Source organism: Pelmatolapia mariae, linkage group LG5 (genome assembly GCF_036321145.2).
Source record: "Pelmatolapia mariae isolate MD_Pm_ZW linkage group LG5, Pm_UMD_F_2, whole genome shotgun sequence".
Taxonomy (NCBI): Eukaryota; Metazoa; Chordata; class Actinopteri; order Cichliformes; family Cichlidae; genus Pelmatolapia; species Pelmatolapia mariae.
The window spans coordinates 28,136,380-28,280,558 of NC_086231.1; the positions used below are offsets into that span (position 1 = coordinate 28,136,380).

Below are 144,179 nucleotides of genomic sequence, written 5' to 3' on the forward strand. Positions count from 1 at the left end.
TGATATTTCTCCTCATCTCTGTGCTTTTCTTTTATGCTGAGGCACCAAGTGCTAGCCGGTTCGAGCCAAAGCCACATCCATCTGCTGCAGTTTAGCAGGGAAATTAGGCACTCAATGTAGCATATTTGTTTAAGTAATTGGAAAGTAATTAATAACCTGAAAATATAATAATGTGCTCAGCGGCAGCTCTTCTCCTGCAAGCCATTCCGGGGGATTGTAGCATTTGAAGCCAAGTATGTGCGTGCGTGCATCTTGTCAGCATATTACACTGCAGCTGCTTTGTGAGCTTCTAGTGAGGTAAACAGGAATGACAGTAGAAAAAGGGGAGAGGGGGAGAAATTAAACGTTGATTCATAGGTGAGGAACTGACGAGGTGCTCCACAAGACATCACGCTGCAGGGTGCTCACTGGGAGCCCATTTGGCTGTAGACACTGCGGCACTGGCTTCCATAACTGCAAAGCGAGCAGGGGAAATCGGAGCCCAAGGATTAGGCCGACATTAAACCCAGTCTCTAATTATGCTGTTCAGAGATTGTTTTTAATAAATATTTGATGAAATGTCATCTGCTGCTCTGAGGTGGTGGGAGGTGGTGGTGGGTTTGCGGAGGTGAGAATAGGGCTCAGCTTTCACATTTGCACACATACAGCGTGCGTATGTGTGTGTGTCTGTGTGCACTTGTTTTCTCAAAGACATTTACCTTTGCTTAACCAGCTGAATAAATGGAACTAATGATTTTAACCTCACCTTGTTAAGAAGCAGCATTATTTAAAGGCACAGCCATTTTTAAGGTTATTTAATAGAAAGAAAAATGTTGTGCTCATAAATATACTTTGATCAATGTGTAATTACATCATCCAACAAACTGGTGCGTTATCCCAAATTTAGAATTAATCTATTAAGAATCTATTAAAACGACATAGGAGCAGGTGCTGGTTTATGGAAGCTGCCATGTTGTCCCACCAGCTTGAGAAGAAGAAGAGAATATGTAGTCATTTGTGTATTGTGGAGAGACATTTTAATTCGTGTCTGCACCTGATGATGAAGCATCACACCTATGTGTTATTATCAGAGAAGGGCAGAGATGAAGGAAAGTGACAACACAACCCGCGTCTGGATAAAATATTACCCTCTTCCTACAAGCCTCATCTCCTAAACTGAAGTCAGGGCTCTAACACATAAAACCATGGATAAAAGCGCGTAATTATGCTGATATTGTAACAATTACTTACTATTAGCACTTAAGACATGTGACCTTCCCATCTCTGGACAGCTGACAACAAGCAAGCTAAATAACAACAACAGCTGGATAAAAGCTAACATGTATGCCAGCTAACGTCAGGCTCGAGTGTCCTAAAATCATACTTTCCAACAAACAATTTGATTACCCTCTCACATTATATGAGAGTTTATTTGTCCAAGTCCAGCAATGTTAGACCTCCTTCAAAGATGATTTTACTAACATTAGCTAACACCAGCTAACATAGGCTAACAGCAGCTACCATCACCAAAAACAGCAGCAGTTACTAACAACAAACACTTATGTCATTGGAACGTCACAAAGTAGCACAAAAGTGGATATGTTATTTAGTAAATCTATAGTTATGGCTAAAAATGTATATTGCTGTAACCACAGATTTCTATTTTATGTTAAACAGTGTAACTCAAAGAGAGTTGTTTTAGGCTAGCTTGACAATGACTGCAGTGACCTGAGTGACGTGCAGCTGCAGAGAACTTACAGAAATAATGTGATAAAAACATGTAAACACTGAGCAGAACACAAAAGAAATGTTTCCAACATCCATGAACTGAAAAGCTAATGCTCTTTTGAGAGCAAATAGCCTAGCCAGTATTACCATGGTATTATTGGACGGACTATATAAACACTTTTTCACTCGATTAGATGCTTCTGTTACTTTTTCCACACATACTCACACACGCCTCTCCCTGAGTGGCGGCCGAGCAGCTGCTGCGTTGGGCTTTTTGGGGTCGTTGCCTACATTATTGAGCTCCTCCATGGAGTTTGCCAGGTGTCCTTGAAAGTGTGCATCAAGGGCGATGGATCCAGGTGGAGAAAGACAGGAGGGATCTCCCAGCTCACAGCCACTGCTTTGTAGCTCCACCAAGACGGTAAATTGACAGCTGTTTCACTGCTTGAAAGGGCTGTTTTGAAATTCCCATTTTCCATCTCTGTTGAGCCACAGTGAAATGACTCATGAAGAACAGTGGGTGATGCAGAAACATTGAGCCATTGCTGTGTGGTCTTGTTGTTTATTGTATCAACCTAATGTTATTATATTAGAATATTTTGATTTTCTATCAGATAATAAAGTTGTGAAATTGACAATCAACTGTTCTGGGTGTTTTATGACACTCACAATAAAACGACACCAACAAAACTAGACTACATAATAATATTTCTCCCTCTCTTCTGTCTCCTCCTTTCCCATCCCTTCATTTACTCACCGTCAGTATAAAAAGGTTTGTTTTAAAAGTGTGTGCTGAGCTGCACTCTTTCATTTGTCACACTTAGCACATGAATTGTACTTAAACATCGTATGTGAAAATAACCTTAGACCCTTCCTTAACTACAGGCCGATCTCAAACCTCCCATTTTTAAGTAAGATCATTGAAAAAGCAGTTTCTCAACAGCGCAATTACTTCTTAACACAGAATAACTGCTATGATGCCTTCCAGTCAGGTTTTAGACAGAACCACAGCACTGAAACCGCTCTGACCAAAGTGTTTAATGACATATGTCTGAATACAGACAGTGGAAAAATGTCAGTCTTAGTTTTACTGGATCTCAGTGCAGCATTTGATACAGTTGACCACAACATATTACTCAAACGACTGGAGAACTGGGCAGGTCTTTCAGGAACTGTACTAAACTGGTTCAAAACATACTTAGAAAACAGGAAATACTTTGTATCAATAGGTAACTTCACATCTGAGCAGACAAGTATCACATGTGGAGTTCCCCAAGGTTCCATCTTGGGACCCCTTCTGTTTAACATCTACATGCTCCCACTGGCACAGATTATAAAGAACAACAAAATAAACTATCATAGCTACGCAGATGACACACAAATATATATCACAATGTCACCAGGAGACCGAGGCCCTGTACAGGCTCTTGGTAAATGCATTGAGGAAATTAATGACTGGTTGTGCCACAATTTTCTGCAGCTAAACAAAAACAAAACTGAAATAATAGTCTTTGGTGCCAAAGAAAAACGATTACAGGTCACCAGAGAACTTCAATCTATACACCTAAAAACCACCAACCAGGCGAGAAATTTGGGTGTAGTGATGGATGCAGACCTAAACTTAGAAAAACACATTAAGACAATAACAAAATCGGCTTACTATCACCTCAAGAATATTTCAAGGATAAAAGATCTGATGTCTCAACAGGACCTGGAAAAACTAGTCCATGCATTCATCTTTAGCAGGCTTGATTACTGTAACAGCATCTTTACAGGTCTACCTAAAAAATCAGTCAGACAACTACAGCTCATTCAGAACTCTGCTGCTAGAGTCCTCACTAAGACCAAAAAAGTGGACCACATCAGTCCAGCTCTGAGGTCTTTACACTGGCTGCCTGTCCGTCAGAGGATAGACTTTAAAGTTCTGATGCTGGTTTATAAAGCTCTGAATGGTTTAGGACCAAAATACATCAGTGACCTCCTGACCCAGTATGAACCTTCCAGATCCCTCAGGTCATCTGGATCCGGTTTTTTATCAGTTCCCAGAGTCAGAACCAAACACGGAGAAGCTGCATTCAGCTTTTATGCTCCATATATCTGGAACAAACTCCCAGAAAGCCTCAGATCAGCTGAAACACTCAGTTTATTTAAATCCAGGTTGAAGACTCACCTGTTCTCAGCTGCTTTTGAATAAAGCACCAAATCCACACTTTTAAGCTTAAATTTCAAAACTTACATTTTAACTACTGACTTTATCTACTGTTCTGATTTTATCTACTGTTCTGATTTTATCTACTGTTTTGATGTTTGATTTTAAATACTGTTTTGTTTGTTTGTTTGTTTGTTTGTTTGTTTGTCTTAATCAATTTTAAATCGTGCTTTTTATTTGTTTTTGTTTTTAATGTCTCTGTAAAGCACTTTGAATCACCTTGTTGTTGAATTGTGCTATATAAATAAACTTGCCTTGCCTTGCCTTACTGTCTCATAAGTCTTTCCAGTGAATCCCTATGCATGAATCATGAAACAATGAATTAAAGAAATAAAATGAATTGATTTTTTAATGAATGATACATTCAATTATTATATATTTAAAAAAATATTCCACATATTTCCAATTTTGATTAATACATGACACATTTAATGCATCATTTTATAGTGTATTTATTTGGCACCCTTGGTACTCCATAAAAGGCAGGCAATGTTTTTACAGTACAGTGGTGTTCAAATCCCGTACACAATGAGTAGTTGGTTGGTTGACAGTCTCTCTGGCTGAGTTTCCCTGACATGAATTTAGTGTAGTCCTCAACTAATTTAATTTTTCAGTTCTTCCTGAGTATACGGAGTATAAAATATGGAACAGTGGCAAACCTTCCCACAAGTGGCCGGTCAACCAAAATTACCCCAAGAGTGCAGTGACAACTAACCCAACAAATCACAAAAGAACGAAAAACGCCAGAACAACATCCCAAGAACTGCAAGCCTCACTGTGGCAGGTGCATCCGCCTCCTCTGCACGGCACCGCAGGCCACGCCCCGCCACACTCACTTGCCTCAGTTAAGGTTCATGACTCCACCATAAGAATGAGACTGGGCAAAAATGGCCAGAGGTCCAGGACGAAAACCACTCCTGAGCAAAAGGAACATAAAGACTCATCTCAGTTTTGCCAGAAAACTTGATGATCCCCAAGACTTTTGGGTTGCTGTGATAAATGGAACCATAAATTCTGCTGTCTACCAAACATCATGAAGGTGAAAGTCCAGCCATCTGTTCGTGACCTCAAGCTGACTGACCTCACTTGGGTTCTGCAGCAGGACAATGATCCAAAACACACCAGCAGGTTCACATCTTTTTCATACAGGGCCATGTAGGCTTGAATTTTCTTTTCTCCTTAATAATAAACACTTTCAATTAGAAACAGCATTTTGTGTTTACTTGTGTTACCTTTGTCTAATATTCATGTTTAACGATCTGAAACATTTAAGTTGACAAATATGCAAAAAATAGGAAATCAGGAAGGGGGCAACCACTTTTTCACAGCACTATGTGATGGGATTCATGTGACAGACTTGTGACCTGTCCAGGATGCTTTTCACCCTCTGACAGCTGGGATAGACTGCAGCCCCCTCTGTGACCCTGAATTGGAAAAGGATAACAAAATAGATGAAATAATTATTAGTAAAATGATTATCCACCACAGTTTACACAAGTACAGCCATAATATATTATTGTAATGTTGCCATGTTCTTAAATTTGAATGAATTGAATTTTTCAGTATAACCTACTTGCCACCACACTAGTTGATGCTGTTCACCGGAGCACCGCATCAATGGCACTGGAGAGAGTCACCCCTCATAGTGCACTAAATTCTATTGAGACATTTTTTCATCCCAATGATCATCATCATACCTCAGTGAATTTACAAATGACTTGTTTAAATTTTTAAATTATACTTATGAATTGTACCAGTATGTTTCATCTCATGTTGAAACTGACCATAATAGTCCTATGATATAACGTTTGAACTGAATGCTAATAATCTGCAGCTGCTCCAGTGATATCCTGTTGTAAGAACTGACTGTATGATATATAAAAACTGACAGAATCACTTTATCATTTAAACAAGTTTTCCTGTCAAAGTTTGACTTGAAATCAGAACTGCAGACAACTGAATGCAATTTGCCTCAAAGTCTCTTCTCCTTAGTGCTGCGGTCCATCAATATCTTCTAACTTTATCTTCTGGGATAACCCGAAAAACACTTCTCAGCGCTATTGTAGCGGTGCACCGGCATATAGGCACGCAAGTGAATCTGATAGATTTAGGACTACTTCAGACAATAACACAAACAACATCTCCAATTCACAAATGGGCTTCAAATTTCAATATCTTTCTGATTCAGTAATAAAGCTAAATGACTTTTTTTGATGGACCAGACCTGTCTCTCACCCTATGAGGCTAGAATAGGCTTCAGCCACCATGTAACCCTGAACCATAGACAGTAAAAAACATAGATGTGTCTTCCAGGTCAGAACAATTAAGCCACTATTAGTGCCTTAAACCTGCAGTCTATCTGAAGGGCACCAGATAGCGATAGCTGTGGCCACAAAAAGTTTTCTGGTCCTATAGAAGTTTATGGCAAAGTGGCTTTCTGTCTTGACCTGTGTAAACACTTGCATGCTGAGCTTATCAGCTCAGTCAATCATTTGGGGTAATATTGAATAAAAAATAAACCACACAAAGTCTTCAGCCAAAGAGTGGGTGGCTTCAAAAACACATTGCTTTTCTTTTTTACAACCATGATGGCGACAGTAGAAACCTTCTGGAGGCTTCAAAACCAGTGTGTGATGTCACAGCTACATCCATCTTTTAATGCTGTTTATGCCCTGAACTAGATAAGAGGTTAAAAACAATGATAAATGAATGGCTGGATGCCTGTTATTTTTGTTAATCACTTTTGTTAACAGTTAAACACTTTCATAACAGTAACATTTTTACAGAAACTTTTTAAACTTGTGACTTGCTTTTTTAAAATTTTTATTATTTAATTTTACAGGAACATCAAAAGCATGACAGAAATTTGAGATAGAAACAGGTCAGAGTCCTGGTGACGTCTAGTAAGCAACATGGTAGTGGTAGAAGTTTTTCACAGTGAAAAGCAGCTCATAAAGAAGCATCTGTCTACCCTATATTGCCAAAAGTATTCACTAACCCATCCAAATCATTGATCACTGATCAGGTTTTCCAATCACTTCCGTGTCCACAGGTGTATAATATCAAGCAGCTAGGCATGCAGACTGCTTCTACTATCATTTGTGAAAGAATGGATCGCTCTCAGGAGCTCAGTGGATTCTAGTTTGGTATCATGATAGCATGCCACCTGTGCAATAAGTCCAGTCATGAAATGTGCTAAATATTCCACAGTCAACTGTTAGTGGCATTATAACAAACTGGAATGACAGCAACTTAGCCACAAACTGGGTGGCTATGTAAAATCACAGAGCAAGGTCGGGGAATGCTGAGGCACACAGTGCACAGAGTGCGGCAACTTTCTGCAGAGCAAATCACTACAGATCTCCAGACTTCATTTGGCCTTCAGATTAGCTCAAGAACACAGTGTGGAATGCTTCATGGATTTGTTTTCAATGACCAAGCAGCTGCATCCAAGCCTTACATCACTAAGCGCGATGCAGTACGATGAGTCTGAGTTTGGTGGTTACCAAGAGAACGGTACTTGCCTGACTGCACTGTGCCAAGTGTATAGTTTGGTGGAGGGGGGATTATTTGGTCAATGGTCAATGGTCAATGGTAACTTTATTGTCCCTAACAGGGAAATTGATTTGCAGTATGTCCGTACAAACAAACAAACAGACAACCAACACATCACATACACACACCAAAATAATACAATATAAGCCTGATAAAACAACCTAGATTTTTCATCAAAAAAGTGCAATGTGCAATGGCAACAACACTCATGGTTTAGTGTTATTAACTGTGATAATAGCACTAGGTACAAAAGACAGTCTATGTCTCTTTGTCTTCACTGCAGGCACTTTATAACGACGACCTGATGGAAGCAGTTGAAAATCATTAAAGAGAGGATGATCTGAACACAACAGGACAGAGTTTGCCTTCCTCAGCACCTGCCTGTTATAACAGGTGGTGGGGTTATTTTTCAGGAGTTGGGCTCGGCCTCTTAGTTTCAGTGAAAGGAACTCTTAATACCCAATAGAACATCTTTGGGATGAATTAGAGGAGAGACCGTGAGCCAGGCCTTCTCATGTAACATCAGTGTGTGACCTCACAAATGTGCTTCTGGAAGAATGGTCAGAAATTCCCAAATTCCCACACTCCTAAACTTTGTGAAAAGCCTTTCCAGAAGAGATGAAGCTGTTATAGCTGCAAAGGGGTGGGTGGACATCATATTAAACCCTATGGATTAAGAATGGGATGCCACTCAAGTTCATATTCTTATGAAGGCAGACAAGTGAATACTTTTGGCAACATAGTGTAGTTATACATGGAACTACCTAACTTGAGTGTTAGGCAAACTTTGTGCTAAACCTCTATTTAGCTTTTTCCCCCCTATTTTAAAAAAAGTACAAACACATAGATTGTAATAAGTGAACATAATGTCGCACTAATTAGCTTTGCTGCTTATGCTAATTAGTCATGAGAAGCTGTTGTGCTGAAGGATGCTGCAGTGAAAGATGGAATGTTTTAAGAGGCTTTGACTTAAGGACCCAGAAAACATTTGATTTGTAGAACCACTACAACCCTAGGTCTTACTGAAACAAATCTTATTTACAAAAAATATATATTCCATGACTCCTAACTGTTCATGCATTCTAGCATTAGCCTCCTCGGGACACGTACCTGTACAATGACACTCATATCTATAATTCTCTCTAATATTATTTTCCTTGAAAAACAAAAAGTCCACAAGCTAAAGGGCAGGTTCCGAGGAGCCATCTGATTTGGTGTGAAATACTAATCCTCCACATCAATCCAAACAAGTTCATCCATGACAGCAGAGCAGATAAATATGCAGACTTTACTATGAAGCCGTACCCTGAGGCTGAAGTGGAGGCAGCACAGGTAACTGCAGTCTCAGCAAGAGGGAGTTATACCAGCGAAATACAATGTGTGTGTGAGGATGGATGAGTTTCTGTTTATACCGACCTTGGTGGCTTTGTAGCTTGATGTGCGTCCCTACGTACACACACACACAAACACACAGAGATGGTGAAATGATCCAGTGCAAACACACAGAGCTAGCACATGAAAAAGAAACGATATTTCCATGTGTCTGTGCCACCTGACCTTGTCGGCTCACCAGGACTCATTACAGAGGAAAGCAGCAGTGGAATGGGTGGCAATGAAAAGCAGACATGACCCTCAGATTGTTGGAGCCAACATGAAAGCACTCCACTCGTAGGAAGAGGGAGGGGGAGGAGAGGAAGGGGTTGGTACTGCAAGAGTGAGCAAAGGGAGCTGTCCACAAACTGGAATGGGAACTGTTCTAGTTTGCATAATTTAAGGTTAATGAGGAAACAACAGCAGATGAAATCACCCTCATTTTCCCCCCCGTTTAGCTTTGCTGGACCCGGGTGATTTTCATTAAAAAGGCATTTGAAGCAGTGCTTTAATCTTCTTCCTCTTTGGGTCGTTCCCTTTAGGAGTCGCTACAGCGGATCACTTGCCTCCATTTCACACAATCACTAACATCCTCCATCACACCAACCCTCTGCATGTCCTCCTTCACTTCCATGAATTTTCTCTGTGGTCTTCTGTTTTCCTCCTGCCTGGCAGCTCCATATTCAACATCCTTTTCATAAAATATCTGCCTTCGCTCCTGTGCACATGCCCAAACTGTCTCAACCTGCACTATCTCTCTGATGTATTCATTTCTAATCTTGTCCAATGAAAATCTAAGCATCTTCAGCTCTGCCACCTACAGCTAAACCTCCTGTCTTTTTGTCAGTGTCAAGATCTCCAAACATATATCTTAGCATGTCTCACCATCTCGTAAACCTTCCCGTTCACTCTTGTTGCTATCCTGTCAAAAATCACAAGACTAATCTCCACCCACTCCACCCTGCCTGCACTTTGCCTTGGATGGTTAAACCTTGATATTTAATCGTATCCACCTTCTATCCACCATCCACACATATATTCAGTCTTGCTTCTACTGACTTTCCCTCCTCTTGTCTCCAGTGCATACCTTTACCTGTCCAGGCTCTGTTCCACCTACTTCACATACTCTTTCTTGAAGGTTACCCCTACTCTATTTCTCTTCCTATCTACACCCTGGTAGAACAGGTTGAATCCACCTCTGATGCTGCTGGCTTTGCTTCCCTTCCTCCTGGTCTCCTGCACACAAAATATATTTACCTTATTTTTTCTCCATCACATCAGCCAACTCTCCACCTTTACCAGTCAGTCAATTTTATATTTAATCCCAACAATTTAGTCCCAACTCTCAGTTTCAGATTTTTGCCTTTTCTTCTCTCTCGATACCTGCTAACACACCATCCCCTTTTTCTCTTCCTTTGTCTTCAGCCAACAGGAAGAGAAGCATAGTTTCCACCTGCACCCTGTTGGCCAACATTACAGGAAGTGGTTGTCAACCCGGGTCCTGACCAATCTGGTATGGAAAACTACATGTTTGTGTTTTTTTTGCTGGTTGCCCTTTGCGATGCCACCCTCTCCATTTATCTGCGATTGGGACTGGCACAAGGAAAATACTGGCTTGTGGCATCTCATGGCTGGGTTGAAGCAGTGCTTTAATAATCTGCATCGTCATCATATTTTTATTTTATTTAATATTTGATCACATACACAAATAAATATGGAAAACATGAATAAAGACAATACGTTTTTGCTTGAAGACATTTCACCTCTCATCTGAGAAACTTTGGATGAGAGGTGAAACGTCTTCAAGCAACTTAAAGAAGTCCAGACACTTTTCTTTCCAAGCTCCTTAGACTATGATGACCTGGATGACTGAGAACCTTCACAGACACAATAAGTTTTTATCTAACAGAAATGATTCAGTGATAACAGATAAATTAAAAAAAAGTGCCCTCTTAATTTAAAAAAAGGCACAAATGTAACACAAGTAGCCCTTAATATAGCTTAAATACAAAATTAATAAATAGACTAATGATGAAATTATTATGTGCATTACTGGTAATTTACCAAATAGCAAGAATAGTGTGAAGCTGTGTGTTTCTTTGAATCCTGTGCTAAATACACAACCTTGACTCCTAATGAGTGTTTTGAGGCAGAGGCAGCCTTTGGCCCTCTATCTCTCAGTTATCCTTACAGGGGTAATTGAACAGAGGGACACATTGTTCTCCTCATCCCCAGCCACGTCCTCCCTACCCCTCCCATGTGTCTAATCACACCTCCATTTGCATGGAGAGCACTGAGAATCAGCCTCAATAACGGCGCACTGCCTTGAAAGATGAGTTTTTAATCTGGGAGAGGAGATGAGTTTTTGACCCGCACCTGTTTGTTTCCGTAGTTTCTTTTTCCCGTCGAACAAAAGTGACCCGCAGGTAAATTTGCAGAGGCAGGATAGCTGCTCGCCTCCCTAAGTACTGTCACTGTGCATTTATTAATATCTCCATATCTGACATGGCGGAGAAAATGGTTCTTGGCGATAAAGGGCACTTGTCGTGGTGGGTGAGACTGCTTAACAGGCAATCAGATGGGCTGACAGGGAGTGTCAGCCGGCGCGTGTGTGCATGTTTGTGTGCAGGCAATGAAGAGGGCTGCAGTCTATGGGAGAGGGGTGGGTATTTTTTCTTCTCCCATTGCCCTCTATTGACCCATGTAATAGAGAATTTTACAAGGGGAAGTGTTTGAAATATTCTTTGGATGTAGGTAATGTGTTCATCTAGGGAAAGTAGGCTCCGCTTTCTTTCCTAAACTACGTCTTTTTCTCACACACATTGTTGCACAGGAGGAAATATCCTGACCTTTTTTCAAAGGTTTTGATTGATTGACAGATGACTAATATACTGAGTAGTATATTGATGTCTTGGCGTTTTAATTTTTGTGGCACAGATGCCAGGTGCTACAAATATCCCTTGGAGATTTCGGTCTGCACTGATGTGATAGCATCGCACAGTTGCTGCAGATTTGTTGGCTGCACATCCATGATGAGAATCTTTCATTCCACCAAAGGTTAAAGCACCTTTACACAAGGATCTGGTGATTGTAGAGGCAGTTAAAATACAGGGAAATTATTAAGTTAATTAATTATTAAGAGAATTATCAAGTTCAAGAAACCAGTTTGTGATGTGGTGCATTATCCTGCTGGAGGCAGCCTTCTGAAGAGAGGTACACTGTGGTCATAAAGGATGAACATGGTCAGTAACAATACTCAGGGGAGGGAGGGAGGGAGGGATGTCTGAAATGAAAACTGATTAGATCCAGTAACGTTTTTCCAATCTTCTGTGGTCCAAATTTAGTGACCCCATGTAAAAACTGTAGCCTCGGTTTCTTCTTCTCAGCTGGCAGGAGTGATACCCAGAGTGGTCTTCTGCTGCTGCAGCCAGTCCACTTCAAGGTTCAACGTGTTGCATGTTCAGAGATGCTCTTCTGCATACCTTGCTTGTAAAGTGGTTGTTCGAGTTAATCTTGCCTTCCTATCAGCTCGGCCATTCTCCTCTGGACACTGACAACAAGAAATAATTTTTACCCAGAGAACTGCTGTTCAATTGATATTTTCTCTCTAGAGATAGTTGTGCAGGAAAATCTCAGTAGATCAGCATTTTCAGAAACATTCAAAGTCCCTTAAATCACCCTTGTCCCCCATTCTGATGGGGTCGTCTTGATCATGTCCTTGTGCCTAAATGCACTTAATTGCTGCCATGTGATTGACTGATTAGGTACTTGTGTTAAAGCGCAATTGAACAGGTGCACATTACAAAGTGAGTGTATGATTTTCCAGCACAAATACACTTGGGCAGATAAAATGAAGATTAGTTCTTTCCTTTATTACTCTGTGTGTAACTACCATACTTTTAGAACTGCACGTCTTAGTGGAGAGATTGCTTTTGTGCCTTCAGGGCTATTTATATATATAAGTTGATACTCCCTGGTGGGTTTAATGGGCGTTTTTGTTTACTGGTTACCCTGGTGAAAAAAAAAAAATCACAAAAATCTAGTTTCTGAAATATATCAACACATTTCGAATCCTTACTTAATACTTGTCTTGCCCCATATTATTATCTGTTAAAGTTTGCTTTGTAATAAACAAATAATGCCCTCCTACATAATAAACTTCTGTGTAAAGACAGAACCAAGAGTGTGTACCTCCTGCACAGCTCTAGTAAGCACCATCTTGACCAAATGCCATTAATATGTTTACGATCAAGGCTTTTAATCCCAAACTGCTCCACGGAGGCTGGTAAGCAGTCAAGAAAAGAAGAAGATGGCTGTGCTCTACAGTTTGAGCTCCCACTAATGAATGCGCAGTCCAGCGTGAATGCAGCGAGCCTGTGTACTCAGCAAAACTGCAGCAGGTAAACAAAGATGAGGCAAAGTTTACAATTAGTCAGCGGATTCATATCATGCTAATCGCTACCATATGATTTAAACACTCCAGGCTGACGTGCACTAAACCGTTACGAGTTTACCTTTTTACAGAAAGCAATTCACTCACAACCCTGAACACAAACAAACCTTCAAGCACATTTCCCTACACAAATGCCTCATCAAATCTTCCCACAGTGAATAAACACACACACATACAAACACAGGTGCAAATATGCACCAATTTGATGTTCCTGTGGATTCTGACACACATCCACAGAGCAAACATAAGAATAAACACAATCAGACCTATTCAGGCTTCCGCTGCATCCTCCACAAGGCACATCTAGCACACTTACTAAACCTCATCACCTTATTTACCGTTTCTCTTCATAGCTGGATTTGTGAGAGCGGCCTTCATTTTGCTGGTACTGCTCTGCTTTATATCGTTGCCAAAATCACAGGTGACGGGCCACTTTTCTTTGGTGCCCTCCCTTCAGCGCGCGTTGTGGGCAGAATCATTTGATGGTGATAACGCTCGACACACACACACGAACACACACATTTCATATACTCAGCCTGAGCATGAGACGGCAAAGCTAACGTTACACCTATTAACCGCCAAAGTCACCTTCGCCCTGAGGGGTGTGTGCAAACACACTGCAACCAGTACGATGAACGGAGACAGATCACGTCACTGGGTGTGTACTTAATGTTCATCAGCATACACACCTTCAGCCATCTGAAGAAAAATAAGGAAAAATGCAAGGAATGCAGTAAAGAATGGCCTCAAAGCATGGCATTGTGGGAAAACTGAGCGCCTGACAGTGTCAGGTGAGCACCTGCTGAGCGCTCCACCAGGGTAACTTGGGAGCAATCTGAAACTGTTGCCTCTGTTTTAATTAAGCGGTGGAAGCTTTTTCAGAGGTCAACCAAATGAGCTTTTAACTACACTCACTGCAGGAGTAGATTTCTTTTCCACACTGACACACACTTTTCTGATGCTGGCTTGTTGATGACAGCATCGTAGGACGCTTACCAAAAAATGAGGATGCGTTGAGGGGAAGGTTTATAAGGCAGAATAGAGATAAGAAAAAGAAAGCAAATTTATGTAGCAACGATCCCCTGCCCCCCTTTGTCTGTTCCTCCTGTTTGGATTGCACTCTGTAATTACAGAAGCTTTGAGGATAATAGAAAGTTAGTAATGACACAGTTTTCCCTTTAAACTACCTTGTTAAGCCATCAGTCAGCACGTAGGTATGATGGTGATGTGGCTTTCCTTCTAGGTTTGCCTGTGTTGACATCTCACCTCAAAGTGCTACAAAATAATGTATTTGGACATCTGTTAACCCACCGTTGTTCTCCATGCTGTCCTTCATGGCACTTCATGTGCGTAGCAGCATGGATTCTGCTCAGCACTATTGATTTGATCTGATCACTGTATGCTGCATTGTGAGCGACGCAGAAAACACTTTGAAGTCTAATTTGAGATGCCAGAGTTTCCAGACTGAGTGCATCTTTGCAACTCTGATCAGAACTGCAGTTTAAAGCATGTGCAAAAATGGTTTGGAAGGGATTTCATATGTTTTTGAAACAGTGAGATTAACAAATGTAGAGGGAAGGATGAAAGAATGAAAGTGCTGAGGTAGAACTACCTGGAACTGTTTTTTGCACCAACTTCAGTTAATGACTAATTCAATTTTGCAGGCAGTAAAATACAAAATACTGTCAAGCGAGTTCAGTTTTCATGTGCAGCAGCCTGACTGTGCTTGCAGCTGATGCCTTGGACACAGTTAATTCACCACACGGTCCCGCCTGCACACATGCTTCTTTTAATATTCTCATCTTTCAGGCCATTGGTGGTGGTGTAATTGTGTGTGGGTTATTTTCTTGAATCATTTTGGGCCTTTTAGTAGCAACTGAACATTGCTTAAATGCCACAGCCTACCTGAGTATTATTACTGACCATGTCAATCTTTCTAGCAGGATAACACATTGAGTCACAAAGCTCAAATCATTTCAAACTGATGTCTTGAACAGTGCAATGACTTCACTGATCTCAAATGGCCTCCACAGTTACCAGAGCTCAGTCTATCAGAGCACCTTTGGGATCTGGAGGACCCGTGTGATTCCAGGGAGTGTATTTCTAATTAAGTTATTTCCCCCCACTGCTCCCCTACATCAGAACTTAGGGTTCAACCACAAGCAGAATTTCATGTCATATGCCCATCCTGACCTGACGTAAAGAGGATGACATAACTCTGGATGGAGAACAAAGCAAAACAAAAAACGATAGATGAAGATGGGAGTAAGAATAAAGGAAAAATTAGGGAGGACAAAGACTGAATAGATAAACAAAGAAGAAGGGAGAGAAGTAATGTTCACCTACAGACAATTTAAAATCTCCTATTAACCTAACCTCAAGTACGTCTTTGGACTGGAGGGAAGCTGGAGCACCCAGAGAGAACCCACACAGAAAGGCCCCAGCCTGGACTTTGAACCCAGGACTTTCTTGCTGTGTGGGAACAGTGCTAACCACGGCCCCACTGTACTACCTGGAAGTAATAAGGTTGATTAGAAATGTAAAAAAAGAAAAAGAAAAGGGAACCAAAGGAGAAAGTTAACAAAGACAGAGGGCAGTAGGTTTTAAGCAAAACTATTATAAATCAGGTTAGAGGGTCAGATGACAAAAAACTGAGGGAGCAAATTGGTGTTTGATGGATGGAAAGGAAGTTTAAAATGCTTTGGTCCAAATCAACAGGAAACATCCCCCCAAAAATTCTCTCGTGTGTTCAAACTTTGGAAACTGAAAGAGATGCAGAAATTGTATTGATTGTGGAAGCAGCTGGGAGACGGGCTGAAAACAAGAGATTGTCATGGAAAGAGGAGTGTTGCTTATTGCAACTTTTTAAATCTGCCTCCTCTTCGCTCAATTTCTCGAGACAGCCAAGGTAATTTAAATCGATTCTAAGTCCTTCCATTACAGACACACTGACAACAGTTTGGAGAGAGGGGAAATGGATTTTTCTGCTCATCTGTGAGCCAAGGCCAAATCTGAGGACTTCTACAGCGGCGCTGTAACAAAGCACGCTGCTGCCAGCCAAGGCTCCTCCTTCACTTGACGTTTTTACCTCACTGTATTGCTTTTGCTCCATAAAATCTGTCGACAGCTATTTTGTTTTTATGATTTCAGGGTTTTGGTAAGACAATAATGGCCGTGGAGAGGGCGAGGCCCGACCTTCCATCTCACTTGGCATTTCCATGACCGAGAAAAGGAAAACAATGTTTGTGTGTTTGTATGATCCCACAGAGCAGAGCTACCTTGGCGGTTTTTAGAGCTTATGCATAAACATGTGTTCACAGCGCTTACAGGAACTGATATAACAATCAATTGACACACACACACAGGCTCATAGTTCTCATCTATCCACCGCTTGGTCGACAGATTCACAGGCAGAAAATTGTAAATATTGAGCAACCCCTTGTCCCTGAAAAATGAAGTACAATAGCCGGAGGCAATTCATCCCACTATTGCTTTTTTATGAACTAATATGTTCATAGTTGCCGCTTCCAAATTACTCAATAAATATCCAATACTTCCTCAGAGACGGCCTTGACCCTGTTGTCTGAAAGAACGCTTTTCACGAGTGGACGCTTTTTCCCCAACACGCTTAAACACTGAAAGCAGCTTCGGTAAAGTGGCAATTACCATCCTGACATCAATTCAGAAAGCACATAACAAACCTGCCCTGTTTCGAGAAAGCAAACTGGACAATTACAGAGGCAAATAAAGCCAGCCACCGAGAGCGGGAAAATAAAACTCCCGCGGCATAATAATTCAGCTTAATTAAAGGAGCAGCCCATCCAAAGGGTCATTTACAACAACACCCCCGTGTCTCCCACCTCCGGAGGTATTAGCAGAGTTAAAAGCAGCGGGCTACACGATAGAAGTCGTCAGACTGACCTCCAAAGCTTCTTTCCCCCCTCATCTATATTTATATGAAGGAGCGGCACTAATTTTGCCCAGTAAATCAGTGTGCACATTCCGTTGTGACCTCCAGCTTGACACTGAATTAAACAATATCAGGGCTCAAGAAGCCCGCTTTAACAAGCCTTAAATTCCTCCGTCCAATCCATCAGCGGGGATATTTCTGACACACGGAGGGAAGAGCATGAAATAAGGCAATTATTGAACCCTTCAGCCCATTTTTACGGCTTGGCTGGCTGGCACGATGCAGCACAGAGCCTCAGAGCTCTGAGTTTGTGCTGTGAGATGACTCTCAGCGATAGGGATGCTAAAAATTAATACAGTGGAAAGAAATTTCAGTAGTTAGGCAACATCTTTTTTGTTTCTAAATATAGCCTGTCAATAAACAGCATGTCACAAAGACGTGTAGCTATGGCGGCAGTTTCCGAGAGGCCCTTCTGGAGTCCTCCTGACTTTGCCCAAGAAAAAAAAAAAGCGCTGAAGAGAAAAGCTTCAGTTTGAGTCACACTTGGTGTTCTTCTCCGGTGCAGGCAGGACGAGAAAAGTGCTCTCTGCGTGCGTCTTTCGTGGAGGTGGCAGTCGATCCTGTGAGCCCTCTCAGATTGCCTGACAGATAATCCATCACACAGTCAGTGTGTCTGACAGGAAGAGGTCTCAGTCAACTTTCTGTAGCGCTCACACGGGCCCTATGAAGGACAATCACTCTTTTCAAGTCTCTCCTGGGACGACGTACACTTGAGTTTCATTAGAAGACTGCAGGTGGATGATTTGAGGAGTTTAAGCGTACGCGTACACTGATGTGCAGACGAAAAGCAAGAAAGAAGGCAGGGTTGTTCAAAAAGAAAATGGCAAAGAAACAAAAAAAGATTTAAATGATATCATGTAGACTATATTTTTGGATACACATGAGGGCGTTTCTAGTGACTTTTTAGTTTTACAGTTACCATGGAATCAACATCGTTTCTGAGCTCTGACAAAATCCTGATTTATTGAACAACTGAAGAATGGAAAAATAATAAACGTAACATTTATACAGTCTAAACATTTAAGAAAGAAGACCTGAAAATATATGGCAGAAATCTTAAGAAACGAAATATCTTTAGACAACTGACACTTCAACAGAAAAATGAGCTTTGGCCTCTGGATAGCTTAACCCCTTAATCCCTACTGTGTCATATTTGATACATGAGTTTTTGAGAGGTCTACATCTGTGTCATCCTCCTGAAAAGAAAAAGGGAGATTTATTACAAGAATGAAAAAACACCTGCTTATATTAAAACTTTTCACTATAAATTACATCTAATTCTCTTTTTTCCCCTGTTGGAAAAAAAAAAAAAGACTTGCCCATTGAAGAAGCAGCTTGATTTACTTGGAAAAACATTTGCACATGTACTTGCAAAATATGTGCTCATGCAGTTAATAGTGTTAAGAAAACTGTGCAAACTGCTGAGGATCTGCTCTCCCCACTGACATCACATTTATTCTGGGAGTGTGCTTCCTTCAGAAATGCCCGGGAAATTCAGCAGAATTTCTTTTTCCACCTTACTTTCCATCTTCTGCCAGTTTTTCCTCCATCAGGATACTCCGATATGGGCCGGACAAATTCAACACACTAAAGTGTAGTTTTTAAAACATTTTTTGTTTAATGTCACAAATTGCATACACAGTTTTCTCATTGTATTTCAGACATCCTGTCAACATCCATTCATGATTATAAAAAAAGTACAATTCTTTGTTTTTAATTATTCATTTTCTCGACACCTGTGTAAGAGATTCCTCATTAGCTTTCATTGGACAGGCACAGATTAGAGCAGATAATGGACGTCTCATAGTAGCACTTTATAAATAAGACATGATGCACAAATTCAGAGTGAGTACACCATCTACTTCATTTGAAACACAGACGAGGCTTGGTAACCAACGTGGACGAAGTAAGAAAGTGTTTACTGCTTCCATTCATCTCCGTTTCAGCAAGTACCACTGAATGATATTACAGCTTAAGAATGGTGTGCAATAACATGGCAACAACTCAGTGGATGCCAAAGCTGGATGTGAAGATGGAAAATGTCTTTCCCACTTCATATTTTGCTGAAAAATAAAGACAAGAAAGCTACTGGAATGGACAAAGTGTTGGGTGTCCTTTCAATATGTTAGCCTGAATGTGTCAGTGGTTCTTCCTAACTAATGCACATTTTAATGATTAAAGAAACTGCAGCTGATCTGATCTGCAGAGAAGAAACCAGTGTAATGGCAGAATCCTGTAAGTGCTTGTGATATGGATCTCAGTTGGCAATCAAAGTGAGAAATGCACGCCAGTGTTAAATAAAAACAGAAAGACCGACATTATGAAAGCAAAGGCTCGAGGTTTTGGAGGTCTGCATGTGGAAGAAAAGGCTGATGGTGCTGCGCTGAGGCTGGAATGAGACGTCCTGCAGGATTCTCTATTTCTTGATGGCTGCCACCGCTTTCTTGGCGGCATCATCCAGGTCATCTGCTGCCAAGATGGGCAGGCCGCTCTCAGTCAGAATCCTTTTAGCCTCGTGGACGTTGGTCCCTGAAAAAGGGAAAAAAAAGGGAAGAAATCCCCCCCCCCAAAAAAAACCAGTGTTACAACAGGCGACAACCAACATTACAAAAATGGCTAAACAAGGGTGAACCTGATCTGCCATCTGCACGGATGTTAAAAACCAAACTGTGTGAAAGACGAAGAGTTCCTCTGGAGGAATCAATCCACACAGACAGATGGAGTCATGGGTCAATGGTGGCACGTGCAACTGCTGATCCGAACGCCGCAGAGTGTGAACAACGGGCAAAAGGGCAATTTGTGTGAGTGTGTGTGTGTGCACGTGTGTGTGTGTGTCAGCTCCCCTGGCTGCAGCGAGGTCAGGGGTAGCAGGTGCTGGGTGATACGGTGGTGCCCGTGCCCCCAGTAGGCCCGCAACCAACCAGAGAGAGAGGAAGAGGAAGACAACCGAAGATACTCTGTGCAACCCCGAGGCTCTACGCACTGAGCTGGCTGCCTCCCAGCACTGCACACCGCACGGCCAAATGCAATCCTGACAAGCCTGTCACAACACAGGGCAGGGGGCGCCTCAGCGGACGGAGGGACGCAGGAAGGGGGAGTGGATGAGAGCAAGAGAGAGGGAGTGAATGAGGTGGTGGTGCTGGTGGGGCAGCAGAGCAAAAGGTCAAATGAAGCAAAATTGGCCCCTCGCAGCTAAAAACAACAAAAGCCAGCTGTTTATGTGGCATTTACTGATTCGACACATGAAGAACAAAACTGAATCTGTCTGATGTGCCATCAAAGACTCAGCACACTGGTGGAACATTTAATTATCTTTTTTTCCCCAAACTACTTACATTTGTTTGTTTTTCTTAATCAGATTTCAGATCTCATTTATTACATTTTGAGTGGACGCACCTCTCTGTGTCTGTGCTGAACACTTCAACTGACGATCACTCCCGTCTGATCTTTTCTTACTTCAAATTCAAACCAATGAAAAACTCAAGTTATGCTGTGTTATTCAGACAAACAACACATTTGAAAAAGTTTCTAAAAAAGGTTCTGGAAAAACACTTTATAGTGACTTTACACGTTATGCTCTGATTTACTGTATATGGACAAAGGGTGTGTTGAGATTCTCTGTATATTAGTGTCTCCCTGTATTCGCTCGGGTGTTAAACGAGTCGATGTGCGAGTGTTTGTGCATGCTCAGACGCTTACAGGTTGACCTTCGCTCTCATGGCTGCCGTGTAATTAAGACTGCATGATATGTGAATTCTCCGGAGGCCTGGCCACCCTGATCAATAGACCTTTCATGAGGAATTCTATTACCAGTGCCACTTAACGCCTAATATTTCATCTCTTTTGTCCAGCCGTATAATAAGTCATTCCAAACACATTTCTGCAGGCTCGCACTCCAAACAATCAATTCGGCAATGCAATTAATTAGAATAAGAGCAGGAAGAGCCCTTGCTCTGCTGCATAAACAGGGGATCGGATGTCTCAAGTCGTTTTCACATCAAACAGCGGATATTCTCCGTGCGACTGTGTGCGTCTCTATTCGGACACGCAGCGAGAAGAGTGGTGCAGTACTGTATGCTTTACATTCAACAGGCTAATCCGCAAACTTCACTGAGATTGATGGATCTATGCTTCTGTACTGACAGGTTTATCTGTCACAAGATTAAAACAAAGCTGCAGCACAACAAAGTTCAAACGACACAAGATAAAACTGACAAAAGTGGAAGCAGCCATATGGGCCCACAACAAATACATAATGCAGCAGGTATTCTAAAAGACAAATATGCCTATGGAAAGTGTATACAGGAACAAAAAGTAAACATGCATTTTTTTTCCCCCCAGTTCATTCATATTCATGACCAGCAGGAGTATTCAGTGTATTATTTAGACTGTGCAGCATCTGTGTGTTACTCAGGTCATGTGTGGTGGAAGAATCACACGTCGTGTTGGAGTCGTGCATTTGTGGGAGTCTTTTTCTGCACAGATATGGGTGAGAGCTGACTGCAGTTCCACTGTGAGCAGTAGGGAGCACTGATAGCTCACACCAGCAGCATCAGCAAGGGCTGAGCTCAGCTGGATACAGAATTACTAAGGCATGTGTGGAGTATATGTGTGAGAGTGTAGGGTATAACTGGAGAATGGGGATATGTGTGTGTTCACCTGCAGCCACTAGGTGCTGCCAGAGACCTACTCACAGTCTGGAGAGGGCATCAACGCACACAGTCAGCATGCACAAATAACCAAAGCAAGACGATTGTTTTAAATGAATTTCTATATGATTAAATATAAGAAATGAACATTAGAGAAGGCAAAAATATAGATTTCTGCAGAAATTCATCACAACATACAGTATTCTCCAGACCTAGATCATCAGTCCAACTGACCTGTTAATTACTGAGAAATGTCACAGAACACTAACTTGCTAGTCTGAACTTTTTTCTTTATTAACAATCAACTCCTGAAAATTCAATCAAACTTTAATTCACTTTTCAAAAGTGCTCAATCCAATCAAAAACCGACAAACCCCCCAAATTTAATTAGGTTCAATTCAACTTTATTTATATAGCACCAAATCATAACCACAGTGGCCTCCAGGCGCTTTATAATGTAATTTAAAGACCCTAGAGTAATACAGAGAAAACCCCAACAACCAGACAACTCCTTAGAGCAAGAATTTTGTGACAGTGGGAAGGAAAAACTCCCTTTTAACAGGAAGAAACCTGGTAGAACCAGGCTCAGGAAGGGGCAGCCATCTGCCGTGACCAGGTGGGGGTAAGGGGAGAAAAACCACACCAATGACACAGTGTGGAGGACAGCCTGAGGTTAATAATAACTAACGACTAAATACGGAGTAGCTTATGAACACATGCAGTGAAAGGAGGCGAGTGAAGAAAACAAACCCATGCTCATAATGGGAATCCCCCAGCAGGATAGGCCTATTGCAGAGTAACTTAAGGAGGATTCAGGGTCACCTGATCCAGCCCTCCCTATATGTTTGATCAAAAGGGAAAGTTTTAAGCCTAATCTTAACACTAGAGAGGCTGTCTGCCTCCAGAATCCAAAGTGGGAGCTGATTCCACAGAAGAGAGGCCTGAAAACTGAAGACTGCCTCCAATTCTGCTTGGAGATATCCTAGAAACTGCAAATAAACCCGCAGTCTGAGAGCAAAGTGCTCTAATGGTACTATGAGGTCTTTAATATAAGATGGGACCTGATTATTCAAGACCTTGTACGTGAAGAGAAGGATTTTAAATTAGATTCAGCATTTAACAAAGAAAACAACATCAGAGTATTCAGCAGGTGGCAAGCATCACAACACAATTTCTTTCACATCTATGTGGCAATTAACTAGCGTACCTGTGACTACTGTGAAAAATGTCACTTTAACGTGTGACTTACAGGCCACTAGGCTTCAGCGGGATAATAAGAGTTGGGGCTGTGCCAAAGATTTGTGCTGGAGGAACTTTCTTGATGCTGCAAATCCTACATTTGTGAGCAGCTTTGTCCTAACAAGCTGTGCTTAGCGTTGCTGTCATCTGAGAGAAGGACACGTTGCTGTAGAGTCACACATACAAAGAAAGTCTGAAGCTGTAAAGGTTCCTTATATGTCAAGGACACGAAAAAGACTGTTTCCTTAGCAGGAGAAGATAAGGGAAACAAAAAGATGTAGAGCTTGATAAATGAACTCTTTCGCCTGCTGTTAGTAAAATCTTTGCCACAACAAAAACCAGAAACCCCTTCACCTTCTCTCACAGTCAAGCCAACCGGTTAATTAATCATAGGGTGACTGAGTGATTGTCAGTGTAAGGCTGTGTGTGTGTCTGGATATTTCTTTTCCCCTTTTAAACATCACAATTGTCATTAATACATGGCAATTAGACGGGCAGCTTCTGCAAGACTGTCCACTGACAGTTTTTCTTCACGTTTCCTGAGTTGGTGGCTTGTCTGCACTGCTGGTGAGTTATGGTTTGCTTCACACTAGAAAGTGATTAGTTCCCCACGTAATAATCTCCTGGCTGTCAATGAGGGCTTTTGATGTGTCACACTAACGTAATTCCCACCATCTGTCAGCTGTCTGAAGGTACTGGCTTACACTGTGAAAGAAGTTCTTAGAGGACTTATTTATTTATTTAAATTAGACAGAAGCTCAGTACTAATAAGGCAAATAATTATGTATGTAAACTGTATGTATGTAATTGCAGTTGTCAAGAAATCTCATGGCAAACCAAAAGTTAACATTTTAGTCTGTTTTTGTTTCGTGCCAGTGTCCTAATGTACATTATAATCTGTATCATTAACTTTTTGTGTTGGGAATCTGCATAAATGTCACAATGCTACATTCCAGTAGCTCAGTTAGTAAAAGCAGTTTAAAACAAAGAAGGGCGCTCTGCCTCAGCTGGATGAACCACAGGCAGCTGATATACCCCCCCCCCTCCCCCCCACCAAAGAAACCTATTTAACTGATGTCTTGATGCATTCTCAATCATCCAGGAAAGTAAATCTCCAAAAGTTGAATCTGTTCATCTGGACGTAGCGTTTTTGTGGGAGAAACGTTTCGTCACTCATCCAAGTGACTTCTGAAGAAAGAAGACTTCTGAAGAAGTCACTTGGATGAGTGACAAAAACGCTACGTCCAGATGAACAGCTAACTGCAGTATCAGATTTCAAGTTTTCATCAGTGCTAACTCTAACAGAGAGCCTTACGGTATTAGTATCTTAACACTGTGTTCCCTATTTGCATACTTGTATAACGTGCATGACATTCATTCTCAGGATTTAATCAATTCTTGTCAGATTCTTTGTGAGAGGCAAACACTATGTGAGGGTAAGTTAATAGCTATTTTTAAAAAGCACTACAAGAATGAAAAAATGTGTAATATATGTGAAATCAAAGACAGAAAACCCCCCAAATCAACCAGTGTGTGAATTTATATATCTATATTTATGTATGTGGATATGCATATAGCTGCAGCAGCTATTTAAGCTATAATGATGCTGTCAGGACTGATGTTGAAATCTCATCCATTGACACAGGGCCTCAAATCTTGTTGCAATTAGATATGAGGAAAAGCTCAAGCAGAACATGCTCCACTCTTTGATAGAGAGTTGGGGGACACCTCAGAACAGAGAGTCACCTTTTTCCTGGATGCCAAAGGTTTTTTAAGAGGCAGACGACACTGCAGAGAAACACAGGATGACCATGTGCACACTGTAGCCAAAGAGGGCAGTACAGCACCTCCTTAGGTATCGCTTCCTTTCTATACCTTCGATAACGACAGTGTGTCTGCGTGTTCTCTGCTCAATTTTCACCAGATGAGTCTAAGTGCTAGCGATGATAATTACAGACTGTTTTAGATCAACTCAATCAGCCCACATCAAACACTTCATGCATACTCTATCAACTAACACAACTCTATCAGGAACTAGACCACATGGCCTCTCTTCCCCACATATGGGAGCACATAATTCTCCGCCAATGCAATCAACCCAGGCTCTTTAGGGCCTTTCCAATTAAAAGTGTGCCTGTTAATCCATTCTGATCCTGTTGAAGAACGCTGGGCCGTTTTCACTGCCCGGCAGTCAGCCTAGCAAGCTGAGCTGATTGATTCAGAGCCAATCCTCTCCACAAGACTGCAGCCCAGGATGTAATGACCCACAACTAAGGCTTGGATTAGGCCTCGGTCAGGGTGACGTGTTTGGACCATCCGGCATCCACCAGAAGTGACTTTCTGGACTGTCTGAGAGTCATGTTGAATTATGGCTACTATCAGAAATGTGTGGTGGATAATTAAGGATCCGTGCAGATTGCCAGTCTAGTTCGTTCTGTAGTTGTGTACTCTAAAGAGACAAATGTGCATCTTGAACTTGGGGTGTTTGAACTCCAGTCAACAATATTATTTTTGGTTCAGACCCAAAGTTTTTTCAGCCATGGGGTAGATTTACATACCTGCATGACATTTTTATTCGACTTTAGGGGAAAGTAGGGGAAATGACAGTTAAGAGTAAAATTCTCACACTACATCGTGCTCTGAACAACCATGCCCTCACTACTGCACAGCACCTCGACACACAGTTGGCTTCTAGAAACAGCTTACACGCCCTGACCTACAAATAGCAGATTGTGTGCAGACATACAGCATGAAATGCTAAGCGCTAACACACACACACACTCTCCCCTGCTCTGTGCTCTGGACACACCACTCAGCAGGATCTTGACAATTAAGCTAACCACCAACTGGCCCTATGCCTCTGTGAGTCACCACTGCCACCCCCCCCCCCCACACACACCCCCCACCCCCCCACCCCCACACACACACACACTCGGGCAAACACACACAGCTGAGCAGGTTTTATTAGCATATATAGGTGAAAGGTGAGCCAATCAGTGCCGTCTCTACAGTTATTCTGGCTGCTGCTAATGACAGGTGCAGCAGAATGTGACATCTATGAGAAATGCACTGCTGTTCTTTCTGGGACACTGGGCCACAATGAAGATGGATATGCTCCTGAGAGTACAGCAGCAATAATACAATGGCTCCAAAGTTTAAAACTAGGTGGGGAATGAGTTTCTTTGTACCTTTGAAATTGAAAATATTCATAAAATGATACTGCAAGCTACATTCTCAGTCCATATAAACTCGAACCAGCTGTACCCTGAGCAAAGGAGACTTTAGGTACAGTTCAAGAAAAATAAAACTTACTGACACATATATTTAAAAGCAAGACAAAAAGAACTTGTGTTTACATGATGATGATGTTACTCATGCGCCAGGTCAAGGTGAACAACTGTGACGAAGGACACAGCTGTGAACCTAGTTGCATGTTATAGCGTATTAACCCCCAATCATTAAATGCTCATTAATGTGAAATTCTTTCGCTGGAGGCTAGATGTGCCTAAGAAAAATGATGCAGTCTGTTTGGTTTAACTGGAAGTGCCAACTGCCGATGACTTACTAACAGTGTCAGAGAGGCAAAACAAAAACTTTTGTGCATGTGTTCCAGTGTGGGTGAGTGTGAAGTGCTGTTTTACCTTCCAGCCTGACCACCAGTGGCACTTTGAGCTCCAGCTCTCGGCAAGCTTTGGTGATGCCATTGGCAATGATGGCACAATTAACAATGCCCCCAAAGATGTTGACCAGGATGGCTTCAACCTGTGAAAGAAGACAATAGAAAAAGAAAAAAAGAATTAACCCAACAATAAACAGCAAGTGAAATGAAATGATAAGATAAAGACAAGTTTCAGCTGTACCATCTTTGTGCAATAGCAAGCAACAACATTTAAACAAACAGCAGAGCATGTCTTGTTGGGAATCCTAGCAGCTTCATTCAGACATGTACTAAAAAAGACATTCAATTATATCATTAAATTATAACGTCTTACTTATAAAGACAAAATAGAAATAATCTGGTCCTTAGCTGGTCTTAAAGTGAGGTAACTCCAACCTCAGATAACAAAACATGACAAATTACTGCATGTCAGTATTTCTTTATCAAAAACTGAGCTAAAATGCAAAAGCAGTACATGAAAAACCAAGAATTCCCTTATTGCTTCTATAGGAATAAAGAGAGTAAGTAGCTGCCAGGTCCTGCTAATTACATGCACTTGATTAACTGATAATTAGTGAGTGTGAGCGCCTCTGAACAAGCAGAAGCTTTGGCAGTTTGCTGGTCCAGAGCAGCAAAGGTGTGTACAATGCTGAGGACAAAGAGATGTCAGCTGTGATCTTACAGACCACTGTTGCTGTCCATCAATGGGTTATAAAGGGTTATACAGCCATTTGCAAACAATTTTTAGTCCATCATTCCACACTGAGAAAGATTATTCACAAGTGGAAAACGATCAAGACAGCAGCCAATCTTTCCAGGAGTGGATGTCCCAGCAAATTCACTGCAAGGTCAGGCTGTGCAGCGATCAGAGAAAGTGCAACAAAACCCAAGAGCGACATCTCAGATTCTACAAGCTGTTAAATGTTAAAGTTCACGACAGTACAATTAGAAAAAGCCTCTTCTCACAAACCACAAATTTTGGAACAATGAACCTCATTGAAACAATGTGTATGCACAAGTTTATGTACGAACTGTGCATACACACATTTCAATGATGAAGGTCTGGCTGTCTTTGAAACTCTAAACAAGTTGGTTTTTTTTTAAAAAGCTAAATACTAATACTGCTAGTGCTGCGATTACTACTTTTACTACTACTAATTTTTATAATTTCCTTTTCTTTTTTTTTTTTTAAAAACCACAGTAGAAACACTTTGGAAAGCTGAACCTTTGCTGACGTGTTTCAGCTTCTTTAGTGTGACTTTCTCCAGTGTCCTAGGGTTAGTGTTGCAGAACTCTCTCTTACATTGTTGTCGCAGCTTTTTCCACTTCACCTGGAGGTTAACATGTTTCCTTATATAGAGAAACGGCACGTGACAGTATGTTGTTTAGAAAGACTGTGATTCACTAACAGATGCACGGTGTAAAGAACACATAAGCTGGTGTGCACAATCTGAGAATAATTTTGCATATGGACTTTTTTGTGCAGGGTAAGAATGTCATGCAAACACTATTGAAAGAGACTCTAATGTCCTTTGGATAGATTGTTTGGTGAAACCCAAACATAGCGTATAAGCACAAACACCTCATACCAACTGTCATAACAACGGTGATGGTTTGGGTTTGTTTCACAGCCACAGGGCCTGGGAACCTAGCAGCCTTTGAGTCGACCATGAACTCCTCTGTATACCAAAGTACTCGAGAGTCAAACATGAGACAGTCTGTCTGACAACCACCATTGATCCCAACCACAGCAACAAATCTACAACAGAATAACTAAAACAGGAACGAATTAAGGAGGTGCACTGACTCAAAGTTCAGACCTCAACCTGACTGAAAAGCTGCAGTGGGACCTTAAGAGAGCTGTGAATAAACAAACACCCTGAACTGAAGTAATGTTGTAAAGAAGAGGGGATGAAATCCCTTAACAATGATGTGACAAACTGGTAAAGTCTTGCTTTTTAAATAATAAAAATGTCCTACGTGGAGTTCACAGTATTGTACGCAACATGGCCAATCCTCTCAGTGTCTCAGGGGTAATTTATCATGATTATTTTTCTTGCTGGTAAGTTTTCATTGGGGTGAAGACTTTACTGTAAAGTTGTAGGGCAAAGTGAAAAAGGCAAACTCACACAGAGACATACAAAGTGCATCTTTGCACTCTGCTGGCAGTGAAAGGTGGAAGAAGTGTGAAGTTCACACTTTGCCAGGTGTGCATAAAAACACATTTTGTTCCACAAAGGAGCAGCTTTGAGTCGCCTGTTCTGTTAGCACGGGCAGACTAAGACTGCGAGACAGTGTCAAAAGTGTGTCTCATGACAAAAGGCTGCTATGTTTGGCTGTTTAGGGCACGATACAGCAGTGTGTGTTACTGAACTAGGATAATCTTGCTTGAGCCTCTGTGGAAAGTGTTATGTAAATGATATATGGATATATATGTTGCACCTTTATGGAAAAGTGTCCAGTTTGTGCATTACAACACATCAGTGACCTGTTCAGATGCTGTCAGGTTATTGGAAAGTGACTTAACATCCCATCATCTTTACCAGAGCACAGCTGCCCTAAAATATCGATGAAGACACGCTCAACTTTCTTATAAAACAAGCACAAAAGTGATATCACCAAACAGAGAAGCATTGCAGCTTGTATGTGTGTGTGTTTGCGTGTGTGTGATTACACACTGACAATCTAGGACTTGGTAATTACCCTAGCTAGCTCAGTGGAAAAGTAGACTGAGAGCACACAGGATTAATCCTCCATGTTTGTTTATAATCACTGCTAATCTGTTAGCAGCGATTTGGATGAGCAGCTTGTGGGTCTGTGTTTGTGTGCTTGTGTGTGCGTGCCTGTTGTGCATGTGTATGTTGTCAGTGTGTGGTAATGATGTTTACAGGGAGAGAAGATCAAGGACTTGGATAGCTATCAGAGTGTCGCCATGGCATTGTCCTCTATATGCTATCCAAATGAGCATCTCCGTACGAACAGCGGAGAATGACACAAGACCAGGAGAGCGCTCCCGAACAAACACAAACATAGGCAGGACTAAAAAAACTCATTTACCACGCAAAGACACCGAGAAAGAGGCTCGATTTACACCGAGAGCCATTTTGTGCTGATTAAGTGCATCACACAGAAATGCAAAAACAAACAAACAAGAGGAAGAGGCAGGGAATCGATAGTCTCAAACTTGAAAATAACAGTTTGATGTTTCAATAAAACGCAAAGGTGATCAAATGAAACACGGCCTGCTGATTAGAGAGTAATGCTGTATGATGAGGAGCTGTATTTATGGAAAATTATAGACGGGGTAGAGGCATGGTAAATGCTAGTGTCTTTATGCTATAGTCTGAATTATGTGTGCTGTAGTTTTAGACTCCAATGAAGTCACAATCCCAGTCTATGGGAAAGCTGACGATACACTCAAAACAATGATAATTGTGCCACTCAGCAGCTTTAGGTACTTCTAGTACTTCATTTCTCCCTGTTATAATATTCCCATCATTTAAACAGTAACAAACTATATGTGTTTTGTTAAGATAATATTTACAAGCACACTTGCTCATGCTTTCCCAGAATTACAAACTGCTCAAAAATGGAAAGCACATTTTCACTTTTATAATCATTTTGTTTTCTCTTTTACTTCTATGAGTCTAATTTCATTATTGTAAATTAATCATACAATTCTTTTATGTTACCCATATCTGAAAAAAAGGGAAAAAACTCCATTTGCAACTACCACTAACCTCTAAATGCTAAAAAAGAAAAGACTGCTGCAACAAAGGCTGCGCTTTCTGCTTTAAGGCACGGCTTTGAAAGGAAAAAAAATCTGTAAAAAGGAAAGCTATTATATATCATTACATATCCATATTTCCTCATGTGAAGTTGAAAAGGAAAAGGAAAAGGAAGGAGAGGAGGGCGTTTTATTTCCGCTTTTTTCTGTCTTTTTATTTATTTTATGATCACTTTGTATTTTGCACCATGAATAGTTTGAAAAGTCAATATAATGTTGAAAAATGTTCTACCTATTGTAAAGCATCTAAAGGACAAGCTTTGAATTATCCCTGCTGTTCATTACTGTCTATGTTTACGACTGACATCACTGCTCAAGCATGGATCTGCTCTACCACACATTGTATGACCTGTGTGTTTGCAGTAATGGGTCTACAGGGGAAGGACCACATACAGGTGAATGCGGAGGTGAAATACGGGTAAATTTACATACATTTTAAAGGAAACATATGCAATATATTAGCAATAACATTTACTCACTCGTTACCATCAAAGGCAAAGACTCACTGGCAGCTGATGTGATGCAGAGTTCACCAAGTCCATGCTTGTCTATATTTTTTCCTCTTTTTGCCATATACACTACATCCTGCCTTAGGGCACAAGTATGAAAGTGTGTATTTCTACATTACCCCGTGCAGGTGCGGCACACAACAGGCAACACAACAACAACTGGATATTATCCACAGATAAAACATAATCAACCAAATTATAATACTCGAGTCGATGCACGCACCCAATTTTTATCCTGACCGCCAGCAACTTACAATAGATGAAAAATAAATAAATAAAATGCAGAGCATAAACAGAGCTTTAAAGAAAGATCAAATGTGGAGAAAAAAAAATTACCCGCTGAGGAAAGATAATCATTGGAGTTATTTGTATTACCAGTGAACAAACAATGCTCGTATCATCGGCCATGACTTCGCATGCACAGTGCAGTGCGTTAACAATGTATCGTATTTAATGTGACAGTTTTGTTGGAGTGCTCCTCGCGTTACACAGCTGACACTGAGCAACAGCAAAATGGGGCACCGATTTACGATAACCGTGTGTTTCTTTATTTCTGGTGGCTCAAGCTGCACATATTGTATCACAGTTGTTTAGTGTCGCAAACACACACACACACACACACACACACACACACACCCTCCATTATATGGAGTCCCACTTGGGGGCAGCAGAGATTTAGACGCCTTTTGCAGCTTCACTAGAGAAGCCTCTATTCTCACCCCATCCACAGCCCATTTTTCAACTCTGTCTCTGTGGGGATGAACCATATTTCTTCCATTCATGCATCTCCTATTGACACCCATGTATATTAATGATATATAAGGCATGATTTATGTTGCTGGCCACAAAAGTAAATGCAGTTTATAGAAATATGGATGTGGCGAGGAATAAGTTGCACTTTGCTGAAAGTTTGTTTTATTTTTTCCCCTTCTTCTCCTGTTTCGTTTTATGACAATGTGTACATCCTAAAGGAGCACCTCGTACAAAGAGACAAATAAGCAGACATTTGATATAAATGTTCTTCAGCTGCTATATGTTCCAAGCAGAGATCGCAGATATACGTTAAATACAGAACCGTGTGGCAGGAGGGAACAAGGCAGCGACGGCAGTTCTAACTATTCATTTTTCTAAAGATATTCTGCCCTGGAATGAGTCACTCGGTTCCAAAATGTATAATATGGTGAGGTCAAGCGTACTGTTCCTTTGTGTTGGAATGAAAACGGCACATTAGGTCTGAACTACTTTGCTTCTCCGCAGGTTAGTGAGCTGTGGGGTTAAAATGCAACAACAGGGGGAAACAAAAAAAAAAGAAGAATGGGAGCCAAATTTAGTACCAAGCCCATTTGTTTGATGTCCTGTGCAATCAAACGACTAACTCCCCTGCACCACGTATCCTTTCAGCATCTCAGAAATCCAGATTTCAAGGTGTGAAATAGCACTGCGCCCCTCAATCTGCCTCAAACCTTCAACATCACATTTCTGTACTTCTGCAACAGACGGTAAAACGCTACAGTCTCTTTCCTTAAAGGCATTCATTTCAGGTGAGCAAAGTTGGCAGCGGGGTGGATTTCTTTCATCAGAGCTCAGCATAAAGGCATCAGGTATAATGTGCCAGCTCACTCTTTTAGAGGATCTTTGTGTGTTCTTTCAGGCAGAGTTGCAGCATGAGCTGTTGCCTTCTACCTGGGTGCGGCTGAAATGATTCAAATTTTAGAAAATAGGATCATTGCTGCCGGCATTCAGATACTCTGCCAAGGTTTTTTTGCGTCAAAGTCAAAAAAAGGGGGCCTTCACAGGAGAAACAGGCTTTTCTGCCTGCTATTATACACCCCACTAACTGCATTTAGGACAAGAAAGCTATAACTCAGACAATTCACCATGCTCATGTGGACCTTCATTGTAGTCTTGCTGTCTGAGTTTTTTATGAAACATATGTTGAATACATATCTGGGAAAAAACCCCACTGTGTGTAATTATTAAGGGCACAGATCTCGATCAGTATATACTGAAACAGTCATCTGTACTGACTGAAAAATGAGGACAACTTTAGAAAGCACCATTCCATGTTGGGGATGTCTTGGTGCTCATTTCCATAGACTGTTAAGTAGCAAACAAACATGATGTACTTTTCTCCTCCAAATTTTAGCCCAGAAGGGAATAAAGGCATTGTATTCCTTCTCATTCTGCGAGGCTCCTTGTCATGAGTTGTGCGTGCGTTGCTGAATTATCACTCAAATACACATTTTTATGCCCATACCGCTGTTAAGCACCGCTAATCTCTCAGCAGGATAGAAGAGGGAAAGAATCTTGTTCCCTTTGTTACCAGCAAGCAAGATAGGAGTATAAAAAAAAAGGCAGGGATGGAGATGGGTGTGTGTCTCTCTGTGGCCTATTAAGGGCTATTGTTCTGTCTTATCTACTCAAGACAGCCTGTACTGTCACCGCCTGCTCTGGCAGGTCTTGTTTATTTGTTTTCGATCCACTGGGGGCCCAGTTTTTGGTCCTGGGGCCACAGGTTAACATGTACGGCTTCCAAATCAAAGCAGGCCTGCTGGCTCTAGTAAAACATCTTGGACTGAAAGGAGGAGCAGTTGGCGAGAAACGATTATTCTGTTTCTGCCCGTGTTTGAAGTGGAAAGCATTAAATTGTCTTAGATGGGCACTGAGTTGTTTTGGATTTCTTGGTATATCTTTAGTTTCTATACTCAAATATCTTAAACTTTGTAAAATAACAACTTAAAGGGAGCTGAAAACTAGATCCATGACAAATTTGATAGAATTATTGAATTAAAAAATAATAATAATAAAAAAAAATCTTACGCCGTGACGCCGAGTTAAAAAATACCAAATAAAATATTCAACTCTAATTTTGTCACAAAATGTGAATAAATTTTTACCCATATGGTCCATTTGTGCTCACTAGATTTCAGCTTCTCCAACATGGTCTGCAAAATTTCTTTTGCTTGTTTTTTCCATTTTAACAGTATTTGCCATTATGCAGTAAGACACATTGACATTTGAGACGTTAATGAACAGTCTTCACTTGTCTGCACTGTACTCACAACCATTGCACCCAAAAGACCTTCACCATCAGCACAATCAACAAAGTCATCATCAATGAATGGTCAAATGAATGGAATAAGATGCTTTTCACCATGCCTATAAAAAAGAAAACTTGGTTCCTGGAGCCTGGAGGTTTTCCTCATTGACCGTAAACTTCTTTGTAAAAAATTTGGATCTGCCGAGGGGGTGGGGTGGTGGGGGGGCAGATGAGCAGAACTCCACATCATCAAAACATCATCAGACTCTGCTGAATGGGGGGTTTATGTCATCTGAATATGATACAAGTCTCATCACTGATGGCAGGGTGTTGTAGTTTTCACACCTGCAGTGAGATTTTATGTCTGACTAATGCCAAGGTCTTCATTTCAACCATAATCTCTTTATGCATCTGGATTACTTTGCTCTCCCCCAAATATGCTTGCAATTGGCATTGATTGAGCCATACTGTATCAGCAAGTTGAGTTGGGAAAAACTTTAAAAGCCTGGAAAAGTACTGCAGAAGAGCACTTTAAAAATGGAAAGAAAGACCGGCTACTTGGATGCAAAATATAAAGAAATGAGGAGTGACTTGAGCCTGTTCACAGTATTCTAGCATGCTTTCTTTTCCTTCTTTTTAGCCTTGTTTGAGATACTGAGATGGGTAAATTGCTTATAAATTCCATATTACAGCCTAATCTCACGAATGGCAGCAGGGTCATTTACTTTATTTTGATGTTTAAAGAAAAACATCTGAAAGGTCCAGGTTCGGCAGCTGGGTTCCAAAATGCTGATAAAAAGGTCCAAAAACTAGGAATTAATTCATTCAATACATCCAAATACTGCTATGTATTTCCCTCTTCATGATATCAGACTGTTTCATTCATTCAGTGAGTGGTTCAGTGAACAACGCCAAGAGGAGTAATGAGCATCCAAACTCCTGACAGCACCTACTGAATTAAATTCAGCATTTTTAAAAATCAAGGAGTTCCATCATGTAATACTGTCATCTCTGGGAAACCCAACTCTTCTACAAGCTTTGCATTAAATGACCACTTCACAGAATCAAACACCCCACACGGCAATTTTATGGAACATTTGCTACTATGACCACTGATTCTGTCAAACTGAGTATCTATTTTGCCATGCAAATCTATTCTTAGAGATGATACAGAACAGGAAAGAGAGAATGACATAAAGACAGACTGAGGAAAAAAGAAGGTCTTAAAGTCAGAGAGTGAGGTGAAGTGAAACAGATGGAAGAAGGGAGATGGAGAAGAAAAGAGACAGAAAGAACTGATGGGAAGTGGTGCAGGCCCTGACTTCTATTGAAGGCTAGGATTGGCCCTGGCAAGGAGGGATAAGAGGGAAATAATTATCCGGCCTGCTGAAGCATGACAGCCCCTTCTTGGGACTGCAGAGAGACAGACTGAGCATTATGTCAAAGATTGGCCATGTCACTGGCAGAGACACCTTTTGACAGACAGTGGCGTCTGAAGTTTCAGCAGATGGTAAAAACCTACCGCAACAGGCAGCTGGATACCTGTCTGATGGATGGGGTTACATCTGGAGGACATAAGGACGTAATTACTGAACTAAGTTTACTAAATACACATACTCCTTTATGTTCCTGTTTTTGTGCCAATTTAAAAGCTGTGCAATGATTACATGCTTTCAGAGTGACTGTATTTAACCCAACTTTAACCATCTACTGAACAGCAGTTCAATAGATAGTCATACAGTTCATATTATTGGCACCAATTATCTTTTCTGAAAACAAATCATCCTGAGAGCAACGCGACAGAGCACTATTTCAGAGCCTTAACTCGAGTATGCATCGAAATGTCTTGCACGCATTCATCCACATCTTTGAGTCTTCTCACATATGTCCTGGCCAAGAGTCTTTTATGAGCACTCAGCCACCTCCAACCTGGAGCCCCTTGGGATTCCATTTTTTTCCCCCTGCAGGCGAAAGAATAGAAACCAATCAAGGAAAAGATGGCTTTGCTTCCAGCCAAAATCAGTTTGTGTGAAGGTATAGGTAGGTACAGAAAGGGAGAGGGAAATGAGGAAAAAACCAAACTGAGGTCTGGTGTAACCTGTGTGACCACAGAATGGATCCTGAAAACGGCCTTTAACATATCTTGTGAGTAAGCAGTGAGTATCTTATTCCCACAAACTTTTGCACTGCTTTGGAATCAGTCATTGCACTCTGTTGTTTTGTCAAAGTAATGCAATGAGTATGTACACAAAAATCTCTGGCTGAATAAAGAAAAAAAAAAACAGTAGGAGGTGAATATACATTACAATTTCTGGGCCACTAATAGTTATGATTTGGATGTAATGACTGATTGGACCAAGTGGGATCAAATCTGTTCCAGTGTAGGCCAGTTGGTGTCGACAGTCGGGAGATAAAATCATACAGCATGTGGAGTTTAATGATTGTAATCATTTGCCTTCTGATCCAGTCACTGCCAGGCATTCCCATTAAGATTAGTTTAAACATGTTCGCCAGGTGTGAGAGGCACAAATAATGCTAATTAACCAAAACTGTCTAATATGCCAAGCAAACACAAAAACTGTGCAATTTGTCGTGACTGAGAGGATTATTTTAGAGGGGCTCCACCGCCCCACAATTAAAGATTTTCTTTGATTTTTCCTCAGCAAAGTAGAAAAGACAAGCAAAGCATTTTTTCATGAAACTCATTTTGTGATTTGCTAACATTTTGTGACAAGTTTCTGTTCTTGTGGGACTTTTGGGGATCCCTAGTGACACGTCTTTACCACTTTTTCTACTCTGTCATTCAGGATGTGATTCTTCCAAATGTGGGGTCCAAAAAAAATCTCTCTCTGTTGTTAAAAATGAGAATCAAACACATTTAACTGCAGACAGACCACTGTGAACACCACTGTGAACATAACCATCTCATTTCTTGGGGTTAAATTACTGGATCAATGTACAGTATTGCGCAAAGCTCTTGAGCAGCCCCTAATTTCTTTATATTTTCCTTCCAAGGAGCCAGACGGTCTTACACTTTTTAAAAGTTCTCACAGCACATGAAATCTCCAAAGTTTTTCTTTGGACATTGTACCTGACCATTTTCAGAGGGATGTTTTTTGTTTTTCACCAATCTGTGAACCATTCAAGCATAAAAAATGAATCTAAATCAAGGGAACCGGTGTTTTGTCTACACATACCAGACAATTTAGCAAAGAACCAATCTGAAATTCTATCTTTGGACACTTTGTTACTAAAAGCCTGTTGCAAGAACATGTAATTTGTTCCCTTTTTTTTTTTTTAGATGAATCTATGACAGATAGCAAAAATAAGAGGCATAAAATAGTAATTTTGTTCAAATAACATGCTAGCTATTAGACCTGAGAGATGCATCTGGCCCTTCAGTTGATCCGTTACTTTTCAATGAAGCCTAATCAGAAAAGGCCTGAGTTGAACGGTAACTGTCAAGAAGCCAGGAAGAAAAGGCTGAGGTATGAGAGGTGAGCCAACAGTGAGTGTGAGGGAGTTAGCTGTAAACACTGGTTCATGGCTGCATTTCAGCCAGTGGTGTTGGTGATCCTGTCAAAATCGATGGATTTATGAACACAGAAATACACCGTCAATTTTTCATCAACCATGCAACACTATCTGGAAAGCATCCATTTGTACAATTGCTGATATATTAACTTGCTTTTGCCTTACATAATGCATTTATATGTAAGCTTGCACATGTTTTAATAAATGGCTGTGCCCATTTTACAGGCAAGGAATACTGTAAAACTACAAGTGCAACTGTGTACAATCCAAGTACTCCTGGATTTACTACTTATGTAAATGTCTTTTTTGTCTAAGAGACAGTCGGTTAATAAGTAATAGTGACCAAAGGCCAAGTGTCCACTGAGCTCCAGGAAACATCACTTCAATAAGAAGAGATATTATTCCATAATTTATTTCAACATTTTTGCACTTTACACGTCTGAATATTTAAATATAAATATGCTACAAATGTAGTTGTTGTTCGTGTCATGTTGCAATTGTCTGTTTGTCTATTCTGTTGCCACTGAGACCAAAGAAAGATTAAAGCCTAATTCCTTGCACATGTACACATACTTGACCGATACATTCTGATTCTGAAGACAAAAAGCAAAAACAAAAAAAAGGCTAGATCAAGAGTTTCCTGGATGCAGGATGATGATTATCACCTATACCAACATTTAAGAAGCTTAAAAAAAAGATGTCACTGTGTAACTGAAGCTTTATTCTTAGCTACTAAACCATCACAATGATTATGTGACCCTTTCACCCCCCCTCAGATTTATGATTAGCAGAATGAAGGTCTAGTATTCATGGAAATCAAATTTCAAATTTAAGAGAGACTCTCACAACTTATCAGACACAAAAAGTTATTAAAAAAAACCCTGTATTTTCTATGAAATACATCCCAACAACACACTGTGAATTCATTCAGCTGTCATTTACATTATTATGATTCACATACACAAAAATAAGCTTTCATCTTGACACAGTTTGAGTTTAAGACCAAACATTTCAGTGCCTTAGGCCAAACAGAATATTTTTGTGAAGTTGTATTTGGTAAAGTATTTAATCTTATCCACGCTGCTGTGTTACAGAGTCAACTCTAGCATTTTATTTGAGTACATGGGTATAATAGAGTGGGGAAAATTATGAATAATTGCTCCCACAACAAAACCTATAACTTGTACACATTTTATGAATAGTGTCACAGAGTTTATGTGTATTTGTCTTTAAATGCACTTCAAGCACATGAAAACCCAGAAGGTGCCTCTGAAGGTCAGCTTTCCAAAATATACTTCCTCTTTGTCATGCAGATAGGAGCAGGGAGCTGATGTTGCTGGCTTAGAGGTGCAGACGGGGAAAAACTCTGTTGTTGAAAGCTATGAAGGACAGGTTAAGATACCCTGAAAGCACTGGATAGTTCTAATGAAGCAGGAGTTGAGCAATAAGCGTGTTACTTGCTGCTCGTGTCCACATTCTTTTACGCTGCCAGTTAATCCTTTTAAACAACCGAGAAGGATGAAAGTCTCACTTATGAATCTCCGGTGCAAAAACCACCACAGCAGACCTTGTAAAGAAGCACATTTTTTGTAAAAAGCCAGGATAGCATTTTGAAGAACCTTAAAAATGTCAAAGAACATTAAACATAAGCACAGTTTTAAAATGTTCACGCGTTTAGACGTGACTTTATCTGGAACACGTTTTGGGCTAGAGGAGCTTGATTAGACTAGAGATGCATATTTACTTTCTAAGTGTGTTTCAACAAATTGACACGGTGGGCCAATGTTACATTAAAGGGACGAGTACTCAAATCGTCAAAGCGAACAGACAAATCTGATCCGACTTGCACTAAGGTCATACTAGGGTCGTCATGATACTAGAATTTCAAGCTCGATAATTACGACTCAATACTACTTTTGATTCCTCAGAGGCAAAACAATCATTTTAAAAAATTGGAGCAATGCAAACAAAAGCATCAGTAACAACAGTATTTTTAAGTTGACTGATGTTGAGATCTGGAGGTCTTGGCATCTTGAGACCTGAGGCTGGGTTTGTGGTTATTGGGTAATAGGTATTAATAGTTAGCACCTATTGAGTGGGTATCACAAATGTTAACCTGGCCAAGTTAACATTTATGATAACTATTCAATACTTCAATCTTGTTTAAACGAGAGCTTTACTGGTCTCTGAGAATAACTTAAAGTGTTATTTAGTGTTATGAATGTCAGAGGAGGGGCTGTGTGCCTGCAAGTCTGCAGGTGTTGTGTGAAGTTGTGGGTCAGCTGGAGGAGGCAAAAATGGTGTCGTTAGTACCGATACTGCTACAAACGAGTATCTCATCTGATAGTAATTTTTTGCATTGATTGGTGTCAGAGTATCGACTGATTCTGGGTCAGCTGTATAAGTATTTATTTCATTCCACAAAATTTCTCTTCTTCTTAGACCTTGACAACCTCACACCAGCAGAGGCTGGAGCAGCACTGCATGTAGGCTGAGAGTAGAAATGATCCCATTGGCAGCAAAAGTCATTCACTACAGGCCCTAAAGCTTACTGCGGTGAGTGAAAGCAATCCAGAAGGCATTTTTAACAGCAACGTTTGGGAGACTTTTTAGAGCCATCTATGAAAATATGTCACACTCAGGGGGAGAAAAAAAACATGAATTTGGAAACGATGGTAGACACGAGATTTAATAACAGTAAAATGAAGGGATCTGATAATTAGTTATGAAGGTCAATTAATTAAAATAGCTGAAACTTCAATAGAATGCAATGCCATTTTAATTCATTTCCATTTTAAGACCATGTTCCACTTTCTATACAGTCACCATACAAGTTGCAAACTCTTCCAGGCTATAGGTTTCGGCACCTTTGAACAACCTTTTCATTCCAGTCCTAATGTTGACATAATCAGGATTAAAATCCTTTTATATATTTGTGCACACTGAAGGTTACACGGGAAGGGAAAAAGGAAAGAACAGTTACGAGGCAACAGAGATGCCATGCATGACACAGAGCGAGGAGAGACCGACCTCTGTGGTGAGCGGGAGGTTTGTCAGATGTCAGTGAGGGATGTAGAACTCATCTCCTGCTGTTCACCTCAGGGTATCAGAGAGCCCCCGAAATGACACATGCGCACGTACACACTGTAAACCTATCAGCAGGCGCACCAACATGCACACACACAAACCATTTTGGTGTGAATTAGACTCAACAATTGGAGCCAGTGTAGGGCAGGCATATTATTCATCCCCGGAGGGTGTCGTGCTACTGCTGACAGGCAGACATAAATATTCCTCAACCCCCCGAACAAGGGTTAATGGCTGTCCATCACGCAGCAACAACACATACAAAGCTACACGGGCCTGGTGCACACACACAGTGTAACCACTTTCACTGGAATAGCAAGGTCATTTGGAGATTTAAAAAAAAAAACAAAAAAACCTAAACAACAACTTGGAAGACAAGAAAGCAAATGATGAAAGCAGGAATATTATTCTTATTCTCTGCCTGAACAGACACATAGATTGGTATACATCACTGACCTTTAGTCGTGAAATATGTATAGAAATTTGCATAAGTGCATAGACATATGGTAGGATGGATACTTTTTTGCAAAGTCAGGCTGAAGCTTTAAAAAGTTGAGTACTGGTGTGTGTCTGTTATGCTCTACTCTGCTCAGAGCAAGAATTATTTTATTAAGCTGAAGAAATGCATAATAGTTTGGGGAATGGCATACATAATCACCTAAGAGACTGGGTACAACAAACCAGCAGCTGAATATAAAAGAGCCAACATTTCCCGCTTTGTTCCTAATGCTGCACGGCCAATCAGAATTAATTTATTCTAATGTATGCACACAGAAGGTCAATTATCCAAATGATTCCAGTTCAGATAGCACCTGATCTTGGGAGCCAATGAGCCATCGAGAGGGCAGATGGGTGTGCTTTGCAAGGCAAATCATCGCCCAAACTCTCATCTTTAGTCACCTCCCCACCATTTACGTGTCCGACAGAGCAGGCCTGACTGCTCACTTTCAGTGAAGTGCATTCCACTATAAACAACTTAACAAAAAAGTAACAGAGCAGAATGACTTCTAAGTAAACATGGGTGTAAACAAATAGTTAACACTAATTCTCAAAAATGCTCAACAGGTAATCCTGGTGTGGAAGTTAGCCGGACAACTCGGAGGACAGTCAGTTAAACAGAACAAAGGCCTTTATTTAGCGTTAACAGAACAAGACCATACAAGCCACATCTCCACGGCTCTACACTGTTCGTACCATGTTTTCTACAGTCGATGGTTCGTACATACATGTGCCGTGGTCAGGCAGTCGCCGGCCCGTTACAATGGTGCGGTCTCTCTAAACAGATGAACGGAGAGCAGCATGCTCAGCTGTAATGGCTGCCGCTGCACTCACACTGGGAGATTCTCCAACTACTACAATAATAGGACGACATCCCCTAGCGGTGCTATACCATTACAAGGGTTGTTACAACATGCAAGGTTACAAATCTGTATAGATTTTGTTTCTTTTGCTCAATCAATAGATTTTACATATTGAGGATATGTTGTGATGGACTTGAGGAACATCTATGGAGTGTAAAACTATTTCGGAGGGGCTCTCATATTTTGGTTATAAGTTGCTTCTGTTATTAGTGACTCCTGTAGTTAACTGCTCTGCTGTGTAGCTGGGTGGCGCGCTCACACACACACACACACACACACACACTGAGCACAGGAGAGAAGTGAAGCCAGAGTGATTGTAAATGAGACCAAACACAGAAGAATCTTCAGGTTAAAAGACTGTAAGCTTGATTTTGCTGTAATAATTTCCAAGACTCTGCATAGTTAGGAAAAAAAGAAACAAATTCTTTTTTTTTTTTTTTTTTTTAAGTAGAATAACTGCTCTTAAACAAGCTGACAGGGAAGGGAAAAAGATTTTTACAGAACTTCTCTAGTGTTCATTCAGGACTTCACATTCCTCCCCCTCACAATTAAGTGGAACTGCAACTACAATTTTCACCTTAACGCATCTTACAAGTACTACACCAACGCAGCGCAAGTTTTCTAAGAATACATAAGCACAAACCGTACCTAAGCTGTGAGAGAATGGAAGGGCAGCCAATTAAGCAAGGGGCAGGTGAATATGGTGTAGAGTGAGAATTTACTATATGAATTCAGCTACGTGCACCAAAAGGATGGCATATTAGATCCCTAGAACATACTTAGAGGGACAAGAACAGTATAGTAGTTGCACTGACGTCAAAGTTCATATGTCGTATTATAAATGCCAAAATCGAGAGAAAAGCTTAATGAAAAGCAAGCCGCTGCATACAGTATAGAACTCCTTCCAACAAACCCACTTATTCATTTATCATTCTTGTCAATGACCAAATCACAGCAGCTAATGAATGGAGATGACGATTTCTCTACGGCACTCAGCCCCAGCTAAATGAGTAATTCAGAAATTGATAGAATAGACCCAATTTGCTCTCTATTCCAGCTTTCTCTCCTTCCCAACCCCTGTGGATGCAACAAGGTCTGGGAAAGTGGGTGCTAAATTGCCAGGAACATCCAAACCTGGTCGAAACAGATGGGCACAATCAGGGTTTAATTTACAAGAAGCCAGACACAGATACACACACTGATTGGGCATGTTAGCAACCCCAGCTCATGCCTTTTATTCTCCTGCACTGAGAGCTCTTACATAAAAATTTCCCATGTCCTGAAGTCTCATCAAATAGAGATGTGGCCTGTTCACATATGCAAATGCAAAGGATTTTTCATGTGTCTTAGAGGAAGGGAGGGGGTGGGGGCAACCGACGGCTTTATGGCTGACATTTTGCCATGCATACTTTGATGGAGTTCAGGAGAACGGTGCAGCATATCAATTAGCCATTAATGGTTTGCTCAGGTATTAAAGGGATCAGAGAAACCAATAAAAGCCTGGGGAGAAAAGGAAGATGCAGAGTAGACTTCAGATCGATGAAAGTCTTGTCTGGGGGCCTTGTGAATAACAGGAAGGCCATATAATGTGACCTTTGAACTTCAAGTGCAAGCTAATGTGTCACAGGTTTGGGAGCAAACAAGAAATTGATTACAATGATCTATTTTATTTTCACAGTCATCAACTTCATATATTCATATTTATACACGCAGTATTGTTATGCCTGTGTGTGTTTAAATGCCTGTGTGTTAAATGATTTAATTAGAGCAGGTAGTTGTACTGCCCTCTACTGGAAGAGAATACAATTGTTCTGCCTGTTACTCGCCCCGATCGCTTAGAGTACTAATCAGGTGGAACCAGATGATCTTCCACAGCACACCTGATCATTTCTCACGGCACACCTGTGTGTGAAATGGCATAGTGGTTGGGAAACACTAAACTAGAGCAATGATGCTGGAGAAGACTAGCTGTTACCTGTGCTGTTAGACCAGCAGAAGGAGAATGATCTCAAGAATGAAGCTAGGTCTGATTTCTATTCAGTTTCAATGTTCACCTTATAAAGTGCTTGCAGCTGAAATGATGAGGGACAAAATCCGTGCTGCTTGTTATGTGAAACATCTGAAAGTTATTTGAAACAAATATGTGGCTGAATGAGACAAACACAGTGAAAATGTTCTGAAGTCTCAGTGTTCCCCTGTGTGTTGACACAGACTGTGTGCACACAAAAGACTCACTACCAGTTATCCATTTATTTATTTATTTTTGTTTTGTTTTTGGCACTTCATTAGATAACATCAAAATAGTGTTTCCATTTCTGTTATTTGTGTGCTGTAATTTTTATGAAAAAAACTAAAAACACCTCTTAATCTTTTGAGTTTGGTATATAGCGGGGCGGTGTGGACACCCACGTTTGTGAATGCAATAAGTCAAGAACGAGGAATTTTCAAATCAATGACATGGCTGCATCTACTGAAAATCTCTGTAAGGTTTAAATCTCATAATTACTTATACTTGTGGCAAACAAACAAGACAAAACCAAAAAAAAAAACAGTTGAAAGTTGATCTCAATACTCTTTCTGCAAAGTGGTCCACTTGTAGGTTGCTTTGCTTTCATCCTTCTGTCCAGTTCATCCTACATAAACTTTAAATATGTGTCTGTCTGTTTAAATATGGAAACCGTGCCGCTCGTGTATCATTTTAAGACCAACATCTAGTTCTTTCATTTGAATGTTTTGGGCTATCTTGCTGACCTGATATTCTGTCTTCTCTCCTGCAGTGTTGGCCTAATAATGAAACAGAGGTTGTTGTACTATTTGATATTGGGGTTGGTTGTGTTTTAACTCTGTGGTATATGCCAGCTTATCCTGAGTGTATCCTGTCCCCTCACTCAAAGCTGGGAAAGACTCCACAAGCCTGTTTAAAAGCAATGTAAGAATGTTTAATGTTGTGACCTCTTACCTGGAGGCGCTAATGCTAGTTGATGTGCAATAATCACAAAACACGGCTGTCACAGACTCCACATGTAGCTGAATCAAGGAAAGCCTTAATATTATACTGCTGATAAATTATGTTCTAGTTAGGGGTGTCAAATTATCGCGTTAATTGTGATTAATTAATTACAATGCTATTTAGCGCGTTATGTTTTTTAATCTCGTTAATCTAATTTTTAATCTCTTGACATCATTGATTTTGTATGAGAGTTGCTATGTTATAAAATCCGTTTTTATGTGCTGGGCTCCTTGTGCTTGACTTGTTGGGGGTGGAGTCACGTCGTGAGGTCAAGGTGAGAAGTGGTGATTAGCTTACAGTGTGGATATGGAGGCGCATCTGAGAGTTGTTGGCCCAATGAACGGGAAATTTGTATTTCATAAACGCCCCGACGGCACCATTGACAAAGGTAAAGTGGTCTGCCTAGAGTGTAAGAAGGAGTTTGCTTACCACCGAAGCAGCTCAAGTTTGGCCTATCACCTCAACGCAAAGCACCCAGCCGCGAGTGCAGCAACAGCTAGCAGTGAAGACGTTAGCAATATAGCAAGCCAGAGCAAAGCTTTTCGCCAAACAAAACTAGAGAATACCCCTCGTATGAGCAAGTCTGCGACCGACAGGCTGACTAATGTTATTGCCAAGTGGATAGCGATGAACTGTAGGCCGATAAATATAGTAGAGGACGAAGGATTGACAGAGGTGTTGCAAATTGCGTCCAATGACCCGTCATACAAGCCGCCGTGCAGGACTACAGTAACGACCAAAATCAGCAAAATGTACGACGGCGAAAAGAAAAAAACTTGAGATTTTGGCGGAGGATTCTCCCAACTGTGTTGCTATAACCGGAGATCACTGGACCTCAGCTGGCAACCACAGCTATTTTGGGGTGACTGGACACTTTATTGATAGTGAGTGGAACCTCAACTCATTTGCACTGACCGTCATGACAACAGAAACCAGGCACTTTGCTGATAAATGCGCCGAACAGTTCCTCAAGGTAGCAAATGACTGGGGTATTGAAAACAAGATATCCACCATTGGCACAGACAGCGCAGCAAACATGCTGGCTGCTATGAGAGCACTTCCATATGAGCACATCGCCTGCAATGCTCACATTCTCCAGAGGACCATCACGGTATGTCTCGATAGCAGTGGTTTTGTCGGTGTACTGGCAAAGTGCCGCAAGATTGTTGGTCATTTTAAACAAAGCCCTGCGAGTACCACAGAACTTAACCAACAACAAGTAGCACTCGGAAAGAAGAGCGATCAACTTATACAGGATGTACCCACCAGGTGGAACTCGACTCTCGCAATGGTCTCACGCCTCCTATGTAACCGAGAGGCTGTCCAGGCTACGTTGGACCAACAGAACCACAGGTTGGTCTTGCCAACCGAAGCTGAGTGGGCGAAACTGCAGAGGCTGGAGCTCCTGCTTGAACCATGCAAGTAAGTTCAAATAAACACCTTCCCATTTTAATTATATAAACTACTGTTACATGTGTAAAATCAAAATTAATGAACATAACAAGGAACTTTTAAGGACAATTAAATTGGGAATCAGTTACACTTTGATTTAAATGAATCCAGCTAGGTTTATTTAGCAAACCTCTCCACCTCTGCAGGTATGTGACAGAGCTGCTGGGTGGTGAGGCCTACGTCTCTTGCTCTGTAGTGCTGCCTGCTTTTCGCCATCTGTACCGTGTCATGGACATTACTGATGATGATCCTGCCTACGTGGTGAAGTTCAAGAATGCCTTCCAGAAGGATCTGGCAGCACGACGAGCTAATGGCAACGAGATATGGTTCGAGGTGGCCACAGCATTGGATCCACGGTTTAAGGATTTGAAATGTCTTCCAAGAGAAAAGAGGGAACAGGTAGGACAATAAGGTTAAGCTGGACTAATGAGTCCAATTCATTATCAAATCAAACTTTTATTTATTATATGGAACACAAAGTTCTTTACAAGATTAAATAAAATAAAAAAAAAAAGCACTTAGTTTTAATCACAATCATTCATTCATTCATTCATTCATTCATTCATTCATTCATTCAGGTGTGGACCATTCTGGAGAATATGCTCCAGGCAGCAGAGCCCAGAAGAGCAGATAGTCTCCAGCCCTCCACAGAGGATGATGGACCAGCTCAGAAGAAGAGGAGGAGCGAACTCCTTCTGGGGTCTGACTCTGACTCAGAAGATGGAATTGAGTCTGGAGAGCTGCAGCGCTACAGAGCAGAACCCAGCATCAGTATTGATGACTGTCCCCTGCAGTGGTGGTATGCTCACTCAGGAGTCTATGAAAAGCTGTCAGTCCTAGCACAAAAGTACCTGGCCTCCCCAGCTACCTCTGTACCCTGTGAGAGACTCTTTAGCCTTGCAGGCCACATAGTGCAAAAGAAAAGGGCAGCCTTGCTTCCAGAAAATGTTACCAGGCTGGTGTGTCTTAGCGACTGGCTGAGGAAGAAGAAATGAGACACATGTGGTCAGCATAGCTGCTGTGTCATTTGTAGCCTACTAGAATAGATTGCTTGATGTTCAGCACTTTTTTTTGTGATGGAAGAATACTTTGATGTGCTAACTTGCAGCACTGCAATGTCAGTTTTATTTTTCATTATCTGAAGCAGAGGAATTTCAGTGCTGTATTGCTCAGAAAAGAGCAACTCTGATGTGCTAACTTGCAGCACTTAATTTATTTGATTTTATTTGTATTTATTTTTCCACTTATTTTACAAAAGAATACAACAGTATGTAAATGGTTGCATCTGTTTAACGTTTGTTAAACAATAAATGACTTTATAAAGTCACTTTCTTTGTTATATATCAGTCTTTTGGTCTGCCACAATAAGTTGAGGGCTTTCCTCAGCTATTTTTAGGTGAGATTAAAAAAGAGATTAATTAGATCAATTAATTAAAAATCATAATTAATTAATCTCTATTTTTTTTTAATCTCTTGACAGCACTAGTTCTAGTTGCATTAGTTGATGGAGATGCTAGACAAGCCATCAACAGGCATTGAAACTGGGAGTTTGAATAGCAACATCAAACTTTCAAGATAATCTATTACAATCTAATAACTAGATTACAATATCTGTTGTTATGCATCTTTTAGGCTTAAATGAAAAAAAAAAACATGCAAGGACTGAAAGTTCCAGAGCACCTGCCTAAATTGTTCTTGTGTGCTTTGTTCAATACACTTTCCACTGACTCAGTGTAGTTCACTGTAATTACTCCATCTTACACTGGTGTGTTTATTTAAATATAAGCCTTATTCATTATAGCTTATAATACTCGGTAAGGATTAATTGTTGGTGTTATGAACAAATGCCAGATTAGCAAAAGTAAACCTGTACCTTTAAGGAAACACAATTAAGGTGTGATTAGATTTTAGTTACCATCCACTACTCTTAAGCATGTTCACTGGTGTGTCACAGCTTAGTAATGATGGGTTACTCATGTCCTACCATTCACTATAGGCTACTGCAAATACGCTGTGTCCACTTTGACTAGCATTGCAGATCTACTCACCTCTATAGCAAACACACTAGTAATGAAAGAGTCAAAGTGAGGTTTTTTTTTTGGTCCCACATCTCATTCGTTCTGCCACCCACTGTAGTAAAACTCCATTTAATTCATTTTTTGCCACTCCATAAATCCTACCACCGGCACCTTTAAAATCACCAGCGCATTCCCCACTCCTGCCGTCAGCCAACCAGTGAGTGAGGCGCCACGCTCGCCTCCTGTCCCCACTGCTGCAGATAAAGTCTTTCACTTTCTTAAGAATAAACAGGAACACTCCCATCTTACCACTCTATCAACCCACTGTCCCATATACCAGTCAACCACAGATGGTTCCCACTAGCCTGTATGTGTGTGCGTGTATGTGTGGCACAAAGTGAATGGAAGTCTTCTTCGGGAAGATGAGCTCCAGTGATTACAGGCTGAGACAGTTTTCTAATTATTCTGTCAAACATCAATCCTGCGGGCTGATGCAGGCCGTCCTGTGGCCTGATGGACAATGTAATCACTGCTAGAACTCCTCTCCCAGCCCCACTCCTCCACCCATTTTACCGCCCTCTACACACTACATACACATTCCCTCCTTTTCTTCTCATCCTTTGCGCTTTCTCACTTTCCATTTGGTTGCTCTTTTCACGCCGACTCGCTTTTACTCATTTTCTCCCAGTACTCCTCACTATGCTTGCTACAATAAATAAACAAAGAATGAGTGTCATACGGCTGTTAAAATGACAATCTGTTGTAGGTAAGGAAACAAGCACACAACAAAAGCCTAATGAAAAAAAAATAATCAGTGGATCAATAGCGAGGGCATCCCTTTGGGATTCAGATAATTATATTTTTCAATGGCATTTGATTCAATTCATTTAAAACCAGGTATGTTAGTGCTTTGTACCCTCTCGTTTAATGCTAACCAAAAATACACAGTACAAGGTCCATGAGTAGTATTTGGACAATGACGCAATTTTTGTAGCTTTCTCTCTGCACACCAGTACAGTGGATTTCAAACAGTAAAGATGTGACTGAAATATAGACTGATTCAAGGGGTTTAACTAACGCACTGCATTAACAGTTTATGAATACAATCAGTGTGGTGTAGTGTGCCATTTTCAGAGGCTCAAAAGTATTTGGACAGACTAACCGTTTTAAATATGAGGTATGTTTGTAACAACAAATCATTTGCAGTCATTTTATTTTATTTTAATTACTGTACAGTACTCTGTTTTTGGTAACTACTGTTCATGATGTAAATGTAAAAAACTGTATGTTTCTGTTCTGTGTCCTGTTTGTTTGTGTATGTGTTTTTCTTGCTGCTGTTACAACCAATTTTCCCCTTGTGGGACAATTAAAGGATTATTCTATTCTATTCTATTCTATTCTATTAATGAGCACCTGATCTGATTGCTTTTGTGGTATGCTTTAGATCATTATTACGCAGTAAGCAAGCAGTTGGTTCTCCTCATCAATATCTTGGATGTGTAAATAAAGAAACTCTTTTTGTAATTCATCATCCAACTATGCTGGTATATCAATATAAACAATATATATGATATATTGTAAACTCCTGCCACTAGATTTAAATTACAAAGTGAGCTCTGAGTGCAGGCCTACTCCCTGCTGTATGAGCATGCAGTGCCCTTGGTCTCAGTCCGTTGCAACCTTTGCTCCTTGCATCCACTATGACAGCAATGGCAAACATGCTTAGCTTGAGGGACTTTAAAACCCAGTGAGTGAATCAGCAAAGTCATGGAGGAAATTCTATAAAAATGTAGAATCAGCACTTAAAAATGTGTGAATGTGACATCGTATAAGAAATGAAACCCTAGCCGCCAGTAGACTTCACCAGGTGGTAATGGTAAAGTTGAGCCCCAAACACAAACTACAGAAATGAAACTGAAATAATTTATTTTTATTTCAAACAATCTCAAAGAAATAAAAACATTTTTTTCCCGTGCCTTCACAGTACTTTTCCATTTTCCCTGCGAAAATCTCTTGTCCATCTGTATCTTCCTCTGGCAGTAGCAGATAGTGACTGAGATAATAATGGAGGAGAGCCGTGTTCAACACTGCCTCTGCTGCTTGGTGAACAAGGCAGACTGCCACAGCAGCAGACAGTCATGTCAGCTTGGACAGAGTACCAGGAATTGAACTGGATCATGCAATCTGATAGCAAATTCTTCCAACCAGCTGTCACTTATGGGGAACGCAGGGACAATAAAATCTGGATAAGGGAAATGTGCCGCAGTGCGTACTAGCAAAATAGCGATTAAGGATTTAATATATGAGATTTTAAACATTAATAAAACCGCAAACAACAATTTGCTGTGTAAACATATAGAAGTGTAATGTTGTCCTCTGAAGAAAATGAAATCTGTCAGAGTTTATCTGATCGGAGTTTTGATAGGCGGGCCGGCCACAAGAATGGAGCGAAATGAAACTGTACGCCCTCCTTGTGAGTGACTTCACATACAGCACTGTGAAATCCAGATAGCAGAGTGCCAGTCTGTTTTTAAACAACAACAACAATAATAATGAAGTATTTTAGTTATAGAAAGGGGAGTAATAAAGTCAAAAGCAAAACAAAAAAACAGCATCACCTGCTGAGCAAATACTAATAGCATCAGTATTGGCCTGACAGTCATTATCATCATCATTTGGCGCTTACCCAGTTATTGATCTAATTCACATGCACTTGTTTAATTTCAGTTGTAAACTAAAAGCAAAAGGAGAGATCGGTGAGGGTGATGTGCCCTTTTGTTTAGGCCTGATGCTCTCGCTCTTATGCACCAACCAGCGCTTCTGAACAGGGATGGAAATCCAGAACAGAGCTTAAATTATCCTTGAAAATAATATTGCTAGAAACTTTGTGTTATTTGACAGCTGCACAAAGCAAAACAATAACATTGAAGTCCCATATGAGTCAAACTCAGCAAACGTGTGATAAAGAATCAGACCTATAGCAGAACTGTTTAGGTATTGGTATCAAAAACTATTATCCATGTCAATATCCTTTACTGTAACTTTACCTTAAAATTAATACAGGAAGTATAGAAAAAGACCATTTTTCTTCTCATGTGTGCAGATCCAGTAAGCCTAATGCTAGTGTGTGCGCCTCTATGGGTTTTCAGTCTTCACACAGATATAACGCCATCTATCCTGACCCGAAGCATGGAGACAAAACACGAGAGGCGATTTCTCTGGAGATATGACGAGCCAAGCGTTTTATGGGAGCCTCATCGTCTTTCCATTACGCTTGATAATAAAGAAGTGTGCGGATCAGACAAGAGGCTCGTATCAAATCAGGCCTGGAAAAGCCAATTACTGTGACAATAATCTCTCGCTGTACTGCTGCCGGCATGTCTCGCCATACAAAGCAGCAACTACCTGAAACATGACGAGCGGGGAGGAGGGGCACTGAGAAGAGACAGGACATCTAAACAGATAGTGTATTCAGGAACGGTTTATTAAGCGACAGCATCTGTGGGAAGACGCCGCATTTTAAGAGCAAATGCTTTGGGATTTTCAGAATTTGGGTGGCTTTCTTTGTGAAACAGCAAGCATTAGCACAATCCCACTTTTATTTACTTACAGTGTGGACAAAGAAGCTAAAACAGTTGTCCTTTAATGTTGCTCATTCTGAGGACATTATAGAGGTGCATGGCACAAAGGAGCTAGAGGAAAGGAGATGATGTTTTAACCCGTGACCCTGTCAAAGCTCACGAGGCATCAACAGCAGAGAGAGGGCAGTGGGAGGGGAGGTATTTAGAGCCAAGTCTGACTAAAATCAGAAGGTTAATGTGAGTTGTTCAGAGCCTAGGGCCTTGTTAGAATAAACGCAATCCCCAAGAATGAAATCTACAGGCAAACACACCACATGCATACACAGAAAGTGGTGCAGATTAAATATGTTCAGATAAATATCACAACAGCAAAAGAAATAACCTAACATATTCTTAAACTAAGCGTTGATATTTCATGCAGTTTCAGTATTTTTAGTCTGCTGTGTATGGAGGTGCTGCCTCAGCCCCAGCCGCAGTGAAAATCCAGCACAGAAAGAAGCAGCGTGACCAGAAAAGACAGTTAAGTTCACATATTTCTGGAAGCTGGCACAATTTTTCGCAGTGTACCAAAACATACTCAAGTTTCAATTTCATGATGAATAAGTGCTTAAAGTGCAGAATCTCAGCTCTCATTCATGCGACTGAACAAAAATATTGTGTGATAATATTTTGTTCAGCTGCAGAATCCTATAACACAGCAGCCTGCAGGAGCTGAAAAATGTAAACTGAATGAAATTTCAGAGTTTGTTCAACAAAGCATCTGCAAATACATGCTGCTATTAAAATATTAGCCCTTTTTAAAGTACATGCATCTCCTTGAGTGATGAGTGATGCATCTTACAGTGACTCATACTGCAGTTAATGAGGTGCACTTTGGTCACCTCTAGCCAAAAAGAGCTAGCTAGCTGCCATGTTTACTCGTCAAACTTTCGGCAGCTTTCACTGAAATTAACCTGCGCACCACCAACCTCCACCTTGATAGCATGAGAGCAGGAGAGGGTACAGTGTTTGTGGGGTCAATACATGGCTCACCGAGCACGATTGATCTCATCGACTGAGTGTTCGAGTGGCCACATATAATCCACCCCCTCCCGCGCCCGTGTGCACACATACGCGCCAGAGGAGCATGAAATGAGGGAGTCACATTTCTGCAGCAATGTCTCTCAGAGCTGCACAGGGAAAAGTCTGTGATGGTCATACTCTCTCAAGTCTTGGAACATGGACAGATGGAAGGATGGGAACTGGAACTGGTGGCAAAGGGTGGAGTGATGACAGCAGATGGTTTGGATGGAAGAAATCTTCATTTACTCAACACTCAGAAGAGGAGAACACTGGCTAGCAACAGCATGCCACATTTAATATGAGGCATTATCGTGGGCGACTATGTTGAAACCCTGTGTGGTGTGTAAACACAACAAAACTGCTGCTTTCATGCTGTGATATTCAGGGCTAAAAAGCATCAGGGTTTAAACTGGCATGACAAAAGGTTTAAGTTTGAAGCCTTTTAATTATTCTCTGAGTTTTTTGTAGCCAATAGTGAGATGTAAAATACATGCAGATAGATGCAATGACCAATACGATACAGAGTTCTAACAAGGATCTGCCCAACGTGATAATCACTGTCGAAATGATTAAACTTTACAAAACTAAAAATGTATTTCCACTTCCTTTATCATCAGGTGAAAAGGAGCAGACGTAAAGCCGCTTTCAAAGAAGCAAATGAAAATAAATGAAGAGCGTCTTTGGTATGCCCTTCCTCTGAGTGCTTGACTTCACAAGGTTGCTCAATCACATGCAGCTCACCTCCCTGTGGCATCCAAAGGCCCTATCTGATCGCTGACTGGCTCCCCCTGGCCCCGTGGTGTGAACCAGGTGCTGTGATGACAAAATGCTCCTGGCAGCAATAAGAGAACAGAGAGAGCAGAGCTCAATTAGCTCAAGCTCCAATCCCAGATCCTCTATTGATTTCCCTCGGATGAGGAATGGCAGACAGGAGAAAGCTCAATCAGACATACCCATGGGACCTGTCTCCCTCTTTGTCTCTTCGTCTCTGTGTGCATGTGTGCACGAGTGTGTGTGTCTCAATAGGGGACAAATTGGTGCCAAGTCAAGGTGCTGGGATGAGGTGAATACATTAGCTATCCACGGTCTTCTTGGATACATGATGGTTAGGTTAATAGTGTTGTCTGCTGATGGTGCTGTGGAAAATGACATGAGTCTTTAAAAGCACGCTGTGCCGTTCCAACCCAGATCAAGTGGAGAAGACGACAGCTCCCTGAAGGGCAAATCAATCTGACAACTCATCAGTTCCATTGTACATGTCTGGACAGTTCAAGCCCACAAATTAAGCACAGAAATAAGAGAGAGAGTATACAATAGTTAGTCTAAAAGCACTGTTTGTTCTTCACTTATGGCTTAAACGTCCTTTTTCCTGGGGGGGGAAGCATATATTTTTGTGCTTATTCATCATGCCTGTACATTTGACTTTTTGATTCTCAGTTCACATCTCTCTGACCTGTCTCAACATTCACCCATTCAATACTGCTTTCAAGAGAGCACGCTTGTGCATGTCACAGATCTATTTCACTCTCGTTCAACCTGCATTAAAGCCACTCACGGAGCAGCTGTAAATTATCCTTGCTAGGAGCGAGGTGCTTTACATTTCACAGTTAAGGCTAAAAATGACACAGAATTACATGCAGGAAAAAGTTCGTTTCACCCCTCCCTCTCTCTTCAACACCAAGGTGTGCAAAATTTCTCTCTCTCTTTCCAGCTTTTTATCACTTTTTCTCTCTCTGCCCTCATCCGTGCTCTCAGTCCTCCTTCAGCCAATTGGTAAATGACACTTAAAAGTTAAGACTCTTTCCACTTCAGACAGCAACAGAAAGTGACCAAAGCTGGGCAGCATTTGACCCACATCAAACCCAGGTGGAGAGGAGGGTCAAACCACACAGACAGACAGGCGGTGTTTGTTTAACCTGCATCAACGTGCCGACAGAGGATATGCATTTGTAACTCAGGCTCAAGTCCAAATAGGTCAAGTACTTCTGACATGGTGTATTTATACGATCTACTACAACATACTCGTTTTCTGAGAACTTCTGTGATTCTGGTTAAGATGAGAAACTAGTACAGAGTTGTCATGATACTACATTTTTAAACTTGATACTGACCAGAAAATTATTGATAGTTGATACTCTTTCTGATACCATGAGGTGAAAAAAGCAAAGGGAAAAGGCACTTTTTAAAAATAAAGATTATAACAATACAAACAATAATGTCAATGACAGTGACAGAGTAACTGAACTCTAAGATATCCACATATGAAGTGTTTGTGCAAAAAAAAAAAAAAAACAACCCTAAAAAAAGGCAAAATTTTCTATGCTTCTGGTGACTGGGCACCATATTTTTTGTACTGATCAAGAGTGTCAGGTTACTCAAAAAAGTAATTTATCACACTTGACTCATTAGCTTTCATAAAAGTGACACAGGATATTACTTAATTACTCACCAGAGAAAGTAATTTGTTACACTGTTTCCATGTTACTCTGAAAAATGACCTGAGACGCACTCTGTAATAAAAAAGTACAAGTTAACATAAATTTTTGGCTACAGTCCCACACACCAACATAAATCCCAATGCTAATGAGGACACACATACGAGCTTTCTTTTAGTTTTTACGTAAGTAAGCAAAACTAAAAACACCAAGTAAAGATTAGAACTAGCTGAAAGAAACTTTAAATGCACAGTGATCCTACTGTAGAAACATGTACAGGTGGAAATTTAGGGTTGATATTCAGGGTCAGGCTGCTGGGCCCTTTAACGTCAGTCTGAGTTTTTGGCTAGCTTTGTGTTAGCATGCTAGCTGTGCAGTAGTTTCTGTTTCTGGATGCAGTTCGCATTTCATCATCATACTCTTGTTCTTTCATGCAACACATATAAAAGTAAAGCACATATTGTAGTTGCTAGTAGACTTTTCTCAACTTCGTTCTGGGAATTTAGGAAAAACATTAAACTTTATACACATAAATACTTGCGTTATCCTGTTAACTGCCTCTATTAGAGTTAAAGATAGGCAGAACTGATGCTGTTTGTTTCCTAGCTTCCTCACTAATGTTATAATTTAATAGTTAGCCACTGCCAACAACTGCTACCTAAATAATAACTTAGCATGTGGCTAATATGGCTAGTAATAATAGTTAAATGGCTAATATTAACGTGTTTCGGGGCGTATTAACATTTTACTGTTAATTTCAGTGTTACGGGATCTTTACTGGGCTCTCAAAATTCCTCATATGTTCCGAGCCTGAACTGCTTCAAAACCCTAATAGAGAAAATTAAGAAAATATAGTTAGGCTGGTTATAAGCATTCAGTTTAATTGTAGTTATGCCTAAGTGAAGGTGGAAGTTAAATCTACTGCTTTCATCCAACACACTGCAAAGAGAAATAAATAAGACACCATCTGCAGTTCTCTCATGTTACAACTGCAGCACAGATAGAGTTTACAAATGTAAAGCTAACAGCCAAAGCTACACATGCACGAGCTGAAAACAGAAACAGAGCTCTGCCAACACTGGTATTGATTCACACACACACACAAAATGTATATATCTCTATAAACTGAAACAAACATGAATCCATATGCCATCTCGCGTCTCTACCAATCAACACTTCAACACACCAGCTGCGGTGTGTGACATGTATTCACTTGGTTTCATGGGTGCACTCATTAAAACTATTGGGAAAAAATGTGATAAAAACCAGAAATAATAGAAGAACATCTGCTTCTTCCTGACTTCTCTTGTTAGGAGAAGTCATGTTAAAAATTGTGAAACACCAAAAGTTCATTCGGAAGCTGAACTTAAAATACTGCCATGAGGTAAGGTCTCATCAAGTATGTTCACCCATGCTGCCTCAGCCTGTACATGTGTATTTTATAAAGCTGCACAAAGGGCTTTTGAACTTTTGCCCTCAATCTTGGGAGCTCAGAATGGAAAGCATTGAAATTTATACGCACACGCATTCAAAAACTATATGTTCAAAAAGAAAAAAAAAGGTGAATACATTTCATGGACTATCGCCAGGGTCAGTGTACTCTAAGGTTAGCCTATAATAGAAGCTTACATTGCTGCACTGATTTTAAATGAGCTGGAGACGAAAAGGTCCTCAAAGACGCACACAGAACCTAACCCTATATCCATCACTACGGGACTTAAATGCACTATAAGCAAATCTGCAGGAAAACATAATATGAGATGGAGGCTTTCTCAAATGATGGCAAGCCAACCCAATGACCTACGCAACCAGTAACTGGAAAACAGAGAGCCACCGCTCCCTCGGAGCGCACAAACTGTCTGCCTGTCTCGAGCAGTGCTCACTCTTCCTGCAGCTTGGCCTCAATATAGCTGCCCCAGTGCGTTGACTGGACTAAGCATGCGTTCCTTTATGTCTGGCCCCCTATTTAGTACTTGTGTAATACTCTGCACACTGGGAATGAACCCCATTACTGAGGTAGCTTGTTTACGTCTTTCTCTCCTTTTCTCACCAGCTCGCATTGCTTGTGTTTATAACACAGGGGACCAGAATCTCCCAAAGGCCTTCGGCTCCAGGCGGAAAGGTGATTTCTTTCCTACTAAAATAACGCAGCATGGGACTCTAATATCGCAGGTGACTGTTGTGATTAAAAGTTGTTTGGCTCCCATGAGGACTACGTGTGTGTGCGTCTGTATGATGTGGCTGTGCCACGACACAAGCATTTATTTGCACCTATTTGCATTTTTTTAACAGTGACAGGAAGAGCTGTGTGGTTTTCATTGCAAACGTGTGTTGTAACACCCTTAGGAAACAGCCCTGTAACACAGAGCTCTTTTCCTTCTTTTCAGTGAGGAAAGGATGATGGGCTTTTCACGACACATTTCTCTGGCTCACCTGGCTTGGACCTGAGCCCTCTTCCCTTTTCTCTGTCTGCATACATGTGGAGCACACTGGACACGGGTACAGACATCTCCATACAGGGATGAGAAACAGTGCCTGGGCACCTGCAGGATTTAACTAGCAGGCATGAAACTGAAGGAAGCTCTTCACATTGACTTTAACAGGATTTAGTGAGATGAAAGTCTGCTGGGAAGAAAGAAGAAGCACAAAGAAGGAGAGATAAAAGGTGGAGAAAGAGAAGCAGAAAACACAAGAAGAACTAGTGAAATGACAGACTAGCAGGAGCAGACAGGAAATGCCTGGGTATACATCAGCACATAAGTAGTGGTGTATAACACCAGTAAAGACTGTTTCACAGATAACATAAGACAGTGCTGGAGAGGTAGTAATAGTGGTGTGTTCCCTGTAGAGGGTGAGATGGGGCTTAGAGCCGGCAGGGCTCGGGAGTGTCACTGCAACAACGAGGAAAGTGGTTAAAGGGGAACCACAGGTGAGTTAAAGCAGAGTCACTGAGCTGGAAAGAGGTAAAATTGTGTGTAGTTTTCTTTGAGGGCAATGGGGGGGCTGGAGCGACACGCATAATAATCTCACACAAAGAGAGCGAGAGGGAGGGAGAGAGCAAGTGAGAATGGAGGGAGAGCTCTCTGAGGGAGAAACTCGAAATTACATACACACAGGTGAGTCTCAGCATTTCAAACTGCCTTCACACTCACACACGCACACACACACTCACACGCGCGCACACAAACACACAAACCAGTGCGAGCTAAAAGATGTTTCACGATCGACAGCGTGATTATGCAACTCCAAAAAATGAATATGTACACGACTCTTGTTTTTGCCTCAGAGGCAGGTCCCCCGGCTTACTAATGCTAATGTGCCCGTCTGTGCCTCTTTCACCTCATAGCGTGCCTGCTTCACCTTAAACAACGCAGAGACGTGACAAACTACTGCAGTATGCAACAAGCCTAAAGGTAACAATGTACAAAGAAGAAAAAAGATAGAATATCTGTCATAAGATGCAGAAACAAACACAGCCTGTATGTTTAAGGTCACAATGTAAGAATAGCTGTTTTCATTATTATCATATCTGATACATAAATGTGTAATTTCCTCGCTTTAATGAAATATTTCCCAGTTTTTATATTATTTACAACTTTCAACACATTATACTTTTGTTCTTTCTTCATCGCCATCTCTTTGAACACACGCAGAAACAACTGAGTGGGCGGCAGAACACTGACAGCTCGCTCACTTTGGAAATTCAACTCTCCTTCGAGCAACACCGCAACACAACCTTATTCTGGAAGGGGAAGACGTTATCTACACCGAAAGCCAGTTCATTTTTAAAGTCAGACTGCTTTGGATTCTGTAGTTTTCATAAATTGTAAAATGGAAATGGGGAACTGTCGGTCAAGAAACAGAAAGAACCTCAGTATTCATCCCCAGGATCACCGCGCTGCCTCTCTACTGCCGACTTTGGTTTGCATTACAGTAAATTTGGAACAAAAGGCTGATCTGTGAACACATGAGATGCACAAACTCAATGTAATGTTAACCAAGCTTCCCACACACACTCATGAGTCAGCACGACATGTTCATTTACCGACAGGCTGCACGTACGTGCTTATTTTCTCATTCATTTGAAAACATCGAGTTTGCCGTAGTCGCAGATAAGATCAGGGCTTTAGATGTTTCGCATTGTAATAAACCTTTGAAAAGGACTCCTTTATGCATTCGCAGTGAGACGCATGAATATGGGAATGAAAGGTTAAAGTATTACGAAAACGCTCGGCCTACTTGAATAGAATATTAATTACGTAACAGCGACACAATAAATCACAAAACAAGCCGCCTTGACAATTAGTAGGTTGATATAATGGCGGCCCTGATACGGGCATCTAGCCACAACAAGAGTGTGTTTTAGAAAAATGTCATCATTTACTCTAGCCTATAAAAATTATAGAAAACAGCCTTAAGCCCCGAGAACAAAATGGATGTCGAGTTGGACAAAACATCCATCTGCCACCTTCTTTACGGCACAGGCGCAAGGCAATAACGAGGTTATTTGGCTGTTGGTATTTGCTGCCTGCTCCTGTGCCTACAGGTGATGTGAGGAAAACCTCAATAAATTCAGGCATTCTGTCATCAAACTGTTCCACGCGTGGATGTGAAGAAAGTGGAGCTATTTATTTTAGCATGGGAGATAAATATGTTCCTGTTAAAAAAGCCGGGGGCCTAAATTCAAACAAACCTTATTGGTCTAGTAGACCCAGCTGAGCTACATAACATCCCACATAGTTAACGCGAACACGCACGCGCACACACTTGGGTAGGGTGGGGTGGGGGGGTGACATACAGCTCTATGATTCGCTTATTTTTCTCGCATTCATTTCATTCCGACTTTCTTTCCCGTCTTGTTCCCACTTCTCATGCGGTATCCCTCCATTTTATCTGTTTTCTCTTCCCCTTTCATTCACAACATAATAATTTGAAGGTAATGAATGCTTTAAGGGTAGATACTGGGGAAGTGAGCAAACAAGAAAAGGAAGCCTTTGTCATCTCATGCTCCATCTCTGCTATTCAGTGCCAGCGGTACACTCGCGTCGCATCCACTCCTCTCAGCACAATGAGCCTGAGACATCAAAGCGGAGATTGAGAGGGAGAGAGCGCGAGAAAGACAGAGGGGAGGGAGGGAGACAAAAGCGGAAAAAGCAACTGAGGAAAAAGCCAGAAAGAAGAGACGGACCCCAAAAATACCTGTTTTTCCCCTTCTTTTCTTTTTTTTGAGGAAGCATAAGATGTCATTACAGTGGAATATTTCCTGCTGAATGGACTTCTATCATTTTTTCTTCGCAGGACATAAACCATTTTAATCTTGGCACTCAAAAGTTGCAGTGGTTCCTAATAAAAAGCACATTTTCACATATGCAACAGAACATTTCTGGCCTTCCTCACAGCAGCTACCAAACTCATTTTATTCAGTGCCAGTGGAAGTAAGCATTCTTATAAGGCACTCTATCAACACTATTATGCGAAAGCAGCGAAAGTTTTGTTTTTTTAAATCAGTAGAAAAATAATGATGTGAAATGCAAGTAGACCAGGCTGTCTGAGACTCTAAACTTTGAATAAATACTAAACAAAGGGCTGCACATTTGAAGGAAATAAGCACTGAAGCCTTGATGTTTAAGGCAAATAAGGAAAAACAGAATTTACTGACGCTCCGAGTCGATCAATTTTGCCTCGGCACCTCATCCCATCCACGTTTACCCAGGGTGTGATTTTACTGTTACTTACTGCTCATATATCTTTTAAAGATTTGGGAGTAGTAATTTGTGGGGAGGAAAAAAGAAGAAACCAAATGCAAATGAGCAGCATGCTCTTATTGTGAAATGATTAACATTCCCTCCACAGATCAGAGCAGGTTTCTCAGCTCCCCTGGTTGAAATGCTAATGGTGCTTCCAACCCAGTTTAATGTCAATCCTCCTCTATTTTTTTCCCTGTTAGGGAGGAGCTTCCCGTCTCTGTTTCCATACACAGCAGCAGGAGGGACAGGCAGCAGGTCTACTCCCCCATCTGGATTTGGGGAATCAACCCAAAGCAAAAAAAAGAGAAAGAGGAACAGGAGGAGCGTTTGATGGTGAGGGGGCCAGTGGATACAGACTGTAAAACCTGATCTCGCCTTTGAAGATATCCAACTTGTTTTAAAAGGGTATAATAATAATAAAAATGTGGCTCCCTCAGGGGAAGAGAGCAGCAAATCTCCCCTGTTGATTGCATTTCTTTTTTAACCACCATATTCATTTTTATTTTCCTCCACAGTCTGCCGGGCTGATTTTGTGAGACCAAAATCGATCACACAGTGGATTTTTCGAGTCAGGCAATGTATCACCTGCTGGAGTGTTAAGGTTAGCAAGTTTTTAACATTCATCAACAAAAGGTGTGCAACACTGCTACCATGAAAAATCCTACTTCAGTGTTTCGAATGAGCTTTAGATTAAATAAAGCTTTCTGGTTTGTGTAATATATACAGAATATCTATTTTAAGACTAGACTATGTATCACATGCCATACAGCGTACTGTAGCTGTATTGTTTAGTAACCTGTCCTGGAAAGCCATTTGAGGAAATTCCAGCTGGCAAGATAGCTTTTTAAACTAGATGCGAAACTAATTCTTCAAAAATATTTACTGCCAAGTCAAGTCAGCATGTGCTTTTTTTTTTTTTTAAAGAAAGATTTTTTTAAAAAAAAGTGAGCTGAGGACTGAATTTCAATCTAATTCTACTCTGTATTCAACACAACCAAGTAGAGACGCTCCAGAGAGCGAACCCGTGATCATTCCTGGGATACAGGAGTGACAGCAGTGAGGGATTTAGCGATGTGATAACTGTCAACACACAATCAGCACTGCGGTATCGTTACAAGGCTTACGTTGTTTAGCTTGGAATTATTAGCTTTCCGAACATGGAGCAGAATCACTTGTAAAACACCCCGAGCTGCCACTCATTCACAGCCGCGAGAATATCTGTCGCATGCTTTTCATTTAAAGTTTTATATGTGCATTAAATCTGAGCTGCATATGAGCCCGTTATTGCGTGTTCACAGCGCACGCGGTTGCACGTCTTAGCCTTTCTTTACAAGCGCAGTTACTGCAGAATACAGAGCGCCAATTTATCATGCCACAGTAACTGAAATGATGGCATATAATCACACAGCCTCCCAGAGTCTGTTTTCCTAAGTTAAACATGGGCATATGCCAAGGTCCCCAGACTAATGAGTTGCACTGACAAAGCTCTAACCAGACAGATAGAGCTTTATGAATGTACTGTGACAAAATACATGACTGCAATATCAAACACAATTCAACAGGTGGTAAAATTGCTTTTTCTTTCAAGCTGTGCTTTAAAAATCAGTAACCAATTTAGCCTATGTACTCAACTGTTACAGTCAAGCTGTTCAAGAAGCAGGCAAGCGACCTCTTTGTTAACAGTTTGTTCCTACCTTTGGGTCAGCAGTGAGCAGCTTAAAAGCCTCGTACACCTGTTTCTCTTTGACTCCACCACCCAGGTCCAAGAAGTTTGCTGGCTTTCCTCCATGAAGGTCAATGATGTCACACGTGGCCATGGCCAAACCAGCTCCATTCACTGTTACGACAATGTAATGTAATAATTAGGCACTCGTTTTTATGCACTTTCACACGTTTGTGTTAACGATAAATTAGACTAAAGCATAACAAGGCTAAATTTGAAGATTAAGTAAAGGCTAATATTCGGATATTGAAACAGACGTGCCTGAGAACAAAGTGCGATACATGCCGACACGAGTTAATTAAAGGAACATTACTGACACTGAAGGAAAGATGGCATGAACTATAATAACCCGCAAAGGAATTCAGTGCTAAGTCATCCACTAAATACGAGCAAATAGCTGGAAGAAAATGCCACACTTAAAAAGTGAATCTGCTGGAAATCTTCTAATCAGAAACATTCAAGTCAAGCAACACAGAGAAAATTTGATTACAACTCAGCTCCAGACTTCAGAGAAGAGAGTGTTGATTAGAAGAGGTTGTGCTATGCTTTTGGACTGTGGACTATGTCATCATTTAGCCAACTGCCAGTGCCTCTGCCCTGCTGAGTTGTGCAGGAGCCAAGTGCACAAAAATGTCCTACATAATTTGGTTTAGCCAAGCTGAACTTGTGTCCTGGCAAGCTCCCCAACCGAGGTCTCAATAAAAGGGAAATTCGCTTTAACAGCTGTCACTTTGGTGGCTTACGGAGCTCTCAAGGAAGCTGCGGGGCCTTAAAAGCTGTTGTTACTTTAAGAGAGCCTGGGAGCTGGGGATGCAGAATGGGGTTTGTGTGCAGAATGGAGAAGAAGTGTTAACAGACAACTAATGTGTTTATGAGGCTACGGGGTAAGAAGTGAGAGCACCTGTTAGTGCTGTTGTACACTGTAAAAGCTTTGATTTATGACAAGAGAGGGGGCCTTTAATGAGAATGCTAACAATCTGGCTCACAGGAGACTTTCTGGGCGGATTATAGCTAATTAGAACGCATTGGTTACGGCAGCAATCCTTCTGGAGTCTTCAGAAAGCTGCTTGTAATGTGGAATGGAGGAGAGCACAGACTGCCGTTAGTTTGACTAAGTTTTAACTGTGTCCGAGCTTTTCGCTTACTCGACTTAAGAGACACATTAAAGCCACATGGCAGGAGGGGAAGGCTTTTGGGAGAACTCCTTTATCGGGTGGTGTATGTGCGGGCAGGTGCGTCAGGTCTGATGGAGAGATTCGCTTCCTTACCAAAGCAGGCAATGTTCCCATCCAGTCCGATATATTTAAGGTCCCACTTTGCTGCCGCCATCTCCGTGGGGTCGGCCTCCGTCATGTCGTCCATGGCAAACACGCTTTTCTGACGGAACTCAGCGTTGTCATCAAAGTTGATCTTAGCATCAAAGCAAACCACTACGGTGCGGGGTGGAAAAGACAGCAGTGGGGGAAAAATAGAACAAGTGAGAAAGAGGAAACAGAATCCAGACATAAAAAAAACAAAAATACCTAATTACCATTTCTAAAACCTGAAAGTAATGAACTCCAGGGTGTCCCCTCAGTCTGCTGGTCTTAATTATTTCAGGCTCACTAAGGTATGTGGTTTTGACACTGCCTCTAAGGAAAAGACTATTATAGCAAATGGACATTTCCTTTATACATCAAAGAGTGTGTATTTCAAAGACTCCACGCTCTTAAAGCCACCTGAAAATACCACACACTAATAATGTAACAAATTAGTAGAAGCGCTTACACTTAAATAGTGACTCTAACTGAAAGGGATAACTGGACATTCAAAAGAAATACAGTTATTCGCCGTCTTGGTGAGAATTTGAAAAGTCACGTCTATTTGCTAAATTTGTAGCTGGAGCCAGAAGTCAGTTAGCTCAGCTTATTATTAAAACCAGGAAAGTAGGAGGAAAGGTAACAAATTCACCCCTATATTGAAGCTCAATAACAACTAATACAAAACCTAAAGTATAAAAATGATATCCAAAGGGAGGACCACGTCCCCTAGTTCCAGTTTTTGCTTTAAACCAGCTGCTTGTGCTGACTTTATATTCTCCAGTTCAGCTTTCGGTCTCAGGCCTCACAGTATTTTCCACACTTGGTTTTAAAATGAACTATGGTAATGTTCTATAGCACGTCTTGATGCATTCTCAATCATCCAGGAAAGTAAATCTCCAAAAGTTGAATCTGTTCATCTGGACGTAGCGTTTTGTGGGAGAAACGTTTCGTCACTCATCCAAGTGACTTCTTCAGTCTCAGCTGACTGCAGGTTTCCCCAATCTTATAAACAGTACATTTGCATAATGACTGAAACCAGCCCACTGAAGGAACAATGGGCTGTGAGGTCAGTTCCTTAATCATAATTATGCAAATTCTCATGACCATTGATCTATAGCACCTTCAATATTAACTATTCCACTTAATGGCTAATTACATTTAAACATTCAGGCAATCCTGATGCGAAACTGGGGAAAGGAAGAAAAATATTGAAATGTGCAAGTATACTTTATGAGTGCAACATGAACAACATACATACATGGACACAAGACACATGGAGCAGGCAGACTCTCCTGGGTACTGGGGAGTCAGCATGCTGCGTCCTCCAGGTGAAGTGTTTTCCTCACTACACAATTCCTTTTTGTTCTGTTTTGACACATCCATTATTGCAGTCTATCTACAAAATGTATTCAGCTATTACCAAACGAGACAAAAAAATACAAATTTTCCACCCTTGAGAAATTTTCCTTCTCCAAACACGTCTGTCGAAAGCCTGCAAGAAAATAGCTGTGCTCCCTTGTGACGTGTGAACAAATCGAAGCAAAGAATGAGCTGATGTTAATGTGAAGCCCTTCTACAAAGCCTGCTTCAATCACAACACCTGCTTCTTCCTACTTGTAAAAAAAGAAAAATCATACCCGCTCGTATAAATTTACAATTTTTTTAAGGACTCATTTTCTGCATTAATATTCATAACGAATCACACAAAAACATTGTCGTGTCAGTGTTTGATAACTTTGAGCAAGTATCTTTTTTTTGAGGAAACTAAGGATCAAAGAAGTGATGCATCTTCAGCACGCTGTAATAGTGTATGACACATCACACTCAATCTGTGTTCAGCTCAAAAGACAAGACAATCACTCTTATTTCTTTGAGAGAAAAAAAAAACAAAAAACAAAAACCAAAGTTTGGCAGTGTCACAAGCGCTGGAATAATGCTTTGTGACTACCTATAACAGCCTTCTCATCTGAATGACGAGCACTTGAATTGTTTTCCTGCTAACCTCCATTTTTGTCACTAGGGGAAATCAAGGTGACTGAAATTTACCCATATCTCTGTTCTTCTGTGTGACTGGAAGTGCTTGCTTCCAACAGGGATTACGCCATATGGGAAAAATACATCGAGAAATTATAGAAGAAGAAACTATATTATTCTTACTGGACACAACAGTTTGCTAGTGCCTGTTACAAATGAGAGGAGGACAGAAATGTGAACTGCTCTTGGTGACTTTCAAATAAAGTAAGGGGCCTTGAAATGGTATTTTACTTTAAAATTGAATGATCCTGATAGATATTAGATCCAATTGTATTCTACTGTGCAAAAATCTTGAGTCATGTCTTTATCTTTTTCCTCCAAGAAGACACTTTCTTGTAATTTTTAAAAATTTGTTTTGATCAGTAGTGCTCCAGGCTTTCTGAAGGCCTTTCAAAGTTTTTCATTAAACCATTAAAAGCTGCCTTTTCTCTCGTTTTCTGTCCAGTCTTTGTACCTGACCATTTTCAGAGGAATTTTTGTTTTGTTAAGCCCCTTAACACTGACCTATGATACATTCAAGTATATGAAAAAAAAATTACTCGACTCAAGGATGAACTAGTGTTGTGGCTTCACATAACTTGTATGCAGATATCTTGGCATTATTAAGGAAACTGGATAAATGGAGGACAAAAGAAGTAGCAAGCCTTAAAAAAATGAACAGACTTGAGATTCATCCACTCTTCATTGAATCAAAAATTCTTAATGAAGGGAAACGGGGAAGAAAAGGCCAAATACCACTGGGCTGAAAATCAGCGGTTGCAGGGCTGACGGAGTGATGAAAGTGTATTTGAAATGTTTGGTTCAACCCGTCTGGAGAAAAAAATACAACAGTGAGTGTCTGGAGCCATCTGTAAAACACAGTGGAGGCTTGTCATGTTTTGGCTGTATTTCATTCATTTCAAATTTTGATCCATCAAGCAATACCATCAGGAAACTATCTGACTGGCAGCACTTTCATTTTTTTTAACATTACAATCCCGAACAAACCGTCAATGCAGTAAAAATATACCTGGATAGAGAAAAAACACAGAGAAACACCATCACTCAGACACAACAGTCACTGTCCCCGGAGTCCAAACAGCAACATTGCTGAACTGAACAGGCAGCCAACATCCAAAGAAGAGCTTTGAATGTCCTTCAAGAAGCTTTGAGATCTACTTCTGAGGATTACTTCAGGAAATGCCAAGAAAGGTTTGCTTAGAGAGTTCAGGCTGTGCTCAAGATAAAGTTGGTCTTACCAAATCTTTTAAGCTCATTAGAATTTTATTAACTCTCTCTTTGCTTTATATATTGTATTTCCATGGATGTTTGCATGTTTCAGTAAATCACTGCACCCCTTTTTCCATTGTCCTAGCAAAATATAAAGAAATAAGGGGGGGATTTAAGACTGTACTTCTAAATTACTAATCTAAGACACTTTTCAATGATTGAAATATCCCATCTTTTTATTAACTACTTTTAATCTCCAGCAGCACAAAGTCAGACATGTTGATCAAGGCCAACACCTTAATCATTGCTTGTTTCTTAGAAAATTAGCATTACTATTTTACAGTTCTCTCATTTGTCTCATGTGTCTCATCTGATCATTTATACATGAAGTACAAAGAGTTAAGAGACAATATTTATTGCTTGACGACACAATAAATTTATCTTGAATATAATTACTGAAAGTTAATTTCAATAGACTGAGCGTGTAATAGGCTAAGCTTCACTCCAATAAACATTGTCAAGTGAAGATGATAATTGCTCAACCTTTTAATAATCTCCCTTTCATCCATTCAGAGACACTTACAGACATATTCCAAGTTAAGTACTTTTGGCTGAGCACATGCATTTGGAATAAGGCCAGTTTACAACGACACGATTATAGAAAATAATTCCTTTGAGAATAGAACAAGTGAACAGTATGATAAATTAAATAATTGTTGATTGTTTTTGTGGTTTTTAAAGTGCTTTAGGGGCATTCCCCGATGCAAAGTTTTTAACTTGGGAACTACTATTTCTTCCTATTATTTTGGACATCTTAACATTTATAGTTGATATATTTATAAATATAAAGGCTGCGATTTACAGAAAGCAAGAGAAAGAAATTTGTAGTAAAATTACATTTCCTGACATTTTCTGGTTAGTGACTTTTCTTAAATTACCAATATAGACACAAAGCTTTATTTTGAGCGGCTCCCTGTTGTCTTGTTCTTGTAAATTGTTGGTAATGTGGTTTCGAGCAGTGATTCACTTTTGTAAAATCAGTAATCAGATCAGTAAGACAGCTTTTTTTTTTATCTGCAAAAATAAATGTTAACAGCAAGAGGCCTACTCTGAACACATCTGTTTGTGGTAACAGGGCTACTGCCATCAACCCAGCAACCCAGTATAGACATTTTATTTTTTCAAATCTAACAAACATAACAGAACAATTGTAGTGTTGTGTATTTATTTGGGAGATTCTCCAGGAGTTTGTGCTCAGTAATATTTTGGTTGCCTTAAAAGTAAAACTCAGAGTAAGGAAAACATTCTGCCTCCTGCGACACCTTCAACTTTACACTTAAATTGAAACTGAGTAACTAACAACAGCATTATTTGTTGTTAGCTTTCCTAAAAAGATTTGATGGGATTACACAGAACATCTTGTGTGCATGCAAAATATGAAATAAATATGAAAATAATAAATATGAAATAAACACCGATCAATTCAAAAACTACAAACGGTCATGCAAAGTTACCTATGTCAATATATTTTTAATTATGATACTTTACTTTATTTCATTAATGCTCCACTCAGAGCCCATAAGATTTTCACAGAGCATCTCAAAGTGGTTAATCTTCGCCGACCATAAATTAAAAGGCTGCGTCTGAAGCTGCCGCTGCTGCTATTTGTAGTCCCTCATTACTTGCTGATGATAGATTATATGCCTTTAGTTAATCATCAGCAACTAGGAAACATCAACAAACATGAACATGCTGTGAATATGGAAAGCTCTGCTCCCTGAAGCCATTTGGATTTTGATCCAGACAAAGTCATGCTGACAAGAAGCTGATGTCAGTGTGTTGCAATTACAGTACACTTCACATTCTGAAATGCATTTAGACCAGAGGAGCGAAGTGCTGCCTCTGTCTCGCAGTCGGTGATTAATATGTGGCAGCATCGTGATGCTGAAATGCTGAGTTCTGCGTTTAAAATGTTTAATAGAAATTACAGACAGCAGGAAGGCACACATCCAAAGACACACATGAAACACACAAACATACAGACAAGTATGTTTTTAAAAAATGATACAAAGTACCTTGTCCTTCGGGAGTCTCTCCGAGAGGATTGACTTCAACTTGAGTGGCGTCGACTTTCAGGAACAGATCATAGAGCCTCTTAATCTGATCTGCTGCCTGTGAGGTCCACAGAGGACAGTAATTACCTGATGGTTCGGCTCTGAGTAGTCAGCCCTGACAAGGCTGCTCAGCCTCCCACACAGGCTACATAAAACATGGCAAATCACCTTCAACATCACCGTGTCTTTTTATGGCATTAATGTGTAAGGAAGGCAAAGTTAAATTACCTGGTGTTAGCACACCTTTCACTTGATTGCACATACATGTAGTATCGCTGCATACCTGCTTTTCTAATGTGCCTTTTGCATTTAAAACAACTGATATTTACAATGTGGAAAACAAATGTTGTCAGTGAGAATACGGGATATTAAAAACTACTGCACTTAAACATTATCAATGAAATCCTCCTTTTAAAAGGAACTTCTTTTTAATTCTCTATAGCTTTGCTTCTTTAGTGACAAAGGCAGTCTGACAGTGCAGACAGACGCGCACAAAATTGTATCTGCACAAAGCTCCCGTCGCCACACAGCTCCTTCAAAACAGTAAAGGTATTTTAGAAATGCTGTAATTATCTCTGAATTAAACAGCTTGGCAACTGACAAACAGCAACCAAGGAGAAGCGCACTAACAATGCACACAATTAACCAATAATTTTCTATTTCTCCCATTCCCTGTTTAAAATCAATTTCCTTTCAGTATCCAGCAAAAATAGGCCATAAAAAAAGGATGCAATAAAAATGTCATCAAATCAAGTTTGCTTCACAAAGGCAGATTTGATTTTTTTGTAATTTATGTATTTCATTATTCTATGTGCTAGGATTTGAGCTTATCTGATTTCTCATGCCAGTCAGAGCTTGTGCAAAAGAAAACAAATTAAGCCCTTTTTATACTGGACAAACATCTGACTTTTCTCTACAGTGGGAAAGGGTACAGCTGCATTTATTATCGGTCAAATGACTCTAGTCTGCTTGACGGCATTTCTGGGTATTTATCGGCTCTGCCTTCAATCTGCAGTGATGGAAACATGACTTGCAGATTTTCTGTCCTTTTCCAGCACAAAGCTGTGACGTCGGCTTACATTCTTGACATGGCATGCAAGGCTGAAAGTCTGTCTGCTGTGTGGCTTTAGGCCCGCACTGTGAAGCCTTTCATAGCTCACAGACACTGTAAACACACCTGTCACCTCCCCGGCAAGGTGCCGTTAACCCACAAACACAATTCAGACTATTTTTATACTGTATATGGGCAACAGCCTGCATGGATTTGCTAACAATAGCAATCACACAAACCAGAAGTTAACTGTTTTGTCCAGTGCTCGTGACGACAAATGTGAAACAACACATAGAAAATCATAATAAAAAGCAAAACGTGTGGCTTTGTGTAAACTTGCCCAGAAATAAAATACTTGAAATTTTGCCATAAAAATAGGGGTTTAATACTAAGAGGCAAAAAAAAAGATCTAAAGTAATCTTAACCGAGCACACATTTTATTCAGACTGTGAGCTTGGCCTACTGCTGTGCTGTTCTTCCTCAGCTTTATTTTCAGAGCAAATGCCTGAACATGACTCAAAACTTTGGGGAGAGGAGAGAAAATGTTTGTTTCGCTGTCCTCAAAATCATAACTGGCCCACTGAGATGAGTTTTAGTGGCTAACGCATGATTCACTCACAAAATCAGTGTGTGCCATGTTCTACCAAATAATGATATCGTTAGTACTGTAAGCTCCCTAAGCCTGGCACAGTGCTGTGCCTCACTGCCAAGTATGACAACAGACCACCTGGCAAGTCAGCATAGTGTAATGACACTTCACAACTTGCCTCTGGAAAACTAATAATAGCCAAAGTATGGCCTATTTATGAATGGGCAAGCATCTGCCTGCCTACATATATATGAATGTCAGAATCACTGATCCTTCTTTGTGACTTTAAAGCCGTCCATGGGCCCATTACCTGTCTCTGCAGAGCTCCTTTGAAACCCAAATTAGCTGCCATGCGAAGTGCCTGGTCGTCTCTCACACCTTCAAAGATATCTATGGCTTCCTGGTAGATTTGTAGAGAATATGCAAGAGAGAGGAAGACAAACAAATGAAGACAAGAAGTAAACATTATCCTAATTAAACTATGCAATATATTTCTGATAATCATATACAGAATGGACCAACTCTCTAACAGCAATAGGCTGTCTATAAAGATGATCACAATAGCTCCCAAAAAATATATCTAAAAGTGCTCATCACACTCATCAAACATCACGCTAATGTTTGTTGGCTCAACTTTTTATAAATGCTTATGATTATCTTATTAATGAGTGCTTATTTGTAGTAGCTGAAGCAGTCGCTGAGGTACTAGTGGAGCATCTGCACATGTACGAACTGTTCCTTTCCTAAACCATGTCATTCATTTTACTTTGTAGACCACAAAACACGTAAACTGTACAAAACCAGAATCAGAGACCAGAGTTATAGCTTGCACAAAGCAGGAGTACAGTAACATGGTGTAACATAATAAAATTTCAGGGACCATATCCATCACCAAGACCAATGCCAGTTTGCAAAATTAAAGAAAGTGATCCAGATCTATCCTTTTAGATCCTTTACCCACATTCCACCGGGTTTTTATAACATGCAGGTAATTTATGCATAATGCATCGACTGATCTGTGGGAAGTTCTGGGCATGTGTGTTTATTAGGATTGGGCAATTGGCTCCATATTCAAATCGTTCTATCCTCCCCCTTTAGCACTGCTGATGACTGATAGCATCATTGTTGGCAGAGGAGGTTATCCATCCTCCATAAAGCACAGTGTGTGGCCCAAAAAAAGCACACGGTTCAGAGAGAAACTGTGGCTGATTAGAAGCTGAACATAGCTCTTTACTTATTTACCTCAGACCTACAGTTTTTTCCATTTAAAATATCTCACCTGCTTCTTCTGCACTCTTCACCAACCATTCCTATGCACGTTCTTCACTGACAGAAACCCCCGCGGGGAAACAAAAAGTTAAGGAGACCATATATAAAGAAACTGCAGTCAAATTAAGCTCCAGGATAAAGGAGGACAAAAAGTCAGTCTGGCAGTCTAATACATCCTCCTGTTTTCTCTCTTTTGATGATGATGGATCAGCGTCACTGCTCCGCAGACACATCCATTTCAAAGCAGCGCAAAAGTCCGGGCATGAACCTGTGTGCACGCTCCTGTGGAGACACGTCTGTGTTCCAAGTGCTGGTTAGATGTGGAAGTGCAAAATCAAACTGTAGTGAAGCAGATTCAGTTTATTATGAATCTCATAGTAATGATAATTTCATGTATCAATGTGGAAATTAGGTTTTTATTTTAAAAAATCAACTTGAATGGTGCTCACTTTGACACCATCATCCTTCAGCAAAACCCAAGTGTTTGCATTTCATCTGGTAGGAAACATGACTTCAGCAGCCTAATCTTCACTGCCCATCTCCTAGTTACAACATCATTACTGCTTCACCTATTGGTGACATCTCATCCATCTGTACAGACAGTCTGTAGCACCAAACAGGGCTGGACAATAACTATTTTAATCATTTTGTTTGATAGTAAAACCACGCATTTCTCATTTATAGAAACTCTAAAGTCTTTGGTGGAGTTAATGTAACGTAATCGTCTCAGCTTGATCTTTCACAACGCACATTAGCAAAATAAGATACACGTATAGAACCTTTGGAGGTAGCCATCTGTAAACGCTTCAAGTTTACATCTGTTAACGACGATGAGGCCGTGCTGTCGAGAAGTTGTAAATAAAATCTCATTAATGGCAAAAGAAAACATTGAAGGCTGTGTGTGTTTGCACATGTTAAACTCCAGTGTGTTTCTGTATGCGTGCGCCGTGTTCAGCTTCTGCTGTGTGTGTGCAAACAGATCTCAGCTTCCATCTGGAAACTTGGCATGATTTCAACACCCCCCCCAAAAAAACCTTTATCAGTTTTAAAGTAAGATGGTGAGGGGTTTATAAAGAGCTCCACTGTGCCAGTAAAGAACAAGCATCATGGTAAGATGTCTAATTCAAGGAAGTTAAATTTTGGACTGCTCTCAAGTTTTTTTCCCCCTTTCTTATTCTTGTTGCTGGTAATCACTGACAACTTATAAATGACTGAAAAGCAGAAATTTTATACCTTAAAGATGAGTTCTGGGGTGCTAGCAGCCACCTCCTCGATATCCATACCTCCCTGGGGGCTTCCTACTATGACAGGACCATTGCAGGAGCGGTCCATTAGGATGGCAAAATATGTCTCCCTGGTAATATCCAGGGCCTCAGCAACCATCACCTGCACATTGCAAAGAAAAAACAGAGGGGCTGGATAGAAGAAGGTAGCTATGTTACTGATCTGACATCACTAAGAAAACATCATTATTAAGGGGAAAAAAAAAAAAAAGGGAAAAGCTCATTTGTGTTCCCCTTTATTCCGACCAGTATTTACTCAGAAAATGTTTTACGTTTAAATTTATCTTTTAAAAGTAACACATTTACAACTAGCTGTACAAAACAAGAAAATAAGCAGAGTGCAGAGATTGGCACAATCTACGTGCAACAGCTCTGAGGAAATGTCATCTGTTATGAATAAAAGAAACAGAGGCAAATAGAGAGGAATTGTGTGTTCATTCAGAAAGAGAGGCAGGAGGAAGTAAGCAAGAAGCCCATTTGAAAAGGAAAGAAAAAAAACTTGACAGGAAACTATCAGTTCTGTGGTGGTTAATGGGGTGCAGGTTTGGTGGAAGGGGTGTTTGTTTGAACATACACAGCCCTTATGTTTTGCTTCCACCTTATCGCCCAGTGAATGAGGATGGATCGGCTTTTCTGCGCTCCGTGTTAACAGACAGTGCTCCTATCTTCTTGTCCGAAAGTTGTTTTCCCCACTCACTCAAACAACCTTTTAAGTTGCCTGTCGTTTGACTTATACCAGTTTCTTCTCTCAAACTAAACATATTCTTTTCTCCACAGTCTATTTCTATCTTTCTCTGCCTCGCTCATCTGTCCCACCTCGTTTCCTCATCTCTCATTCAGTGCTATGAGAGTGAAAATCCACACAGATACACGAGTGCTGCCCCTTATCTGTGTTGTAGGATGGGTTGAGCGTTGGTGTGTGCTCCCACTGGCAGGTTGACAGCTGAGCTCTGGCTGTCATCGGAAACGCCAGGTTCTGACTACACCGTTACTGTACTCGAGCCACGTCAGATTTCTGTGCTGTGTGAGATTTTCTTGGTAAGACAATGATTGTAGATGTCCAATTGGTTTTCACGTCTCTTCTCACTCAGATCTAATCCAGGTTTTGGCCACATGTTTGTGTCTTTTATCCGCCTTTGCCTTCTGCCTCAGACAGCGAGTTAACTCTGAGCTTGCTGAATTTTCTGTAGGCGCCATCAATAAAAATGATGTTTGACGCTCATTTGATTCAACGTAAACTTTACAGGGGAAACAGAAGCACTAGCTGGATGGAAGTGGGGAGGGGTAAACAGAGATGAGGAGAGACAAAGAGGAAGGCAGCAGGACACACAAACAAGCCACAGACTGAGAAGGCTTCGTCACCTGGAAAACGTCTGTTTTCAGGGGGTACGACATGCAGCATGCGAGCAGAGAAAATAGTATTCCTGCTTGTTAGTGGCGCACAGAAACAGTTGTTTACCAGACACTTTAAATTCACAGTGGGCTCTGTTCAATTTATGCAATGAGCCATAACACCAGCTAGTGCAACCCAACAGTAAACATCAGGGGCTAGCTACTATTAAAACTGAGCACAAAACAACAACAACAAAAAAACTGACATTAATATGACAGAAATTAATTACTGGACTCAAAATGACTTGAAATGAGGTCAAAAAAGGGAAAAAAAATATAGTGAGGGTAGAGATCTTTTCCTTCCCTCCGTCTCTACAATGGCTCACCGTTTTCACTTTCACTCCCTCTTTTGGTGTCTGCTTAGTAGTCAGGTTGAAACCCAGCATCTTATTGGCCAGCTCACCAACGACAGCAGGGCTAAAGGACAGAGGTTGTAGGTCAAACAATATCACTTCTTTGAAATAAATCTTTATCATGAAGCCAAAAAAAAAAAAAAAAAAAGAAGACTTCTAAAATAAAGGTGGAAAAAGCAGGAGGGGTCTACAGATGAAAGCGCATTTCTTCCCCTCTCAATAACTTTGTTCGGTTGAAAAGAAATATGTCTCAGCACTTTCTCAGTATTAGTCCAAAATATTCTGATGAAGGACAGCTTTTGGGTACACGTGCACATTGCTGTGAATCAAACTCCGCATATTCTCTCCATTTAAAAGCAGCCTGCATGCTGAGGCTGCTTCTGTTAGCCTGCTCTGCTTTTGCAAGTGAATACAAATGAAGCTCGGGGTTGTACTCATCCTTTGATAGATGAGAGGAAGGTGAACTGTGCACTCATGTCACTGTCTGGGGACGATGAACTTCACTGTATCTCACTTTGAAAAAGTTTCCGGCCTTTCCGAACCCCGAAGTAGGGTGATGATGATACATGCTTGGGACAATTGTCATAAATCACCTTTCTGCCTTTGCGGTGGCAGCAAGTTGTAGCTACCTTTACTAAGAAGACAGCATTTTTTTATTTATTTATTTATTTATTTTTTATACGGGGGAAACTTGGTGGAGGGAAATGCAGTTCCTGAGCAAAGTAAAGCTCTTTTAAGATTTGTTTAGCCTTTTGAAAAATGCATAAGATTTCAGAGTGAGCCCTCATTGAAGAAATACATCCATCACACTTCGCAACTCTGAGCAGGAACAAAATAGTGGCACAAAACCCAATAAACCCGAGCGGGGAAACTGAAAATGGGGTGGGTAATGCTTCAGTCGACCTTAAAGCCCCTTTTTCAACATTTAATTGAGGGTAGTTGTTCGAAAACGAGACAGTGGAAGAAAGAAAAATGTTTATTTGCAGCCCGAGTAATCCTGACTGTGTCTTTGTGCCTAGGGAGCATCTTCAGAAAGCTCTTTGAGCCTCCTCGCTGTAAAAGCCGCTGTTGTTGGAGAAAATAACATCAATCTATTTCCTACAGTAACTCACAGTGTGAAATGCATGTAGGGGCATACTTACTCCTTCGTTAAGTGCACTCCACCTTTAAGGCCGCTGTCGAACACACCCTTGCCTCTGCCCCCGGCCAGAATCTGAGCTTTCAGCACGATCTCTTTGGCATCTGAACAACAGAGTGAGACAGACAGAGAGATAGAGAGAGAGAGAGAACGAGACAAAAGGAGGAGAAGAGAAAGTCAGACAGAGCACTTAAGATATAAGCTCATGCCCTTGAACGCACCCTTGAGCCTGTCAATTATTTGTCCATATGATTGAAGGAAGGAAGGAGGGAGGAAGAAAACAGAAGGCTGGCTAACATTCCTTAGCAGGGTGGTCATCTGAAAGACTTTGACTTTAGTTTATACTAAGGTCCTGTTGTAATGCATCACAAAGTTAACTCTATTAAGTCTACAGACAGCTGGATGGTGGAAAATAAAGATCTTTTTTAAACTAATGTTATTCTACTTGGCTCAGACAGTGACATGTCTTAACCTTCCCACCAACCCCACAGGACTCATGGACAACATCATTTCATATACATTTAAGATAAGACTTCCTTAAACACCAATTATAGTGCATTCCAGATCTAAGGACCAATGAGACATTCATCTGTTTATGGTAAATGGTAAATGGCCTGTATTTGTATAGCGCTTTACTAGTCCCTATGGACCCCAAAGCGCTTTACACTACATTCAGTCATCTGCCCATTCACACACACATTCACACACTGGTGATGGCAAGCTACATTGTAGCCACAGCTGCCCTGGGGCGCACTGACAGAGGCGAGGCTGCCGGACACTGGCGCCACCGGGCCCTCTGACCACCACCAGTAGGCAACGGGTGAAGTGTCTTGCCCAAGGACACAACGACCGAGACTGTTGGAGCCGGGGCTCGAACCGGCAACCTTCCGATTACAAGACGAACTGCCAACTCTTGAGCCACGATCGCCCCGTTTATAGTCCAGTAAAGAACATACTAGTTTTATTAATGGACACTTAAGTCTAATTAATGGTTGTTGTTTTTTTAAAGAAAAAGTACAGGTGGTGTAACTTGTCAACAGCATAAATGCATCTTTTAAAGATTATTTTTTGGGCATTTTAACCTTTATTTGGCAATACAGAAGTGAAAACAGACAGAAAAGTGGGGAGACAGAGGAGAGAGGAGACACAGATCAGCTTGAACCCGGGCTGCTTCACTATAGCCTTGTGGCATATGATCACCTGTTCACTCACTGAGGTAAACTGGATCTCTTAAATGCATTTTTTAAACAAATAAAAAGCAAAGGAAAATAAAAATCTTTGACCTGATGCTGGTGTTAGCTCAAAGGTCAAAGAAATACTAAACTAATGTTAAAAAAAACCAAACATCTGTCTCAGCTGCTGAAAATGGTAAATACGAACAATATGAAGGGACATTAGCAGGAACACAACCTGGATGAAAAAGCAGTGTTATACTTACAAAGCATTTTTGTCACTAAGCTCCATGCTTAATGATAATGTCAATAAAGCTACTTTCAGCTGCTCTCTTAATCAAAAGGGGTCGCCACAGCTGGTAGCTTCATATTTGATTTGGCAGATATTTATTTATTTAACATTAGACGCCCTTCCTGATAAAACCTCCCTGGAATGTGTCTCCTGCTGGGATTTTAACCCGGGAGCTTCTGCTGTTGGGCGGAAGTATAAAGTACTACACAATGTAGAGCCACTAACTGCATTCTCTGTACTGATCAAAATAACTGTGATGATCATTTTGGAGTTATTAGAGTATTAGTAGAACTACTTTCGCAAAGAAGTCAAAATTCTGGTGGCTATGCTAAACAGTACAGGAGAGCTTCTAAAGAACAGAAATGTCTACAAATTTCTGACTGAATTTCAAAAGACATATAAGCTAAAGTGGTGGACAGACTGATAGAAGATTACCATTTCTGGGGTGATTGCCATTATAATAAATTAAATAATTAAAAGATCCACATAAGGAAGAAGGAAAATAAAAACTTGGTAAAGGATTGGAAGTCTTGGAAGTTTGGAAACATGACCTTGTCCTAATTACTTAACCACCCAGCATCCCCTTCGCTGTCACTGCCACCTTCCAAGCAGTCGCATCAGAAAGAGGTCTCTGAGCTCTCTTCTGCATCTTACCCACAATCCCGCACTATTCAAATGGATCAGAGGACACTTGATGAAAGATGGTCTACAGTTAGGTTATTATTATCTAGGTGGGGAGAGTTCAACCTTTGACAGGTGGCTGCCAGCACGTTGGGAAGTGGGTGGAGGGGGCGTAGAAACGTGGTTAAGAAGACACCTTGACCTTGGCTCCTCCCTTGATGGCATTTAAAAAAAATAAAAAATCTTGACGTCTAAGGGAAGGGTGGAATAGATCGAGGACCTGGTGAAGCTGGAGGGGCTAAAAATGTTTTCCCTGTTCACTGTTGCTGTAGTTTAAAAAAAAAAAGGAGAAAAAAAAGGAGAAAAAAAAGGGGAAAAAAAGAAAAAAGGACCCAGGGAATACAGGCTTGGACAGGGTGACAGGGATTAAACTAACACTGCATTAGTGAGGCCCGTTCTGTGAGGAGAGTTAAAGGCTGAGGGGAGAGGGGAAGCGAAAGCATGAAGAGATGGAGAGAGAATGAAAGGTGAGCTCGTATGCAAAAGGCTTTGAGAGCAGTTATAAATGAATAAATATGTTAATAAAAAACTGCTACTGCACAAAATTAAAAAGAGTTCAAAGCAAGATGAGAAAGCATGTCCTGCGGGCATGTGCAGCGGAGAGGGACAGCACAGAGGAAATGACTTTTGCTTTAAAAAGAAGAAATAATATATAGAAAAAAGAAGCAAGTTAAAGAACAAGGATGTGGCCCAGCAGGGAGGTTGCATCATTGAAGTGTGAAGAAAGGTAAAGAACTAAGATAAGACGTCATAGCAAGTACACTAAAATATGAAGAAGAAGAAGAAAAGGGTATGTGACGTGTTAAGGAAGGTAATGGTGTGAGAACAAGGCAGGTGTTCATTCTTGCTGCACTAGTAAGTGATAGCCAATCTGCACACAATAAGATATATAAGCAATTTCAGCATTTATGAATAGCCACAGAAGCTGTAATGTGCTGATAATAAGAGAAAACTTTAGAGGAAAAACAGAAGAAGCAGATATAATGTGATAAACTGTGAGTATTACCAATCACAAAGACAGCATGATTAAAAAGGATGCACTTGCCTCTTCCCATCTCTCTCGGTCTCTCTCTCTCACACACACACACCATGTAGAATCTTACAAATAATGCTGTTTAACACTGCAACATCAATCTCAGTTGAAATGCATGGAAATTATAACAATGTCCTTAAAGATCAGAGTGAACATGGAGCATGGTAAAGAGCAGTGTGACCATTAGCTGGCAGTATGGCAGACAAGAGATGGCTTCTAACACTGAGAGAAAAAGGTTGGTCCATAATGAAAGCAGTGTGAGGACAGGATGGAAAAGGAGTAATAAAATGTAAAAAAAAAACTGAAACAAGTCAAGGTTTTCTTATGTCAAACTGTAAAGAAAAAGCGGAAACAAGGGCACGTGTCTGAAGTTAATCAATAAAGACACCAGCAAGCGCTGCTGATGAGTCACAGCTCAAGATGTTCACACAGTGGGAAAAAATGCAATATTTATCTCTAAACATCTGAAAGGTGACACAGGTGGGTGTTTTATCACAGGTGGCAACATTTTCTATGTTCTGATTACGTTGCTTTGTTGTACGTTTTCATTACAGTACTGGCTAAGTGAATAATCTCTTTCTGTTATCCAGCCACAATAATTAAAAAATACCTCCTCAGACTGATATTAGTTTGCTTATCAGCTGAACGAGAATCCTCTTCTTAGTCGGAGGGAGACAGTGTTTCATAATCAGCTAACTGCTTCCATTTGTATCATGCATTGCCCACTGTGAAGAAATGGAGCTAGATTTTCATCTTCATTTATTTTCCATTTCTTGGGGACACACGGAAGGAGATTAACATTGCACAACATCTCCAATCTCATCGTACGCAATTTGAGTAATGCGGTCATCATCCTCGGGCTTTACTTATTTCCCAGTAATGAGAGCAAATCAACTCCCAGTCTGCTTGCCAGTGATGGCAGCTGGCAAAGAGGACGTTACTTCTGCAGTCGGTGTCTCTTTCACCCCGTTCTTTCTGTGCACTTTGAAAGGCTATTCTCTTCCCCCACCCTCCTGCCTTTGCATGTAGCTCATGAGCGGCCAACAGCACAGTTAGCTTTGGTCTGATATTTAATTAAGCCTTCGAGGCTGCGCCATGAGGGGGAATGCTGCCTGGTAAGGGACAGATGCGGGCTATGCGCCAATCCGGAGAGAGTAAGATGAGGCTACCATCTGCAAGGAGAGAGAAAAAGATCAGGGTGGCCCTCCCCGACACTCGTGTGCTGTAATGAAAGTAACGCGGCGGCTAAATGGGGAAGACTAATCAAACTCTTGGGAGTAAGGAGAAAACAAACACAAGCCACAAACAGCTACAATCAAACACAGCCAGTCTGAGTCTCAGCCTTCCTATGGATAAATACCATTAACACCAGAGGAAAGACAGTAAATAAAAAATATAAAAAATAAAAAGAAACGCAGTCAAACCCTCAACATCTGTGCTCGATTATGATGCCAGACAGTGCTGATTGCTGTCGAACAGGTGGAATCTGTTCTTTAGAAGAAAAAAAAAAAAAGAGGCCGGAAATGTCAGTCTACAGGATCATTAAAACAAGTAGTGTAGGCACAATTATACTTTCCCAGTATAGAGCTATTTTACGATAAGTAGAGGAGAAAAAAACAAAACAATCTGCACTTCCATTTGCTTCCATCTAGAAGCACATAGTGTACCTTTAAATAACTTCAATTATGCTGTCAGCTGCATATTGATGTCAAGAAAGCTAGTGACTCTGTCGACTCTAGTTTATGAGTCACTTTGCCGCAGTGATTTTTGGCTGTGTCATAACCATGTATCAGTAATATTGCGAAAATGGACTCATAATCTACTACAGCGCCATAGGCAACGCAGGAAACTAATGATCCGAAACAAAGAAACCATCTGATAAGCTTTACTAATTGTTTAAGCACAAAAGTGAATATGTGCGCCGGGTTTTTCCCTTTCATGTGTATTAAAAGGCAAATTTAGGGCCAGCACTTAGTTCTGTAAAATGCTTAGTGTAATAGCCTTATCAACACATTTTATTTTAATTACACTTAGGCACCATTAGGGCAAGTGCACAGAGCGGGTCATGTTTAATGACTGCTTGTATAATGATTTCATTTACAACTCCCATTTCCAGAAATGCTGGAATGTGATGTAAAATGTAAATCAAAACAAAAGGAAATCATTTGCAAATCATTTAAAGCCTAAATTTAATTAAAAAAACAACAACACAGAGACAAATCATCACACTTTTTTTTGTTTTTTTAAGCTGTGCTCATAAATAACTTGTTAACGGCAAACGATTTTTAAAAACTGGTTGGCATGCATCCATCCTTCCCTGCTTATCCCATTCAGGGTTGGGATACACCTGGGACAGCCTGTCTCTTACAGGGCTAACACTTTAAAATCAGCACGCTAGTCAAATAACAATGAAATTTCCCAGTTTCAGTATTCGACAATTTTTCTTTGTGCCATCAAATTTCTAATCGAATACAGTAAAATCATTGTTTTTAACAAAGGAATACAGATTTTTAGAAGATGGGGCTGTAAGTGCAGCAGATAAAGCTGACATTATCTTGGAAAAAGTTCAGCTTTCTCTAAACTTTTACCTTTTTTCCCCCAATTCTACCAGACTGTGAAAAGGTCAGACATTAAATGGTTTTCTATTCATGCAGCGATGGCAAGTGAACCAAAAGGAGAGACAGGAAAATAAAATCTCTCTGTTTTGCATCTACCTTGACATATAATGGTCTTGAAATTCTTTAAGCAAAATATGTTGCCTGTTCAGTTGAGGTTGAAAAGTCAACCGACATTTATAAATCATAGGTGCGCTCGGCAGAAGCCCTCTTGCTACTGGCACGTCAGTTCAACCAGATATATGGGCTTAACAAGACTCTAACAAACAGATTTGAACACCAAAATAGCCAAAGACTGCAACAATTTATCCTCTTTGTTTGCTACAACTAAATAAATAATTATCGTGTCACTGTCTTGTCTGGTTAAGCCCAGTGTCCATGTGTCTCTGCATCTAATGATGCATCTCGGTGCTACTCAGTGGAAAAAGAATATCAGTTTCCCTGACCAACAATGGCACCTCTTTGTGACACTCCTCCAGTCACGGCTTGCATGACAGCTGAGTCCTCATTAGAGGACAAGTCCACCTGAATTTCAGACACAGGACAGCACCTCTAATGACAACTTGAGATGCCCCTGGTCTCCTCTCAGTCTTTTTTTCCCTTTTTCTTTTTTTTTTCTTTTTTTATTGCCATGCAAGCAGAAGGGTGACCATAATGATAATGGTGTTGTGGAGCAATGGGTGCTAAATGACCATGGAGATATCTGCAGGGCGAATCATTCGTCTCGGAGCGAAAGCCAGTGTGAAGACATTTACTTGTATCGAGGCTCATCGGGAAACAGTTAACTAAAAAAGAAATATCAACTGGTTGAAGACAAGATCGATAAAAAAGTTTAACTAGCTGAGAGGCCCCTTTACTGACTGATACATTTTCTTCACTTCAGCATTAACAACTGCAGAGAAAAACTCTAAAATCTACAGACATCTGCTGCTGCATTAGTGGGCAGGAGGAACGCAATGCCAATTCCACTGATGACTAATGAAGTGTACCTAATGGCTGCAGCTCACTACAACGAAGCACAGCGGAGTTTGCACATTTTACTCCACAATTTCTGTATCTGCTCGAACTACTTTCAACTCCGGCATGACTAGGTGCCCTATGTTTACCCGATGTGCCCTGACAACAAACAATAGGCGGCACGCTCACTTCTACTGGCACATTAGTATCATCCTAATACGATAGAGAAGACGTGTGAAAAATAATTCCACATCTCACCCACAACATGAAAAGGTTGTGGTGCGTAATGAGGAGGTGGAAACACTAAGCTGCTTACGGAAATCAGCTCTTTGAGAGACAGGCTGCTTTACCCTGCAAAGCCTATTTACAGCTGTTAAGACAATTTCAGATGCATTGCTTTTTTTCCCCTTTTTAAAACCAACGAAAGACCTAAGAACCAGCTAATGTAATGGATAACAACAGGTCCTTGGAGAGGGCAGTATAATGTGCATCTGCTTGTTTATTTTGGAACTCTCATATTGTGCTTGAAAATTCTCGACGTTTTTATGCGCATGTGTCTTCACAGCTATCATGCTGCCTACGGGTGGTTTTCTGCTTTGTCTCCAAGTCGGCGGGTCGCTGTGTCTGTGTTAATAACCTTTTGTTTCACACCTGCCCCCGCCACCCTGCCCCACCCCCACCTTCTCTCCTCATTGCGTGCTATGTGTGCTATCTTGGCAGGTAGTGAAAAACTGCAGGCTAACATCTGTCTTCCTGTGTGACAGAGCAGCACTATGGAGGGGCGAGAGCTGTTCAGTCCATCAGCAGGAGCCCTGCAGTGAGTGAGACGGTGAGACGGAGATATCTGCAGTTGGCTCCAGCTAACAACCTGCTTTTGTTTACTTATCCTCTCCGATGTGATTAAACTGGCAAATGAGTACCATCTATGATGATTTTACAGAAGGTCTGGGCACATTTTGAGGGGGTGTTTAGGAAATACTAAAAATAGGGGGAGCTGCGAGTAGGAGTGAGCAACAACAGCCTGAAGTAAGGGACGAATGAAAAAGAAAACTCATATAGGAAAGAAAAAGAAACAAATGTACAGTAAAAAAAAAAAAAAAGTTGCTTTATTTGAACTGTACGTCTCAAAACACTCAAAACACACTCATACTATAATACACTCACGACTTAAATATGAATAAAGTCAACACGTATTGTAGAAGAAAAGAAAAAAGACACACCTATATAATATATAACATATATAATTGGATAGTTCTGTGATTTCTCTATTTAGAAAGAAATAAGGAGAGACAAAAAAAAGAAGCAAAGACATTACGAGGCTGAAAAGAGTGACTGAAGAAGAAGAAGGCAACAGCGCACTGTGTGGTTTCAATACGTAAGAAACTCCAATGCTGTTTTGACTTCACAATCGCAATTTAAGAGCTATGTAACTCAACCAATTTAGAACTTGTGCAACAAGTTCTAAATGGGACGAACCAGTATTGTCTCTACACATAACAGACAATTTAGCAAAGAACCCATTTTAAATTGTATCTTTAGGCACTTAAGCCTCTTGCCAAAACACAATTTGTTCTCATTTTATTATTTGAATCTAGGAAAAATGCCAAAGATAACAGTCTGACAGGCATAAAATATTTTTGGAACAGCACGGTGATTTCCAAAGTGCTATTACCCAAACATGTGGCACATCTCAGCATGGTGTGCAGTGCGTTCTTAAAAAATATTGAGGAAACTGGACAAGTGGAAGACAAAGGATGAATTGTATCTGAAAAACTTGCCCTTAACCCTCATCAGAAATGGTCTCAGTGGAAGGATGGCTATCAAGAAGTCATTCTTAAGGGAAATTGGAGAAAAGGCTGAGGCATGCCAAATTACAGCTAACAGCTACAAATTTGTCAGTTTCTTATCATTTGGGCACAAATATTTCATATCAGTCTCTTAGCAGCTGCAGCCAATGACCTGACAGATTCTCCAATCATGTTTTTACTGCAAACTATACACTGCACTGTGCAGTCAACACAAAGACTGAGTACTACTAATTATGCACTGTTGGTCAGCAAACATAAAATATCAAAAAGATAGACATTTTTTTGAACACACCACTATCTGGAAGCCACAGACTCAAGACATGAACCACTTAAACAACTCTTTCATATATAGGCTTGTATGTCAAAAATGAGGTAGTGAGCTAGCAAATACATCTTCCCCTGTGTGTTTGTTCTCCGCACAGTGATTCACAAGCTCACCCATCTGAATGGTCGACACCAAACAGACCTAATCTCAGCACAGCTCCACTCACCACATAATGTTTACACTGGAAACAGTAGAGGTGGAAATGACAAAGACTCTGATGGAAATTGCTGGCAGCAAGAGCACAAAGATGGCAGCGACACAAGTGCAAAATTCAGAGGCTCAGGCTGCATACTCTCTTGAAGTGCGAGAACCCGTTGTAACATCAAGTGGCTTGATAGATGAGCAGCTGCTTCAGTGTCCTCTGTCCAGCAGACCAACGAGGAGAGGACGCAATGAGGGCTCCAGCTGGTCTACACATTCACACAAACCAACTTCTGAGAGGGTCGTCTCATCTCTCAATACTTCAGACAAAGACAGAAGAAAAAGAGCTGTGGTTGAGCCAACACTACTCAACGCTAACTGCTACTGTCAGCGCTTTTCACCAGAGACTCTGCCTCATTTTCTGAAGGGGGAAGATGAAAGTGGTCTTAAAAGGCGCTTGAAATGTTGAAGTGCATGAAGCAGCTCCAGTGGGGACAGTATGAATGAGAAGGGAGGAGGTGCACAGCGAGGAGAGGTCTGGCCATTTTCCGTGTTTTAACCATGTTTGACAGTAAAATATTTGTCTGTCCCTCGCTGAAAATGAAGAAGGGCCCCATGCGCACGCGATGTGTACAGTACTTTTTTCCCCCCCGTTTTCAACCCTCTATTGAAGTGCAAGATATATCCCAACATTTGTCATTGATAGAACGGGAGAGTTATCACACACAGAGCTGAGTATAATAGAATTTGATGACAAAAGACCCAGGTCTTACACAACACTGCTATCCAAATCAAGGTAGGCAAAAATTGGATCTGAACTGGAGAGAACACACACACACACACACTCAAAAAGGGAAAGCAACAGAGAGAAAATATCACTGCGTTGCTTCTTACAAATTCACTGCTCAATGAATCATGGAATAGCCTTAATAAAACATGCAATTTAGGCTGAGTATTATTCAGATAATGGCTCTATAACTGCACAAGTTTTGGGACACAAAGGCATAAAAGAGCTCAAGTGAACTGAAGCATGAGTAACGCTAATGTGCCATATAAATACTCAAAGCCCACGACAAGGTTTCAGTATATTGTTGATTGTCAAGTCCTACAATACATATATGATACCAAGTCAATCAAAGCTCACGTTTGTACAGTGCATTAGATTCAATTACATGCATAGCACAGTTTGTTCATCAATTCAATTTTCACCATTTTTGCTTAATGTATATTTATGCATATAAAATCTGTTAGTTCACATTCTGTTTCATGCAGGTCAGGTGTAGTAGCTGCCAAGCACAAGCTTTCAGGAAGTCAGCAATATGAGCAGATTTCTATTCATTTCTCTGGTTGAAATCCAAAAAAGGAAGAAAAAAAAAAACACAGTTGGATTGGCACTCGCATTCATTTTTCATTCAAGTTTGAATTAAAGAAAAAGATAATGAAATGTATTTCACTTCATTTGAATGCATCTCATGTAACCTAATTTTAAACTACTTAAGATGTAGAATTCATTTCATTTAGTATAATTTCCACTAATTCAATTCAATGGCAAGCTAAGATGCAGTGTTGGATATATTATTGTGGTTGTGTCAGTGCAAGACAGTTGCCTTTATACAAAAGAGCAAACTGTCTTTCCTCCATCCACACCCTTTCGATCTGTGGTGCTGAATCCAAAATGTTTCCACTCATAACTTTTCAGGATGATTCTCCATTCAGGCCTTTACTTCATCCTCTGACTGAATGACATTTGCATCCAGTATTTACTGCTCTTTAAACAAATGCCGTCTTCCCTCTATCCGTGCAATGTTTCCTCTGCCACTACAGTAGCTGCCTTAGAGGCTTAAAGTCAAGAATTTTCACTTTAATTCTTCAAGCTTTTCTTTTCATAAAATTGTAAGCCATATTTACTCTAATCACACTTTTGGTGATTATGGCCAAAGTACTCAATTTTGACTCATCCAGAACTTGCTTACAAATATTGCTTCATATAGTGCCATTTACAGCAGATGTTCATTTCTGAGACGAGGTGGCAGGTTGGGTTTCCCTCTGATGACTGTTAAATGTACCTATTTGTGCAAGAAACACTGCTACTTAAGTAAATAACATACTGAAAAAGAAAGACCTCATTTCCAACCCGCCAGGCTTTACTGACTAAAGCAGTGATTTTTAACACTTAGAAAAGTCGGTGCTCCATTTTCTGACTTTTGCAAACAAAAAACCGACTTTCATCAGTGGAGTCTGCTATAATGTAACGTTTACTACCTCACTGGAAAAACAAAAAAGCAGTGTAATGGCACTAGTTTGACAGACTAGCATTTCTAGCCAAATGCTACCTAGTTTAACCATTGAATCAAGTAATTAGTCATATCCCCAACTACAGAACAAAGTACCATAGTGGAGCATTAAGCCTGGCGAAATGTCAGGAAGGTGTGAAGGTTTGGAAAAAAATAGAAACCACCCGAGTCTGATCTGTTTGCTTCATTTTTAGATCCTCAGTGTGAACAGCACACGGCTGCCGAGTGTTACCACCAAGTCTGACGAGTCATACAATTTATCAGCTATGAAGGTGTGATCAGCTGAATAAGAAATCTTGACCTTCACAACAAAGTTCTAGCCAGTCAGTTTAGCCCCAATGACTTTATGCAGTTCTGGCAATTTATAATTGAACAGTAACTGAACTTTTACACATACAATAATTGCTGTTAAATTATTTTTCACTAAGATTTAACCAGCACACATTTTACTTGCATCTTTTCATTAGGAAAAAAACAAATCTGATGTAATAGTGAATTTTAAGAATGCCTCATGCTCACCCTTTTGTATTAATCCAATGTAACGATGTCCCATGTTCATTAAGAATTAAAGCTACAATAAAACAAGATGTTCAAGCAGCCATAACGATCGACAAACACCCCAATTATCTAATATTAAATAAAGAAATTAGAGAATAAATAAATAAGAACAAAAAAATAAACAGAGAAAGCACAGCACAGAATTTCTGGTGGCAAACAGGCCAGTCTAGACAGATCGGAGGGGAGTGTGAGGGAGGACTCAGGTGAGGTGCGTCATGGTTGGATAAGGAACTCCTCAAAACGACTTGTGGTGATGCCCATGGTGGAGAAGTGCATTTTCATGACAGATGGCACTGGCTAGGCCGTGTGTGGGGTTGGTGTAGAGGCATATGGTACCCTCTAGATGATCTCATACAGCAGCGCCAGACTCAGTCGGAGGTGTAAATGTTTCTCTGCACCCTGCCAGAGGAAGTGGAACCATTCGCATCACCAGCAAAAGTGTAAGTGTGTGTTATGTCATACCTTGTAAGACTGGCAGTTTTGTTAAGACTAATGAACTATTGTGATGTATCAACACGTCTGACCACATAAAACCTTCTACAGTAAGTGGCCTCGCTTTAAGAGCAAATTCTTTGATTGTTAAACAAATAGTGAATCAAAATGTCAGCAGTAACTGTTTCAGCATCTATTGAAATATCAAGCCTTTCCCACATATATTTTGGCATCTACACAAAAGCGGTGCTTTACCTAAAGTCTGTCAAATATACTCTTGTTGAATTTCCACATTTTGCTGAATTATGAAGAAAGACAAATATAAATAATACACCTGCAAGCAATAATTACAGGGGCCAAGTAGTTCTGAAATGGAAAGGACTGATTTATTTTTTTTGTTCCAATTTTGCTGAAGAAAATTTGAAAAAGAAAATGCTAAACTTGCTGTGCAGGAAATCACCTAAGCACTCACAAAGTACTCAATCGACCCTGAAAATCCAGATTCCAAGAAAAATGGATGAAAAACAAAATGCTCATTCATGCTGTTATTCTTCCGATGTTGAACGGATGGAGCATGTACTAAAAATCAAACGCATATCTGATACAAAAAAAAGACAGTTCAAAACCAGTCACACAAAACTAGGATGGTTGCAGTGATTATATCAGAAACTGGCTGCTGGAGCAACATTATACATACAAACACCAATCATCCAAACGAGCATATAACCTACATTTAATTCATGTACTGCATCTGACAGAAGCACAGTTTCTGAATTCACTACACTAAGCATATTTCATATGAAGAGTACAGAAAGTGTTGGTTCAACATACCGTAAATATAGGTTGAGCTTTGATGAGGTTATGCTGCGTATGGAAACTTGAGATATGAAGATGTGGCGGTTAAGGTCTGGTTAGAGCATGACAGTCTGATGAAAGCTGTAAGGTTTAAAGATCATTCAAGTAAGGAGTGAACTGGAAATACAGCGGGACACGACCGAATTATGATCATGTTGTCATGCATGTGATAAAAATATAGTATTTTATATATACTACTGTGTAAAAGTCTTGAGTCACAGCTCATTTCTTTATATTTCCCTTGTAAGGAACCAACATATTGGCTCCTTTTTCACTAATTATCAGTCCAGTTCTTGTATCTGACTATTTCAGAGAGATGCTTTTCTCTGTTTGTTAAGCCATCAACACTGACTTATCAGCATAAAATTAAAAAAGGTACTTAACTCGAAAGACTAACCAGTGTTGCATCTACATATAACTCACAACCAAGGAGGGAACCAGTTACAGATGGTAGCTTTAGGCATTTTGATACTAGCAGCCTATCACAAAAACAAATTTGTTCCCATTTTGTTCCCATTTGCAATGAATCTAGAAAAAAAATGCCAAAGACAACACAGTTTGACAAGCATAAAAACAGTACCAGCACCAACAAGGTGATTCCCAAAGAACAATTAAAAAAAAAAAATCTTCCTAACAAAATACTTTTTAAAAATGAGGGGTGGCTTAAGACTTTTGCAAATTTCCACATCTGACAGAATTTTTGGCTTTTACAGCCCCTGTAACTATTGTATGCAGCTGTAATTAGGTTGTTATTTAGCTGTTATTTATATTGGGTTTTTTTATTCACATCAAAATTCAACAAAATGCATGGAAGCTACTTTTATTGATACAATATGTACAAAAAACAATATGAGCTTCTTTCCCTTGAGTACAATAGATCCTGACCAACAAAAGAGCCTCTTTCACTATATATAGAATAACCCCCCCCCACCACACACACACACACACACACACACACACACACGTTATGTTTTTTTATTCTGAGATTGACGTCCATGTCATCCGACAATCTGAGTGCTTTTAAAGTACCTCAACTTCAGAGGGGAAAAAAGTGGAAACCAATGTAAATGTGTTTGTGAGCTGGGAACATCCCATAGAGCTCTCGTTCCCTCTCCTATCCAGCAACATCACAAAATATACAAGAATAACCAAATTTGCAAAACTGCATAAACACACACATAAACCTGCCTCATCAAAGGGTTGGCTAATGTCAAGGTAGCTTGCTATTATTCAGTAAGCCAACATATCAAACCAACCATCCTTTTAATAAGCACACATGAGATTTGACAGCCATGCATAAAAACTGTTTACACTGAATATTCATAGCAGTGGGAAAAAAAATAAATTAAAATATTTCCTTCCTCTGTTAATTGTCATTCTGGCAGTGAGGCTGTGCTAAGCACAAAGAGAGGAAAAGAGCAGCAGAGGGAGACTGAGGTGAGCGAGGAGTACGAAAAGATTAAAGTATAAAACTGAAAACAAGAAAGGGAAAAATGAAGGATGCAGAAAATATGACTGCAGCACAATTTCTCAAAGGAAAGTCAGGAAGATGACAATGCTAAAAGAGAACACTTTGCCATCTGATATAAGCTGTACATATACATAAGTATATGTTGCTCCCATTCATCACACAGGCTCAACATGCGGTTAAGATAAGAATCCAGACCGATGTTTTTTCCCATCACTGCTCTGTCAATGAATGAGTTCTGTGGGAGGCAGAGGAAATGGCAGACATGAAGGGCTCTCGTACCAAGAAAAGAGGGAAAATGTGGTTTTGATTTAGAATTCAGACTGAAAATCCATCAAGATTTGCTCTGCAGATGCATCTGTCAGGCGGGTGGCGACACACAAAGTGGACTGCATAATCATATTCTCTTTGGCAGTAGCAGGGCACAGGTATGTGTGTTTGTATATTTGTGTGCATGGCCGTGCAAATCTGCTTCGAAGGCAAACACAAAATCTATATTCATTACTGCAGTTACTGTGACATCTCAAACAAAGCGTTTGTGAAAAATCTGTGCCTATGAAAGTTTTAGGCCTTAGCAGATAAGAAACAGCGCTTTCAAAAATGCATTAAAAAGTTATTTCTTTAAACTGTCTTTATAAAGTGCAGTATGCAGAACAGAAAATAGCAATGGTGTTTATATTAAGTATGATTGCTTGCTTTTAAGACAGCACCGGTCCTTCTAGTTAGGTTTTAATTTCACTAAAACCACTTTGCCCTGTTTGGCATGGACACAGGATATCTGGAGTGCGCTGTTTCTGGCATAGGATGTTGCCCAAAGATCTTTTAGGTCCAGTGAGCTGCTGGGTTGTGGCTCCTAGATAGGAATCATCTCTGGCCTGCACTGTAAATTTTGGATTGAAGGTGGCTCTGATGAGTTTGAAAGCTGGGTCAACACCTTGTGCTTTGTACACAATTGTGAGCCTGTGATACTCTGTGGCAGGCCACGCTGTCCTACTTGGGGTCCCTATGGAAAGTGTCATTGCTATAGTGTGCTGTGCTTGGTCTGCACAATGCTTAGGTAAGCAGTATGTGTCAAACTAACATCCACATGAATGCCAGGGCCCAAAGTTTCCCAGGAGAAAATTCCATTGTAACAAGATCGTGTTATGCACTTTATCGGAATAAACTCAAGGAGATATAAAATAAAACTGGTCTGCAGCTGATCGGTTATATAGCAAGGATAGTGTACAAAAAGATCTCTGTCCAATATAGGCAAGACGTACCAAAATCCACATGGAACATACAAGCAAAACTGCTTGAGAACAGCAGAGCTAAGATCCTGCAGGAATTCAACTTTAAGCAGTTCCACGGTGACATGGTGGTGGCTGACAAGCAAAAAATGTTAGCTGTGATAGATGTGGTAATCCCAAGAAGAAGCATGAGAACGTCGAGAAGTACCAGGAGCTGAAGGAACAAAAAGAACAGATGTGGAAGGTGGAAGCTCAAAGTGATCCCTGTGGGAATACGAGCATCAGGTTGCTGTAAACCCAAGCAGGGGGTCGCTCCAGGCACAGCATCTGAGACGATGCAGTCTTCAAATGACAGGATTGATTTCCTACTTGCATATTAAAAATTTTGGGTTATGGTGATGAAAATCTACCTAAAGAAAACAATCTGTTCCAAATCAGGCATTATCAGGCAATATGGTACAAACTCTAACTTTCATTTAAAGTATTTACATATTAAGGTTAGATTAAGAAATACTTAGCTGGAAAAGTGTAATTTGTAGTTGTAAACTGTAATCTGTACATGCATATACACACACAAAATACAAAAATTAGTAGCTTGCGGATGTTAATAGTGGATGTAGGTCACTGGTTTTGGACCGACAGGAGCAGTTAGTGTGGTAACCTTTTCAGTGTCCCAATGGACCAGCCATCACAAAAGCTCCCTGCAGGACTCACCCAGTACAGCACTAAAGAAATCAAACCCTACTTTCTATGAGCCATTACCTGGTAGTGAATCACCCATCTGACGCAATGCAAACTCTCCCCTAAGAGTGTCATTCAAGTTAAAGCGAATTAAAAGTCTGCTCCAGATACATGTTTTTAATGTTTTGATAGAGAAGGATAAAATCTGTTTGTTCTCAGCAGCAATAGAACAAATCAGTCTGTGCCCACCTTACCAGAGCTGGACCACTCCACAGTCCATGAGAGGAATTTTTTTCCTGTATAACATTGCTGTGACTGAACTGCCAATTTAACCACTTCATGGTTAAGAGAGGAGAGCAGAGAGGAGTGTACTAGTTGGTGTGAATGTTTGAGTGTTTGTGTGCTCATAGAAGCAAGCATACTCCGTGAATGTCATTCATCTCTGCCCGTGCTTCAATGTTTGATGAGTTCATTCAATTGTGTGTACACCAGGGGTTCACAGCAGGACATCGCCTCAATACCGAAATCCATGTGAGTCGCTCTGATCAGCTCAGATACCCCAAACATCCATATCTTTTGTAGAGAGCTATACCATGTGTCCTCTACAGTGGAAAGCCATGAAATAGATCTTCATCCTAGGCTGGCTCCATTCCCTGCCTTCCCATCACACCCTCAGACACAAAGCTTGGCACAGCCTCGGTTTGTATATCAGCACCACAAATCTCAACTAAAGACATTATTAATCTCTGTCTTTTTTACTTTCTAACACATTTATGTATGACCTAAAATGGCCCAGACAAAGTCAGTCAGTGTGTGTCTGAAGAAATGAACCATATGTGGATGCTCACTTGCATGCTTTATTAGCGAGCCAGCAGTAGTCAAAGGGCACAAAAAGTGCAAGACACACACAGATAAGGGCCAACCAAAGCCCAGTGCATGAATGGAGATATTAGGGCAAAGCTGCTCTGAGGGACTATGGGAAGCAAGGGATTGGTTAACCAAGCTGACTTGAAATTACTGCAAAAACTTGGGTTAACATATTTGTTGTCAGGGACACTGGAAATGCATTAGTAACATAAAAAAGGACCCAGTCAGCTGCGGGAGCTCTAATTTGAATGTGTTCCTACCAATTTTCATCTCATAATTTTGTGACTGTTCATGCGATTTGTTTATGATATGATAAGAAATAAGATCAATAAAACTACATGAAATTGAGAACTGGTAACTGTGGAGGCCACAATGCTAAACTGATACTAAGAGTGCACCAAGATAATTTCCCAAACCCATTTCCACACTATTAGCACTTTAACTGATGATGGCAGGATGGAAGTTGTTTATGCCATATGAACACAATGCAAATGTAATTTGTAAATGGACTGATTCTTATATAGCGCTTTTCTACTCTCCTGGAGCGCTCAAAGCGCTTCATACAACATGTCACATTAACCTACTCACACCAGCATTTTAGGGCTGTGCGATATGACCAAAATCTCATATCCCGATATAAGAATTCTATCGTCCCGATAACGATATAAATCACAAAAATGTAACATTTTCTGTAAATTCTGTGAATCTCGGGCACCTCGACTTGCATGAAGTGTTTCCAGCTGCGCGTCATATAGCTGGAGTCGAGTGTTTTAACTGATGCATGAAACTATAAATTTTTAGACATAAATTGTAACGGCCGCCGTTTTCTTTGTGAATATTTATTACACGGCGTGCTGCGGGGAAAAGCCTGTTCTAACGTTTTAGTCTAAGGTTTATTTTTTAACACCTGGCAGCTCTTTCTTACTTCTCATCCGTAAATAATCTGCTCTTTCACGTGATTCAGTTTATTTTGAAAAGTCTCAACAGGATCTTGAGCTTTATTGTGAAAGGTTTATGTGGAACATAAACAAGCGGACTTGCGATGCTGTTACCGTCGTTGTTGCTAACCACAACGCATAAAAACAGGCGCTAGTCCGTCCATAGTGTGGTTATATTAAATAAAAGAGAAAGAGAGAACTTTAAGAAATTAATATAGCCACTACAATGACCATCAAAACGATGAAAAAATATTGCCGTAAACAGTTTATTTTGCGACACCACGAAACAAACGATAGCGTAAAATTAAATGATAGACGTTTTTATATCGTCATCCGATATATATCGTTATATCGAACAGCCCTACAGTATTTTCTTCTATGCGTTAAGTCAGGGGTGGGAGAACTCCAGGCCTCAAGGGCGGGTGTCCTGCAGGTTTTAGATGCGTCCCTGATCCAACACAGCTGATTTAAATGGCTAAATTACCTCCTCAACATGTCTTGAAGTTCTCCAGAGGCTGGTAATGAACTAATCATTTGATTCAGGTGTGTTGACCCAGAGTGAGATCTAAAACCTGCAGGACATCAACCCTTGAGGCCTGGAGTTAGAGAGCACCTCTAACTAACATTGGCACACATTCATACTCAGATGGATGCATCAGAGAGCAACTTGGGGTTAGTATCTTGCCCAAGGATGTTTGGCATCAAACCACCAACCTTCAAATCAGTAGATGACCTGCTCTACCTCCTGAGCTACTGCCACCCCCAAATGCTGCAGCAGACATCAAGAATCAAGCCAGGCAATGTTTTTCCAATCTTCTCTAACTTTAATGAGTCAGTGCAGGTCATCTTCATGTTCTTAGCTGACAAGAGTGCCACCCGGTGTGGTCTTCTGCTGCTGTAGCCCATCTTCTTCAAGGTTCTATAATGTTTTTCTTTCAGAGATGGTCTTCTGCATACCTTGGTTCTAACAAGTGATTCTTTGTTTCCGTCCTGTCAGCTCGAAGCACTCTGGTCATTCTCCTCTGACTGCTGACATGAACAAGTCATTTTTCTCCAGAGAAATGCTGCTCACTGGATATTTCCTCTTTTTAAGACCATTCTCTATGAAATCCAAGAGATGGTTGTGCGGAAAAATCCCAGTAGTTCAGCAGTTCCTGAAATACGCGGACCAGCCCATTAACTAATGTGTCACTTACAACCATGCCACATTGAAACTCACTTAAATCACCTTTCAGTATTTGCATGACAAAGAAAACCTGAATATGTGAATGGTTGGTGAGTGCATGTACTGTCAATGGGCAAATGCTGTCTGAATTGAGAGCACACAAGCCTTTAAGGCTGTCTGACGGTTTCATTAGACTGTCCATTCCACTGTTGTGCTGTAATTTAGGTGGTAGTGTGGAATGTAAACTAATGGCAGAGCTAGCAACAGAGTGAACCCCAAGTTGTTCCTGATGGCAGGTGAACGCTGCCATTTGTGTTTTAATGTGTTTGTTAATGAGTGAACGAGAAAAACATGGCCTTAAAATTCAGGTATGTTTAAAATAAGCTATGTAAGTGCAGAAAAATTACATTTTACCCTTCGAACTTTTCTGTCCAAGTTTTCTGACTCTCCATTTCATCCCCTACCAAGCAATATATTCTAGATACTGTCATGAAAATATATATTCTCTTCCCCCTATTCAGTTTATCTTTGCCAGCATCTTAACCAGGGCCACTGAAAGCAGCGCCCCAGGCACTTGAGCCCAAAGGCAGCAGTAAGAGTGGCACCTCACTGGCTGACAACCAACCTGGAGGCACTATCAGAAAGCTGCTGCTGTAGCTAGAGAGGACACTGAATAAAATATAAAGCTGGGGGTGGAAATACACACTATACGTGTTGGACAATTTGGTGTGTGAAAGGAAAGTAGAACAGGGAAGGTAGAGGACAGGTGTAGGTTCACACACATATGTATGTGTGCTTAACACTGTGCTTACAATGCATCTGTGAAAATTTGTACCACAAGTACAAAAACAGAAAAAGAAAAATCACAATTTTGGCCACTACCTTACGTAGCATTGTATGACTGTGTGAGGCAGCAACTTGAATTTTATACAACACACACACACACACACACCCAAACATAAAAGCTTGAGAAACTTAATATGAGAGGTTGCGAAACAAATTAGTATGGATGAATGCCGTGATGAAAAACTGAGCAGGCACTACCACTAAACTGAAAAAAACAAAACAAAAACACAAGCTCGCACACGTACGCAAACAGCAAAGATGGAATTTAACATGATAAAACTTCGACCCTTGTTAAATTGCAAACACAGCCATTTGCACATTCTGTAGCAGGGCCAAAGAGCCATGCGGCACAAATAGGACCGTTAAGGTTTTACTGGGTACAGCAATACAATTACCGTTTACCATTATACTAACTCATTAAAACTACAGTAAGAGAATAATTAGGAATTAGCTTATGTCTCACTACATCTGTGTTTAAAAGAGAGCTACAAATGCAATACAGTCAAGTGCAGTTGCTGAATCTATACTGTATGAAAACACAGACTCACCAGTTTATTTGAGACTGACCTTAAACCTGCTTTTCATAAAATTTGAAAAACTGTGACAGATCCCAAATAATCACTGAACATATAGCTTCAAGTAATGTATCAGTGAAATCCACGAATGAGCACTGGTACAAACCAATATTAAACAACAACGTATTGCAGCTGCTGACATAAGTGAATCTCATGTCTCTGTGTATGTGTGTCCTCTACTTACTGAGTCTCTTTGCAGCCTCCAGTGCCTCAGAAGCTGTGTCAGCCACATAGAAGCGCTGGACAGCTACGCCACTCTCTTGCATCAGCTTCTTGCTCTGGTACTCCTGTAGATTCAGCCATCTCCTCGGACTCAACCAGGTGCACTAGATGAAAGATCGAGGTAGAAAGCGTAAAAGTGTAAATGAAACAAAGTTAATAGTGCAAATAGGTATCCATTTCAAAGGCTCCCACCACATCTAACAATGGCAATTTTTTCCCTCACCTTAACATCACCAAGCCTGTCTACTCTGCTGCGTTTTTTCTTTTTTTACATTAAACAATACCAAAACATGTCTAACAACACTTAGCATGTATAGGATACATCTTCTACTCCTCTCCTCACACCCTTCCTCCCCTCCAACTATCTTACGCTCTCTTTTCCTGTAATGAGGCAGGCATTTGGGCTTAAACTGCAGGACAGCTAAGGAGCTGTTTGCTCCATCAGCAAGACACTGGTCCTGTCAGCTCCAGCTGTTGTTGCTATTAAAAAGAAATTGGCTTTTTAATGCGACAGTGAGACATGGACTGTGTTAGAGTTAGAATCCCTCTGCACCAGCAGGCTTGTATGTGAGCCTGGATGCAAATGTTTTCACAGCAAAGGTCTTTGGGGAGTCATTAAGAAGAGAAACTCCATTAAAGTAAAGGAAAAACAAGAACTATGAACTAAATCACGGCCGGCACAGAAAGTATGCTTCAGTATTTCTATTTGTCTACCCGGTAAAGATTAAACTTACATCAGGATAACATTAGGACTGCAACACAATATGTTATGCTGACTCAGTCGAGTTAAACTGAGATGGGATGCTGTTAGACAATACATTAGTTATTCAGGGACACCTGCATGAGCATAAGGGCCACATAAGCGATCTAAAATGTAGAAGACAATGATCACTTGTGACACTGTAAAACAGTCTATAATCCAGAGCTTTTGTGTACTATTGAAACTCTGTTAGTAACAGACTGTCAAAAGATCAATGCAACAACGCCAAATGCTACAAACCAGGAACTTTGCTTAAGGAAGCATTGTCGATTTCTCGACGACTCATGGCAAGAAAAAAAACAAAACAAAAAAGACAATGCCATTTTGTCTAAAGTTTATGACATAAATCTGATCTAACAAATTATTTAGAGACTTCTTTATAAACAGACTAAAGATTTTTGTTGTGGTAAAAACAAACAAACAAAAAAAAAACATGACAGAATCATGTTCTTCTGCGTACTAAGTCATGTTTAACTATTTGGACCTCTTTAGATTATGGTAAAAATGTTTGCAAGCAAGCAAACATGTTTATATGTTTCTTGCTCACACTTGCAAACAGCGTGAAACCCGTTCGCAGTGAATGAATAATGTAGTTTGAATTCAAGAGGAATAAAGACAGAGGAGCAGAAACTACATTTTTGAAAGCTTCTTACAGTAGGGACCAAACAGGCAACAATAGCAGCCATTTTTTGTTCACTTGAGCGCACGCACATGGACTGTGTCCGCATTTTTAGGCTGCAATTTGATTCAGTGGTTCATGGGGCGTGAAAAGGCCACTCTGTGTTTTTTTAAGTCATCAGTCACTCCATCATTCACGAAGGGGGAACACACAAGAGTGAGGGAATTGAAATAGAGAGATGTTCTTTCAACCATTTACTGATAGAGGGAGTAAAATGTAACCCCGACTAACACTTAATGGTTATTAGTGATTAAAGGATAATGATCTTGACATGGTCCCTTAAATAGGCAACAGCCACGTTAAACCTTTTCAATCTGGAACCAAGCACAATCATCGGTGGACCTCGACTGAAAACAAAACTGCAAGACCAGTAATCCACAATTCGTGCCAAAACCAATCCTTTCTGTGCCACAGCACACTATTAGCATGCTTTCTCCATTCCAGCTCTTGTGAGAGCCTGTCGAGAGACTTCATTACAGCCAAAATAGGTTGTTTTCTTGGAGAGCAGCGCACGCTGATATATACTGGCCTACACTAAACAGGGGCATGTGCAGGTCACCTCTGCAGTACTGTTTGTAATACTACACTATTTATATGTTTTAGCTATTACAGCTTGTACTGTACACATATATGCTTCCAAGTCTATTACCCATATCCCTCTAATGCAGCACATTCTGATAATGTCATTCTTTCACAGTGCGTGGATGGGGTTCAAAGGAAGGGCAGGAAATTAACTGTACTGTGTGGTATTGGCCAAAAACTTGGCTGATGTGTATGACTTTAAAACTTTACTCTTTTTTTCTGCCTGTCGCTCACTCCTTTATGTCCACTTTAGCGGAAAATCTCACACAGCCTTAACAAACCAAGCTGCAAAACACGTTTCCTCTGTTTTGCCGACTCACTTGACTGCTGTCAGGTACCTGCAGGGCCTTCTCTCTTAAAACATCCACTTCCGTTGCCACCCAACTGTTTGCCCCAGGAGGATCAGCTCTGCTGCCTAAATGAATATCTCCATCTGTCAATCTTTTACTCTATAATGGGCTTAAAAGAAAGTGGCAAATGGGACCCTTCCCAGGGCCAGGTTAAACACCTTAATAGGAAGTATCATCAGATCACACCAACACGTATTAACCAGAAAGCTAAATGCTTTGATCCGAGTGACCTAAGACGCATCACAGTATGGTCAGATGGTATGTATACAGATACTTGCAAAGTATCCATGCTCATCAGTAATGCCAGTGTGTAGTCAATCTCAATTACACAAGTGCAAGTTTGTGCATGAAGCAATTTCATGTATTAGTCTGCAGTGTATTATTGTAACTTGAGGTTTCATTTTTACAGAGGTTAAGAGTCATCCACAAATACATCAGCGTCATAAAACAGCATGCTAATTGTTTGAGTGTCTGTACCAGTGATTATTTTCATTAACAGTTACCATGTCAATTACTTTTTGTCCGCTTAATCTGAAAAAAGAAAATAAAAAACCCAAAGTGTCAGTGTTTATTCTCCTCCACAGGAGGCATCTTCAACTATCTTTGACTTATGCATATATTATTAGAAACACTGTTGTGGTCTAGAAAAACTACTTAGGAAAGTTAAATAAATTCAAACTAATAAGGCTTCACTGTCACCCAAAGAAAGGGTGAGCGAGGGTGAAAAAAGATATCCAGACTTCCTAAAATAACAACCCCTGCATACTGAGAAAGTCAGGTAGGGATTGAGGTGGCCCTCCAGGCACTGACAGTTACCTTGGGCAAAACACCAGAGAATGGAAAGAAACCTGAGGCACATTTTACTGTGTCGCAGATCCACAGACAAATAGTCTGTATCAAAGATGGGCACTTACTACTGCTGATAACAATATAAAAATGGGTGACAAATTAATGTAAAAATCCACATAGTGAAGTAACGTATGATGGTGTTGAGCAAACATGCACCCCCATAATGAGGTCACTGCGCCTTGGCATAAAATCCTCAAGTAAGGGCTGCTGATCAATGCTGAAGTCTTATTTAAAATTTTGCAGGTCAATATTTAAATCATGTTTATTTGATGCTTATTTAGTTCCCGAATCTGGAAACTTAAGGTCATCAATATAACCCTGGTTCTCTGAGTAACATGGGTGAGACACAAAAGAAATGCTATGAAAGTGAACAAAAGTAATTCATGGAAATGTGTTTTTGCACTGGATTTTCTTGAACTTTAAATATAACACCAAGTTTGGTGTTTTGGGGAGCAACAAAAACGTACCACTGTAAAAGAAGTGTGATGGATTTACAACACAAGGATACACAAGAGCATGACTGCAAAGGAAATGCTGCACAATAATCTTTATCACAGTGTTGCAATTACCGTTTCTTAATTATTGCTTTCATTTCATTTTCAATTTACTTTGTTTTAATTAAAAAAGAAACATCAATTAACTGCCCAGCCTATGCTACTACTTCTTCTATTTTTTTTTTCCTTTTTTTTAAAAAAATATTTAAACAGAGAGAACGGTCCATTCGATCACTGACAGATCTTAAAGTACAGGAACATTTTAGTTAACTGTCATTCTGTAAGGCTAATATTTATGCAAGGCTATTGCATAAACTCTGGTATTTCAAAGTTGAGTAACAGGAAAACAGTAAGGCTTAAAGAAAAGTGTCAAATGGGAATTACAGTATTGCAAAACCTTTTATACTAGCCAATTCCCCAGATGCTGCAACTCAGAATATAGATATATTTGCCAACTTAACAATAGATACTGTGAACCATATAAAGATATCACTACTTTAAAATTCCTTTCAGACTAATCATTGAAACAGTTATGGTTTCAGCCATTTCTAATCCTGCACTGTGCTATCAGACAAGGAAGTCATGATAGTGCTGACATCTTGACAGGAAGAGAAATAATCTGAGTACTGCATGGTTGCCCTGGAAAAAAAACAAAAAAGCTGCAAGTGTTGGATGACAGTATGGCAGTAAGGCAGGGAGGCAAACAGGCAGCTGGCCTGCAGTCCCTCGAGACACACTCTCTACAGTAATTATCATCAGCAGCACTCTAGAGACAATCCTACACAGTCCTTCAGCCTAACTACTGCTCTACTTATTCTTAATGCACACACAAAGATGACAAGAATAGACACAAGGTTTGCTGTGCACAATGGTGACTAGACTAGACACTGGCACAAACAAAGTTGTATGCAATGGGCCCAAGATGGGATAAAGTATTCAGAGCAAACCTCTCTACAGACAAAAGCACTCAAGATCTCTCATATGGATGCATCTAAGTGAAGGAAGTGGGGCACACTGGAGAAGGAGAGGTGGAGTGGTGACAATGATAAATAATGATCTCTATATTAATATATGAAGGTAAGGTAAGAGGAGGCAGAAGAAAAAAAAAAATTGAAGGAACAATTTCCTCTGTAAATCAAAAAGTAAAAATGTCCCCTTTCTCATTCCAGCCATACTTTCAAAGAACTTGGCCCACTGACAAACCATCACAGGCCCACACAAATTGTCTCCAGTTTTCCCTTCAGGACAGGAACACGCAAATGACCAGGAGGTAGGAATAACCCCAAACTAACCACAAAGTCATACAGTATTAATGCCATACCACTCTATTATTAGCTCAACCTTGTCTTCTTTATACCTGTGCAACTGCATTTTAGATTTGATGCAAAAGCACAGAAAAATAACTTAACTATAAAATTTAAATTAGGCAGAGGAAAGGGAAGCTGAAGTTAAACTGAGTAAGCACTTATTCAGAGAAAGATTTTGCTTTTGGCATGCTTGCAGCAAGAGTCTTGACATTCAGCGAGTGATCAGAAAATGTCACAGCAATACACTGAAGACAAGATGGATCCTAACAGGGCTTTTTATTTAATGCTAAAAGCAAACATCAAACATTTAGCCATATCTTGATGGGTTGTCTGCTTACTTACTTGATCAATATTTCAATTTTCTTCCCTTTAACACAGTAAAGTAAAACTCCAGCAAAGTATTGGTGCACAAGGTTATTGCTGTAAACTGCGAATAAGATTTGTCTAGAAAAGTACGGTAAAAGAGAGGAGCTTTGCACATGCTTATGTTCTGATGGAATTGCAAAAATAGAAAAATCTCAAAATCAAAAAATATGCCTTAACTGAGGCAGTGCTCAGTGTACTATGGTTATATTAGATTTGAAAGACATGATGAAGTGTAATTAAACAAATAGTTGATACACATTCACGTGTATGTGCCAAAGAGCCTTGAGAACTACAAAAAAAAAAAAACCTTACATGGTCCTTTGCTCCATAAGTATCTGCAAAAAATGATTCACATCAAAGGCACCTTATTAGATAGTTAACAAAAATGAAAGAATTGCAAATAGGTAAACAAATCTAAAGACCACAGTTCATACGTATATTTCCCTGCACTAAATTCTGATGAGATTTACACGCAAAAAACAAACAAGCAAACAAGAATAGTTGCAACACTGAAATGAGCAGAATAGACATGCTGGCGCTCTCTTTCCAGAACACTCACTGGTTGTGCCCTCGCACAAAGAGGCACAGGGAGGACAGATAGTGCTATGGCAGCAGATGCATCAGATTGCCAAGTCCTTGTCGCAGCTGTACCGATCCACCAGTGGTGTTGAAGGACAAAATCTTGGTATGTACAACACTAGTCCCAAAACACCTCTCTGGCTGGACCATATGGTTATCAGCGCGGCATCGTGCAACATCAGGACTTCTCTTCCTCCTAAGAGGCACAGAATTGTGCAGTCTCATGCTTAGTTGAGAGCAGGATGCACAATGTCAAACAACACTTGTTGTGAGAAGTGTCATCACAGTTAGGGTATGTCTGATCTTGGCACTTTGCAAAGTCATTTCAAGACATGCCACTACTTTGTCATTTGCCCTTCTGTTAAACTTAAGGAGTCAATATCCTAGGGCTAATTTAGAGCAGTTGTCTTTATCACTATGAGAGTAGAACAATGTCAAAAAGTCACCATCTGACAGAGCAGTTCCAGCTCCCTTGAAAATTTATTGGAGCCATAAGCCTTAATTTACAGGGGAAGGTTACAAAGCAGGCAATCACCTCTGATCAGGCCCATAAACAGCCGAGAGTCAATGCTGCACTGCTCGTCAATCTGTTACTCAAAAATTCAAAGGGTTGACATGGCGGGTCAAACAACACATTTGTTTCTTGGAAGTAAGTCTAGACAGGATCCAGCGAATAGTGAGTGAAGATGTGATTCTGCCTTGGCAGTTGTTAACAGTACAGGAACATTATCTCTCAACACAAGCTATTTATCTTACAAGAGACTTCAGCACTGTGGCTGTAAAAGAAAGACCCCACCCCACGTTATCTTTCGGCAATGTAATGAAATTCACGTATCCTCGTAGTAATTACATATTACATATGTACTCACAAAATATTAAATAGCATATTTAAAACGATTCATTTGATTACTGAAAAATCAAATTAAGAGTGGTTCTGACTCCACTGTTTATAATACTCCCCACACTGCTGCACATGTAGCAGTGGTGCACAGTTAAGCAGTGTCTTCACCTTATGTTTATATTTTTTCAAAGAGGTTGCTGGAAAGTTCATAAAAATGACCAGTTACTCTTATCTATATAACTAAGATGTTGTATGCAAAGTATAATTTTGTTAGGTACATCTCTTCAACTGCTCATTAACACAAATTAGCTTATCACATGGAACCAATTCAATGCATTTAGCCATCTAGACATGGTCAAGAACCTGCTTTGGTTCAGTGTGAGCATCAGTATAAGGAAAAAGCTGATTTAAGTGACTATGAATGTGCCACAGTTGTTGGTGCTAGACAGGCTGATGTAACTATTTCAGAATCTGCTGATCTACTGGGGTATTTCCCCACAACCATCACTAGTGTTTACAGAGGTCTGAATGGCCTCTTGATGCCCGAGATCACAGGAGATCGAATCCTTCAAGCTGATAGGAAGGCTCAAATAACCACTTGTTACAACTGTGGTGTGCAGAAGAGCATCTCTGAAAGCTCAACACATCAAACTTGAAGCATAGGGCTATAAAAGCAGAAGACCACACACACCAAGTGCGAGCTAAAAACATAAAACTGAGGTACAGTTCACATAGGACCGTGTGAACTGTACTTGGTTTGTACAGCCGATCTGAGTATTGCTGCTGGATTGATGCCGCAAAGACAGCTTTGAGTCCAAAACGGGGTCCAAACCCAGTACTAAACAGGGTGTAACTAACAAAGTGTCCAGTGATGCATAAAGAAAATCATCTGATAAATCAATTTCACTATTTCTCCCCCCAAAAAACTCTAGTTTCCAGCTAGCCCTACTATAACATTTATTCAAACAAGTTCAGCAGCTTTCCAAAAATATTACCTTTGTAACAGTTATATTAAAACCATTCTTAAAAACAGACAAACAAAGCGGTAATAAAACTCAGTACTTTATGGAAACTGTTATATAAAAATGTGAGCAATATGAGAACCTAATGGTATCTATTGTTACACTAGTGATGAAGTGACTTTGTGAAGAGGCTGCACTGAAGCAGGAGACGTACTTTAACAGGAGCCACTGTCAGTCCTCACCTTTCAGAACTCAATAAAAATAAATAAAAACAAATAACCTTACATTACCTCACTGAATTGTTTACTTAGTAAGTTTATACATTATATATACACAAATAAATCTCTTACATACACTGTGAAGAGCTACATTAAGGCAGTAAACAGCTGCACTGAGTCAGAAATGCACCTTGAACAAGACACCATCCCACTTACAAAAAGCCTATCATCAATCAAAAGCCCTGATGGCAGGACAAAGTGAGTTCCATTACAGGAAATTTTCAATAAGTCAACCCTGGATTGATCCTTACTAGTTTCTATGCAAAAATAAAGAAAGGCTATTGACAACATTAGAGAGACTAAGGCAATTTTAAGCAGGCATATTCATGAGGACACTGCAAATCTGTATCGATGCAACCTGCGTGACACTCCTTTAAGAGCTCTAAAGTTTGCAACAGTCCAATCAGGACGTTTCAAAGGGGCTTTTGAAATATTTAAGCATTATGAAAGTCCTCTTTGTTGTTCTTTTAATGACTGCTGAGAATTCCTAACTTGCCAAATTCTAAAATGGCCTGCTATGTTTATTTTATTCTCCATTTTCAGAAAAAAGCAGACTTTTTTTTTTATTAGAGATGCACCGATCAATCCGTGATTTAAATCAACCGATTTCCAGCATTCTCAGTACAGACCAATGACCAGCCAAACAGCCTCCCAGATGTTTGATTACAAGATGGTCTATAGTTGCGCGCACATTTAAATCTACAAGCTAACATGTCTTCACCATGGAAACTCTTCACTGTGATTAAGGACATAAATTCAAGTACAGAGGGACGAGTCTGAAAAACATTTATAAAGACAAACGTAATCCGATGCTTAACTCCTCTGCATCACCTGAACGTGGACATTTTAAAGAAGCTAACAAAGGAAAAGTAGCTAAAGCTAAACTCAATCTAAACCTCAGAAGTCAGCAGCCTCAGCATGAGCAAAGGACCAAAGCAGTTATGAGGAAAATTATGGAGAGAGATTTATAGAGTTAAAAAGAAAACGGGGTCGATATCTTACCTCTGAAAAAATGATGTAAGAAACTGACATTGGTTTTGTTATATAAATCTGTTGCACCTGATTTAGTCTTGTAAAGTCAAATACGTCAGGTGAAGATGAATGTACAGCAGCTCACTTTCAGTTAAGTATTTATGCCGGTTTCTAATATCGGAGCACTTTATTTTCAGATGAGTAAGTGAGAAAAGATCCTTAAACTTATTGTAGTTTGGGAAAAGTTGTGAAGTTTAATAATGTCGTACAATTATTAAAATGGAGTTATGCAAAAGTTAATTTTTGTTTGTATATGCTGTCAGTTGCAGTAAACTGCCATAGGTGCATTGCTACACTTAGAATCTATTTCCAGTAGGAAGAAAGCTCTGCAGCTGGAAACGTAAATCTGCTGGTCCCCCTCCTTATTTATTACATGACAGTATGTCTGCAATGAACTGCCAAAATATCTAGTGGATTTTAACTACACATATACAATGTTTTACCTTTACCTCCTGACTTTTCACATAAAGCACCATTATGAGATTTACATTTGACAGCTACTGAATTCACGCTCCCTTAAGGATGAGCTGTGATATCTCAGGAGAGCCACTGATAAGTTGGACATTTATGAACATATACATCACCATTAGCAATGTGCCAATCACCCCCAGCTGTACTTTGATATTCTGAAATAATTAACAGATGTTAGCATGCTAATGTGCTTGAATAAGAAGATAGAAAAACATAACTGGATGCTGCTATGGTAAAACCATAATTGCCAACAGGCCAATGTAAATGAAAGACAGGAGTCTAACACCAGCATGTCCTGTACATCAAACACAAACCAAACAGCAGATCTACTTCTCCCACACTGTCACCATGACTCATGGGGGAAAGAAAGACAGACACAATGACATTCAGAGCTGTAATTATTTTAAAGATACAATTAAAGATGGGACAAAGGACGGTTTGTATCCATTAGTTTTCCCAATAGGTAGCACTAAACTTCCATCCCTGATGACATCTGGAACTCAACATTTAAAGAATAACGAGCGTCAAAAACAATGGTCTGTGCCTTTAAAATCATTCTTATTAATTCAAGTGCTGAAGCACATCTTCATCCAGCTCCCCAGACATGTATTAAGCCCAGTCCTGGATTAAATTTTTAAAAATATCGACTGAAGAAAAGACCTTGAACTAGGCTTAATACATGTCTGGGAAACAGGTCCTCAAAGCAAGACCAGCAGTTTTATGGCACATAAAACATATTCTGAAGTTTTCCTAGTTTGTAAGGCTGTCAAACCAGCAAACACTAGAAAATGAAAGGTCAGCATCAATAAAATAACGATAAAATACATTCCTCAGTGCCAAGTCCACGTGCAAGCTCTGTAAAAAGAACAACAGATTGTTTTATCAAACAGCATCTGTAATTGCAAAAAGGATTCAGTTTCATCTAGTGCATGAATGCACTGCTGCCACATGCTCAAACCTAAGCACATATAATGCACAGGCAGAAAAAAGGGGAGCTCTGATGAAAATCTAATAACATTTTTCTCATCAAAAAACATTTCTTTGGTTTTAGCTACACCAGCTCACAGTCATCAGGGACTGGGCAACAATATTCCAGAACATTTAAAATTAGTCTTCAGCACATTTAACAACGAAACCAAAAATCCTGTTCAGATTGTATTAGTGGGCACGTTGGCAAGCAGACTAGCATTAAATTTCAGTTGCGTTTCAAAGACGTGCGGAATATATTGTCTTTAACCTCCTAGGACCTGGCGTCCACATATGTGGACATCACATTTTGGGTTATTTAGACTAAAATACTCAATTCTGCTCTACATGGGCCTGATATCCACTTACGAGGACATTATACTGCTATTGTTCTATCAAAATTTTAAACGAATATCCTCATATGTGGCTCTTATTTTTCTTAAAAACAAAAAACAAGGTAAAGAAAAAAAAATCTGGTAATTCTTTGTTTTTACATTCATCGGGGCCCAATATGCCCAAATATCAAAGAGAAATTAAAAATGCATGTCGTGGAAGAGTTTGGGTCTTAGGAGGTTAAAGATGCTAAACTTAAAATGGGTGAATCTCCAATTCGGGTCTTACCGGGGTTTTCAACTATGGAATACTATGGAAGCCCAGTTCCGCCACTAAAAAAACAAAAAAAAACAAACAAACAAACAAAAAAAAAGTATCCATAACTTGAAATTTCGACTTATTAACTCGAAATTTCGACTTAGCTCTGCCAATCAGTAATCTACGTGAATGAGGTCACTTTCTTGTATATGGCACAGAGTAATGCGCACTCAAAACTGGATCGCAACAAATTGGCGCTTTCGCGAGTACGTTTGCTGATAGTAACGCCATGTGATTCAGCTAATAACAGAAGGATTTCATCATTTTTGAAGCCACACTGAAAATACTCAGCAATCTGTGCATTCATGACTGGATGTAATACCGGTAGCTTAGCTGGAGCATTTGTACCTGAGGGCTTCAGCTTCCGGGTAACAAGGAAATGACGTCATTCACGTAGATTACTGATTGGCAGCGCTAACTCGAAATTTCGAGTTATTAACTCAAAGTTTTGAGAAAAGTAACTCGAAATTTCAAGTTATGGATCCTTTTTTTTTTAGTGGTGGAAACGGGCTTCCATATTCAACTGTTGATTATTTAGACTTGCTGGATCTGGTTTTGTCTTCTAAATAGAAACTAATCAGTGTTTTTTGTTTGTTTATTTTTACAAATTCCATGCTACAGCTTCAGAGTGATAACTTTGTTTTTCTTTAAGGAAGACTATAAAAGGACAGTAGAGCTTGAAAATAGAATAAATGCCCAATTTGCATATATGCCTGGGGGAATAACGAAATACCAATATATTCTATTCTACTTTACATAAAATATAAGAAATAAGCATATTGATATCGGATATGCTTTGTATATCTGTTAAACCTAGTTTCAGGCTTATCTAGACACTTTACAGACAATATCACTAACTTGAGGACTGGAGCGGCATGCACTTCAAGCAGCTGCAGCTTATCACACACTCAGTGAAAAGTGGCACCTACTTCTCACAACAAGAGCTGACAAGGCCAGATTTTTAAATGAGGTTTGGTTGGCACACCGCTCTCCCCACTCATGCCCTCCCATGCACATCTTTTTTATTATTGTTGTTATTATGTACAGAAACAATTACTTTTCAGGACAACAGTGTGTTTCAATACTGATGCATTAGACCGTATACAAGGACATTCTTCTTTAATGTATCACAATAGAGTTAAGCATTTTTAAGCAATTTTGGCAACACACTGACATGTTATTATTGGCTGTTAAGTCCCATTCTTTCTGCACAAAAATGAGTCCTTACTCTCACCTATTACAAACCTATGCACTTGTTCCAAACTGCGAATCACAGTCACCGAATATCACATATTATTTAAGTGGTATTCCCAGATGTCTGGTGAGGTTAAAATCCTCATTATTTGTCATGGCCAGTCCCTAACCCTTTGAAATGACACTGCCTAATTAGTTAAGACAAATGACTGCAGACTTAATTAACCAGAATGCTCCTTAAGGGGCATTATCAAATGTTTAAGAAATTAACAGATTGCCAGTTCATCAATTCTATGTAATTGATTTGTTCCCATTCAGGTTATGAACTCATCTCTTTTCCCCATCCATTTAGCTAACCATCCAAGGAAAAATTAAAAGGGGAAATTTATAGTGTCCACTCGCACGAGCACATGCTGAATCACATTGAGCAGTCCTCTGTGTGACTATCAGAGTCACTGCTATACTGATCGCACAGTGTTACTCTGTTAATGAGGTGGCACTTGGCTACTTCGTTGCATCTCATAAATACAAACTGTCTTGCGATAAGACAAGCGCTGCGTAGTAAGCTGTGCTAGAGGTGACATAAAATAAGAGAGATGGACGACGCGAAGAAGCTGTGTTCACAAACATGCCAGTATGAATCACAGCCATGCTTTCCATTTAAAGCAGCACGAGTATGCCTCATGAAGCTTTAGTGGACTAATTCAAAGAGCCTTATCTGCTCTAATTAATATAGTGCTTGAGTGTTCGTGGCACAAGTGCCTCTCTCTGCCCCTCAACTGTGGCAGTGCCTCTATAGATTTGGATGAAAAGCATGAATAGGTTATTTAGTTTATCAAAAAAAAAAATTAATAAATAAATAAAATTGCAGGTTACATAACTCCCTTTAAAAAGTTATGCATGTTAAAGCGTTTCAAATGATTGGCCTATTCATTCTGTTGTAGCTACCAGAGAAAGGCACTTTATACTATAGGACTTTACTTTTTCTGAATTTACCTTTCTGATCACATGGACAAAACAAATAAATAAAAAAAGTGGTAAATTAAATTTGGGTCTGGTTATTGCACAAAAGATGTGCTGTTGCTCTTATTACTGCTAGCAGCCACTTGTAGCTTTTTTTTGCCCTTGCCTTTTAAAAAGCTAAGGTCACGCTCAGACCATTTCGGTAAGGAGAGAGAAATGACATCTGCCTGTTACAGAGCCGGGGATAGAACAGCGGAGCAGAGATAGAGACGGAAGCAGTAGAGCATGGCTCCAGGATTTAGATCAGTGAGATTTGCATCATTGGCAGGTCTTTAGGCAGGGCAGGTCTAATCTCCTGCAGACAGGCTTAAGAAAGGAAAACCTGACTGTTGTGTCTCTACAGATAGGGATTTCAGTAATTAGCATAGTTAATATGAGGAGGGAGTCAAATTCAAAGGTGTCAGGTCTAAAGGGAAGATAATGCAGTAAATAAGGAGAAGTTAATACAAGGATGCGCAACTGTGGCAAAGTTCAGTCCCATATATCTGTGAACTTTGCCACAGGCACAAACCTTCAGTCACAGCTCATGAATTGCAAAAGCCTTCCCCTTGTGCTTTAATAGCCACGCACTGCTTTTAGCTGATGGCTTAATTATCTTGTTCATCAATAAGTTCAGATTAACATGCGGTCACCACTTTAAAAATGATCATGGCATGCATGCCAAGGTTAAGCAGGCGAGATGGTCGATATCTAGGCAAAACTGTGCAAAGAGTACTACAGCGTACTTATTACAAGTGGCAGCAGCCATTGTGCTCTGTAACACAGTCTCTTCACTCACGCAGTGCTAGTGGAATCACCGCCTTTATGGCACAGAGAGATCAGCCAGCCAGCCAGACCCCGTCAGAATTTTCAATGAATCGGATCCCTATGACTTGCACAAAGGGTAGTTCCAGGAAAACTCAATCTTTGAAGGTCTCATTTCACAGATGATAGAGAAGCTGAACATGATCTTCAATATACTGCACTTTTAATGAATTATGCCTGTCAGCCATCACTGACATTGTTTTCTCAAGTAATTTTCAGCATTACTCCCACTTCTCCCTCATTATCTACACTGGAACAACAGCATAAGTTAAGCTGATAGGAGCGCATTTACTCATTGCAGAGGCTGGCAACATTTCCTAATGACTGCAGCCGCTCTAAATTATTGAAAAAGCCTAAGCACCTCACCAGCTACAGAAATGGCTATTAACCTTGGCGAACGATATTCAAATCCAGTTAGAGCCAACTTCGTCCTCCAGTATCCCTTGCGGGGAGGAAATGTAAATGTGTTCTTGCTGAGACAGATGGGGGAGCCTCCCGTCGTTTGAAGTTCCAGCAAAAGAAGTCGTTGCAAGCAGAGGGCTCTCCACCCTGTTCTGTAAAATATTCAGGACTGAGTCTCATTGAGACACCTTTCTTCCCAGTGTACCCCTTCAAACCACGCTGGGCTTCAACACAGTTGGGGTATTACCAAGCACGCTCGCCATACAAAAAATAAAAACTTAGCAAAGGTTTACAAATTCATCCCTGTGCAGCGACAGTGAAAAACAACCCGAGGATTATCTCGGTGTGCAGACAAGAATTCAGGAGATTTGATTTATGAGAGAGAGAGAGAGTGTGAGAGAGAAAAAAAAATAACAACAACATCTCACTCCTCCTTTAAGGAGTATCTTGGAGCCTAACCATCTGAATATTGCAATGTCCTGTGCATTGTTGGTGACAAATCATTGCAAATTGAATTCCACAGCTTAGTTGACATACTGTCAAAGCTGATTTGATTCTATTGTAGCGATACCTGACTGTCAATCTGTTCAGGCCCTGATACTGTGCTACACACCAGAGAAAATCCCCGATCATTACTCTTATCACCTGGCCCGAACGAGAGAAAGAGAGAGACAGAAGCGAAAGAAGTGAAAGAAGCAGAAGACGAGCAGGTAAAGAGCCAGTAAACATGAGATAAAAACTTTTGTTAGAGTTTACTTTTTAAAGGAACAGTTCAGGCCAGGTCTCAGGCCTCCACTGACATATCTAAATTTTACCTTATGCAGATAGGCTGGTTATTGATGCAGGTTCCCCAATTTCAGAGATATTTCATATAGTTGGTGCTGTAAGTGCTAAAAAAGAAATACACTTCTTTTTCCACCCCCGGCTAGCAAGATAGCCAGTTGGAAAAACAGGAGTAGGAAAGGCCAGATTTTAAACGCCAAATGACCTTTCAAAATAAGAGCGAAGTTGTCGTCCACTAGCAAACTGACAGTTGCTTTCTTAGATGGATGAAAAATATTTTTTTTAAATAAATAAAAAACACTTATATTTGATATATAATAATAGCAGATTTAGTAATCCTGTAGAGCAAATAAAAAAAAATGAACTAATGCTGGAGGAAAAAAATTATAATAATTGCAGCCTTTACAGGGGCTCCCATTCCCTGCTCTAAGGAATGTGTTGGTGGAAAATGAGAAAAGAAATAATGGAAATGTTTCATGCAATTTGTTGCCTTGGTTGGGACATTTTTTTTGATTTAGGTAATAATATTAACCAAAGGTTTTCAATCATGAAAAAAACAACAAAAAAAAAAAACACAGACACTGACACATGCCTAAATAGAAGGCACAGTGTGAACAGCACATTATCAAAGCAGCATCCATTCCAAGATGTTCCGGCAAGGTAAGCTGTAGGTTGCCCACATTTTGGAAGGACTCAGAAAATAATGCAGCTATGTGCAATAGCCACATGAAGAAAAGGGGGGGGGGGGGGAAAGGCCTGATGCACAGATATATGCAGGTTTATAATCGGAGTAAAGTGTGGGCCATTACTTGGCCTCTCTATACTTTAGTAATGGTTGCAGAGAAGCAAGCAACTAGTTTTACACAAGACATAACAAAAACATAACAAAAAGAAAACCTCCATGCGTTTCTGACAATACTTTGTAATAAGTGATAATATTAAAGCTGAAAAGCAATAATAATGAATTCTGATACTGAGATGTAGCATGTAATTATGTCTAATAGCTTTAGCATTAGGAGCTTACCAAGCTAATCTGGACAAATTTGGATAAAAGAAGTTCAATTTACATATTTTCTTTTCCATCAGCATAAAGCACAATTATTTTTCAGTCAATCACCTTTCCTCCAGGTACAATACCTATAAAAAAAAATACTCTACCACACTGCACATGAAATCTGTTTGACGATAAGTTTCCATCAATGTGAATCCATCTGGGAGTAAATATGAAAGGTAAACACAGCATGAGAAGTCCCTGCTTTGTCCACCCACTATGGGCATTTGTACTAATGTTCCAAATACCTATGCAGGCACCTCAACCTGAAAGACCAGTTCTCAGATACCGACTGCGCAGAAAAGCATCAAACTGACAGTACAGCATATCATGCTAATTTATTCATCTGTTTGTCCTGGAGCTTTGAAATTTATTATGAAAGCACAACTCTGTGTGACTGGGTTTGTTTGTTAGTCAATACAGTGCAGGGGGTGTGGGGATTTATGTCTTGCAGCTCTGGCAGCATGTTTAAGACTCTTCGCAATTACCAGACCAAATGCTTTGTTTGCTAAATGAGAAACTGTGCAACTGTAAGCATTTGCCACTGTGTACTTAGACAACTCTAATCAGGCGAATTCTGCTGGCTGCTGTTGCCAGCTCACACACACATGCTGGAAGCTCAAAGTGCAAGGGTTAAACTTTTTTACTCGGGTCTTATCTGAAATGGGGCCAGGCTGGAGGTTTTGTTCACTATGACTTTTACTCATCAGAGGTCACACAGCCCACTGTAGAAGTGCTGAACCTAAGCATGCAAAATAACTTACTGACGAGAAGACCCTTGCAGTTCAATTATACGCAATAAAGAAAAATTTAAAATATCTTAAACGCGCAAACTTACAGACTCACAGTTATAGTGACAGACAGTGTACACGAGTAACATTCACATGCAGGAGTGCATTAGAAAAGCTTTACTCAAACAAGCTCTTGCCGAATAACTATCATTTGTAGAGCAGCGCGTATATTTAACAGCCTCCATGATTAGAGCTACTGCAGGACTTGAAGACGGCATTGTTACGTCACTTGTGAACTGTCACACTGTTCAACTTTGATCTGTCAAACCTCTGTCCGCTCACGCATGCTAACTTGCTAACCCTAGCCGTGAGACGCTGACAGCGACGAAGCCACCCAGCCCGAGCAGCAGACCGTAACATCAGCAAGAGAAGCTGTAACACTACCTTCGCTTTATCAAGAAGTATGTGCTTTGAAGTAGCTATCCTCAGTCCTTTCGCTACAGCCTGGGATGCCATGGAAGCCGCCATGTTGACACGCAAGTCCAACGGGAGATGACGCTAAAAGCGTGTGAGCGATCATAGGTCAAGAATCAGAGGTGGGCGGTGCTTCTAAAAGACGCAAGCACACGGTGGAGTCAGGCGTGCACGTTTAGCAGGCATGGACATTGTTGGCGCTTAGTCTAAACTACAGGGACAAAGGTGAGAACAGAGCAGACTAAAAATCTAACGATCTAGCAATTTCTCTTTGTCTAAAATCAAATCCTTCAAGGCGCTTTATATTGTAAAGTTAGGAGTATTACTAGTCCTAACTTGTGACTTCTCTATTCTCTATTACCCAACAATCAGATGACCCTCTATGAGCAAGCACTTGGTGACAGTGGGAAGGAAAAACTCCCTTCTAACAGGAAGAAATATCCAGCCTGGTATGTGTCCCTCAGTGGACACTGCGCAAGATGGGCATCGCTGTTTTGAGCAATCTAGATCTTACTGAGGTCTTAATGAGGTCATCTAAGCATTAGACCAAATACTGTAACTGAGCAATATGTGGGGTAAAACCAAAGATTGTAAAACTTGTTGTTATTAAGTTTTAATGTTCATTTTCTCCCTTACACGTTACACAAGTAATACATGTTAGCGTGTGTAGTGTTACAACTGCCACACAGGACCCTGAGTTTCTGTCCTCAGACTATCCATGGGAATTTGTCGTTTTTAACCAACTGAAGAGGAGTTTAGATTCTATTATTAAACTCATGTTACACATGCAGGTTTTTTCTTTTCTTTTTTTCCTTTTTTTCTAATGTATTGAGCTTTGACTCTTAGGCTACGTTCACACTGCAGGTCTTAATGCTCAGTTCCGATTTTTTGATCAAATCCGATTTTCTTGTCTGCTTGTTCACACTACAAATAAAATGTGACAGCAAACGCGCTCCAGTGTGAACCCTCAAAGCGGCCCGCATGCGCAAAAGAAGACGTCACACACAACGCGCTCTGTTTAGACCCTTAATATAAAGACTTGTTTCGGACTTTACGTTTCCCAGTTTTGCTTTAAGTTATAAAGTTATTTTGTTATTTACATATGGCCTAATAATTATTGCTGTTTTAGAGAGGAGCGGTGCTTCAAATGATAGATTTCTGTCAGAATCTGCAGATTATACAGTACAAATAAAATGTTCACGTTTCTCCAACGCTGTTTTCCCAACAGTTTCAACATCTACACTGGATGGCCAGGAAGCGTTCACGATGTCTTCTCGGGCGCTTCTCCGCCGCTGATAATTGGCGTCGGTCTTGTGTCAGTGACGTAAAAGACGGATTTAATGCGACATGACCGTTCAAACAGCAGTCGCTCAGATATGTATCGGATTCAGTACCACATACGAAAGTGACCCAGATCGGATTTGAAAATATCGGATTTGTGCTGTTCACACTGTCATAGCATGATCGCAAATGGGTCGTATAGGGTCAAAAAAGTCGGATTTGATGTGCTTTCGATCTGTTCTAATTTAACACTTTTATGTGGTAAATTAGATATGATTTAAAATAGTTATGTTACTAATGTGTGATGAACAATCACAACTGAAAATCATAATAAACCATATTATTAAAAACAGCGATATGAGTTAATTTTCCACTAATGTTAAGAATCAAAGGACATAAGAAAAGGGCACAAACAAACTAAACATTTTTACTGCATATGTTGGATTTATAATGTGCTGACTCACATAAGGTAGTGCGTACAGTCTTTGTTTTTCGTTTGGGGTTGATTGCTTGGATGGATGGGGTTGATGTGTGTGTGTATTAGTTTCAGTCTCATTGCTGGAAATGCATCCATTCGTTTTCTTAACTGGGGATCAACTCCACAATTAATGTAACATGCCTGGCTTTGCACTGTGGGAGGAAAACCCACACAAGCAGACTGGACATGAATTGCAGGAAGAATTTGCACAGGTTCATCTATAAGCACTCTTTGACATAATTTGTTTATCTAGTGGGTGGGGAAGGTTGCAGAGTAAGTTTCAAGTTTTTTGGGGGGCCTTAATAGAAATAATATTATTTGCTGCTTATTAATGTGTCTGCAAACAGCATGTACAAGCAGTACTTGAAAATCAAGGTTAATGAGTTCTGGCAATATTGCAAAAAAAAAAAAAAAAAAGCTGCTGCTGGTGTAAAATATGATGGATTCATACGGCGTGCACAGATTTTGGTGGGAGGAAATATGTCTTTTATGTTATAATTATTATTTTAATTTGAGAAAACTGACCCTTTATGTTGCCTTTGCAGCTATTAAGCGCTACAAAATAATTTGACAGTAGTATCGAATTGAATATTTAAATCGCCCATTTTAATCATTCAATTTCCATGTGGTGAGCAGACACTAAAAGGCCCGTCATGGATGTTGAATGCGGGAGCTGCTCCGGCTCCATCCACAGTGTGACCTTGCGAGCAGGACAAACAATCACTGCACTCAGCTGAAAGGTATTGGTAGGGAGTCGAGCGAGAGAGAGCGTGGGATGTGTGAGCTGATCTTGTCTGAATAGCTAAATAGCCCACTCACATAGTTCTCCAGAGCCCTCATTACACGCCGCATCTTGAAAGGGCAGAGAGGGCAAACCGATCATAAAGAGCAGTGATTATGACAGGAGGAGAGAGAGAGAGGGAGAGTTGGATGAGATACTCACTTAGAAACCATCAGTGTCAGCAGGCTAGAGAGGACATGACAGAGGGGAGGAGATGATGATGAACAGCTACAACCAAAGGATCTTTTTTTTTCTTTTTTCTGGAGACCTTTTATGGTCAATAAGTAAGTTGAAATGATAAACCCCTGAAAAACTTTGAAAGAAGAAAAATTTGCAAATGTGAGCCACTTTGATGTCAACGGGGAGAGAATTTGCCTCATGTTTATTTGATTTTTTTTTTTTTTTTTTGCTCTTAACCTCCCCCAGCTTGTGGGTGAGAGCTTTTTGGAAGTCAGTGATCCATATTTCACACATTGAAAATATTCTGTGGTTGCCAGCTTTTACAAAAAAAAAAAAAAAACCTTAGCACAGTAACTGCACAAATGAAGTGAAAATTGCTGCACCAGCATAATATCTGGGTGTGTCAACAAATCCTACCGAATGTATAAAAAGTCCACCCAGTGTCTTTGTGTCAGTGAAGAGTGGCATGTGTAACTTAAGTATTAAAAAAACCAAAATCACTGAGAGTGGGAGCCCAGCAGAATGACTAAAAGATGATTCGCTTGAGCATTTTAAAGCATTTTGTTTCTTTTTTTCTCTCTCTCTCTCACCAGGGACATTTTCTTCTCTCCAAGGAACTGATATTCAAACAGGACTGTCAGAATATCAATGGCCCTAACTAATACAATTCAGCTTTTTTTTAAAATTTGAGATGTTGTCCTGTCGCTCAGAACAAAAACTGTGTTTTTGTCTGCACTCGGAGCAATCATGTCATTTTAATCTCAGAATACAAAGCAGCTATTGTTGCTTTGTATTCTTTTCAAAACTACCTAAACTTTCTAACACAAATTGAATTTGTCTTCAATGGGCAGTTCACAAAGTACAACGATATCTACATATATGAATACACAACTAGAAGTACGTGCTGATTTTCAAGTCAGTGATACTTTTTAAATGCACTAGAAGAGCAGGGTATTTGCTGTTTGTGCCTCCTTTCTTTGACTAAAACAAAAGTTAATTAAAAAAAACATTTTAATCACACGTAAAATTCTTAAAATGTTTCACTAGGATTCAGGTGAATCGTGAGGTTGGATGTGTGTTTTGCACTGTTACCTCACAGCAAGAAGGTCTGGGGCCCTTCGGTGTGGAGCTTGCATTTTCTCCTCATGTCTGTGTGGGTTCTCTCTGAGTAATCTAGCTTTCTCCCACAGTCCAAAGACATGCAATTAGTGGCTTTAGGATAACTAGTCACTCTAAATTAACACTAAGTGTTAGCTCTGTGAAAGATTAGCAACCTGCCCACCGTGTACCTCATCTTTTTCCCTTCTGCTTACTCTGATTTGGATAAATGGAAGAAAATGGCTGAATGTTTTATAGCACAAAACACTCTGACTAAAGCAGCTTGTGTTCATTTCAGATACATAACATATGTGATCTTGTCTTATCGTTCTTTTTTTCCCCCCTCCCTTTTTCTTCTCCCCGGAGCAACATGAGTAAGTGTGCAGGCAGGGCAACTAATTTGTGGTTTCACTCAATTATCCATTGTCAGTTTCCACTCAATAACTTGAAAGCCATGAAAATACCAGGGATGAAAACTCACAGTTCCCAACAGGTTGTGCGGTTAGCCCTGATGCTTCTGTCACCAAAATAGCAGAGGGGTGGTTGGCTAACAACCTGCAGTGATCAGGCGAGGAGCTGACACACTGAGCATGCCCAGAGTCTGGATCACACTGTCAGTCTCTGCTCTTCTGCCATCTTTTTCTTTTTAATTCGTGTCTCAGGTGCCTCTCTCTTTTTCTCTGTTTGCACTGACCGTGCTACTTTGAGTCATTTCTTGCCCTGTGTTGTTCTTCCAGTGTCTCTTTGTTTCGGCTTTCTCTGCCCCTTCCTCTCTGTGTGGCTCTGCTTTTCTCTGACCTGTCTGTTAACCACACTTCCCGCATGTGAGCTCAAAAGAGAATTCTCCACAGTGATCCTGACTATAGGACCCTCTTCAAACGTCAATGAGGCCGTTTCAGCAACACTTTGCCCCTCTCATTAACGTGACTGGTTGGACAGCATAGCAGATCACACGGAAGAGAAAGATGAAACTAAAAGCATCCAGAAGGTTTGCTTGGCTGTCTGTCAGTGTCACGCTGACATAGAACGTGGACACTTCAATGACCCTTTATTTTTTGGACTGAATGCAGATCAGTGTGTTCATTTTATTCAGTCTCCATTCACACAAAGCAGAAATGGACAAGCACCAACTTACTAAGTGTGACCTCTCTGAATAAATGTATATATATATGCAGTGAGGCCAAAAGTCCAGGCGGAGCATTTAAGAGTAAGGGACTAACTTTGCATACAAGTTCCAAAAGTAGGCTTGTAACAGAGCGGCGATCTCAGTGAAAACTCGTGTTTTAAAGGCTGTTTTATACTATGTTTATGTACAGAATCATGTGGCATTGACTAGCCAGAGGAGAGTTTTGTTTTCTACCTGACAGAATGCCAAAGTAGTGAGAGAGATGGGGAATTAATGCACTTAACTGCTGAGTCAACAAGCAAGGAATCTTGCAGCTTAGCCAAAGAGACAGAAAGCAGACTGCCTGACAGGGAAATTAAAATAGGCAAGGAAGATGCTACGGAGAGCTGAGAGTGACAGAGATCGGACAAGAGAGAAAGTGAAAGAGTGGGATCGGGTCATTGCCACCCTGTGCTCAGCACATCTTTTGATATGACAGACGGCAAACATAATTACTCATCATTTTCTGTGCTAACCCTTAGAGTTCACAATGTCACGACAATGCATATGCATGAGTCCAAGACCTTCCTTTTATCCTCATTTCTCCCAGAGAGTTTGGAAAGATTATGACACGGCAAACATATTTTACTCCGGAAGAAAAGCGGGGTAGACTTTTCCCAAGGGTCGACTGACATACCTCAGCATTACCCTCCATAACTTTCACTTTTCTACCGTAAAATCCATAACAGCCCAAGAACATAAGACTGCCAAAGCTTGGCTTGTGTCTGCTCTGAATGTCAGTGCTGGAGAGGGAATCAATACAGCAACAGGAGCTGCCACATCTTAGCTATCTCTCTCCCCCAGATGTCTGTCAGCCATACTCAGCTGGAGGCCCTCCATTAATGTGTTGTGGAATAACATAGTCAGTCCCATGCTTCGAGACAGATGCATCAAACAAAGCTTGTGAAGTGTTGGGCCTGTGAGCGCGTGATGCTCCTGCAGGTTTTGCATTTGCTTCCTGGGTGGAAATAACCAGCTTTGATCAAAGCTGGAGCGAGATAATATTGCGATATCGCAGAAAGTCCGAGCATTCGTGGAGGTGATTGATCTGCTAATCATAGATGCATGGGAGTAAATGCATGTAGCAACGGCGGCGATACTAAGTAGATCCTTTGCATTAAGGGGTTCTGCTGCAGTGCAGAAGGAGCGGGGGGTTAGAGAGGCTTACTTGGATTCCCACAAAGGAAAGCAAATGTTGACAAACTCTCAACTTCAACAGCACGAGGAGGGGTGACATCTAAAAAAGCTGGCTTCAATAGATGGCCCTGTTTTATTTCAGGCTTCAGTATCACACACAGCATGGCTCAGTGCACTGGGGAGCATGGAATTCATAGTCCAAACAAAACCAAGCACACAAACATGCATGGACACACAGAAAAAAACAAAAAACTGCACATCCTCCCCACACAAACACCAACACTCAGAGCTCAGTGGTGACAAGGCCAGCAGAGGCAGAGAGAATGCTTAGATGTGCATATGAGTGTAAGAGGAGCCAGATCCCTTCACAAGCCTCACCACATGCTGTGCCACCTTCGTCACCAAAGGAGGACTGGGTCATGCTTTAAAACTTTTACCTGCTCCTCTGCTGCCTTTCATTCCCCTTACAGACCTCCAGCATATCAACACCCTCCTCGCCTGTGACCTCAAAGAAGCAGCGGGGCGCTTGCCGTCGTTTTCCCTCTGAGGTGCTATCTCAACTTGGACAACAAGATGTGCAGGCGGACACACACAAATCTACGTTGGCCTGCTCTCTTAGCATGTGGTATGTAAAGTAAACACGTTAATAGCACATGAGCTATCATCCAAGTGCGAGTCGCTGCGATTACCATCTGCAGTTGCATGCCTGCCATCCCAGGACAGACGTTCAGATATGCGTGCCGGTAGGAAATATCGATAAAGACATGAAAGCAGTCAGAATGGTGTTGATGAAGGAATTGGTGTGATGAGTCATGTTCTTCCTGATGAAGGTCACAGATGTGGTAGGACGAAGTTGGGACATGGAAGGTGGGAAGAGTGCTGTGTGCTCAGCCGTACACCTCAGGGAATGACTTAAAGACACACTTTATTCAGGGGTGCGATTTGGAGTGGGCTCACATTTACTCTGGATGCAAAGGGTTTTTTTGTGACATAGTGACCTTCGAAGGGCCTCCTCCACTCTTGTGTTATTTCTTTGATTTAAGCCTTGTGTTATCGCCTCTGCCTCTCGGGAAATGATGACATATACACCCGTGGGCTTGGGATTAGCTCAATAGAACATTATTGCCTACATCAGAAAAGCTGCTACGCTGCGAGATCATTGATGGATGATGGTTCTCGAAATGGTTTTCCGGGTAAAAATGATATCCAAATGCATTTTTCTGCCCCGAAAATGTTCTCCCGTTGCTGCTCTTTCTGCATGCTGACACACGATGATTTAACTTCTTATTGCTGGAAACAGCAGTTGGCTGTTTACCATACTGCCATTTCGCATTGCCAGCTGAAACATTACTTAAATAAGCAATGACCACAAGCAGATGCAAATGTCATTTCAATGGCTAATACCTTATACTTCAGACTTCCCAGGCAAACAGCCCTTCCACGTCAAAGGCAGATGAATAAATAAAGCACAGTAACACTCTCCATGTGGATGCATGTGGATGAGGGAAAAAGAAGGAGGGAGTTATCTGAGGCTCCATTAACCTTGTTTGTGTAGAGGCACCTCCACTATCCTAAGCCCACATCGCGTGGGGATTCTCAGGGGACCCTCCACTAATTAACCTTGTGAAGACACCCTCAGTAGAGGGAGGCTGGGACTAGAATAATAAGGAGGCCTTTGCTAGGCCATTAGCAGGAAGATTAACACATCCAACTTTCAAGTAGCTTTTTGACACAAAACCAATATTTGCCTGCACTGGCTTGGGCTGTGGTGTGACACAGAAGAATTCTAAGTGACATGTGTGTTTCAAGCTGCTGTTCCTTAGTTTCAACTTCTTTGAGCATCTGCATGATGAATGGATGGATAGAATAAAATCATAAATATTTTCTTGCGCACTGGCACTACAGTCTGCTCTATTCACATGCTGTGGAGGGAAGATAAAATAGTAAAGGGGTCTACAGCTTTTTTCTTTCTTACCTTACTTTCAGGCCAGGGACAGCTGTCTACTACCGGTTTCACAAAATGAGCCATTGTAAACATTGTCAGGACAACACAGAGCCTCTAGCAACAAACACCAGATTTTTCTTTCAGAATGATTTTAAAGCCAAGTGTATGATCAGCCCAGTCAAGCAGACAAAGGACTGATTCTCAGAAGGTAACAAAAGCAGTTACCTGTGAAGCAGCACAGCCTGCAGTTTATATTATTAGCTGGTAATTATGTGTAATTACCAGCTAACAACAGTGCATCTCAGGCCAATTTTAAGCATAATGCAGAAGTCATATAAGAGCAGTGGAACACACTGCTGTCTATGTAGAGTAAAGAAAAAAAGATATACAAGCCCAAAATTTGTTGGGTAAAGATGCTTTGTCCAACAAATTATGCAATTTTGTAATTTTTGTAATTTTGCCTCTCAACACCATAACAGTGGAGTTTAAAGCAAGCAATCAAGATGCTACTGAAGTGCAGACTTTCAGCTTTCAGTCTTACAGAAGCCGGTTTACATTAACCATTTAAAAATTTCAGCTGTGTTAATACATACGCTCCTATTTTTAGAGGCTCAAATGGACAATCTAACAAAATATCAAAAAATCCTCTGCAGTCAACATTAGCCTGAAGTCTACAGCCCATGGACATCACTAGTGTGTTTGTGCTTCCTCCCTTGAGAGGCTTTGCCAGACCTTTACTGCAGCTTGCTTCAGTTGTGGATCTTTCAGTTTTGTATTTAATAATGAAAGCATGCTCTATTAGGTGGAACAGGTGTCTGACCTTCCATTGAAAAATATCCAATTTCTTTATCTTGAGAAACTGTCACGATCCTGGGTCTTATGACCCAGTGTTTTGAGTTTTAGTTCTTTTGCTCTTTATAGTGTATTTTTAAGCTTATTAGGTTTCCTATGTTCATTTGCTTATTAGTTTTCCCTTGTGTCTTCCAACCCCTGTTAAGTCTCCCCTGCCCTGCATGTGTTTCATGTCTGTGTCTTATGTTGCCAAGTTCTGGTTGTCATGTCTGCGTCTCATGTTTCCTGTTTTATTTTGAAGAGATCTTGTGTTCCTGTGTTCATCGTGTTTAGTTTTACTCTTCCACTGAGGTCGTTATGTTTATGTGTGTCAGCTGTTCCCCCATGTGTTCCCACTTCTCCCATTAGCCTCCTGTGTGTATTTAGTCTGTGCCTTCTCATTCAGTCTTTGTCGGATCGTCTGTGTTATTCCCATGCCATGTCCTGCATTCAGGTTTTCATATATCCTCCTCATCATTGCCATGTTTAGAGTTTTGTTTGTGTTTCTGTTTGCCAGGGTTTTCATAGTTTGTGCTTCCTTTCTAGTTTACCCAGTTTAGGTTGTTGCTTAGTTTGCATTGTTTTTGCCCTTTTATATTGTACTTACCTGTCTGCCTGAATAAACAGCTCATCATCAGTTAAGTTTTGAGTTTTAGAATGTCTGCACCTGGGTCCACTCCTCACACTCCACGCAGTTTGCCCCGGCAAACTGTGACAGAAACTGAGGTTGGGTTGCTTTTGCAGTTTGCTTTGGATCATTATCCATGTACCCTGTAAAGTGCTGTCTGATCAGTTTTGCATCATTTGTGTGAACCTAAGCAGAGAGTATAACCCTGTACACTTCACTTCTATTTTCTTCTACCTACTTCTATCAGCAGTCAGGTATACATTAGTAGCTCAGTTCCACTGGTAACCTAGTGTATACCTGGAGATTTACTTTCCTGGATGATTGAGAATGCATCAAGACGTTCCACTGGCAACCATAAACACCCATGCTATAACACTGCCTCCACCGTGTTTGACAGTCAATATGTTACTTTTTGGATCATAACTTTTCTCTCCTCCTTGTGAAGTTGTTTTTTTGCAGAAATAATTCTCTCATCATGCACTTCAGTTGTCTTCTGTCATCTTTCAATCATGTCGGTCTTGCTGAGTGAATTATTTTTTTTCTAACAATGCACCAGACATTTGAAGTTTTTGTCTCTGAGAGGGTTAGGTTTATTTGTTTGTTTGTTTTTAGCTTGATGATGCCCTCTTTCACTTGCACTAACATCTCTTTGGACCTCAAATTCACAATTATAGTGAAAAGCTAAAAAGCACAAATTCAACACTTCAATCACTTCTGATATTATGTCTGCTTCATCTGTCACAAAATAACAAGGGAACAGGCATCACCTAGCCGTAAAACTGCCCGTCAGTCAATCGTCCAATTAATCTTGGGCCTCTGAAAATGGTGTAAGCTGTATAAAAATGGCTGTAAATCCTAAAAAGAATGAAAAGTAAAAACTCCTTGAATCAAAGCTCAAATTCTGCATTTCAGTTTGGAAAAATAACAACATAATAATAATTAAAAAAAAAAAAAGAGAAATATTCACTCTCACATCCAAAAAGCAATTTAGATTTATTAGTTCTCCTGACCTACATTCCTGGACTGTAGGAGGAAACTAGTGTAAACAGAGGAAGAGCATGTTTTCACAAACTGGGAGGCAAATCTCTTGCAGCAAAATGAGAGTGATAACTACTAAAGCAGCATAAAGAGTAGGGATGGGTCCTACAATTAAACCCAAAACCAAATGAATGCCTCACTCAGTAGTTTAACTGGCACATGTCACTGGAGTTCACCAGGAAAAGTAATCCCTTTAATCTAAATCTTTGTTTTGTGGTTGATGAATGATGTCCCCTAAAATCCAGTAGCCTAAATGCAGCCCATGTGCATTTTGTTTCCTGTGTGGATGATGCGTTCAGCTAAGGAGCCAAAATGTGGACTTTATGGAGTGGAAAAGGCTCTATAACCTGATATCTGGATATTCTGAAGTGTGTAAAAGACATGAATCTATTCACAGATGGAAAAAATAAGGTTAAAATCATTAAAATGTTACAAAGTTGAAAATAAAGAATAGGTATACTATAAATCTGAAAAACTCAGGAGGTGATTATGGCATTCTGGAGCCATACTCAGATTAAAGAGATGGACTGACCTCATGTTGATTTTAATAATAATACAAATTTGCATATAAATCTCTTCTTTTTATATATCAGTCAATTAATTACTGTATGGTAAAATTGTTTGCACATGCTTACACAATAGTGAGTGACAGTTGCATGTGTTGCATGCTCTTTTTGTTTGCCTAATCAGTACAACATCTCATTCCTTATCATTACTAAGCCATCATAAGTCTTTCAGGTGTTATAAAATGGGTAGCTTTTTCAGAAGTTGATTCACAAAACATTACATGGTTGTTAAGCATTGATATGACTATGGGAAGCAGTCAAAAATAGGACATGTTACCATCAGCATGGATGTCTGGAACACTAGGATCTACGACTGATTCAGTCCCAGATTGCCTAACATGCTGGCATTTTATATATGTGTATGTATAAATATATTTACACACACAGAGAGAAAGGTGAATGCAGCTCTTCTTTGTTTCATCGTCTTATCGGGGCATGCCATCACATAGCTTGTTCTGCATATGATCTGACTCAGCCTTTATCTTTTTTTTTATTTACCCTCCCTTCTGTGGATTTTACTCTAACTTTATCTGTAAAAGGTACCTGCACAATGTTTGGGTGGTTGCCACATCCCTATCTTGTATCTCTTGGCTAAACTTTAGAGCAGAATAAGGAAGTTTTGCACTTGCACACGAGAGAAAACCCACAGAAATCTGAAAAACCCAAGACAGCACTTTGAGACTTCAAAAGAAAAGGACAATGGATTTAAATATCTTTCATATCTTTCTCCCCCATGCTATTTTTTATTCAAACTCTACCCACAGGGAAAGAGATGTCATATCTGAAAGGTGACTGGCTGTTAGTCACACTTCAATAGGAGCGCTGAGGAGGTGGTCAAGGCTGAAAGCTGTAAGAATTATCACCTCTTAACCCCTCATTGATTTGGATGTATTTCATTGTGTTATGCAGCATTGTGAATTCCTGGAGAAATGGTGTCAGAGTGACTTTGTATGGTGGAGCTGGGCGACAGCATGGTGCGTGCGCGGAGACCTTCTGGGCTTCATGCATAATGCTCTTTGTGTTTCCTGGGAAGGATGGACGAGTGACAGGGAGGACTGAGTCCTTTCCAGAATCTCAAATGGATTACACTCTCTTTCTCCCTCCTCTCGCCTGGCTCTCAGACCCCCCACCCCCCCCCACCCCCTCTCTTTTATGCTATTTGAGGGAAACAGCCAACATCATTGATGTAGCCTTTTTCCCTGCGTGTGGTGTTAGAACAAAGAAGTCGTGCTTCCTTAGCATGCTTGTGCTTGTGTTGTGCTGTCTTTTTTTGGTCCACTCTTTCTCTGCTTATCTGCTCCTCTACCTTTCTTTTATCTCCCAGTTTTAATGACTTATTTTTCAAGAATGTCTGACCTGCGCTGGAACCGAGTCTAAAGCATCACTTCAAAAGAGTGTCAATTATTTCCATTGTAGCCACTGACAGTGACAAGAGAGCACTGGATATTTCAGAACGGAGTTAGGCTGTTTTGTTTATAATACCACTGATTTCTTTTCAGGCTGCCAGGTAGATATAAATTCTTAAAGAGCACCTTACTTTGAACACAGTGGTGGTTGTCTGTATTCTAATTTTATTTCTAGTAAAGCGGAACAAACTCGACACGCATAGCTTAACTCCCAAATTTATTGAAAAACTCGAGTTGCCATTTAAAGGGTCATACAATATTCCTAAATTTCATTATGCTGCGTTTCATTACATAACAGCGCATATCCCATTAGCCTGTTGCACAGTCATTTACAACTTCATGAATTATAAATCAGTTTCCTTTCATCACAGCTGGAACATTCTCCCTGATGTGCAAATTACACTCCGGAAAACAACCACAAGTAAGTCTGCTTTAACACAGCAGCCAGCAACCTCCCTCAGATGGACTGTGGAAAGATGAGAAAACAAGCAAACAAAAACTTTAATGTGACATAGTTAACCAAGAGCATTGCGTTCAGTGCACTAGACAAAATCCCCCATCAACCTCAGGGGGCTACCGGTGTATATCCAATGCATGGAAGATGGAGAAATCACCACTGCGCCTGGTTTTCAGTATCCACGGTTTGCTCTTTTACTGACAATAAGTTGAGGCTAACAGATTACTGAAGCCCCTAACGTGGCCCTGAAGGAGGCCCTTAGGGCTGAGGGCCTATTAACAATAGATGTATACTCACAGCACTGCCCCATCCACACAATTTCTCAAACCCCGAGACTCCCTGTAGTACTTTATAACGCTCGGAGATATCCAGGTCAGACACGAGCGGCACTCACACCGTATGTGAGCCCACAAGCAGAGATCACTAAAACATAAATCAGACGCGCGTGAGAGAGAAATAGCCCCTGGCGTAATGCAGAGGCGATTATGAACTCAAATGGGCGCTCTTTTCAATAAAAACATGAAATATGATCTGGGCTTCAGGAGAGTTGAAAGACACATACAAGAACATTAACAGAGGTTAGGGCACACTTACAAGAACGGCTCTGATTTCACCTATAGTCAAGTTCACATTTATAAGAGTGCAATAAAAGTGCCGTGACAAAGTCCTGCATCATTTTCTTCCCTTGATCCCATGGCAACAATAAAAATGAATGAATATGAATGTATAAAAAGTACATTTAGCTACATGTTAGCATTTAAAATATTGAGAGGTTATTTCATGTATCACAAAGTCACTCTTTGTGTTTTCTACACAAGCACACAGGCCACAAAATAAAAACTAGCATGTAAAAACACAGAGACAGAGGATTGCTGGAGCTCTAAATAGAAATTATTGTGAACTGAGAGTCTTTTCCCCACGCTGAGCCACTAAAATTGACTGAGAATAATCCTACTTTTACTTTCATACTTTAAGTACATATCAGAACCTGTACTTTTTCACTTTTACTTGAGTAAAGAAGTTGAATCAGCACTTTATGTATTTATGTATTTTTTAACGCTATTATCTGTACTTCTACTAACATACAGAATGTCTGTAGCCACTCCCGGTGAATACCATAAACTGCATCTAAAGCACCCACAATACAAACCTGGAGCAGAATAGTAAAAGCTTTTAGAGGACATAACAGGTCCTGCAGGGGAGTATCAAATTAAAAGCAACACATAACTGCCTTTATTTTTATAATAGCACCTTAGGCCAGTAGTCTCATATGTACAACTAATGCATTACGTTTATGGTATCTGGGAATTCATAATTTAATACAGTATAGTGCTTCAGTGATTCCATCTCAGCTCCATCACGTTGAGCTTTGGATGAAGAAATATATGGTGCACTGTAGCTGCAGCCCTCTTTTCATTTCTCCGACTTTCTGAAGCCTTCGTTCTCTGTTATTGACTTCACAGCTTTACTGGCATGTGTAAAGAAAACAACAAAACAAACTAAAAATCTTTGAATACACAAATGTGTCATGGCGAATGGATTCATGGATCACTCTTTAAAGTAAAACATGTACACTAATCTATCTCCCAACTCAGTTTCACAAGTCTGCCTTAAAGCTTGTTATCCACTGTGCCTGTTGCAGTGGAAAACAAAGCTCCAGTTGAGTGGTCAAAAGTTTATCAAGAACCATAACTGATCAGAATAATATCCAGTTCTGGTCAATGAGCTTTGATTTATTGAGCAGCCAACATTAGCTTCTGATGCCAGGCTTTTACTACTAAAAGAATATTCATTTCATTGACATTGTTATTGAATAAATGCTTCATTTATTCAATAAAATAAACAAAACACAAAGTATTTTTCTTCTGAAGGTTTCTTCCTGTTAAAAGGGAGTTTCTCGTTCCCACTCTCATCAAGTACTTGCTCATGGGGAGTGGTCTGATTGTGGGGTTTTTCTCTGTATTATTGTGTTTACCTTACAATATAATGTGCCTTAAGGCAACTGTTGTTGTGGTTTTGTGCGATATATAAATTAAACTGACTTGAATTGAAACCAGAAGTTATTTTAATAGAAAAAAAAAAGAAGATACCGAGTGTCTCACAAAGCATCAATGTCTGCCTTATAAATATTTTAGAGAAGCCAACAATATCCTCTGGATATTATAATCATTTTTTTTTTTAACTTGCCCTGTGTAAACAAAGAACAAAATGAATGCCAAATAAATTACTTTTAGAGAATGCATTGGCTTTATACTACAAAAGAGACACTTCTGCTATATTTTTCTCTGACAGTGTATAATCCAATGCTTGAGTCATATCAATGAATCTTTTGTATTAACAATTTGCTACCATTCAGAGGTTTTCTGAGTGGTGTATGCTCACAGAATCTCATCAGATACGCCTTTCCAACTCGGCGCCGTTTGTCTCTCTCATTTAGCATCGCCTTGAGTGGGCCTCTAAACTGAACTTCAATCCTATCATTTTTCTGTTTTGTTTACGCCCCCCCCCCCCCCCCCCCCCCTTACACACACACAAACACACACACAGATACACACACCCCTAACACTCTCACTCACGCTTCACCTTACAATTTATCTGCCTGAAATTTTCAGCTTTTTGTATTCGTGCAAACTCAGCTTTTGTTACACTGAAAGATATTACAGCAAACTGTGCTATTCTAAGGCTGTGACAGTTTGGTACAGGTTGTGTGACGATGAAAAGCAAGATGAAACAAAGCTGAATTTTGTCTTTTATCACTTACTGTCATAATTTCAAAGTCTGTATCCTACCACATACATGATTATGGCGTTATGGAGTTTGTGACACACTTACTATACAATACCAAACATATCTCACCATTTAATCTGTAAGATAATGTCTGATTACCATAAACTGCACCCAAGGCAACAAAGGTACGACCCTACAGTAGAGTAGTAAATGCTTTTAGAGCACATAACAGGTCCTGCAGGGAAGTATCAAATTAAAGGCAGCACATTAGTGCCTTTATTTTTATATTAGCACCTTACACCAATAGTCTCATAAGTGCAACTAATGGATTACTTTTATGTTATCTGGGAATTTATAATTGAATACAGTATAATTCTTTGATGATTCTATTCAGATAAAACTGGAGTAAATAAACCATAGAAAACACATCAAACTCAGTTAAAACATCACTGTAAACACTAGCCAAACAGGCATTTTTTTTTAACGTTTTCTCTGTCCTTTTTTAAAAAACATACATAAGATAAAGAATGACAAAATAGTATAACCTCCTGTTAAATTACAACGGAGGCATGGCTGAAACAATCCCTGTCATGTACAAACCCCCACACCAAAACAAAGCATGCAGTAATGTGATTGTTCAACGCCTTTGATGGTGCTGAATCTAGAAATTTTTTTGGCTATATACACCAAGTCTCCCACATACAGATACTTTAATAAACTTGAATTTTTGGGCGGCTTCCAATCCACACAGCCCACTGCTTGGACGGGCACAGTAAATATTCTATTGTTTTTTGAAGAGGGAGAGCCTGGAGGTAGGTGATGAGTGGGGTCACCAGCTGAACAAGCCAAGCGTGCTGTCATGTTGCCCTTGCCTCCACCACTCTGCTTCCAATGCACGTTTCTCTGTCTTCAGTATCGAGTGCACACTTATAAGCGCACAATAATTCTTGAGCATACGGAACCACATAAGGAACACAAACAGAAATGTACTCACTGTGCACATGTGCATCTCCGAGCACATGTGTAAGTCCATGCACGTGCACATGCCCTTTAATCAAAAAAAGCGCTAAATGATGTAAATAGTTCTCTGTGTATATTTCACAAAACAAACTTTTAGTATAATTACATTGCACTTTGCTTTGGATCAGGACGTTATGTGAGAGAGAAATCATACAAAGCTTGTAAGATGGTAGCACGAGGCAAATACTACATATTTTGGCAGGACATGAACGAGCTACTGTAACTTTAGCAACAAAGTGCTAGTACTTTTTTACTACTTTGACACAGCAGAATCCCTGATAACTGCTTTCCACATGAGCTGCTTGTGCAAAAGATCTTTATGGAGGTTTACAGTGAGTGCTTTTTATATTCATTTGATTGGAGAAAAAAACTCTTCCATCTATAGGTGACATAGATAGGAGCAAGGCTCATCAGGTTTTTTATTCGGACCAATATCCTCACAGAAAACCTCAGTTAAAAAATACGACACTTGGTGAAAATTATATAAATAAAATCTTCATCCTCGCTAGGGTAGTGTGATTATGCTTGTAGGCCTATTAGCAGCAGGTTTAGGAGATCAAAATTAAACTATTCTATTCATGGAATATTTTGACCCATAACATCAGTCAGACTATAGATTTTATCCAGGCCTGGACCAGTGTCCAAGACAGAGAGAGATTCTGCTGACATCTCCCACTGACTCACTGCCCTGTTTGGATTAGTTTTTATTGATGCCACTCAGCTTCTCAAGTGTACAGAGGACAGATTGTGCTCTGATTCATTCAAAACATTCTGTTACCGCTGACTCACTCTAAAAATCTCTGTCCCCTCAGCAGGTGACTGTGTGTCTCAGCATCCGCTGGCAATGTGGTGCTTCCAGAGCAGGTATACATGCATGTGAATCATCCCTCTATTCTGCTGAACTACCAAAGCCTACTCACTACTGAAATTCTGACTTTCTTTTAATCTCTCCAGCCTACAAAAGAAGAACCAGTGTGATGGATATTGTGAAACCTGTATTAGAAAAGCACTGGTTGCTGATAGCTGGAGCAATCTGCCTCATCTGAAGGATCTTAAGGAGCCTCATAGCTGGACTGTAAATAATTTGTTCCTAACATCCTTGTCCGCCATTCAAAATTATTTATCATATCAGATATTTAATGGTCTTGCTTCTACAACATCAGTTTTGCTTGAGGACCATGACTGAAACTGACCGATAACTCTTTTGACAGAGGTTTGTAACCTGGAGAAAGAGACTGCACGTGGGGGTTTGTTTTTATGCCTTTCGCCATAATGACAATTATTTTTAATAAATGGGTAACATAAAAAAGACTATTTTAATGGAAACCATGACCTTTTTCTAAACCCAACTTGTTTTATTTTTTTTAGTCTTATTTAGTTTTGTTGTACTGTGTTGTATTTTAATTTCTTTTACCTAAACTTAACCAAATTCTGACTCACAACCAAATCCTTTTTAAAATATTACATCCACTGAGCACAAATGAATAATTCCACATTTTCTTTTGGTCCGAGGACAAAACCCCCCCACAGGACACTGACACCAGTGTCGGGGTTAATGTTCTGTGTTTTAACCACCCCCGTTTACTGTTTGCACTACAAAGTTGCATTTCATATTTTTCAGAACTCTAACATCCCAACACTGAGGCTGGTTGGTTGTGGCGATAGTTCAGGAGCAACATTAATATAATATTATAGGAATAACCCTAACATTGTGGTATCAGATATGTGGTATATCACTGCTATAAAGTGTGTGTATGTTCACTTTCTTTTCTACATTTAATAAATATGGGTAAACTCTCTAATTTATTTATTTTCTTCTTACCCAACAGATCAGAAATGATGGGCATCTTGCTCCAAAGGTACATCTTGAACAGGAGTTGAGATGCGAAGCTCAGAAATAAAATCAAACTGTTATAATGATGGAAACATTCCCCCATATCAGACCTCAATCAATACATTTAAATCAATCTGGAAAACAAACACAAAGAAACAAAAACACATAGCTGAAATTCCGACCACGTTCTACTTAATGGGTTTTAATCATGTTTACTTATTGCTGGTGCAGAATTTTCCAGGCGTAAACTGTAAATCTATTTTCGCTCTTGTATATCCTGAAGGAGAAACTGTTCTGTGAACAGAATTTAATTCGTGTCGAATAAATACCTGCCGCAAGATTTGATAAAATCTCCCCCCCCCCCCAGCTTTCTAGTTAAGAGGGATTGCCTTTTTACTTTTCTCTTTCGTGCATCCGTTCATTTCTTCACAGCTCTCTGTGTCAGATATTGGCCGTCAGTTGTGGACACTTTGCCTTTGTCCTCTTGGAGCACATTTCCTGCCTGTGACAGCTCCTCTCAGAGGAGTGACACTCATTCCACTCTGGTGAAGTGAGAGCACAGCCCAGAATACACTTCTCACACAGTAGTGAAGTAGAATATACGCTGGGGCCAGACGGCCAAGCGCCTCACCTTTACTTGACCTTGCACAGACCGAGTTTCTCTCTACGGGCAGTGGCTGTTTCTCAGAAGAAAAAAAAAAAAAGCTGCCACAATAAAGTAACGGCAGGCCCATAACAGCACAATCAACACTGAGCAGCTCTGATAACAACACACACATCTTTTTGGGTTGGCTGGAAGTTATTTTAAGCTGGATTTAGACACAGCTAATAAATAAGGTTATAAATAAATGATCATAATACAGTGATTGTGCAAGCACAGAGATGTGAATAAATGTGACATCATGAAAGTAAAGCAATTAAGCAAGTCATTAATCACAGCCAGATAGGCTACGTAAAAACCGGCAAAATAAATTATAAATTAATTGCCCAGAGATCAAACCATTATACTATATCTCATAATAGAAATCTAATGCTACTGAAGAGTTTCTGTATACATCATGAATGCCCTTTTTGACTTTCAAAACAGAGAACTTCGGGCAAAGGTAATTCATGCCAGAGTTGAAGCTTTTGTGGAGGCAGAAGTATTCTGTGAGTCACCGGTTACTATTCCAGCTTGTCATACACACATGATTTTTTTCTAAAAACTCGTCACTCACTTGAATCACTCATGCACAGCTCCATATCCCATATGTTATGTGTGAGCCACACACTATTACTGAATGCGTAAAACGATAATCATCACATATTCATTCCATCAGTCTGGGTTTTTTTTTTGTCTTTTCACCTATTTATGCTCATTAGATGCACTTTACAAAAGGCACTTTGGGAGTTTGACTATTTATCCATATATTGCATTCAGTAACATTCAAGGCCTCCTGTTTATATTGAAATGCACATGGCATGAGCATTCTTGCAATGTGGAGGCGATGCCGCCCACTCATCCTCTGCTCAGCTTTACCTGGTCTCATAAAAATATATACATTAAGTTGGCAGTGCACAGATGTGTTCATGTTTGATTCCATCTGTCAATAACTGGTGAATTAATGTGTAAAATGATCTGAAATCTTTATTGACAATGATGTGACATAGCAGTAAACAGTTGTCTCCCACCAGGTGACCTTGCAATTGAAACTAGTTACTATGGTAACCAAAGGTGATAAAATTCAATGCGATAATTGGACAATCAGTGATTTTTACTTGCTGCAAGGAGGTTGCTGTCCCATTTTTCTCTAGTGTGACTGAGCCATTAGCAGAAAGTCCAGGGTCTCAATCCCACCCTTCTCCCCCAACACCCCCACAACCCCAAGAAAATGGATGGACCGATGTAAGGTGGTGTATTCGCCACATTAATTCCTTTTTTACATTTTTGTTGGGCTGTGAAGTTTTCTGCCATCCTTTCAGTTAAAGGAAGCTTCTCTCACTCGTGGCCTTTGTAGGTGAAAATCTCCTCTACTTGTGCCTGAGGTGTGGAACAGAGAATTAAAATGTTCAGCGAAAAAGGATACAAAGGTGGAACATTGCACAAGGTTGTAGAAAAGAGCCAGGAACCTCCAGGCGCTTGGTAATGTTCTGACCCCAGTGTAAATCCATCAGTGCCATTTTGTTAATGAACTGATCTATGATTTACACTGTCAGTGAAACTCGTTTCCTGCTGCCGCCTCTTGCAAAGTGCTGACAGAGCCTCTCTGTATTCAGCGGACCTTTGTGTTATTGTGAGTAAGCTGATTTGTGTTATTCATTTTAAATCCCCAATCCAGTCAGTTTGTCAGTTGGCAACACTGGGTCGCTGCAAACATGCAAAGAAAGTTTGATTACATGAAATCAATTAATGCGCAACTCTGGGATGTGGAGTTTGCAGACAGATCTAGCGCTTACATACATTATTCATCGTCCATAATTGATATGCCTTACTGGCACATATTTACAAAAATAAGAAAATGCACAGATTGCCATTTCAGACTTTACTTTCAATTGTTGCTATGGTTAATTAATCAGAAAACTTCCTAAAAAAATCAAAATATTCAATAAGAATCCTTTTTTCCCACCATATCTTTATTTCAGAAAGCAAAACAAATCCTAGTGAGCTCCTTTGTTTGCGTGGTTACAAGATTTGATGTATAAAAACAAGAGCTGCAAAACATCTACAGCATAAAGCGAACACCCAGAGGTTTAATGAGGCTTAATGGTGCAGATGTATGTCACCTGCTTCCCTGCCTACATCGTGCAGCCTCACCTGTTTTTGTAAAATAGGATTAACATGCGGGGGACAAAAACTGAATGGAAATGGAACACCCTGAGAAATCTTACAATGCACAGCAATAACAGAAAATAAATAAAACGAGTGCAACATCAACAAAATTATATCAGGCAAACACACATAGGTGGTGCTGACATTGCTTTATTTATGTATATATACCCACACAAACAATATGTAGCCAGCAGCCTCTTTTCTGTCTGAAACAAGTCCCACAGGATCTTGGCTCTGTTCTTTTCAACCACTTTCCGAGGTGAGTTTCACTGGGACTTGGGGATTTGTAATCCATATGTGGCACAGATGTTTCTGTACACTATCCCAGCCACTTGCTTATGCCTCTGAGTTTATGCTGTCTCAGGTTACATCTTACAGCCTGTTACTATGTAGCCTGTGATTCTTGCTTCATCCTGGAGTGTGACTCTGACACTCACTAATCCTCTCCCGTCCTATTTTACTTGCTCACGAATGAGGAGGTTTTTTTTTTTGCTTTGACATGTAGTTGGTTTTGTCTCCTCCTGTGGCCATTTAAGTACTGCAGTTGGGTATCTGATGACTGGCAAGAAAAACACATTCATAGCTTAGGTCTTTTTCTTAGCTTCTTAGCAAACTTGTAGTAGTCCTGTAAGTTTATTATCCTTCCCTTTGGTAACGTTAACTTGGTAACTATAAGCTAAGTCCTGATCACATTCACCCTCTTTGTGAATTCAGTAGATTCTGGTAAAATGGGTCAGGACTTAAACATGATGTCATCTGTGTACAGGAGCTGAATGCACTTGGAGATGACTAGTATATTGACCTTGGCTTCCAGCGTTATTTTCCATTGCCACACCAAGTTCTTGATGGAGGTTATCAGTAACCTTGTATAGCCTTGCATAGTGCCAAGCACTTGAATGTGTGGGGTATTTGGGACTTTCTTGTAATCTATCCAGGCGATGCTCAGCTTGTTCTACCTAGTTTTAGAGTCTTAGCCAACTGCATCAACTGCTAATTTGTGCATTGATCTGCTGATGTTGCTCCTTCTAAGCTTTGTTCATAGGCTGACTAATATTCCTACTTAGCTTTGCTGCAATGAGAAGAGACAGGAGGGAAGTAGTTCAAAGGTGTTGTACCCTCATCAGGATCCTCCTTGTTCAGAATTGCCCCGGCCGTGTTAGCCAGTTTTAGTGTCTGCTGGCATTGTGGTTCAGTCATTTTTGCTGACAGGTAAAATATTTTTTATCTATTTTGTCCATTTATCGAAGCTCTACATTTACTTTATATAAAAAACCAAGTTGCAGTCTGAAAAATTTGAATGTTGAAGGTTTGACATGGTTGTTATACTGGAGCTTAAATCCAGTCTGATCCTCACACTAATGTTTCCTGCCTTGCCTTTTAAGCAAAATACTGCATTTCCAGCGCATAACTTGACGAGTAGCCTAATGAGAAGGCAGAATGCTTCAAAAGTTTTCAGACAAAAGCAAACACCACAAGATATTATTTTCTAAAAAGAGGTTTTTGTGGATTTGTTTTAGAATATGGAAAGTAAATTCCAGGAATATAAACTAGAAAAGGTTCCAGTTATAATATAATGAAAATTACCTTTAAACTTTAAATATGAATGCACAGAATTTGAATGCGCTCTGTTATTTATTTATTCGTTTTTAAATTGTACATTTAAATTGTAAATTGTTTTTTTAATATTGTTTTTTAATGGAGCAATCAAACTCAAAGGGAATATCAAAAATAATTTGAATTTCCTACACTCCAAAAAGCAGAGCAATATTTATGTCTTTCTGTACATTGCCCTTAGGTCTGTTCAATTTAGTGTTCACCCACAGAAACACTGTGATATAAAAGTTAATGATATATGCCTGGTCTTCCTATAACACTATCAATTATTTTTTGACCGCTGGGGTGGTGAAGTAATGGTGTGAAATGGCACTGATCCAGCTTATTTGAATGAGTTTTGTCTGATAGTTTCATAGACAGACAGACAGACAGACAGACAGACAGACAGATAGATAGATAGAATAAAAATAAAATAAAAAAAGAATCCCAGGAAGATGGAAAAGGGTGTGCGTAGTTGTTCGAACATGGTATCCTGTTGTCATGTTGTGTTGCTGTTCCAGCTACCTATTTACACCTTCGCAGAGGCCTGCTGTCTTGTCTTTTCCAAAAGTCAGTGCACCTCCAGCCACATCCCTCTTATGTCTACCCTTGCACACACAGCCAGACATAGTCAGGCACTACTCCATATTGTTTGTCAGAGAGCCTCAGAGGTAAATGGTCCTGAGTGTTGACAATAGGTGTAATTTTATGAAGAAGGAGAGGTGTAGTGTGTCTTTATCCAGCTAACCTGATTACAGGCCTCCTCTTCCCCTTTGTGAGCATACAGTGTAATCTAAAAGCAACACCTGGGCCACTAGGCGATGCAAAAAAAGACGGCATGCCAAAGTAGCCTATACTGGCACACCCCCAAAATGAATTAAGGTGGGCTATTCAGGTCTGTCCTGACCTTGGGGAGAGGTACATACTGCTTTCTGCTCTCGGAGTGACAAGCTGAATGCAGTCTTTTATTACACAGCACCCTGTGAAATGTGTAATATATGTTAATCCATATGGGATTGAAGGCAGAGACCCATTCTGAGGGGACAAAATGATGGTGTCAGAAGAGAAGGAATGAGGAAAGAAGAGAGGTAGAGACAGCATAGAGGGAAAGCAGAAGTAGTTTAAATGGGGCAGTCAAGGAGACCAGACGAGGGAGAAAGAGACACTGAGAAAATGATAGAAAGGTGACAGAATCAGGCAGACAGACACAACCAACAGGGTACAAAGAGAGAGAGAGAGAGAGCCAGGGTAGACAGATGGAAAGACAAGGACACAGTCACACTACAGCTGAAAAGCTCCACATTTGGATTTCTGTCACACGTCATGGGTGACACAGATCTGATATTTTCTGCTAAATGTGATACATGCAGCATGACTTCTCATACAGACCACAGAAAATCCAGGTTAGGGAAATCAGGTTCTGATACAATGTGCAAATTGACAGTGCCAACATGACAATAGGTGAGCCATACAATTCACCAGTAGGCAGCTGACATAATATTTTGTAAGTGTCTGCAAAGTTATAGCTTTAAATCAGGAATTGCTGAATGACTCAGTAGGACATTCAGACTTTAAAATGAAAAGTTTAAATTGCACTGCCAAATGAGATGTTTCAGAACTGTGACAATATGGCAGGCTGATACAATGACACCATGTATCACACTGTAAAAGGAAGAATCACTGGTCACATGGGACTGCTTCTATTTCTTTGACAAGTTACTGATGCCAGTCAAAAATTTTTGAACAGAATGATAGAATAGACACAGTATATTACCTTTGTGTTATATGGTAGCCCTGTATTAAGCTATGTGAGAAAGTAAAGTAAAAAATAAAGTGTCAGGGTCATTTTGAATTTATTTTGTATGTTTGATTTCTTATGTTATATTGGAAATATGTTAAGTTCTTGTGTTGACATAATTAGTTAGGATTTAGTTGAGTTTTAGTCTAGTTTATGTTTGACACATGTCTACTTGTTTATGTCACCTATGTTTCCCCTTGTGTCTGTTTCCTCTGTCTCTCTCTCTCTCTCACTTCCGTCTCTGCCTCTTGTGTCAAGCTTGCGTGTCCCAGTTCATGTTTTCCATGTTTCCTGTTTTATTTTGAAAGGTCTGGTGTTTCCATATTCAGTGTGTTTAGTTTCCCTTTTCCCAGTTGTTTCCACTTCCCTCGTTACCCTTCTGTGTATTTAAGTCCTCTGTCTTCCTCTGTTTCGTGTTGGGCTGTCTGTTTGTCTCCAGGTCAGGTCAGGTCAGGTCAGGTCACGTCACGTCACGTCACGTCACGTCACGTCACGTCACGTCACAGAGTGTTTGCTTTCACTTGTTCAGGTTCATGCTCATGTCATATTTAAGTTACTTCAAGTTCAAGGTTTTACATGCTCCTGTTCAGGTTTCATGTTATGTCTCATGTCACTGTCTTTGTAGTTAGTTTAGTTCAGTCCCTGTTCAGGGGCGGATCTTGAGAAATTTTCTTAGGGTGGCATGAGGGTGGCAAAGAAATCAAATGGGGTGGCAAAATCAAAGCCTTTTTTTCCCAAACACATATGCAGGTGCTTACATATGGTTAAAATGATTCAAATGCAGTAAGTATACACGTTTTTCATATAAATATAGTCTATAACTTAATTATTGTCTGTAGCCCACATAATTAAACCCTTTAGTTACATAAAACATGATTTTTGATTTTATGTACTGTATAGCCTGTATAATAAATAAATATGTAGCTCAATAAGTCTAACTTAAGTTTCACACTGTTTTTTGTTAGAAAACAATCACATTGTTACATGCTTAAATTACACAAAATGTCAGAAATCTGCACTGTCATGAACAAAAAATTAAACCTAATTTTTCATGATTTGTTGGATTAACCCACTGAGGTCTGAAATACAACTGGCCATTTTTGACTCCTTTTGAGTTTGTATTTCACCCTCAAATTGTTTCATTTTATTTTTTTCCCCCTTGCCTTGTTTGGTATCATTCTTTTCAGCTCAACTGAATTTAGTTGTTTTTTTCACTGACATACTGCATTAGTATTACTGATCTGAAATCATACAAAGAACTTAAAATCCTAGTAGTATTTTTTACTGTAAAAAAACCCCCACAGACATGTTGAGTAAATTTTTATAACTTGAAATGCAAATATAAATTGTACATTTTGTAAACATATACAACTATTTATCTAAAAATGCAGCCAATACACCTGCTGTTTTTTTTTTTTCATTTTGTACAACCATTTAAAAATATTACTAAAACTAAAATGAGAGAACAATCAGATTTCACAATAAGATGCCCCACAAATGATGTGTGCCAGTTAAAAAAAAGTTTGTCCACCAAAAGACAGAGGAGAACAGCACAGGGATAAACCTGCAGGCCTGACAACAGGAGGTGTATCACTCCGCTGGTTTTCTACTTGGTCAGAGTGTTTACATTGCAAATGTGCCTTAGTGACATTCATTAGTGCCCTCACTGACTGTCACAGGGCGGCCCTTACGGCTGGAAACACAGTGAGTTGGACGAAGGCAAGTGCAGTGGAACAAAGTATTTATTTGCTATACAGCTCTCCTTACAACAATTAACTCCTTGAGCTTCTTCACAGCACAAAATATCCTTCTAATGACAACCGGCAGCCTTAAATATGTTCAGCTGTCACCGACTTAACCATTATTCCACTTTTAGGTAAATTCTTAAATCCCAACCTTCCACCACAATATACAATATATCACTTAGAATAAATAAATACATAAATACATTTCACATTTTCATATTAATAAATAGTTCACACTTTAATGTTACACCAAACCCAATATTATAAAAACCCCGAAACCCACGCACAAAAAGATTCACCACACTCTCTTTACCAATGGTCTCTCCCGGAACCTTTAAATGGTGTCTGGACCCCCGGGGAAACATTTGCCCAAACACCCTGAAGAGGACACAGGCAAGAAAGGTGTGCTCTAAAGTGCTATACAGATAATATAATACAAATAAATGTAGTAAGGGAGTCCTCTTCCTTACACTGACACACAAAACAAAACAACTACACAACAGAACAACTACACAAGACAACACAACACACTAAGTATACACTCCACACTAAACGTCACAAATCTCCCACATCTAAAAACTCTCTCTCACTTGCTCGCTCTGTCTCGCTGCCGTTACCATCACTCCCAAAACTTTTCCCTCTTCCTAAACAACCAAATCCCACATGTTGACTTTTTTTTTTTAATTGGTCGACATGGTACATTTTCCCACCGATAAGAAAGAGGTGGCTTCTTTTCCTTTCTTTACTGTTTTCCCGCTGTCCTTAGAAAACGCTTAAAACACACACACACACACACACACATAAAAAATGTGACGACAGTATTTAGAAAAAAGCGTGGCTTATATATATTATCATAACTCTGGATTTACTGGCCTGTAATTAAAATTGAAAAACTTTGAAGTCCGAACTTTCAATGTGGGCTGAAATAGAGACTCAGCCTGGCTGCAGCTTGTTGCTATGTCAGCTTAAAATAGTCATGTGATTTGTAGGGACCACAGAGGGTTAATAACACTCACCTTCCTTCCATTTCCAGAGTGTAACATCCAACCACCTGTGTAAAATCTGAAATTGGTGTTGTTCAAAATGTGCTCTGGCACAATCATAAGCATGGCTTGCTACGGAAAACAAGAAAAAAGCCGGTGTTCTGACAAAAAGTCCTACGGTCTGCTATGGGCTGAACCATTTGTTAACGGTGGAGGGGGGGAACACTATGCAATATATTCAGTTTTAGCATTTATATTCACTGTTGACTGTAACTACGCTCAAACTGTTAATGCTATCTTATTTTAATAAACAACACTGTCATATGCAAAACTGGGTGGCACTTGGGGTGGCAAGGGATCATTTTAGGGTGGCACTTGCCACCCCATGCCAGCCTTCTAGAGCCGCCCCTGTCCCTGTTTAGGTTTCAGTTTAGTTTCAACCTTGTTTTGCCTCTCCTTATTTTTCTGTTTTTTGTTTTTTTTTTGTATCAGCCATAATACAGGCTTGCTTTTTGTTTGATCATCAGTTAATTTCTCCCGTGTCTGCTTTTGGGTCCACTCCACAAACACACCGGCTGCTCAGCCATGACATAAAATAAACTTCAGTAAATCTCACTATAATGTGTGTCTGTTCCCTAATGTAAGACATGTTAATCAATTTGGATGAAAGTTACTATATAAACTGCCTAGTGTAGCATCTCATCTATGTAGCTTTTGGTAATTATTTTTATAACACTAAGATCATTACAAATAATATGCACTAGCTGATCTTCTAAAAGACATTGAAAACAAATAAGTAAGACAGCAAATGCCATCATGCTAAATGATCTATTGTTTATATACTGTCTATAGTTTAGTTAAGCAAGAAATTATCTGCTACCTTTATTCCACATATTATTTTCTGAAGCATTTACCTTTCCAGTAAGCACCAGGATTACAGTAGCCTAAAGAAGATTTCCACTGGGGCCTCAGCAGTTTAGCCTGCTGCTCAAAGCAAACAGTATCT

General features: G+C 40.2%; 2 protein-coding genes across 5 annotated transcripts; one reads left to right on the top strand and one right to left on the bottom strand.

The window, feature by feature from the left end:
• Positions 1-18,890: 18,890 nt before the first annotated feature.
• On the bottom strand, positions 18,891-115,745 carry suclg2 (succinate-CoA ligase GDP-forming subunit beta). 4 transcript variants are annotated; one of them, XR_010093937.1, is made up of 12 exons: positions 115,644-115,745; positions 98,007-98,148; positions 76,895-76,994; positions 75,726-75,816; positions 73,958-74,110; positions 71,766-71,855; positions 69,777-69,873; positions 64,426-64,587; positions 63,129-63,271; positions 58,121-60,761; positions 53,994-54,084; positions 26,806-26,915 (listed from the first exon to the last, which is right to left on the bottom strand). XR_010093937.1 is itself a non-coding variant. In XM_063474596.1 (11 exons), the coding sequence occupies exons 1-11, from the start codon at positions 115,725-115,727 to the stop codon at positions 19,682-19,684; spliced, it is 1,296 nt and encodes a 431-aa protein (XP_063330666.1). In that variant the 5' UTR covers positions 115,728-115,745; the 3' UTR covers positions 18,891-19,681. The 4 variants fall into 4 exon arrangements, 1 of the variants encoding a protein (XP_063330666.1); XM_063474596.1 differs by lacking the exons at positions 53,994-54,084; positions 58,121-60,761 and adding an exon at positions 18,891-19,794 and having other exon boundaries at positions 26,795-26,915; XR_010093938.1 differs by lacking the exon at positions 53,994-54,084 and having other exon boundaries at positions 26,807-26,915.
• Positions 45,347-47,844, top strand: LOC134627219 (E3 SUMO-protein ligase ZBED1-like). Its single transcript, XM_063473168.2, has 3 exons — positions 45,347-46,561; positions 46,738-46,990; positions 47,170-47,844. The coding sequence occupies exons 1-3, from the start codon at positions 46,059-46,061 to the stop codon at positions 47,584-47,586; spliced, it is 1,173 nt and encodes a 390-aa protein (XP_063329238.1). The 5' UTR covers positions 45,347-46,058; the 3' UTR covers positions 47,587-47,844.
• Positions 115,746-144,179: the final 28,434 nt, after the last annotated feature.

Excerpts from the sequence above, each read along its gene's own strand:
- LOC134627219 (XM_063473168.2), top strand. The coding sequence starts at position 46,059 with ATGACAACAGAAACCAGGCACTTTGCTGATAAATGCGCCGAACAGTTC. Across the intron at positions 46,562-46,737 it reads CTCCTGCTTGAACCATGCAA|GTATGTGACAGAGCTGCTGG; the intron begins GTAAGTTCAAAT and ends CCACCTCTGCAG. Across the intron at positions 46,991-47,169 it reads CAAGAGAAAAGAGGGAACAG|GTGTGGACCATTCTGGAGAA; the intron begins GTAGGACAATAA and ends TCATTCATTCAG.
- suclg2 (XM_063474596.1), bottom strand. The coding sequence starts at position 115,727 with ATGGCGGCTTCCATGGCATCCCAGGCTGTAGCGAAAGGACTGAGGATA. Across the intron at positions 98,149-115,643 it reads TACTTCTTGATAAAGCGAAG|TGCACCTGGTTGAGTCCGAG; the intron begins GTAGTGTTACAG and ends TCTTTCATCTAG. Across the intron at positions 69,874-71,765 it reads AAGGAGCTCTGCAGAGACAG|GCAGCAGATCAGATTAAGAG; the intron begins GTAATGGGCCCA and ends TGGACCTCACAG.